The 126,630-nt window shown below is 39.2% G+C and overlaps 1 protein-coding gene across 1 annotated transcript; it reads right to left on the minus strand.

Moving 5' to 3' along the window:
- Positions 1–608: 608 nt before the first annotated feature.
- On the minus strand, positions 609–98,719 carry LOC136883062 (persulfide dioxygenase ETHE1, mitochondrial). The gene is made up of 6 exons (XM_067155210.2): positions 98,208–98,719; positions 74,091–74,235; positions 58,171–58,356; positions 35,142–35,324; positions 18,037–18,153; positions 609–866 (listed from the first exon to the last, which is right to left on the minus strand). The coding sequence occupies exons 1-6, from the start codon at positions 98,529–98,531 to the stop codon at positions 820–822; spliced, it is 1,002 nt and encodes a 333-aa protein (XP_067011311.2). The 5' UTR covers positions 98,532–98,719; the 3' UTR covers positions 609–819.
- Between the last annotated feature and the right edge of the window lie 27,911 nt (positions 98,720–126,630).

Raw genomic sequence — 126,630 nt, forward strand, 5'->3', positions numbered from 1 at the left:
CTGTTACTATACCTTATATTCTTTTAGTAAAACAAAGACATTGTTCTGCCAAGGCAATATTACTAACTCTTACCTCTACACAAGGAAGAGAATCATGAAAATGAATGACTGATGGAGTCAACAAGGAAACACTCAAATTCTAGAATATTTTTTGCTTTACGTTGCACCAACACAGATAGGTCTTATGGCGATGATGGGACAGGAAAGGGCTAGGACTGGGAAGGAAGAGACTCAGTCCCAGCATTTGCCTGGTGTGAAAATGGGAAACCACAAAAAACCATCTTCAGGGCTGCCGACATGGGGTTCGAACCCACTATAATACGCTCAGAATAGGTGAGAAGTGGTTAAGAAAATACATTTTTAAAAAAATATTAGACAGTAGACATACAAGACTACTTGCTCGTTAATAGTCTGTGTTGTCTTCAATCAGCAACAGCAGAAGAATGTTCCAGAAAGTAGTTTTTTTTAACAAACAGAAATTCAATCCCAACTCCAATCATTTTGCTTTTACTAACTAAAAATATATTAGATACACAGTTGGTACCTGAATAATCAATTTCACAAGACAAAACATTACTCAAAGCATGTCAATAGAAAAAATATCTTCATTTAAGTAAACTGACAATAAAATATATATTTTCACAAACAAAACTTTGTACAATAAAAACACTTTGTGATTTTAAGAAAGGTACATAGATTTCATCTTGACAAGGAACATACTTCAATAATACATACAAAAATACTTCACAATTTTCAAGTTTCACTAGGTACAGAGACATTTACTGCTCCGTCAAAGGTGGTAAAAAAATGCCCAGTCTTCTAAATGTCATACATGCCACAGCACTTATTGGCAGGAACTGCTTTATCTGAAATGTGATCAGCAAAACAAACCATTTCAAAACTATGACAAACCTTATAATAAAAAAATTAAATTAAAAACAACACACACACCAACATTTAACAGATATGCTACATGTTTAAAGTAAGCTAGTGTTCAAAAAGGGATGGTTAGACAACAATATGCCATGTTACACAAGACGGAATTTTAAACTGTTCGTTTACATAGTTTCCCAACACCTGGTGCTGAAACCTGGGAAGGAAAGACGTGATTGGAATACATTATGTTACAAATTTTCAACTTTTTTTAAAAAAAATTAGAAATACCACCTTCCGAGGAAGGTAGCCATATATGTTTGTTAAAGAATGGTGTACAATATATATATATATATATATATATATATATATATATATATATATATATTTCCATTTATTAAAGAACAACCTCCTGTATTTACAGGCTGCCATTAAAACAAGGCAAAACTTATAAAGGTTTATGTATGAACTACTACTACTACTACTTCTTCTTCTTCTTCTTCTTCTTCTTCTTCTTCTTCTTCTTCTTCTTCTTCTTCTTCAAGAACGGGTCACTTAGGACCACGGGGAATTAATATTTGTTGGTTTTTTCCTTTTAGCCCAGTATTCTTTCATACATAGTGCATGGGTGTGTTTTCATTGCAGAGACCATACATGTTGTTAGTCATTCTCTTGTCATCCTCAAAGCCCCATGCAAGTGCGATTTTTCTGATTTTATCTCGGTCCAGTAGATTTGGTGATCCTAATTCCTTCAGGCCTTTCTCTGTCTGTCTGTACCTATTTGATCTATTGGTTTAATTTTTTAAGAATGTGTAAAATTCTATGAGTCAGTCTGAGTCATTCTTTCTAAGTGCCCCACGCAACTGTATTCCCATGCGCATTGTGTCTAATTCTGGAGATTCTGTTATATAATTCGCAATTTGGTTTGGTAAAATGTACTCAATCTTTGATTCTCAGTCCTAGGATTTTTCGCATTATTTTACGTTCATTCACTTCTAATTGTCCTTTTAGTGTTTTGTGTTGGAGACATAGTTTCTGACGCATAGAGAGCTTCGGGTTTGGTTGCTGTAGTATAGTCACGGATTTTGCAGTTCCAGGAGAGACTTTTTTTGTTGTATTCTTTGTTAACAGAAATGCAGTCTCCATTTCCTGAAGTCACAATTCAATAGATTTCTTTTCATTTCAATTTTCAGTAATCCATTCACCTAAATATTTAAATTCTTTGACTCAAGAGATGTGGTTGGAGCCAATTTGGAGTTCAGATGGGGCAGTTTTGACGTCTGTCATAAATTTTGTTTCTTCAAAAGAAATTTGTAACCCAATTTTTTCTGCTTGTTCTTGTAGGCGTTTTAAGTTAGTTTCGTGCATTGGGGATGTCTTGGAATACAATTTATAGCTATGCTACAGTTAACGTACACTAAAAGGGTGGTCCAAAATTTGGCATGGCTTTTTCAATACAAATAGTACAATTTCATCTCTTACATTACTGGATAAGCCAAAATGCTTCCTAAATTCCTCACACAATTTTGGAATAGTTTCCCGCATCCCCAGTAAGATACCAACACTTCGATGTCAGCCAGATTTAACTTCTCATTGAAGTATGGAATGGTGGGACTATCTTCTTTCCATTGTCCACATCATGAGGCTTACCACAACCTTGTTCAAAGCAAATTGTAGGATCAATAATAAACCCCTGCCTAGTTTTGGTATTGTAGGCTAGAATGTCAACACATTGTGTTGATTCATTCTCAGCAACACAGGAGCATTTCTCAACAACTTCCCAACCATTAGAGCTGCAGCAATCTTACATTGTACAATATGATGGCGAGCATTTTGCAGCAGCATTTCATGACCACATCGTCCCAAGACATACCCAAGGGTTTCTCTCTTCGGGCATCCATGTCTGCATGGGGTACCATTTTGAGACCTTCCAGAAATAGCTTTAATTTCGACAACATTCGCATTCATGCGATCCGTCTTATTGGATATCCATTTGTTGCTTTCCGTGAACAATGCCACTCCCTTTCCTCTTCCAGATTTCAAACTCATGTCTCTGCAGTTCTTTTTGAAAGCAGATCACTGTAGATTTTGTTAAGGGGGGACATATGCAATATTACAGTATAACAGCATTTTTATTATAACTCAGGGCATTTTAGAGTTAGCTTTACCAAACTTTGTATACACATAAATAGGTGTCAGAGGAATGTTTTCCACCAATATGAAAAGATAATATTTAATATTTTTCAAATTCTGAAAATTCAAAATCTGAAAATTTTGTCATGATGTAAGGAACATTCACTCAAAAACTGTCTTTGCTATGAACTTGAACTTTTGTATATAGACTGTAAGAAAGCAGTTGAAAAATTCTCTCGAACAGAATTAGTCAGAATGTTTTTGTTTTTTATAAATTATATTTTCAATTCTAGAAAAAAATATTGACCTCTTTTATAGGTATATATAAATGCATAATTTCTTTCCAAATTTATTTAGGAAAAAACTGTCTGAGGGTATTGTAGACCTAGTTATTTGCAATAACTGTACCAAATTACAGTAGAATAGCCCTATTAGTTTAGGAGAAAATATTCTGTATATGTTGCAATATGTAATTTACAGGAAATGAAGAAAGAAAATTTGAAATGCTATTTACCAGAAACAAACAACTAATGCTCGCCATAACCATATTCCTCTTCTTCTTGTGACTCTTCTAAACCTCTCCTTTTCACCTGTTTCATTTGCCTGGACTCTTTGATGAGCATTTCCCCTGGTAGTTTTGAAGCAGCAATGCGTTGGTCGTCTATCTTTCCCAGAATTGTCCGCGTGTAAGCACCAGCATCAAGACCAAACCTTTCAAGGACCTTGATTCTTCCGTTATTTCCATCACTGAACACCAAACATGCATCATATGCAGCAATTTTAACATCAGAAGCAGCAAATGTTGTTTTTGGACACCTTTTCCATATTAACTGGTTGTAACTCTCATTTGCGTTTTGAGTTTTGCCATGGGTGCATTTTTTTAACAGATCTGGTTGTGCTAGAATCCGGAATGTGGGCTTGATGGCATTCATTACAGCTTCAGGAAGATTGTGTTTATGTTTATATGATCTTCCTTCTGCCTGTGCTTGTTTATATTTGCACCAGGTTATGCTGCAAAGAGTATGTATTGCATGTTCATCAGTAGAGAGCTTGTGAAAAAATATTGTCCACACTGCTTTTTGCATGGCTTTGACATCTCCAACACTGTCTCTTATGGCCTTTCCATAGTAAACCTGCAGACTGTGTATGTCTTTATCTGTGAGCCTGTGTAAGCCTCCAAGTGGTTTCCCGTCTTGAAGCATTTTGCCTTTCAGTTCATGCTTTAATTTCAGCAGTCTACCACCCATCCTTTTCTGAATGTGCCCTACACACTCAAGTTTTTTGATTGGAGCATCTGAACCATAAGGTTCACTTTCAAATACAGATTTGAAAGAAGAGGAATCTCCATCTCCTAAATACCTTGTGTATTTTACATTGTGAAGTGTCTGGTTCCGATGAAAAATTAGTTTCGTACCAGCAGGTTCCATTCCACCGCTCGTACCTGAATGGTTTCGGGCACAAAACATTTTTTATGTTTCTCCAACCACCTTTCTTCTTCCACCTTATCTTCAGATGGTTTCCTCAAGGCACATGCACTGCAGTATTTACTCATTACCTGAAGATCAAGAATTTTTCCAGTAACTATGCTTATTACAAAGGTGATACAGTGAAGGGAGGTGTGGCCACGCTTCATCCAAGTACCACCACAAGAAACAGCCAGATCAGTAGCAGGACAATCATTATTTACAAGTTCCCTGTTCAAGATAACTACTTCTCTAGCAGCATCAGCCATACTCTCTTTACTTTCTATTTCTAGGGCACCAAGAATGTGATTGTTGAGGGTAGTGAACCTGCTTGATGGTGGTGGCATGTTCATCAAACCACACAACAAATTTGTGCCTTCCTTCCCCACCCCAATGCATCTCATGGCATAGCATAACCTCAAATTTGCTTCAAAAACCTTATTGTGTGAGGTAGATGTAAAAAAAATGGTATATCAGTCTGACAGTTCTCACAAAATAGATGTAATTTGCATACTACACTGATATTGTCTTCACTGTCAAAGAGTTTCAGTGATGTTTTTCCACAAACAGCACTTGCACAAGAAGAAGATATGACACTGCTCAGAATTCCTAAATCTATAAATCTGTAACCACTAGTTGCTTTACGTCCCGTGCTGTCTTCTGAGGATATATGAGATCCAAGTTTCTTCTTTGATGCACTACCATTGTTCACAGGTGAATTTTCAGAGCCATGAGTTGGTGCCTGGCACACAACGTTTGTATTTTCCTTTCAAATTCATAAAATGCGGAACTTCTTCACTTTTCTAAAAACTCGCAGACTAAATCTAGGCATTATAAAAGGCAAAGAAACCCGCAAAAGTAATAAAACTCACTCACTTACTCCGCTCACTTCAGAAATTGGTTTATAATCTGGAAACAACAATAATTTGCAACTCTGTTTACAGCGGAAGTGGGCTATGCACATGCAGCAATACAGCGGAAGTTGTCGCAGCCTTCTTGATTGCGCAGTAAGAATTATCTCAACTTTTGCCCGTCCAAATGGACAAATTATTTCAGTTTATGTCATGATGACTATCACGAAAGGGGCGTGGCCTTATGCACGTTGAAACAAAATATTACTTTTGACACACTTGTAGGCTGAATATCATCACGAAACTTTGGGAATATATTGTCAACCTATCTAACTAAATAACAACACTGTTTTAAAAAAATCGCACTTTTGACCCAACATCGCATACGTCCCCGCTTAATTCAGTAGGAGATAACAGGTTAAGGTGGGTACATGAGGATTTAAATTCACAGTCTAGCGGTCTGATTGCACCAATGGCGTTGTCACATGCAGAGTTACTTGCAGGGAGTTGCAGTTCTGGGCAGTCTGGGGGAGAACGGAGAAAGATTTTGGAGAAATTTTAAAATTTCTGAAGTTAAAATGATGATTCAATAGAATTCTAGCAGATATTTTACCAGGTGGTGGGCGGTAATTATTGTTTTTAAGAGGAAGTATAACTAGGCAACCATCCTCTATATAACACTAATCAGAGAGGAAAAATGGAGGGGAAACGACACTTCAAAAAATGAAGGCATCGGCCAAAGAAAGACAAGGGCCATGAAGGGCATGAAAATGAAAGACTCCCTAGGCCTTGAGTGCCCCAATACCGTTGGGGTTGGAAAAGAACAAGCGTTGACCAAGTGCGGTCGGATAGGATATATGAAAGTGAGGAGCTTGGTACAAGTAATTGGAATCAATGCCAGGACTCAGCTAAGGCCCCCGTGGTTGCCAACCGACGCTCCCAAATTAAGAGCCTCTGGGACCCCATTTAGTTGCCTCTTACAACAGGCAGGGGATACTATGGGTATTGTTCTACCACCCCCACCCACAGGGGGGAAATATTTTACCAGGTATGAAGAGCAGGGATATGCTACAGTAATTACCACATATACTTTGATCGCCTTTTTTTTTTTTTTTTAAGATTGTGGCAATGGTGGAATTCTTCAAGAATTCCCATATTACAAGCATTACGGAGAAAAGCCTGATTTTCAGAGGTAAGCCTCAACTTTGGATGAGCTCAAGAGGAATGTTGTCAGGTCCAGGAGACTTTCTTGGTTTTAGATTATCAAGAGGCTCTCTAAATTCCTGAAAAGGTTGTGGAGGATGTTGTGGCACACATTGGAGGAAGTCTTCAGCAGCAGAAGAACTGTGGTTTAAGAGCAAGCTGAAGTGTTCCTTCTAGTGGTTCAAGACCTGTCAGTGAAAATGGTAGTATTGTCGGCAGCTATCAGGGTGCCCTATGAAGAAGTAACAAGTCCATGTATGTTGTATGTTGGGTATTCAGCCCGAAGGCTGGTTTGATCCTCTGCAGCTCCACCAACAGCTGTCATAAATAGCTTAGGCGTCACTGAAGAGGCGTACTAAGGAAATGAGGAGTGAGGTAGTTTCCCATTGCTTTCCTCACCGAACCAGCCGCTGCTATTTTATATCAGTCTGCCAAGCCCACTGAAATGCATGCACCAACCGACCCTATGAGCCATAACTTCACACCATTCATAACAGGGACTGGCTGCATAAGCAATGGTATTACTAGCATCACTCATACCTCAGTCACTCTCATATTGTCAAAGAGTCTGAGACAGGTCAATGAAAGTAACAAATTTGATATAGCCCATACCAGAAGACATAGTGCACTGTAATCACTACATCTCACCAACAAAGGCATACATATCTTTTATTCCAGCAAAAAGTTCTGTAGGTTTCTGGCATCAGATAGATTTTGGAGTTCTTTAAAACTTCTGTTGCCACCGGTTGTTTTTGATTATTCTTATTTCAGTCTGACATTTTTGCTTGAGCTCTTGATAATGTACTTTCTTCTCTATGGATGACAGATCCTGAGCAAGAGACAGTAGGCATCCCTTTTAGCAATGATGAGACTCAGAATCGTTATCATCATTGAACCAGTCTTTTCTCTTCCTTGCATCATAGCCAATACCCTTCTCTGAAGACACTCTGATGGCGTTTCTTAATCTGGTCCACTCTGATTCAACATCTTGGCGAGCATTTTGCAGCAGCATTCCAAGGCCACATTGTCCCAAGACGTATCTAAGGGTTTCTCTCTTCGGGCATCCATGTCCGAATGTTAATGGTTTGTTTTATTGATCACATTTCAGTTGGTTTAAAAGTGTGTCTTGGAAAGCAGTGCAGACTTCATTCTGACGTTTGATGATGTTGAATTTTCTCCTGGAAAGGTTCAAGCAGTAAGATCATGGGTTTTGATGTGCAAGAATCCTTAGGCAATTAACTAGAAGTAATCAATGTTTCAGCCTATAATATGGAAGAAATTAGATTTCTAATAGCACTTACTGAAATTGGTTTAGCAGTTGCAGAGATTACTCTCCACATACAAACTCACAAAATTTCTCTTTATAATATTAGTATAGATGACATCAAGAGCTGAGAAACAAGGTGCATCATAATGGATGCCATCACTGCCAACAGAAGAAAAGTGCCGCCAAACATCATTTTCCAAGTATCATTCAAGACTGATAAATAAGGTCTCAATAAGGTTGAGACTGGTTTACAAGTAACTTTGTTCTGCATAACTGTTTCGTACGGAAATTTCTGTAGGGCCCGGCAAAATGTAACTCAAATCATATTAATTAAACCACCTCTGTACGTCACCCATTTACAGGGTCTCTCTTATAAACCCAGACCGAATGCACGTGTTTGTACTCTGGGCTACGGCAGCTGCAGTATGGGAGGCGTGCGCATAGTTCTTGACCTTGCAAGCAGCCTGCATGTGTTCGACCTGCCAAGCATGAGTTGCCAGTCTGAATCCAAGCTGTTAACATGGTGAAACAGTTATCATTGCAACACCGTATTTTCATATGTAAAAGTTCTGGTTTCATCTTAGTGGTCGTGTGAACAGTCAGAACTCTCACTATTGGTGTGCAGAAAATCATAATGGTGTTTATGAAGTTCTTCATTATGATAGGAAGATTGGTGTTTGGTGTGCTGTTATTGCAAGACAAATAACTGGGCCTATTTTTCTTGCGAAGACAGTAAATGCAGAGAGGTAACAAGATGACATTTTGACGCCGTACCTCCATCGGTTAATGGAAGAAGAAAAATCACGTGGGTGGTGGTTTCAACAAGATTCAGCCCCTGCTCATACAGCAGAAGATTCCGTTCTTACAATCCCGGAAGTGTTTGCAGACAGAGTGATCAGTGCTGGTCTATTTCCCCCTCGTTCTCCAGATCTAACAGTGTGTGATTTCTACTTGTGGGCTAAACTGAAAGAAAAAGTGTATCAAACAAATCCTCACACATTGGAGGAAGTGAAAGAAAGAAAGAAAGAAAGAAAGAAAGAAAGAAAGAAAGAAGATATTACGAATGAAATCAGAAACATTACAGTGACAGAACTCACTTGCGTCAGCCAGAATGTGATTACCGGATACAATGCCTGTATAACCCAGGAAGGACGACACTTTCAGCATCTTTTATAATGTAAGATTTCATATAAGATTGTATACATCCGCATGATATAAGTTCGGCTGAGGAAGCTGCCATAGCGCAGAGTACAAACTCCATGCGTTTGGTCTGGGTTTATAAGAACGCCCCTGTATACCGTACGTAATTCGGTGTTATACACATTAATTTTCGTTAAATGCAGTTTATTCGTATGTAAAAAAAGTTAGAATACAGTAGTGTCACCAACATACGCATTTTCTCTGATCAAAACACAGGCGAGTGAGCACTATTGGTGGCAGAGCTTTAGCTGCTGATGTCGGAGGGGAGTGGTGGCATAGTGAAAGTCGTGGGAAGTGACAGCTTGGCATAAAGCTAAAGCAGAAAGATGACGAGACATGTGTTCGGGACATAGGACACGTTTCTCTTTTAGCTGTAAACAGGTTGTGCAAACGAGACACATTAAATAATGCCGAGAATAGACATTTACCATACTGAGTTATAAGTAGGGACCTAAAAAAATTGCATTTGCGATAAATGCGAATTTTTGAATCTTGTACTGAATCCAAGCCTATGGTAATTCTAATGTGGAATAAAATCATTTTTATGCATAAATAAAAGTGCGACAAAAATGTGAATTTTGACCCAAAATGCAAAATTAGTATGAATATGCGATTTTGGTGCAAATTCTGCGAAAATGTGCTATTTTACTGGCAAAAACAATATATTTCGGCAAAACCGTCAAAAATACTCAAAATATGATGCATAAATCTTTCGACCGTTCCGATAGATGAAGAAACGTAGCCGATCGATTGCTGCTTGCTACTTTAATCGATATTTACAATGGGAATAGCAAGGGGAATAAGATCTGTATCGATTATTATCGAAATGTAAATAGAGTGTCACGGAAATAATGAGATAGATGCAGCGTTGTTTTTCTGTTGTTCAAAACTGAAACTATTGAAGAGTAGAAAGTGGAGCGATCATTTAGGTTATGGGGCGCACGACAAAAACTGCACACGAATGGGCTCAGCAATATGCAAAGGATGGTTTATATGCCACAGATTCAGCGACATTGTTTTGCAAGTATTGTAACTGCCGAGTTGGATAGGAAAAAAAGATAGCATTGTGAAACATGTTAAATCTGATAAACAAGTGGGTAAGCGACGCGATAACAAAAGTTCAATCCCTGCTGCTAGTACGTCTCAAAGAAAGCTATCTTGTGTGCTTACACAGATAGTTGTAAACGACGAAAAATTTCCAGAGATTACTTCTCGAAACGCATGGTTGATTATTTGCCAAAGCAAATATACCTCTGGAAAAGCTGGAAATCAAAGAGCTAAGAGCCTGGATTACTGAGTTTTCAAATGAAGAGCTGCCATGTGTGAGAATTCTACGTGAAGTATATTTACCGGGTAAGTTTCTATTTCATTGATCGGGTACGGTTTAGGTAGGCTATTACGATCGAAACCACGCGCAAAATTGAAGGATACTGAATCTGAGTGCGATTTCCATATCGAACTATCTTACCTGTACCCAACTGATCCAGTAATTTTAAATTATTTTGTTATCATTTGTCTTTCTTCCTTTCTAGAAGTTGCATCTGACCACCAGAAAAGAACAGCAGAGGCTCTAGTGAGGAAGAACATCAACATACTCTGTGATGAAACTACAGATAGAATGGGCCGTTGCGTTTTTGTCATCATATTCCAACTCCCAGCTGGATCAAAAAGAAGAGCTGCACGTTGTTTCTGTGAACTATCTTGATGCAGGAAATGCTACAAACTGCTCTTATGCTGTTTTAGAAGCTCTGCGCAGTTATAGTGTACCAAATGATGCAGTTAAAGTGTTTGTTGATGATAGTGCCCCGTACATGACCCGGTGTTATGAAACATTAAGTGTGGTCATAAGGGGATCAATTAATGCATGTACAGTGCTGGGCACATAAGATCAGCTTGGTTGGCAATAGTTGGGTAGCAGTGATGACGGATTTAAATCATGTAGTTGCGATGGTAAAGTCCGCATTTTTTAACACAAGAAAGCGAAAATATAATTATTTACTACAATTCTTATCAAAGTAGGGTGCTTCAAAGGAAGCAAAGCTTTTTCCTACACCTGTCATAACCCGATGGAATAGCTGATTTCAGGCTGACTTTTATTTGAGTGTTTACTTTACTGATGTTGTTACATTTTTTCAAGATGTCTGACGTGAAAGACATCATACAAAGTAATAAACTTCATGGTTAGGTTCCGTATTGAGTTAAGACTATACTTAAAATAGATACAAATTTTTAATGTTCCACCTTATGTTTACAAAAACATTACATTGATATTAACAGGTACTAGTTTCGGTCCACTGTGGACCATCATCAGCCTAGCCGAAGTACAAAAGCAAATGACATAGTCATAAAATAGAATGAAGTAATGTGGAGAAATGAGAGAGGATCTAAAAGGATGGGATGGTGGTGGAATGGCATACAAAAGTGAAAAACCGTATACATGAATTATGATAAATGTAGCAAAGATGCGTTAACATTGACAAATAAAATCTTTGTGATGTCACATAAAATGTTCTGATGAGAAAGTCTTTGGTTGACGGTACTCCTGTGTTGCACAATTAAAGTTATATCTGGTATATACCAAGTCCTATGTTTCTGGAAAGTTCTGGATGTGAGTTCCACATTAGCGTAGAGGGGAAATTGTCCGATGAGACCAGTATAAAATTAAAAGTTGACAGAGTTGGGCATGTTCTATGGTGGAATGAAAACTTGCTGTGTTGCATTCAATACAGCAAGTTTGTTCCACATAGTGCAAGGTTCATTGGGTTCCGATTGAATTGAGACTACTTCTGTTTAACACAGCAAGTTTTCATTCCACCATAGAACATGCCCAACTCTGTCAACTTTTAATTTTATACTGATCTCATCGGACAATTTCCCCTCTACGCTAATGTGGAACTCACATCCAGAACTTTCCAGAAACATAAGACTTCATATATACCAGATATAACTTTAATTGTGCAATACAGGAGTACCGTCAACCAAAGACTTTCTCATCAGAAGATTTTATGTGACATCACAAAGATTTTATTTGTCAATGTTAACACATCTTTGCTACATTTATCATAATTCATGTATACGGTTTTTCACTTTTGTATGCCATACTACCACCATCCCATCCTTTTAGATCCTCTCTCATTTCTCCACATTACTTCATTCTATTTTATGACTATGTCTTTTGCTTTTGTACTTCGGCTAGGCTGATGATGGTCCACAGTGGACCGAAACTAGTACCTGTTAATATCATTGTAATGTTTTTGTAAACATCAAATGATTTTTAGTATTGAGAAGGTGGAACATTAAAAATCTGTACCTATTTTAAGTATGAAAGACATCAACAACTGTGGTATTAAGTACCTGACTGATCTGAGTGACTGAGAAGTGAATAGGCTTCACTCCCACATGGTTTTTGTCACAGATCATGCAGCTGGATTGGTCGACCTCCTTACTGAACTTGAAGGGTCTCTGTATCCTACCACTCATCTCCTTTACCCCAAACTGCATAACCTTGACGCCAGTTTTATCTTCATTTCTGAGGTGAATTTTTCTGCGGCAACTAATGATGCTTTGATTTAGCTCACTCCTCTAGAGCAGGCTGCATGTAGAGACACATTTGTCAAAGCTGCTCATTCTCCACAGTGCAAGCTAGCCACATTGAAAGCTAAAGACCCCAACCACACGCATTTTGTGTCAATTTCTCAAGCTTTGTATCCAAAAAATATAATTTTGAATAACACTGATAAATTAAATGAGCTTGAGAAATTGTTTGGAGTAACAGATCTCTCACGAAATGATATCTGGTCTGGTTACTGTTCTCTGAAACATCCAATTCAAACCCAGATGAAAGAAAGTGAAAAATGTGATGTCATGCTTGCATTAACTGCAGTTCAGTGTGAGTTCAGCATATTTGCTAAATACTGTCTTGAGTTGTTGTGAACCCCAACAAACAATGTAGATCGCGAGCGCGTGTTGTCCCATTACAACACAGTGGTTACAGACAGATGGTGGAGAGAAAAAAAAAAAAAAAAAAAAAAAAGCAATGCCGAAGTACTGACAATGCTTTTGTTTGAACAATGAATTTGTACTGTGTATGAACAAAGGACAATAATTGCACTTCATAAACTTGGAATCATTAAAATTAATAATACCATGCCATTATTTTAACTTTGTAAATAGATGCTAATTTTGGAAAAAAAAATAGATGCTAATTTTGAAACAAATATATGTAAATTTTTCAGGTCCCTAGTTATAAGAAATATAATCTATGTTAACATCGATGCTTTCATGGCCCACACTGTAGTCATGGGCTTATGATGCTGTGTCAAGAAAACAAGGTGAGAGAACTTTGCCCTGAATCTTCTACAATAATGAGGGTTTTAATTTAAGAATGTTTGCCGTTGGAGCTATAGTGGTATCCTCATTCGTCATGAGGTGGGTCACTGTATGCTGGCACAGTGCTCAAGCGGGAGCTGACGACAACATAAGCTCCAATTAAGATATTCTATCACATCGTCTGTGCGTGAGAAGTGTCAGAGAGGACATCAGACTGTTCTATTCTATCCTGGTGTCTTTCGTTGCATTTTATTTTATTAGTTTCTGTTTATTTCTTCTACCACATTCGCCTGATGTCCTCTCTGATACTTCTTACGTACAGACGGTGTGATAGAACATCTTAATTGGAGCTCAATGTTGTCATCAGCTCCCGCTTGGTGCGCTGTGCCAGCATACAGCGAGCCACCTGGTGACGAATGAGTGTATCACTACATCTCCAACACTAAGCATTCTTAAATTCAAACCCTCATTATTGTAGAAGACTTCCTCGTGAACAGTTGAGAGTTTCTTCTGAAGACACGGAGTATAGGTCCCTGTGAAACATAAAGAGTTTCACCTTGTTTTCTTGACACGGCAAAAGCCCATATCATGTCTATAATGTATGTTACTGTCAATCGGCCCTGGAGAACGGAAAGAGAAAATAAATACGCTGTGTGAGAAAGTAAAATTTATAGAAGTGGACAATAATCCACATTAAACTAAAACTGAAATAGCTGGAGACTTAGGAATTTCTTATACCTCCCTTTGCACAGTCATTAGTAAAAGAAAAACTATAATAGACAAATTTTAAAAAACTGGGTTCAAAATTAACAATGTTGATCAAAGATATCGCTGAAGGGATCGGGTATGCTGATAACAGAATCGCTAACAGCAACGAGAAAGGACATACTAAACGCCGCGCGTGACCACTTCGGTCAGAAATCTGTATGGACTAAGGATGGACGTATCATTATTCTAAGCTCTGACGGGAAGAAAATTCAAGTGACAACACGAGCTGACCTTAACAATGTTATTCAAGCAGCTAGGGGGTGAAACAGTGTGAAGTAACGACAATGTGGATTAGTTTAAGTTTGTATTATAGTGTTTTAATATTGAGTGTGAATGTGATTGAGTGCATGAAAAGCCGGCGCGATATCAGAGGAAATACGCAGGTAAGAAGCATGTATTCTTCTTGGTATTCTGCTTTGTGTGATGAGTACTGTTATAACCACTTCCAGCTATGGACTTGACTGTCTCTCTACCCCTAACCTCTCCTATCCGAGAACGGAGACACCCCGCTCCCAGAGTTCATTAGTGAAAGTATTTCAGGCCAACGCACGTTCATTGAATTGCATTCATTTAAATTCTCAATCCCTACCTGCTCACCATGATGAGCTAACAGCTCTCCTTGAAAACAGTAATGTACACGTAGCTTGTATCAGTGAGAGCTGGTTACGCGCAACTATCCCTAGTAGTACGGTACACATAACGGGCTATAATATTTACAGGCATGACCGAATAGATAAAAGAGGTGGAGGAGTAGCCTTGTACTGTAGAGATGATATTAAATGTAAAATCGTATGCACATCTGCCCACTGTGCCGACCCGAGACCCGAGTTCATTTTTGCCGAGATCACTGTGACAACAGTTAAAGCCCTAATAGGAGTTGTTTATCGGCCACCACGGGTAGGTCACCTCTCAGACATTGAAGACATCCTGCAGAGACTATCACCTGCTTATGAACATATTTTAATATTAGGAGACTTCAATACTAATTTACTGGAACAGGCTGGAGATACAAAGCAACTCTTAAGTATTTTCCAGACGTGTGACATGACAATACTTCCACTAAAACCGACAAATCATACGTCATCTTCACATACACTAATTGACTTAATGGTCACTAACAACCCACAGAAAATAGTGTCACATGGACAAATTCCTACCCCTAGCATATCGGCACATAACTTAATATACTTGTCTTACTCGCTCAAAGTACCGAAGTATAAGTCCAGATACATCACATTCAGGGACAATAAACATATAAACTTAGATCATCTGAGAGCTGACGCCTTGAATAATCCTTGGGAAGACGTAAAAAATATAAACAGTATCGATAAGAAAGTAGAAACTTTAAGTTCACTTATACTTGGTCTCCTTGATAAACATGCACTTAAGCGTACGGCCAAAGTCTCCCGACCTCCTTCTCCGTGGCTGACTGATGACATTAAACAAATGATGTCTCACCGTGACGCGTTACACCGGCTCTACAGACGCACACACTCTTCCAGTGCGCTTGAACAGTATCGGACACTTCGGAATAGAATTCGAAATAAGAAATTTTCTTTTTACAATCACCTGGCTGGAAATTTAAATGTGTCAAACACGTGGAAACAACTTTGTTCCATTGGAATTGAGAAAGCTTTGCCCCGGCCATGTAATCCAGACATCTCTCTGGAGAGATTGAATGCTCATTTTTCTGAAATAAAAATTAAACCAGAAATACACACAATATCACACACTACAAAATCTCTTCTGAACCAGCCACCACCAAATAGGCCATACTTTGAATTTCGCGAAGTCACAGAGACTGACGTGAAACGCGAGGCATTATCAATCACATCATCTGCTGTAGGACCTGATGAAATACCCATACTCATAATACAACACATCATTGACATTATTCTTCCCGCCATTACTCATATATACAACACGTGCCTCACAAGTGGCCTCTTTCCAAAAATGTGGAAAAATTCCATTATAAATCCTGTTCCCAAAACTTCCTCACCTGTACTTATAACAGATTATCGACCTGTTTGCATACTTTCATCTTTCTCCAAGCCTCTTGAACGCATAGTACACGTGCAATTAACTGACTATTTAAATAAATACAAACTACTTGACCCTTTACAATCGGGTTTCAAAAAGGGACACAGTACGGCCTCTGCCCTGCTGAAAGTTACAGACGACATGAGACGTGCTATGGACGAAAGGCAGGTGACGTTACTTGCACTTCTTGATTTTAGCAGCGCTTTTGACACAGTAAATATAGACGTACTGGTTGCTAAATTGAAATCGCTTCACCTTGGACAGACAGCTCTAGAATTCTTTCTCACATATCTTATGGAACGAAAACAACGCGTAATTCTTCAGAATAGGTCATCCGAATGGGTAATGAAATATTCAGGAGAACCACAAGGCTCTGTACTTGGACCACTTCTCTTTGTTATCTATATTAACGATATATCGACATGGCTAAGACACTGTAAATACCACTTGTATGCTGACGATCTACAGATCTATTATCATTCCAAAATTTCAGACATCAATCAAGCAATAGGTTATATGAACTCTGACTTAAATAATATCTGTGCATACGCTCATGAAAACTGTATTTTAATTAATCCATCAAAATCTAAAGCTATTATTGTTGGGCAGACGAAACAAATCAGTGCGGCAAAAAACAAAAACATTCCTCCACTAACTTTATCTGGTAAAATGATTCCGTACGAAAACTCCGTAAGAAAGCTTGGTGTAATTATAAACGAGAATCTTAACTGGGGAGAGCACATTACAAATATCTGTAGAAAAGTGTACGCGTCCCTTCACCCACTAAAATATCATCAAAATATGCTGCCACTACACATGAGAATTAGGCTTATAAATACTCTTATCCTCCCTATATTTTCCTACTTTGACGTAGTACTAATTGATGCCACGAGAGAACAGCTAAACCGATTACAACGTGCTATTAACTCATGTATTAGATTTATCTTTTCCTTACGGTATGATGTTCATGTTACCCCTTATTATCGACAAGTTTCCCTTCTAAAATTTGAACAATATAGAAACCTCCACGAGGCAGTATTAATCTTTCGGGTATTAAAAGAGAATATCCCATACTACTTATCTTCACAACTCAATTTCCTATCCTCTTTCCACCAGCATAACACACGCTCCGGCAGTACACTTGCTATCCCTCTCAGCAGGTCAGCAGCATTTAGCCGTTCCTTTGTTGCAAATGGAGCTAGAATATGGAATTCTTTCCCCCACAACATTCGAGCCATAAATTCCTTAAATTCCTTCAAGTTGTCTTGCTGTGAGCATCTCCTCGATGTGTGCCGCCAGGCTGAATGCATCTGGTAGAGTGAATGTGTGTATGAATGTACGTTTACTGTGCTTATGGTATTTTGTGTCATTCAACTTTTAATTTGTAACGATAGTTTTAAGACATGACTAAGAATATTTATAGAGTTTATGTTATTTTGTTTCATACTTTGTTTCTAGTTTGTAATGGTAGTTTTAAGATAAGATTATGAATATTGCTCTCAGATGTACATTGTTAATGAAGTGTGGTTAAGAGGACCATAAGTCCTAACTTCGCCACTACAAATAAAGGCAAATATAATACATAATATAATAATGTTGCAAACCTGATGTATCAAAAGAATCATAAGTACAAATTACACTTTTAATTTATATCTATGAAATAACCTGTCTTTAATCTTATCCCTCAAAATTGAGAAAATTATTTTAATAACATGACATAACCTCTAAACCTGATTTGTACGCGATTCTTAGTTGTATGTCAAATCTGCTCTACGTATAACTAGGGTTCCACTGAACATCAAATTCTGCCTTTTAGCGAGTGAATTTTACACCACCATACAATTAAGAGGAGATGCTCTTTCAAAGTAACATCAGATTAGATATTTAGTAAGATGTTTTTGTAACTTACCGATCATTTTGGGATAGGGTAAATTCAGGTTTTCCATAATCTTTACAAACTCATTCAGTTGTTTACACAAACGAGGGTTATATTTCTTCTCCTCTCCAACAGTAGATACCGTCTGACCTAGGAACAATAACAAGGAAAATTTAAACTTAGCAGACCAATGAAGTATAGACAGTCTATGACAAACACACACAAGATTTTTATCACCATCCTTCCAAAGGATTGTACTTATAAGATAATGAACAGCGAACAACCCAAGTTCTGAAGATGGTTTTTGTGGTTCCTCATTTTCACACCAGGCTGTACCTTAATTAAGGCCACAGTGACTTCCTACCCCCTCCTAGCCCTTTCCTATACCATCGTCTCCGTAAGACCTATCTGTGTCAGTGCGACGTAAAGCAATTTGTAAAATAATTAAAATTTAAAAAACCAGGGTATGATGAACAGTGACCAGCACACAGAAATCCTTTGAAGGAGGACAGTGCTGAGTTATAAAAACTCACTCCAGATGGAGAAAGTGTTTTTCAGTAAGATCTTGCACCATGCTACACATCCAAAAAGCTTGCACCATGCCACACATCCAAAAAGGCCAACAAATTCTCTGAAGGCAAGATCATTGAAGTGTTCCCTTGACCTGGCAACTCACCTGCTATCAAACGCATCAAAAATTTATAGGCTATTTGATAGAAGGCAATGGTGAAACGGGATAGCATTAGAATAAAAGTTTTTGAAAAGTCCACCTTTTCAATAAAATAATGTTTTGTTGTGAGTCAATCACATGTCATGAGGGTACTAGTTTCAGCACCTGTAATGTGCCATCATCAGCCCCAGATGCAAATTGAACAATTATATACACATACCTAAAAACAACCTAAAACACTGGCATCTATGATGATGCATGAAATGAGTTAAAATTATGGTCCAATTTGAAACGCTGCAATATAAAATTCTTATAGAGACACTGTCGAAAATTTTATTAGTGAAACTGGATAGTTCAATGAAAGCGAACATGATCTGATCGCTTATCAAGGTGTGGTTTCAAGATTAAGAGATTAAGAGTATTTGCGAAAAATTGGTGGAATCCATGCCATGTTGTTTTGATGAACAAAAGTAGTCACAAAGTATTACGGAATGATTTTGTAATTGAATGGTTACCCCGAATAATGATCTAACCCACAAAAAATCAAAGTTGAGCTTTCTGTGGAATCATGATCTATCTGAATGCACTCACGGTTTCATGAACGTAAAACAACTTTAATGTCTTTGAAAGCAGAGTTATTTAATTTTCAATGTTGGCATCCCAGCGAATAGTGATGGGTCGAACTAGCTCTTTTGAGGGAGCTAGCTCATTCGCTCCCGCTCCTAACTGAGAGTCGTTCAAAAGAGTCGACTCTTGGGAGCGGGAAGGTAGGAGCGAGCCAGGAAGTCAGAGGCCGCTCTCCGCTCCAGGTTCTTTCGTTCATTCGTTCATCCGGTTTAGGGCAGACGGCTCTTTATGACTTCCGGTCGCTCTTCATGACTTCCGGTCGCTCTGTATGACTTCCGGGAACGAACGATATAGCGCAAATAGTTTATCTTTTCCACAACGGATGGCAGCACAATGACCAGTTTAGAAAGCTACTCTTGAAATAAAACAAATGAACCAGTAATATATGCACTCCTGGCAACATTGGCAAATAATCTAACGATAAAGCTTTATATACAGTAACGAAGAAATGTTTAACAAATATACAGTATTAATGGATAACATCTAATATTACTTTGTCTATGTTCCTTTCTTCTTAAAATGATGCTTTTCAAGACTGAATGCACCGTCACGAGACATATGTTCATGATATTGGCAATACTTACACGTTAATAAATAATTGTTTAAAAATGTAATGGGATGCAAGTTACTATAGTATATACTAAGCCATGAGTTACTTATTCATACAAGCCCAAAATAGTGTGATTTTACATTTTCTAGATTAATCATGACTCCCGTTTTTATTTGAAGGAGCGACATAGCGCGAGATAGTTCACCTTTTACACAACAGATGGCAGAACAATGTCGAGTCTGGCACGCTACTCTTGGAATAAAACGAACGTACACTGCTGGCAACATTCGCAATTAATCCAATGATAAAGTTTTATACACAGTAACGAAGAAATGTATAACAAATATAGTGTTGATTGATGACATCTAATATTACTTTGCCTAAGTTCCATTCTCCTTAAAGTGATGTCTTTCAAGATTGAATGCACCGTATGGGACGTATGTTCGAGATATTGGCAATACTTCCGTTCGACCCCGGCAATCTAGAAAAGCATAAGAAGAACCTCTATTCCTGTTCACGTAGTTTACATTTCACTCAAAAGATGTCATCAGAATATCCTCTTTCGACTGGAGCTACAGAAAGTTTCTCACTTGACTCTCCGCGTTGGAACAACAGATTTTTTCATTCATTAATGCAGCGTAAGAAATATAACTGATTAAACGCGATCTTTAACGAAAATAATGGAAACTGCTATCAGCACAAATGTACATACAACCAAGTATACTACAGTATGCATAGCATTTTGCCTTTTTTTTTTTTCGTGTACAGTACGGTCACACTCTCTTCTATTTCTTTTTTTTTTTAAGAACGATTAAACCGCATGAGACGTATATGTTCGATATATTGGCATTCCTTACACTACCTACTTCTTCTTCGACCACTTTTCCCCCCACACGTGGGGTTTCGCGGGTGCGAACTGTTCAGCAAATGTGGATTTGTCCCTGTTTTATAATAAATAATAATGTTATTGGCTTTACGTCCCACCAACTACATTTACGGTTTTCGGAGACGCCGAGGTGCCGGAATTTAGCCCCGCAGGGGTTCTTTTACGTGACAGTAAATTTACCGACACGAGGCTGATGTATTTGCGCACCTTCAAATACCACCGGACTGAGCCAGGATCGAACATGCCAAGTTGGTGTCAGTAGGCCAGCGCCTCAACCGTTTGAGTCACTCAGCCCGGCTGGCCCTGTTTTATGGCCGGATGTCCTTCCTGACGCTAACCTTATGCGGAGGGATGTAATCAATATTGCGTGTTTCTATGGTGGTTGGTATTGTGGTGTGTTGTGTTGTCTGAATATGAAGAGGAAAGTGTTGGGACAAACACAAACACCCAGTTTCCGAGCCAGAAGAATTAAATTCCCGACTTGGCCGAGAATCGAATCCGGGACCCTCTGCAGCGAAGGCCTCATTGCTGAACATCCAGCTAAGGAATCGGACTCCTTATACATTAATAAATAATTATTTGAAAATGTACTGCGGTGTACGCTTTGGTATGAGTTATTTAGCCTATATTTTAAATACAAAACTAGTGTTATTTTCTATTTGCCTTAATTCGATTTAAAACTACGATATATTATTTTATCCACTGTACCGTAAAACTGAAAGATTTTGGCAGTATGTTAATTCATAACTACGACCGCATTTAAGAAACAGGTGCGGATTTGTCAGAGTACCGGTATTTCTTAATTATTTCAGACAGAATAAAACTACGCCGTTTCTATTTGCCGAGTGGTATATTCAGTATTCTGGATAGTGACTGTTTGTTCATGCTTAGTTGCAGTTAGTTAACCCGAACTTCGTGTCTTTTATTTGCTCCTAACCTACTTGGATCTATACTAGGCCCTACATCCTTCATAGATTATGAGTGCATACAGGAAGTGAACAGGTAAGTATTGCTCAATAACATGTTGTTTATTTCATTTCATTGTTTCGTTAGGTTGCAAGTTGCCAGAACTATGGCACAAAAACGTACCTAGCAGACAGATCACAACCACTGCACGCAGGGCACTGACTGAATGCGGGAAGAGGCTAGACTGGGCAGCCTATAAAAAAGAAAGCGGCTTCTGTATGTCACGTGATTATCTGAGGCATGGTATTGGCTAGAAATGAACGAGAGTCGATGTGACGAGCTAGCTCTTTCTTGGAGTCGCAGTTGATAAAAGAGTCGGCTCGTGCTAGCTCTCAGGGAGCAAGGAGGGAGCTAGCTCATACAAGAGTCGACTCGTACTTGAACGACTAGCTCTCAAGGAGCAAGGAGGGAGCTAGCTCTTACAAGAGTCGACTCGTACTTGAACGACTAGCTCTCAAGGAGCAAGGAGGGAGCTAGCTCTTACAAGAGCAGACTCTCATTCAGAGAGCTAGCTCTGAGCTAGCTCTCTCCAATGAGTCGTTCAAAAGAGTCAGTTCGTTCATGAACGACCCATCACTAATAGTGATCTTCTTCTTCTTATTTTTCTACCGCTTATCCCACACCTGTGGGGTCGCGGGTGCGAACTGTGTCGCACATGTGGATTTGGCCCTGTTTTACGGCCGGATGCCCTTCCTGACGCCAACCCTGTATGAAGGGATGTAATCACTATTGCGTGTTTCTGTGGTGGTTGGTAGTGTAGTGTGTTGTGTGAATATGAAGAGGAAAGTGTTGGGACAAACACAAACACCCAGTCCCCGGGCTAGAAGAATTAATCAGAGACGATTAAAATCCCCGACCCGGCCGGGAATCGAACCCAGGACCCTCTGAACCGAAGGCCAGTACGCTAACCATTCAGCCAACGAGTCGGACATCACTAATAGCGATCTATCTGTAAGAAAATGGCAGATCAACACAAGCAAGTTCTTAGCAGCAGTGCTGAAAAACAATTAAACAAAGGTCGGAAACGTAGAATTAACATATCTGAATGGAAGGATAATAGAAATAAATCATTGAGGAATGCTGGGGGCAAGAACAGGAAAGGACGTTTCGTTCCAGGAAAATGTTCATCACAACTGGTGAGTGGAACAGTGATCTAACCTTAAAGTGTACTGAAAGTGGTTTACAAAGTTGTATCTATGTTCATAACCATAAGCAATGTAAAGTGATGTATTTCAGTAAACCGTATTTAATTCAAGTTGTATTCAGTGCACAGGAATAATGATTTGAGACATCAAAGTAATTTAAAAATATTATTTTTAGGTTAATGTATGCCACTGCCAATATCAATGTGGAGAGGTTTTGCCAGATATGAAGAAGCTGTTGTTTCAAAACTTCTACCAACTAACATATGATGAACAGTCCAGGTTTTTAGTAGGGTGTATAACCTTCAGAGGGTGTAAAATGCAGAGAAGTTGAGAAAGACGTATCAAGAAGACAAGCAACGTTTAAGTACAAACGTTGTGTGGATGGCAAAACATACAACGTATGTAGGAAAATGCTACTTGATGCATTCCAAATTTCTTCTTGTGGAGTGTAAACACTTCAGATGAAAATTTAAAAAAACCTTGATATTTCTGATAAGAGGGGGAAGCATTTTAATTGTCCCCATGCGGTGGCCTATAATGTTAAGCAACTTGAAAGAGATCATATTAATTCTATACCTGCTCAAGAGAGTCATTACTCTAGGCCTGTCTCACAGGGGCTTTATTTACGTTCAGAACTTTGTGTAGAAAAGCTGTATGATCTTTTTAAAGAAATCAATCCTGATGTCAATTGTTCACGTAGCACATACAGAGATATAATCTATTAGTTTCATATCCGTATTGATGTTTAATATACACAATTACAAAGATGGGAGCTTTCCTCCTAATCAATATTTTATTTTTATTTTATTAATATACAGCACCGGTTTCGACCTCCTTTGAGGTCATCTGCAGCTGGTCATAGAATATAATGTTAACGTAACATATAATTATAAAACAACACTAAATCTAATAAAGAATGTCATATGATATTAATATTGGCATTGTAGTATCAGAGATGCCAACCTTTGAAGTGGGTTATCAACCCTCAGAAAATTTTCGAGTCAAATCCAAAGTATCCTCCTACCTTCTCGATAATGACCCAACCTTTGCCCTTTCCGAGAGCTATCTATTCTAAAGTATTTCATATTACACCATAAAATTTACACATTAACAGTTCTGTCACAAAACATTCTTTGTAGCTTATTTTGCACCCAACAGCTGCTTTTCAGAGTGGATTTTCTTGAATCATCCATCTCTCTCTGATGGCTTTTTTGACTTCTGAACCATAAGCGATTCCAGTGCAATGTGCTTAATGTAGGCTTGAATTCCCTCTGATTTTTCCTAGCAACAGTGAAAACTCTTTCTGTGGTTCTGTAAAGTACACTTAATAATGCAAATACAACATTACTTAAGATTTTATAAGTAGAGAAGAGCAGAGTGAAGCTCCTTCAATGACAGTGAATTTCACAACGCTCACAGGTAACAAAGGGCAGTGGCGATCGAAGTATCGTTGCCAACTTACAAGCACTGAAACGAAGTTTGAGCAGTAATGCTCGAAAGGATTCATTTTTCCTCCCGTAGAAAATTATTTGTTTGTGATACTGTCGCTTTTTAGTAATATTTTTAATATTTTGTTTAATATTTTTAACTTTGACCGTAATGCTGTAATGGTGAGGTGAAATCTGTAATAATTACAGATAATCCGTAATAGTTGGCACCACTGTAGTATTAATGTAGTGTTTTTCTCATGGTTTTGAAACAATAACCAACTAGCACACCCGCAGGTCTTATGTTCGCCAACAGGAAGAGGTTTTATTTTGGCCAATGAGGGCCCAGAGAATTTGATGAGAAAATACCTTTCATAGCTTCCAGAAAACCCCATCGATGGTATCTTTACCTTGTCGTGGTGGTGGGGCTTGTGTGGTCAAAAGATCCTGAGAGCTATGCCGGCGGTAGCTTAGCTACTGGTAGGGCCTCCCTTGCCGGACAGGTCGAAGGTGATGATCCAGGCTAAAAGGGATACCCTGGTCCTCCAGGTTAGGGGTTGGGCATAGGGTTGACAATTCTACCCCGTTAAAAAGAAAAACTGTTGAGAAGCTGCAAAGAGTAAGAACAAACCGGACGGATAAAATTGAAAAATGACTTAGGCGAGGAAATGGTTATGGATTGGTATTAGCGACTTGGAATGTGAGAAGCCTACTCCAGCCAGGGAAAAGCAGAAAACTAGAAGAGGAACTAAGAAAGTATAATGTTGAAATCGCTGCTTTACAAGAAATTAGATGGCAGGAAATCGAGATGTTCGATTTACAGGATTATACTTTAATCAATAGTGGGAATAGCGAGAACATCTGTGGAACAGGCTTTATGATATCTAAACAACTGAAGCATACCTTAATGTCTTACAAGGCAGTAAATGAAAGAATCTGTATCATGAGAATCAGGGGCTGTTTCTTCAATTACATGCACCTACGGAAGAAAGAGGATGAACTACAGGATAAGTTTTATGAAGAACTAGATAAACAGTACAATGAGACACCTAGACATGACATTAAAATAGTAACTGGGGACTTCAACGCAAAAGTTGGACAAGAGGAAGAATTTAGACCCACAATAGGAGCATAGAGTTTACATCTGGAAAGTAACAACTATGGGTTACGGCTTATTGACTTCGCTACAGCAAAGGATATGGTAATCAGTAGCACTACATTTGAGCACAAGAGAATTTATAAAGAAACTTGGGAGGCACCAGATGGGAACACCAAGAATCAAATCGACCACATACCGATTGATAAAAGACATGCGTCAGATGTACAGGATGTGCGTACTTATAGAGGTGCGGATATAGATTCAGACCACTATTTGGTGAAAGATAAAATGAAACAAAAGCTTGCGGTAAGAGTCAGAGGTAAGGCAGAAAGGAGGAAAGGATTTAACAAAGAACAACTTAATGATGCAAGGAGGAAGGAGTATGAAAGACAGGTTGAAGAAGGTTTGAAAAACCACAAAAATGCAGTAACAGTGGATGAATCATGGTGGATGATTAAAGAAGCCATCACAAATGCAGACCAGGAGGTACTAGGAGAAAGAAAGAAACAGCCAAAGAAAGATTGGTATGATGAGGAAGTAAAGCTAGCCTTGGAGAAAAGAAATAAAGCAAGGATGATATATATGCAACGGGCAACAAGAGCTACTCACCAAACATATGTGGAATGCAGATGGGAAGCCAAGAATCTTTGTAGAAAAAAGAAATGGAAAAAGATCTGATAAAAGAGATGCAACAAGATTGTGAGCATAAGAGAAGCAGAAAGTTTTATAGAAACGTAAAGCAGAGAAAAAGTGGATTTCAACCAAGAGTAAGCTGCATACAAAATAAGGACGGGCAACTACTTGGAAATACCCAGGAAATATTAGATAGATGGGCAGAATATTCTGAGGAGGTTTTGAATCCAGCTAAAACACAAAATGAAGAATATGAATTAGAATTGCCAAATAGTGAATCTAATGAGGATGAATCTGAAGAAGGCAATAGTGAACCACCCACTTTGGAAGAAGTAAAAGGTGTCCTCTTATCGATGAAGAATAATAAGTCACCAGGAGAAGATGGAATAACAGCTGAGTTGCTAAAATATGGTGGAACGGTACTGATACAAACATTGTATAAAAATCTGGCAAACAGAGAAATTACCAGAAGAATGGGAAACAGCTTTGGTGTTCCCAATTCTTAAGAAGGGAAATAAACTGAAATGTGAAAATTACAGAGGGATATCACTGCTTTGCATAGGGTACAAGATCTTTACCATAATAATAGCTAAGCATCTAACACACAAAGCAGAGCAGGATCTTGGAGAATATCAGTGTGGATTTCTTGCAAACCGTTCAACAATAGATCATATCTTTACAATGAGGATCATCCTGGAGAGGTGCAATGAATATAACGTACCACTGTATCAACTGTACGTTGATTTTAAACAAGCGTACGATTCAGTGCAAAGAAGAAAACTACTCATCGAAATGAAAGCCCTTGGTTATCCTGGGAAGCTGATTAGGTTGGTAAAAACAGCTTTGAGTGGAAGTAAATCTAAGGCATGCGTACAAGGGAAAGTATCACGAACCTTTGATGTAAAAGTGGGTTTGAGGCAAGGAGATCCAATGTCTGCTGACCTCTTCAATATTGCTTTAGAAACAGCTGTGCGTACCATCACTGCAAATCGTGAAAGGAACATATATCATAGACTAATTCAAATATTGGCATATGCAGATGATATGGCCATAATTTCTCGTACAAAGAATGCACACCTTGAAACCTATAAGAATTGGAGAGGGGAACACAGCAAATTGGACTGGTAGTGAATAACAACAAAACTAAGTTCCTAGTGAGTTCCAGATCTAGTCAACCTCCAAATGCACTTAGGTGTGGAGAAAAGTGTTTTGAAGGGGTACAGGAATTTAGATATCTAGGCTCTCTGATTACTTCACAAAATGAAACAAAAAAGGAAATAAGCTCTAGACTGGCTGCAGGAAATCGATGCTATGCCGCCTTAATTCCAACATTAAGAAACAAACAAATATCCAGGAAAGCTAAGTTGACCATTTATAAGACTGTCATTAGACCAGTGGTTACATATGGAGCTGAGACCTGGGTATTAAATAAAACAGAAGAATATAGGTTAATGACATGGGAAAGAAGGGTATTGAGGAAGATTTTTGGGCCAGTTAAACTGAACTGGGATGGTGTATTAGATCTAATCAGGAGCTTAGAGACCTGTACCAAGAGCAGGATATAGTATCTTTGATGAAGACTGCTAGGGTGCGTTGGCTAGGACATGTCCATCGAATGGAGACTACAGGAGAACCTAAGAAAGTGCTGGAGGGGCATCCAGGTGGAAGACAATGTAGAGGTAGAGCAAGAAAGCGATGGATAGAAGAGGTGGAGGCTAATCTACGTACCATGGGAGTCCGGAGATGGAGGACCAAGTCAATTGACAGAGAGCTTTGGAACAAGATTGTTGCACAGACCAAGGTTCTACAAGGACCGTAGCGTCAAGGAGTAAGTAAGTAAGCTTCCAGAAATTTCCTTTCTGATGCAACTGGAAACTTACCAAAACCGGCACGTGCGACTACACCATGCCCCGAAAGTAATAAAGAAAATACCTCTACAGAATAAATGATCTACACATAATGAAGTTGTCGAAAACAAACAACCTTAAAATCATCAACACCTTCCACTTAAAACACACATACAGAAAAAAAAAATTTTTTACCATACAAAATAATCTTCTAAAAGTTCTTCTTAGTTTTCGTTCATTACTATTACACACAGTCAATTTTGAGGGCAAAACTAATTTACACATTTCACAACTATTACATATATGACTAGCTGAAGATGACCTCAAAGGAGGTCGAAACCAGTCCTGTATATTAATAAGACAAAAAGAAAGTATTACCGGGCGAGTTGGCTGTGCAGTTAGTGGCGCTCAGCTGTGAGCTTGCATCCGGGAGATAGTGGGTTCAAGCCCCACTGTCGACAGCCCTGAAGATGGTTTTCCGTGGTTTCCCATTTTCACACCAGGCAAATGCTGGGGCTGTACCTTAATTAAGGCCACAGCCAATTACTTCTCACTCCTAGGCCTTTTCTATCCCATCGTCGCCATAAGACCCATCTGTGTCGGTGTGACATAAAGCAAGTTGTAAAAAAAAAAATCATTGATTAGGTGGAAAGCTCCCAGCAGCTTACACTGAAGAACAGCAGAAAAAGATAAGTGCACAGAGTAAGCTTCATCATATGAAAGCAGACCGTGCATACAGTGCTCATCATGAGGATACTGAAATTGCAAAGAACAACTCTGAGTATGTGGTACTATGTACAGATATGCAGCAGGTACTGTTTTGCCCTATGCTTCACCATTCATTGGTGTTCTATCAAAGACAGTTATCTACCTTCAATCAGGGCATTCACGACATGGGAGCAGATAGAGCTGTTTATTTTTTTTTTTTTTTTTTTTTTTTTTTCATATGAAATGAGTCAGTGGAAAAAAGAGGGTCTTTAGAAGTTACATCATGCATTCTCAAGTACATACAACTGCATTTTGAACCACTAAAACAGGGTGAAAAGAAGAGATTGGTAGTTTGGTCTGACCGTTGCATTGCTCAGAACAATAACTGCCAAAGCATAGCTCTTTATCATTACCTAATTAGGAAGAAATATTTTACAACCATTGACCAAATGTTCTTGGTCACTGGAAACAGCTTTCTTCCCTGTGATAGAGATTTTTCAGTACTAGAGAGAAGGAAGAAGGCAACGGTTTATCACCCTAAACAGTTGGTGGAAGTCATCGTTAATGCGAGTCCTGGATTTTCTGCATACTACATGGAAGCAGAAGAGTTTGTTGATTTATCAGTCATAGAAGACATGCTCAAAAGAGACCCTAAATTTAAGATCACCTCATACCAATGGTTACAGTTTTCAGACGAGGAACCCAATAGACTTTGAGCTCGAGTCAGTCACAATATTCTTCAACCTTGGTTCACTTACGAGATACTTCGAGCCTACAAAAGAAGTTGCCAACTACAACTACTTCCCACAGGTCTATGTCAACTGTATAATAAAGGTATTGCTATAAAGAAAGCAAAGAAGAGGGATTTATTGGATATGTGCAAGTTCACCCACTCCAATACCGTAAGTTCTATCAGAATCTGAAAGAAACAGAGTGAGAGTGACATAACTTGTTTATAATCTAGAGCAATGCTCAATATGTATTTTTCACTTCATTGTTGCATTTATATCGTAGTTTCCACTTCACTGTAGTATTTATATTGTGATTATACCTCAGAGCAGTTTTCCACTGTTTGAAGGTAGATCTTTTTTCTACCAAATTTTGCATTCTTATGTTTCCATCTATGAAACATGTATTATTTTCCCAAATGTGACATACATATGTTTTTATATTGCACAGAAGTTTGAAAAACAAATAATTTACTGATAAGATTGAACTCAAAATCAAAATAAACGTTTTTTTCTTTTTTTGTTTCCCAATAATGTTCTATTCGTGGGTTAGATCTTTATTCGGGGTAACCATTCAATTGTAGAATTGATTTTCAGTAGTTTTTATGACTTTTGTTATGAGAATACTTTTCTGTATCTTGTTTGGCTTAATTTGCATGCCACTGTAGCTTGTGTTTTTTTCCTAAGAGTAAGCTGAACACTGAAGTAGATCCAGGAACGTCTCATCTTAAGGACCACATGAGCATATGAACACACTGTAATCCTAAACGACTGAAATTTACACAATATTCTATGATGAGAACAAGATTTTAGTACGTTGACAATCTATTTACAAAGTTATAAGTGCCAATTTACTTTCTGTTTGCACTTGAATCATGCAACACGTCAGCTAATCACAATCCCATTGGGAACTACAAAGTTGGGAGTATTGGATAGCTAGAGCCTGAAGGGGCAGTGGTGTGGGTATGGCAAATATGAGCACAATTCTTGGTGATCGTGGTCTGCAGACCCACTTCAAATGCCTTCTCCCAAAATTCTTCTCAAATTCCAAGGATGGCAGCAAGTACCGTGTGGTCCGTAGCAGTGGGAGTGGTTAACTGACCAGCCGCATGGCGCTGTTCTTGTCAATCACAGGTGTACCATTATAATGCTTAATGAACCAAAGAGGCTTTTAGCCAACTACTTGCTTACAAATTAGATTTGTACCTTCAGCTTGTGTAGTTGAAAATATTAATTACAATTCCTACAACTGTGTTGGCAGCCCTATTGAAGGATGGGAGTACAATTATATTCCTTGAAGTGGAGGGAAGGGTTTGTTTTACAGCAATATTACCGGTATGAAAATTATTTTTACATTTTGGGTGTCAACTTCATGTCGGTTTATTCCACAACATTGATTAACAACACAATATAGGGTAAGTGGGCTCCCGATTAACGTATCAACCGAGTAAGGAGCAACTAATACATGAACACACGATGCCACTGACAGAACCCAAAAAAAAACAACAAAAAAAAACAAAAAAACGTGCTACTCATATGACGAATCTTCAACTTCATGTTACGTGCTAATGCTTTTTATGAACAATCCAGAGAGAGAAGATAGGCTGATATTCTGCAACCCTTCCCCACACGCCCATCCAAGATGCTACTTGAAGCAAGTAGGCTATTACGGTCTTTATTATGCTGTGAAATGATCACTTAGCTTGGCATTCTTTTCGACTTATTCCGCTCAGGAATGGACCTTCCGACTTGAAATATCATATAGAAATCCTTGCCTAAATGTGACTCATTGCCTTGTTTATGTTTTTATACTCAGCCTTGTACTATGTAACATTTGCAATGCTACTACCGGCAAGTTACCTTCCCAGCTATCTTCTTGTCTTGCCTGTCAGTGAACTCGCCTCATGATACTGACGTCGTACACATCTTCAGAACTAGTGTCACTCTGGAACTATACATGCTACGTGATTGGGTAAGACGTATTGTGCCATGCGCTTGTCTTTCCCCCACATGTAATGGGAGTAGTTCGCGTGCTGAATTGTACTCTGCCCTGCATCCACCATAGGAAGAAAGAGACACTACCATCAACCCTCAAACAAGCAAGGTAAGCCAACATTATGCTGGATAGGACTTTAAAAAATGTTTCATCCTCTTTCGCTTACATGGATGTGAAAGCAGCAGAACGTTATCATGCAAAGTTCTCTGTTTGTGCTTGAAGCAATGAGGAAACTTTGAAAGTAATTCTCTCTTTTATACTGATATGACTGGTCTTTTCTAAATTGTGTAAAATTAATCTCTATTAGTCAAGCAAAACTGATGGGTGTACTTTACACTGTAAAGTTCAGGAATACAAGGCCTTTCGCCGTTTTTGTGCAACAGGAATACAATGCCTTTCGCCGTTTTTGTGCAACTTTACCCTACTAGCTTCCTGTGGTGAGGGCTTTTGTCTGTGTTTGAAATCACGTTCCTTTCACAAGGGATAACAATAAGCAGCAATACCAAAAATCTAGACGCAATAAGCAAGGGATTTTTATATACAGTGGAAAATAGATTTTTCATTTTTGGAGGGACCACGGAAAAAAAAGGTACAACACGGGAAAACGGAAAATCCGGGAACGAATGAACCATCAACAATTTGGCTAAACATCACAAAAATTAAATATGTATCCTTATAATCTTACAAGCACTCTAAACCAAACCAAACCAAACTACTGCCCCAATGGGCCTTCCGCCTACCAAGCGACCGCTGCTCCGTCCAAAGGCCTGCAGATTATGAGGTGACGCATGGTCAGTGTGACGAATCCTCTCGGCAGTTATTCCTGGCTCTCTAAACCGGGGTCGCCATCTCACCATTAAATAGTTCCTCAATTAAAGGTAATTGTAGAATTAGTGAACATGGAATCAGCCCTCATATCCTGGTAAAAATGCCTGACCTGGCTGGGAATTAATCTGGGCCCTCCGGGTGAGAGGCAGGCAAGTTAGACCACAGGGCCGTCTTCAAACATTAATTACCAGTACGCGACTTAAAAATCTCGAAACTTTACATTCAGTTTTACCAGGAAAACTTTGTCAATTTCCTCTGAAAACTTCTTTCAGTTCAGCAACTTTGATCAGCCAAACTCTTCGAGAAATGTAATACCCGTAACGCCAAGCCAAACAACAATCTACCACAAGTAGTTTTTAATTCTCTAATCTAATAAACAAAAGCGCCCAACATGATGGCAAAATCCCTTTTTTTTTTTTTTAAACTTTCATTTTAATTTGGTCACTGGTATACTGTTCGTATGCCTTTGCTGACAGGATGTAGTGTTCACAGTGAACTATGTCTTCTGGCATGGGCTAGAATAAATTTGTTACTTTCACTGATCTGTCTCGGTCTCATCCTTGGCTTTGACAATATGAAAGTGACCGAGGTATGAGCGATGCCAGTAATGCCATTCCTTATGCAGCCAGTCCCTGTTATGAATGATGTGAAAATAGTGCTCATAGGGTCAGTTGGTGCATGCATTTCAGTGGGCTTGGCAGACTGATATGCAATAGCAACTTCTGGCTCAGTGAGGAAAGCAACGGGAAACTACCTCACTCCTCACTTCCCTGGTATGCCTCTTCAGTGACACCTAGGCTATCTATGACAGCTGTTGGTGGAGCTGTAGAGGATCAAACCAGCCTTCAGGCTGAATACCCAACAACATACTGTTCATAGTCAGTTTATGGAAATCTTGTAACACGTAAATTAGGCCAAGACCGACTACAATATTTTTGTAGTCAGTGTTGATTAGGCCTACATCGACTTTTAAAGGTTATGCTGAACTCGAGAATATGGTTTCAAATGTAAGTATCGATCCTTAAGTTCTCGAATGCATTATATTCGATTCTGCCCGTCACTAATCACAATCAAATTGGAAAGAGAAAAAATATCATTAACACTTCCAAAATTACGGTTATTTGCGACCTTGAGCTCAGATGGAAAGCGTGCTCACTGTACAGAGTTTCTATATGTAACGTGCGCAAATAAAACGACTGCAGTTTTTATAACATTTTTACACAAAAACGTGAAATTCCCAGTCTTAGGACCAAAACCTCCCACGGCTTTCTGTATGTAAGGTGCAACATCCGTTCTGGTCTCGATAACATAATCGTATACGATAATATTAAAATACTAATTGGTGTTACTTAAGAAGGAGCAGTTTTGATTCCTGCCTGAATGCCCAGTGACTATAAAGTGCCCCGAGGAAAGTACCACAAATCTGTTTGGCAATACACTCGAAAAAAGTTTAAAATAAAAAGTAAACATAGCCTGGACATAATGTAGACGTTTTGAAAGAAAGAATATTTGACAAAACTCGTTCCGTCTTCAAGTAGAGCTGTCGAAATGCGGTCTGTCTCCTTCCAATTGTTGTGGACACTCTGATTTATGATTTCCGAGGATTCTCTAAACAATACCACCCGAATGCGATGCTGAGATGATCCATTTGGTAAGTTCACCGCGAACACTTTTCCAGTATGATACAGTACTTCCTCAAATTACGGTACCGCAATGATGGGACGTTAACACCAAGATCCGTAAGTATACCGTAGCCGTCCTTTTGTGAGATACAGTTTCTTGAAAAACGCGCGATCGAGGATTTAGCGTTGATGGGACTGAAATTTCTGGACGGTTGATACAGGAAATTGATTCTTCGAGGAACGGATAATACGGGATTTTTACAACATGATTTAATTAGGATGCTCGCGAGACCACATAATTTGAAAGAATAATATGGGAAAATGTAGTTTCTGGGAACGTATAATCAAGGTTCTACTGTACATTTAATAGAATGTGAATCGAGACTTCAAATTTACGATGTGCTAAGTGAGAAAACATTTTAAAGGAATGCACTAACGAGGCTTCACTGTTGATACAATTTGATATGTATTACCAGAAGGTTGGTTCTTTCATAAACGGATATACATAAGTAGTTGTGCTAATGATTCCGATAGTGCAGAAAGTGATGCAGATTATATCCAGATTATTTTTGCCTCTTGAAGACATGGAACATGTGAATGCTTACAGTGACATTCATTCATTGGGCTTGACGTAAGTTGCAAATTGTGGATGGTGGGAGGGCAGAAAATTTTTACTGGACAATCGGGACCACGAAAGGATTTTGCTGGTGTTTTAGATGCATTTTTTTTTTTTTTTGATGAGGGGGTTTTAAATATCATAGAAGAGGAGACAAAGTAATTTGTTGAGTAAAGCTTATAATCAAAGGTCTGAAACCTGAAGTCATGTGTTAGGACCTGGGAACACATGGTAAGTGACAAAGTGTAGGTGATTCTTGGTTTCAATATATTGATGAGTACAGTGCAGAAGCCCACTATGAAAAGTTATTTTGGAAGGGATGCATTTCTGGAGCAACCAATATTTCTACAAACTATGAAACAGGGCCAGTCTCAACTCAATGCAATTCCTGCATTTCACTGATAATAGAACAGTTGACGATTATACAGAGTTATTCAAAATTCGAAACATTCTCCAAATGTCTGCCCACCGTTCATCAGAAAATATCACAATTGTTGAATCTCTGAACTTGTGGGAAGGGCAGTTATGTCAAAAATAGTATATCCCTCTGAAAGCCACAAAGCTTGAAATAAAAACATACAAACTTCCAAATTATCTTCAGGTATCTACTAATCACACCCAGGGACATCCAAGACACAATTGCTAACGCACCCTGAAAATTTTATTTACTCTTATAGGCAGCTTCTGAAATATCCAATATTTCATTAAGTGCTACAAAATCTCAGTCTGATATCCCATTTAAATACTGCCTAGAGTGCAGAAGCTAGGCCTGCCTGAGATGTTAACTCACCTTTGTAATCATGAGCAGGGTACACTTGAAATGCGTCAGGAAGTGTGAAGATCTGACTGTGAACTGAATCATAAAGCGTTTCAGAATTCCCTTCCTGGAAGTCTGTGCGACCACAACCTCTTATGAGTAGAGCATCTCCTGTGAAGACGAGCCCTTGCTCATGACATACGTACGTAACACAACCTGTAAGAAACATTGTAAGTAAAGAAGAGGAAGAACTCACTTACTTAGCATAACATTTTCAATTATTTTCAATTTAAAAATTCCCCACTAGGGGACAAACAAATCTCCAAGTCATTCCTAATATTCTTAAGAATATACAGTAGAATGGGTTCTAACCTAGTGATATGGTACACAATTAGAATTAAGGAAGGTTCAACCTTTTCAATACAAAATGTGTTGTACAGGGTGTTCACAACATATTATTTATTATATTAGTACCGATTTCGATGCTTATTGCGTCATCATCAGCTAAAAAATCACAAGTGGGCAAAGTACATATCACAAAAGTTATATAAATAATTCTTGCATGGCACACTACAAATGATAGACTGCTTTTCTCCTTAAAGGATAAAAGAAAAATGAGTAAAATATGATGATATAATGTGACACATAAAAGCATTATAGTCTAATGAAATAGGTGAGTATTGTGCAATAAAATTGGTCTGATGATTTTATGTACATTATTCTGTAAATTGTATAAAGCTGTTGTATAATATGGTTTGGCATAATAGCAGGCTTCATAGCCTGAGCCCCGCCATAAAAGAAAGGCAATAAACTAAACTAAACTAAATTCGGGATGACCAGGTTGGATTCACGACCTTGAAACTATGACTTACAGCAACCATCACGTAGTGGGTAGGAGAACCTGTCTATATTTCCTTGTGTGTTCTAATGTCAACAACACACACTGCCACACTTGTATCATGGTATAGTCAAGCTCTGCCACTGTCATTTCATAGTAAAATATGGAGGGGATCAGGGTAATATTTAATGAAGTGTGTTGTTGACATAAGAACACACAATAAGATACAGGTATGCACTCGGCGCACTTTAAGATGGTCGCTTCCTGTCATATTTTGAAGGTCATGAATCCAACCTAGTCATCCCCGCTGTAAACCTCTCATGCACTGACTGTTGTCAAATTGTTGAGAAACTGGGAGTATTTGGGTTTAGGACCCGAAGCATTTGAAATTTTCATCTCTTCTTTTGGAGAAAACTTAATACTAACTTTCTGTAATATATCTTGTCAGGATCTATGGAAACGAGCAACGCACTAGCATAAGCAAGCAAATTACAAGGCTGAACCCTATTTACCTAAATGAGTAAGATTTCTTTTTCAGAACGATTACCAGGCAAAAATCTCAATAGTATTGCCAGACAGAAATGAGGTCATAGATGTCAGCAACAATGAAAATGTTGAACTTTACATTTGAAATAGTGATAATGACAGAGCCAGCCCTATGATGTACAGGTACTGTGCTTGTCTCCTACTCAGAAGCCCAGGTTCGATTCCTAGATAGTCCAAGGATGTTTAATCCTATACTGAACATAAGTATGGGGTCAATCACAATCAATCACCATTGATTTGCATTTAGGACAGTTGCCAAGATGGTTGTCTATTGAGTTGTTTATCTAGTCTTTACTTAAATGTCAAAGAAATTGGAAATTTATGGAACACCTCCCTACATAAATTATTAAAATCTCTAACTCCTCTTTTTATAAACGAATATTCAACCAATTTGTCCTCTCGAATTCAGATTTTATCTTCATATTGTGATCTTTCCTACTTTTAAAAACACCACACAAACTTATTCGTCTAGTAATGTCAATCCACACCGTCTCTCCATTGGTATCTCAAAACATACCACTTATCATAATTTATGAGCTTTGTGATCTGTATTGATGATGTAATTTCTTAACGAATATAGCATTAGTGGTTGTTCCTCCTGATCAATACAATCAACTGAACTGTTGAATTGTAATGATTAGGAGGAACAACCCCAGCCCCAACTTCGCAACACCGGGCGAGCTGGCCGTGCGGTTAGGGGCGCACAGCTGTGATTTTGCATCCAGGAGATAGTGGGCTCAAATCCCACTGTTGGCAGCCCTAAAGATGGTTTTCCGTGGTTTCCTATTTTCACACTAGGCAAATGCTGGGGCTGTACCTTAATTAAGGCTACGGCCGCTTCCTTCCCTCTAAAACGTATAGGAGCTACAATTATGTGAAATTTTAACCTCGTATGTCAAACTGTTTCAGAGAAATGAATATTTATGTCATCAGAACTCACTCAGATTTAAAACCCATTGAAAGTGTACTATTTCAAGACCACTTCTTAGTTAAAATGTAAGGCATACAGGAAGCAACCACAATGTGAAGTTTCAACCTCGTACATTTAACAGTTTCAGAGAAATAAATATGTTTGTCATCGGACATCCCCCTCGCCCCCCATCCCCCAGTCAAAACCCCTTAGGGGTGCATTGTTTGAAGATGGCTTTCATGTCTTATTTAAAATCTAAGACAGAGGAGTAACCACCATGTGATTCAAAATTCTATGTTTAGCGATTTCGGAGAAGTGAATATTTATTTTTTTCATCGGGCTTCACACCCACCCCGCAGTAAAAATCTGTTGGGGTAGTATTGTTTTAAAACCAGTTTTTATTTTAAATTTATTACACATAGGAGCAGCCATCTTGTGAAATATCAAACTAGTAAGTAAAACAGTTTCAGAGATATGAATAATTAGGTCTTCAGGCCTTACCCTCACAGTCAAAATACCTCAGTGGTGAATTATTTTAAGATCAACTGTTATTTAATATCTGAGAGATATAGGACAACCATCATGTGAAGTTTCAAGTTTGAGAGAAATTAATATTTATGTCGTCAGCTCCCCCCACCCTCCAGTCAAACCCCCTTAGAGTTGTAATTGTTTTAACACCACTTCTTATTTAAAATCTATTCCATTTAAGGGCAACCATAATGTGAAATTTCAATCTCATATGTCGTCAGTTTCTGAGATATGAATGTTTATGCTTTTAGGCCTCTCCCTCCCAGTCAAAACCCTTTAGGGGAGAATTATTTTAAGATCACTTTTTACTTAAAATCCAGAGAACCACCGTCATATGAAATTTCAAACTCGTATGCCAAACGGTTTGAGAACAATGAATATTTATAACACCAATCCATCCCCCCATTAGAAATCCGTTAGGGGTGTATTATTTTAAGACCATGTTTTATTCAAAATTTAAGACATTAGGAGCAAATGTCATGTGAAATTTCAACTTCGTACGTCAACAGTTTCAGAGAAATGAATAGGCTGTTTTCGTTTTTGGATATTAACCCCAATAAATTTTGTTTCTAAACTTGTGTTATTTACCATCTGGTTCATAAAGGAGCAATCACTGAGTGATATTTCAATTTTGTCAGAAAACTGTTTCAGAGTAATGAATATTTTGGTTTTCAGAGTTTTATCCCTATTTCACCCCCTTAGAGGTGGAAATTTTTGAAACCCTTCTTTAGTGGGTGCCTACATTGTAATAGCACTGTATCCCCAAAATTTCATTTATTTATATAGAATAGTTTTACCTGGGCATTGATACACAATCAGTCAGAACATTGCCTTGTAAATATACGGATAGTATCATAATTAAAATACTTCAACCCATATTTCACTTCTCCCCCCCCCCCCCCCCGCACCCCGCCTCCCAGCCCCCGTTTGCCGTTTTCAAAAACAAAAAAATAGGTGTTTGTTTATAAGAAGATTCCAAATACCAATTTTCATGTCTGTAACATTTATGTAGAGTAGTTTTACCTGGGCGTTGATATACAATCAGTCAGAACATTGCCTTTTAAATACATAGATAAGTATCATAATAAAAATATTTCAACCCCTATTTCACTTCTTTTCCACCCCCTTCCCCACCTTCTCTTTCCAAAAAAAAAAAAAAAAAAAAAAAGCATGTGTTTCTTTACTTTTAAAGGAGATTCCAAACACAAATTTTTATGTCTGTAAACTGTTAAATTTTCGAGATATAGATATACTCATTTAAACAATCCACCCCTCTATTCACACTCTGAGCGACAGAATTTCCAAAAATCCTCCCTTAGTGAGCCCTTACACTGTAATATAAACATATCCCCAAAATGTCAATTCTTTATGCCCAGAAGTTTTGCCTTGGTGACGATGAATCAGTCACTCCGTACATGTACGTACAATACAAAGCACCCGCGATGCCTCGCAGACACGTTAAGACAGCCTATCTGCCAACTGACAGCATTTGACAGAGGCCATATTGTGGGACTGCATGAGGCTGGTTGGTCGTATCGTGCAATTGCCAGACATGTGGGCCATTCAGATGTCACAGTGGCCCAATGTTGAACACAATGGGTACACGAGGGCACCCAATCACGTCGTGCAGGTTTGGGTGGACCAACGAACACCACCCCGAAGGAAGACCGCCCTATGGTGCGCCAAGAATTGCGGGATCCCATAACTTCGGCACCCACCATCCGTGAACATGTACAGGAGACTCCACAACATCCTGTGAGTTCCCGCAGAGTGTCTTGACGACTTGCACCCCCCGGATTAGGGCCCTACCACCTCATGTGTCGGTTGCCATTGACACCAGAGCACCGTGCGGGTTTGGCAGCGTCAGGGGCAGAGGGCATATCTTGCCCATATTGTGGAAAGACACACAGCCGTAATCTCTGGCATCATGGTGTGGAGAGCCATAAGATATGTGTTCAGGTCAGCTCTACTAATGCTTCGGCAGACTTTGACGGCACAATGATACGTCAGACATTCTGCGTCCGCACGTCCTACACCTTATGGCACAGCACCCTGTGTCAGTGTTCCAACAAGATAATGCACATCCACACACAGCAAGTGTGTCTATGGACTGCCTAGAGGATGTTGAGGACCTCCCATGGCCAGCAAGATCCCCGGACCTCTCCATCATTGAACATGTGTGGGATGACATTGGAAGGGGACTCCATCCCAGTACCAACCTGCAGGATCTGGAGGGATGGCTGCAACAACCGTGAACGAACTTGCCTCAGGCGAGGATCTAAAGGTTGTTTGACACCATTTCAAACCGCATAAGGACATGCATTGCGGCCAGAGAGGTGGTACGATGCCCTACTGACCAGGCGCCAACATTCCACCTGTAACTGCCTTGTCTCTTTCATCCCATATTGTAATCAGTTCAATAAAGGCACATGGACTTTCAGCATATGTAGTTTCATTCATTTTCAAGCAGTCCTGGGGGCTTAACATTTTTTTGTCAGGCAGTGTATTATCCCATTTAAAGATCAAACATGGCTGTGCGGTTTGGGTCACGTAGCTATCAGCTTGCATTTGGGAGATGGTGGGTTCAAACCTCACTGTTAGCAACCCTGAATATGATTTTCTAGTTTGAAGAGAAATTATGATTGCACCTTGTATAAATATGGAAGACAAAGGTACAAGAACTTTTAAGTCCCTTACACAAAGTCCATTTTGCTGGGGCTGTACCTTAACACGTTCCCTGCTTTGCGAGTCACATGTGACTCGTACAGCACAGAAATGTGGTGCTGGATGAAATACACATTTTATTCCTATGCTGCTATGGTGATAACTTTGCGTAACAGTATGACAGCGAATCACAGGTGGCATCTATGTTGTTCTATGGCATAGGTGTATGCTTAATAACTACCTTACACCACGAGGCACGGATGACTCGTGACGCATGGGTGTAATGCAGCTTTTACTATTTGCTATATGAGTCACCAGTGACTTGCATATTTACTAGAGGTCCCGCTTAACTGTGGTGGACAATTGGAGCTATACATTGTTGATCGAGTATCATTGTGCTGTAGCCATCATTCTAGGCTGGCGGAAATCTGTTGTGACAGCGTGTGAATACCCTTGTCAACGTGTGAAGTAACTACAGGATATACAGTTGGGCATCTTTTCTATGCAGTATCACGGTAAGAACGTTACTTATATACAGATTTCATTATCTTATTCTCAACTATAAGCATAGAAAGCTAAGGAATGTGTGTGAATTGTTTCAGATGGAACTTAGATTAGTAGACTTCTAGCTACCCAAAGAGTGTTCCAGTTCGGACTCTTCACAACGAGCCAGGAGATCTCGATTAGAGAAACCATTAGAGGAGTCACATATTGAGGATCTTTTAGGAGATGAAGATATCCAATGTAGTGATATTGAGGATCCCAATTTTTCATTGTCAAGTTCATAATCTTCACCAGTGTCCTCTGGAACCGACACAAAGGTACATGATAGCCACAGTGAAAGTGACAGTGAACAAGTTGAAACACAATCAGTTAAATCAGACTGCAGTTAGGGTGATATAAACCAGGAATGATTTAGGCTTCACTGTTTTTCCTGGGCAAGTAAAGGTTCAGTTGCAGTTAGAACAGGGACAGCCCATTGATATATACTCTCAGTTCGTGGATGACAGCCTATTAGAAACGATGGTTCAGGAAACCAACAGGTATGCCAAACAATTTAAACAAAGTCATAATGAGAACAGCAAGTCCAGAAGTTTGAAATGGAAGGAAACTAATGTTGATGAAATGAAGCAGTTTCTAGGAATTATCGTATGTATGGGCCTCATACTGGTCTAAGAATGACATATATTATATGCGACTTATTAGACGGGTAATGCCACGGGATCGTTTCCTTCTTCTCTTGAGATTCTGGCACTTTGCAGACAATGAAGCTAACCAACAACCAGGTAATCATCTTTAACAAATCCAACCCTCCTTGAAAAATTAAACCAAAATTTTGAGAATGCCTTGACAATGGGCAAAGAAATGGTTATAGATGAAACTGTGGTTCCTTGGAGAGGCCGTTTAGTTTTCAGAATATACATTCCTAACCAAACTGTGTACGAAAGAAGGCTACACTGTTAGAACGAAGATCTATGCAGAAAAAATCCAGTGAGAGTGAAAGCAGAGTAGGCCATGCTCATTCTGTTGTAATGGAGCTTCTACATGAATTCCTAAATGAACTACGCATCCTCTATGCCGATAATTTCAACACCAGTGTACCGTCACCTCTGGCAGAGGAACTTCTGAGGAACGAAATATTTGAGTGTGGGACCCTTCGTAGCATTAGACATGGACATTATACATGGATGATAATGAAACAGAAAACGAAGAAGGGACAGGTGGTGGATAACATGTCAGCATGATACTTGAGTTACCAAGTGGGTTGATAAGCGACCTGTTCTCGGAAAAACAGAGACAGCGAACCTGTCAGGAAGGCTCCCTCTGTTCTTGGTTACAATGGAGCTAAGAAGGGGGTCGATTTCAGCGATCAGATGTCTTCCTATTATTCATGTCTACGGAAAGGTTTAAAATGGTACTGGAAAGTAGTCGTAGAAGTTATCATTGGAGCGGCCTTGGTTAATGCTAGAATACTTCACACCATGATGTCTGCGGGGAAAAAAAAAAAGGCCACTACTGCAATTTCAAGAGAAGGTCGCAAAAAGGCTGGTTGGACGACGGACAGAACCTGTCATCGGTCCTGGGAGGAGACGTGCGCACACTCTTTCATAGATGGAAGGGCCAGCCAGAAAAGTTCGAAGACGATGCGTGGTTTGCTACAAAAGTCAGCGAGAATGTGGCACATCGAAAGATGCAGACACGAAAACAAAGCAGATGACAACATACTGTAAGGAATGCCCAAACAAACCATTCATGTACACTGGACGTTTTAATAAGGTTCCTAATAGCTGAAATTTAACTTACTGTGTTCAAAATAAAAATTGCTGTTGTATAATAACAAAATTAGTGAGAACATGAGCGTAAATAGTTTAGGGAATTTTGAGATCAGTGAAAAGAAATAGACAATTGGGTTTAGATAGAGAACATCGAGATCAGTGAAAAAAAATAGGCAATTGTGTTAAAATAGAGAACATCGAGATCAGTGAAAAGAAACAGAAAATTGGGTTCAAATAAAGAACAGTATTTTAAAAAAAAAATATTATTTCTAATTTTATATGCAGTGCCTTTATTATAAAGCAAATAAATATGTCCATTTATTGTTTATCTAAAAATGCATTTGTACTCGTATAAATCAATAATGTTAATGTTATTTGCTTTACGTCCCACAAACTACTTTTACGGTCTTCGAAGACGCCAAGGTGCCGGAATTTAGTCCCGCAGGAGTTCTTTTACGTGCCAGTAAATCTACCGACAAGTGGCTGTCGTATTTGAGCACCTTCAAATACCACCGGACTGAGCCAGGATCGAACCTGCCAAGTTGAGGTCAGAAGGCCAGCGCCTCAACCGTCTGAGCCACGCAGCCCAGCCTCATAAAAATCAACCTTTACCAACATGCAGAGAGGGATGTTAACGCTCTGTTCTGTGCTACGCGAGGTACGGGTAACTCGTGGACTCTAATAATTATTGCCACTAAACCAAGTGCTGGTGGACAGTCCTGCTGAGGAATGTGAGAACTTGGCATGAATTGCATCTGTCAATTTAATTATTTCGAAGTAATATATATTTTCGCCATCCACCGGCAGTCCGCAGAACTTCTTCCGTAGGATGAGTCACACGTGCCTCGTGATGCACACCAGCGAAGTATGGTACGAGACATTGGTAACTTCTGACGCACTCACGTTTGATGTCAACAGTGTAACAATAGCAGCGAACAAGGCCAAGGCCACTTCTTTCCCACTCCTAGCACTTCCCTCTCCCATCATCACATAAGATCTATCTTTGTCGGTGCAACGTAAAGCAGATTCTAAAAAAAAAAAAAAAAAAAAAAAAAAAAAAAATGTAAATGTTCAAATCAAAATCAAATAAGCTACTCTTGCTTGACATCCTGTGCCATGGGATAATTATATCCACTTCACATTCATATACAGTATATATCATCTTTCATGGTATTTTTTGAATACTGACCTGATGTGGTGGTGGTGATTGTTTTATGAGGAAGTACAACTATGCAACCATCCACTATATAACACTAATCAGAGAGAAAAAATGGAAGGGATCCGACACTTCGAAAAATGAAGGTATCGGCCAAAGAAAGACAAGTGCCACGAAGGACGTGAAAATGAAAGACTCCCTAGACCTCAAATGATCTAATACCGTCAGGGTTGGAAAAGAACAAGAGTTCCCAAGGGAGGTCAGATAGGATAGGTGAAAGTGAGGAGCCTGGCACAAGTTAAGTGGAAGTAATGCCAGGACTCAGCTGAGGGCACCGTGGCTGGCAATCCACGCACCCAAGTTAAGAGCCCCTGGGGCCCCTTTTAATCACCTCATTACGACAGGCAGGGGATACCGTGGGTGTTATTTTACCGTCCCCAACCACAGGGGCTGATACTTAGTTTTTACACCAGGCAGGACTAGAGTTCAATTCACTGAGCTTGATAGCTGCATTCGCTTAAGTGCGGCCAGTATCCAGTATTAGCCCTTTCCTGTCCCATAGTCGCCATAAGACCTATCTGTGTCGGTGCGACGTAAAGCAACTTGCAACAAAAAACAAAACAAGAGTTCAATTCAATTTTTGTCTGTCTGTCTGTCATAGCACCACAGGAGAATGAAGTGGTGGATTTTCGTAAATCTTGGTATTTAAGTTTATGATAAGGGCAAGTAGGGACTCGGCTATAATTTGTTCAAAAAAAGTTCAGCCAGAGGGAGGATTCAGATGAGACCTTAAACATAAAACTTGGTGTATCTGTTATATGATTGGTTTTACAGGAAAATTTATTTAGAATATTATTTACAAACTTTTTTGTTTTATATCTTCTAATTACACAGTGAAAAATAAGGGAAATATTAGTGCTAGCCGTGTGAAAGTAAAAGCCCAAGAGCCGATAACTAACACTACGGTAATGTAGATTAATTAAGATGGGTCATCCTTAAACCTTATGATGGTTGTTTATGGCTCAAAGAGGTGAGAATTGGAGAATGCCATGTTTTATCTATTGTACATCTGTTGTAGTATACTTAAATATAAACTTGATACTAAGTTTTTAGACCAGAAGAAAGAGATCAGACGAAGAGCAGCAATAATGGAATAAAAAAGATAAACTGTGAAGGGCTAAAGAAAGCCAGGAAGCGAGTAGCCTATGTACATCACAACAGTCGCTGACAGCCACATGTCCACCGATGTGCCTCAGAATCTGGGAAACAACTGGACGACTCACAAATACAAGGATGGGATGTTTGCAACCTAATCAATACTATATACTGCACACACAAAAAATATGCATTTATATTTGAAGTCACATTACAGTACTAGTTTCGGCCTTTATAGGCCATTGCAGCATAAAACTTGATGTATCTCTTACACAGTTATAATCCTAAGTTCTAAAATAGCACAGTTCACTGTTGTCTAATATCACTACTACTGTCTTAAAAAATATTTTACGTATTAGGTCGTTGAAAGTCTGTTTCGATTACAATGTGGTCGTGAAAATTCAATATTCAATATTTTACGTACTTTAATATCACCGTTATTGTTTTAAAATACTTTTTCGTAGAAAAATAGGGTTGTTTAAATTACTTGCTGTGCATCAGTTATTTACACATAAAATATAGGTATGTTATCTTGAATGAATATGTAGGATTATATTGTATTTCATAAATCAGAACCCACTTGCGGAGCGGAGTGTTATTGCAGTACTGTGTAGTTAGATTAAGATGGGTCATCCTTAGACCTTATAATGGTTGTTCATGGCTCAAAGAAGTGAGAGTTGGAGAATGCCACGCTGTATCTACTGTGATTACAGTTGCAGTTGAAAGAGTGGATGATCCCTTGAGTCCTTGTGGGCTTGCTTCCAGCGGGCTTGCTCATATTGTATGAGAGCAACTTGACGGCCACCAAAAATGTGAATCCTACACACGCTAAATTATTGTCCCTTCAATGACAGGAACTGCAACTAGTCTTCTATATAATCATTTCATTTGTCACCTGTTCATCCCTTTCAATTACTCTCATAAACCTAAAACTTAACCCTCAAGAAGCTAATGTAATTTAATACTTCAATCTTATATTCCTGCCAATGAGAAAGTGGTCCCTACATTTGAGTTATAAGGAGAATTTGCTAAGCCTTTCAGAATATTATGAGGCAACATTTAGTGTATCTCAGAATTTTTCACTCCGAGAGCTTATTTTTGCAAGACTTTCAACTGAAGTTACAATCTGTAGGTAAAATGGACTCTGTAGAAGGGACTTTAAGTTCTTATGCCTTTTCTTCCATATTTATACAAAGTGCAAACACAATTTCTCTCCAAATCAGGTTAATGACAAATATAGTAGGCCTTTTAGAACAGCAATTATCTGGGTAATTTCTAACTAATGAGCAGTGTTACAAAAGTGTTGCAAACTTTGGGCCAATAAAACCTTGTAGTAAGGGGATGAACAGCCCACTAAGTGAAATGTTTCAAACTGTCACTGGAGAGTGGAATGACAGTAGTAGTAGTGTTGGCTACTGAATGCATGATTCGAAGCAGTGTATTGATTCATTCAAGTGTCCGAGTGAATCGATTCACAGGAACGGCGAGCTCACGGCACAAGATTCAGCTTACTCCCAGCGGACAGTGCTGAGTGGCGCACTCACTGGACGTTGATGCGGAGCCGAACTTCCGCTGCAGCGAGTCATACAGTGAGCCATGGTACACCTGAAGAATCGTGAACGAGCACGGCTCAGTGAGACACAAGATACACACGGCTCCTTATCGGCACACTGGACAGTGGACACTGGCGAAGAGCCGGGCTTCCTCTGAAGCAATACATACAGAGTCGTGGAACACTGAAAGAATCGTACGCTAAATGGACTTCCGAGCTCAGCTCATTTGAAAATAATACCCACTTGCATTCACTGTCCTCTTCTTACAGGGAGGTTTAAATAATAGATGACAGAGCTCGATAGCTGCAGTCGCTTAAGTGCGGCCAGTATCCAGTATTCGAGAGATCATGGGTTCGAGCCCCACTGTCGGCAGCCCTGAAGGTGGTTTTCCGTGGTTTCCCATTTTCACACCAGGAAAATGCTGGGGCTGTACCTTAATTAAGGCCACGGCCGCTTCCTTCCCGGTCCTAGCCGATTCCTGTCCCATCGTCGCCATAAGACCCATCTGTGTCGGTGCGACGTAAAGCCAATAGAAAAAAATAATAGATGGATTTATTTTCAGTGTTAAAAAGGTAGTCAAATCATAATTCTAAAGTAGCTAGTAAGTAGATAGGCTATTAGGTTATACTATTTATTAGTTTAATGAATCTTAGTACAGTATTATAACTTAGTTGACATTTGACAATTAATTAAACTCGACTCTAGCCTGCCCTATGACCTATGACTATGAATCATGCTCATGACCACTCAAAAGTACAGTACCTGTTTTATATTGGGAAGAACGGCTCAGTATTGTCTCAGTTCGTATGTTACATCGTTGCACAAGACTTCAATAATATGTGGACAGTAAGTGAGCCGACTGACGCAGTAACTTAACCAACAGTATGTTGAATCAGAAAACCAGTGGGCTACTGTACATCTCGGGTAGCCTATACAAAATATGACGATTTAAAAAAATCCTCTGCTGATAGAAAAATTCAGTACATATTTTCAAAAATGACTTAGCGAGTTGGACGTGCGGTTAGTATCATGTAGCTATGCGCTTGCATTCGGGGGATGATGGGTTCGAATCCCACCGTCGGCAGCCGTAAAGACGGTTTTCCGTAGTGTCCCCATTTTCACACAAGGAAATCCTGGGACTGTACCTTAATTAAGGCCATGGCTGCTACCTTCCTAATCCAGGACCTTTCCCATCCTGCGTCGCCGGAAACCTTCGATGTATTAGAGTGACTAGCATTTTTTTTCTAAGAAAGGAGTTCATAGTATGAAGACCAGATGGCAGCAGCGAACAATGAATGCTGTTGCTGCTGTCTTACCATTACATACTGCACAGATGCAGTAGGAGCGGTGACTCTAATGTGCCGTGAATCGGATCACTGTATCGATTCAGTAACGTGAACGGAATCTAATGAATCGATATCTTTACTGTCTTTTTTGTTTTTGTTTGTCTGTATTATTTAACAATGTTCTAAAAATTCCCTAAGCACTAAATATTCAGTGACCATTGGCATAGGCATGTCTACAAGATCTTCGGAGTTAAACAACGCTGAGCATGGTAACCATTCAGTAAAATGAATCGAATGTCCCATCACTAATTAGTAGACAAATAAACTTAAGCGCACTTTTTAAAAGTAGGAAGGATTTAAAAAAATTAAGGTAACATTGGAACTGAAGAAGACAAATTGGGGCAAAAACTAAATTTTAGGAACAGAAATAATTTATCATGGGAGATGTTTAATAAATTTCCAAGTACTTTGAAATCATTTAAGAAAAGACTAGGTAAACAACTGATAGGGAATCTGCTACCTGGGTGACAGCCCTAAATGCAGATCAATGGTGACTGATGGCAATTGATTTACTGAACTGACATTTCTTTACTGTATTTTTTTGTTTTTGTTTGTTTGTATTATTTAACAATGTTCTAAAAATTCCCTAAGCACTAAATATTCAGTGACCATTGGCATAGGCATATCTACAAGATCTTCGGAGTTAAACAACGCTGAGCATGGTAACCATTTGGCTGCAGGCTACAGAAGGAGCTGAAAGGAACTAGTCACCCTACCAGGAGCAAACTCCAGTTGAGGGTGCATGATCAGTGCCCCATCACTGATTAGACTCTCATGTCTATATTGGGACATGACGGGCATGAGGCATGCTAAATACTTCGTATGTTTCTTTTTTTTTTTTTTACGTCGCACCGACACAGGCAGGTCTTATGGCGACGATGGGATAGGAAAGGCCCGGGAATTGGAAGGAAGCGGCCGTGGCCTTAATTAAGGTACAGCCCGAGCATTTGCCTGGTGTGAAAATGGGAAACCACGGAAAACCATCTTCAGGGCTGCCAACAGTGGGACTTAGTATGTTTGACTGGTACCAAAGAATTCTAAATTCTAAAGAGTTATAAATGAACTGGGTTAAGACAGGGAAATATGTTAACAGCATTGTTGTTTACAATAGTAATAAATAAAATTATCAAGGAGTCAAAGGAAAAATACAGAGACAGGGAACTGAGGGCAGTGTTTGTTGTGGGGGAGAAAATAGAAAGGAAGTTGAAGGCCAAATGAACATGCTGAGTGTGTATAGTAGTCCACTAAAGTGAGCATTCATAACGGTGAAAAATTGTTGCTATAACGGATTGTTGTTATATCCCATTTTTTTATAAAAGTCAGAAAAGATACAAAGAAAATCACATTAAAATCTGTACAAAATGGCAATCAGTTTATTCAAAATTTACCTTTTTGAGGATGATTTCCATACAACAGCTTACTTTTTTAATTTTTTCCTACGTGAATGTCCATGTCTACTTTCTTAAAAATTATAACAGTATTACTCAAAAAGCTTCTTCTTAATTACTTCTAATGTCATCCGAGCCACATCACATTTGGCTCTCATCATTAAAATCATACACACATTTACTGGGTGGTTCATCAGCCCCTTACGTTTTGGAGATAGGCAACCCAAATAACATGTATAACCCAAAGATCCTTATGCTGTAATTTAGTTTTATGAACACCAAATAACTTGAAATTTCTCCTCATGGTCGATAAGGCTCTCCACTACCTGTGTGTCATCACTGTAAAATCATCATCCATGGACCTAGCAAAGGAAAAACTACTATGCACAATTCCGTGCCAAATACCAAAGACCATTCTGCAAATATGTGATTTATTGCGCTTTGAAATAAAACAGGTACTGTAATACAATCAAATTAATAGGTTATGCCACATGTTCTGTAATGTAAAGAAGTTAAATGAACACTGTAAAACATCATTGAAGAGTTTGACATGGATATTAACTTCCAAGGTGGAACAGCTATACATAAGTACTAAACCTCTAGCACCTATGACGTATGTTGTCTGCATGGCCGAATCGGTTAAGGGCTGGAACACAAGGTGTGAATTGGCAGCGTAGTGGTTCGAACCCAGTAAAACGCAAATTTTTTGAACGAGAGAAGTGCCCCAATTTAGCGGGAATACAATAATAATCAATACATTTTTCCTATTGGTTTTAAGAAATGGGCTCTGATTTGGAGTCTTTCCCTTAAGGATGGGTGGGGGAAGGACTGGGAAGGAAATCAGCCTTGCTTTGTCTTTTAGTAAAATACCGTCCTGGCATTTGCCTGGTGGTGAAAATGGAAAACCGAGCAAAACCATTTTCAGGACGGCCAGCATGGGATTCGAATCCACAACCTCCCGAGTTCAACGCACACAAATAATAATCCACACCTACGAAGTCACATCACAGCACTTCTTCATTTCCTCATGATGTATTTCTATGAAGAGCACGTTGAGTTGTTGCTAATTTATGGAGAAAGTACGGTCAAATTAATATGTATGCCAAGTGCTCCATAATGGTAAAAAGTTAAATGAACACTGTAAAGCGTTATTGAAGATTTTGACACGGATATTAGCCTTTGATGTCGAACGGCCATACTCGAGTAATAATCCTTTGGCGAGCGTCTTATATGTTGTATTCGTGGCTGAGCCGCTTAAGGACTGGTGACACAAGGTGTCTGAATACAGGCAATGCAGTGGTTTGATTCCTGCCTTATGCACATTAAAAAAAATAAATAAATAAATATGACTCCATTTTGATGATGATGCCTGTTGTCTAAAGGGGCCTAACATCTAGTTCATCACCCCGACTCCATTTTAACAGACATACAATGTTTATGCACACTTGTCACGTCACATCACAACACGTATTCATCCAATCGCGATGTATTCCAGTGACGAGCACTTTGATTTTTTTTTTTACAAGTTGCTTACGTCGCACCAACACAGATAGGTCTTATGGCGACGATGGGACAGGAAAGGGCTAGGAGTTCGAAGGAAGCGTCCATGGCCTTAATTAAGGTACAGCTCCAGCATTTGCCTGGTGTGAAAATGGGAAACCATGGAAAACAATCTTCAGGGCTGCCGACAGTGGGGTTCGAACCCACTATCTCCCGAATACTGGATACTAGCAACACTTAAGCAACTGCAGATTTCGAGCACAGTCCAGTACGTTGATATGTTGCTCATGTATGGGGAAACAAGGCAGAACACAGTCCAGTCGCAACGACTCTATCATGAGCGTTTTTCTGAGAGAAGACTACTGACTACCAATACGTTCTGAAAAATTGAACAAAAATTGTGGTCAAATGGGATGCTTGAAAAGTAACTTCCGTTAGAAATTCTCCTAGACCTATATCGTCTGGTCCAAATGAAGAGGCTGTTTTGGATGCTGTCCATAATGACCCTCATATTAGTACTCTGACACTTGCACAACAGACAAACATCAGCCGTTCATCAGTCATGTGTACAATGCATAAAAATAAATTTCACCTGTACCATCTGCAGTTACACCAGCAGCTCCATGGACGTGATTTCGATGCTAGAGTAACATTTTGTCAATGGGATTACGCAGGGTGACCAATAATGCAGCCTTTTTGTCAAGAGTACTGTTTTCAGATGAAACACGATTTCACAACAATGGCATCGTGAATAGCCACAATTTGCACTATTGGAGCGTGGAGAATCCCCATTGGGTAAGACAGGGCCCATTGCAAGTGCAGTGGGGAGTAAATGTCTGATGTGGGATCTTGGGGGACTATCTCATCAGACCATACTTCTTACATGTAAATACTCTCACATTTAGACCCGTAATGAAATTTGTTAAAAAATAATACAAATATTTATTTGTTTTCCATCTATTCAATACATAAAATGTTTTTATTGTCAGGATTTTATGCTTGACACAATACAATAGTTGGGACATGTTTCACTCGTCTACCAAGCATCCTCAGCCATTCCAATGTCTCAAGGTTAAGTTGTAATTTTGATGTACTTATAATTAACCGTACTTAATTATAGTCTTAACACTAATTAGATAAAAATATTTTGCTAAAATGCAGTTATGATATACAATGTATAAATTGACAGTTTAGTATTGATTAAAATAACAGTGCCAAAGTTAGGGTAAAAGACTTGATTCATTAACAATGATGTCTAAAACTCAATGGTAACACGACACAATGAGATTCTAGGCTAAAAAGATTCATGCATTTCATCTTTCATTCTAATGGTAAGTGAAACTGTGTGTACTGTAACATATTAGTCTATAGTCTTGATTAAAATTACAATATCGTCTCAAACTTAAAACTTCTGAAATTTTTGTTTTCATAAACGTGTTAATTTAATTGGCATTGTACGTTAATCCTTATGTGGCTTTAAAACGTTAGTCATTAATTAATACTGACGGTCGAATACGTCTTGTTGGTTGCTTTCCCAAGAATAAACTTTGTCACAAGTGAACTATGTAGTGCAAGTGGAAAGTGGTTTTTTTTAAGACTTGATTCGTGAAGTACAATATGAGGTTTTATTTATTATGACCTAACCCGTACTGTTATTTGTAAAGCATAATATAACGTAATGACCTAACCTGTACTGTGTAAGTTTGGTGACATGTGCATTTGTAAATAGTAGAATTCTGTTCTATATTTCCTGGAAGGATCCAGAAAGTTACATGAATTATGGAACAGGGTGTGTTGTTTTGTGGGTAATGTATTCTAGAAAATATTTCTGACTGTTCTGGAAATACGACATTCGTGATAAGGCGTATTCTAGAATGTTAGTCAAAGTTCGCGATCGAAAGTAAGGTTGTGATTGGTGAGTCTAGGTGGCGATAGGGAACTCGTGTACGCTGATTGGCTGCTCCAAGGCCGGAAATTCCTGTATATAGTGAGCGAGGCAGTGTTCGAATCAATTTGGTATCCTGAATTCTGTCGGTCTTGGTCTATCTGTCTGCGAGCAGCCTATCTGGTTGACGTCCCCCAGTTTCCGGGATGGCACTCTCCTCGGGTAAGCACTCGAGAATTCCGTTCCTGCTAAAATTTCCGTAATGTTCCGATTTGCTTTTCATAGAGGAGTCTGCCCTAACCTCGCCTAGATTCACCAAATTAGTTACTTATGACGCCTTAGTTTTTCAGCTGGGCTTACCTGTTCGTTTCCGAGGCATTCCATTTCTTGTTTCACTAAAATATGTAAATTGTAGTTTAATATTATTTCCCTTGGGGTTTGCCTCCGGTAGTTCTGTATCACCTTATGTACGCTAGACTTTGGATAACCCTTTCCACATCACTGTCAATTGCATTGTACAACTGCATTGGTAACTAAATGTATAGTTGATTTGAAACTTGAATTTACACTGCTACGTAATAAGCTATGTATATCACTGAACTTATAGCTCGTAACTTGGAATTGTATTTGGAATGTATTTGTAAAATTATTTTGTAAATAATATTTTCAAATCCAAGGATCACGGCGATTTATTTTCGAAATCCGCTATCTAAGCCATGTCCATGCCTTTGGTAGGTTCCCAGCCCTTTTCATCTTCCCGGTTTGTTGTTCACTAGTTGGCCCTACTGATATTTACGTACATGTTTTCGTTGGAGATCCGTGTAATGCCAGCTAATGTTTTTCCGAGTGTGTGGTGATTTCTGATATTGTGCTCTTACCTTCCCCTTTTTAACTGTGTTTGTGCCTTGTTTGGTGTTACCACTGTAGTAGAGGTAACAAACTTAAATTGACTAGATGACATTGTAGAATTAGAAGCTGTTAGGGGCTACAGTCGAAAGGGACATTCTGCTACATAAATCATAAGCGCTGGTAGGATTGCTTCTACTATGTCCATGTGCATTAGTATATCTGTAACAAGAGAAAGTTACGTGAAAATGTTATGTGTTCATTTGTTTTTAAATAATCATGTTAAAACGGTAATCACTTGCCCCTTCAACTATTGCCGAGATGCTTAGCGGTGTTTACCGCAGCACGGTGACCGTTTGCTGCCGCGTCTCTACTCCTTGTGTTGAAAGTGTGGGGAAGCTGTGATGGAGGACGAGTAGGGAAAGGGAAAGTAGGCGAGGCGCTGGTAGCTGATGTAGCGCATAGAGGGGAGTCTATAGGTGTTGTTGAGGTGGGGGATGTATCTAATTTTGTAACGGGAGTAATAATAATTTTCGGGTTAAATATTTTGAAGAAATAACTTTTTCCTGATTAGAACGTTTGTATGTAGTAAGTTCAGTAATTGTTCAAGTAAAGGACTCTTTGTTTCAATCGCATCATTTAAATTTTTGTCCTTATTAAAATGTTAATCGAGATGGATATATATATTTTTCAAACTCTGTCATTAGTTTACCCTTTTCAAACCTTTTGAGGATTTTTAAGTCTCTCTCTATTGACGTAAACTGATGGCCAGTTGCTCTCATGTGAGAGCTCATTGCAGAGTATTTGGTATGTTTTAAGGCATTAAAGCGTTCTAGGTATCTAGTGAGGAAACTGCAGCCAGTTTGGCCAACATACAAATAATTACACTGTGTACATGAAAGTCTAGAGATCCTGGATCCCAGATAGCGGTTATTGTTTGAATTTACAATGTTTTGTTTAAAAAATATGTTGTGGTTAGTGTTATGATTCTTGAAAGCTATACTGACATGTTTTTCAGGGGATCTGCGATTTGGTAGATGGCAGGATTAGTATAAGTGAAAGTTGCGTATATAGGTTTTTTGTTTTTTTCCGGGGTGAGATTTGTTGCCAATTTGAGCTTTACTTTATGTATGATTCGGTTTAACATCTCTATTTTACACCCATTAACTAAGGTTAGTTCTTTTATGAAATTGAGTTCCTTCGTTAGATTACTGGGTGAAGGGGGGATTTTCAAGGCCCTATAAACTAGGCTAAAAAGAAAGGCTGCCTGTTTATGTGATATTTGGGTGAAGCGATTAATTTTTTACTGTTAGGGAATGTGATGGTTTTCTATATATTTGAAAGCTGAATTTAGTGTCTGTACATGTTACATTGATATCTAGGAAATTTAATGAACTGTTTTCATCCTCCTTTGTAAACCTTATACTACGGTCAAGATTGTTTAAAAAATTCTAGAATTTTCTCGCTATTGTTTTTCTGATTATCTATTATCAGAAATGTATGATCCACATATCTAAGCCAAAGGCATAGTCCTTCTATATTCGTTTTTATTTTATTATATTCCAAGTTATCCTTCTATATTTGTTTTTATTTTATTATATTCCAAGTTATTCACGTAAATATCACCTGAGATGGGGTCACCCATACCTAAACTCATTTGATGATAAATTTTGTTCTTGAAGGTAAAATAATTATTATTTAAAATGGATTTTAATAAGTTAATAAATTCATCTATCTCGAACTTCTTAAGTTACTGTGTTTGGAAAGGTTTAGTTTAATAATGTCGACAGTTTCATTGATAGGGATGTTCGAATACATGTTTGTAATACTGAATGAGCACATTTTTCATTGAATATTCATTATTAAACTTAAGAGTGTCTTTTGAGAAAGTTATGTATACATTTTGACGTTTTATACGTAGGACTGTTCATTCATGCTGGTTATAATTGGCTGATTGGGTATGTTGTTTGTATGTATCTCGAGTTGGCCTTGCGGTTAGGAGCGTGCAGCTGTGAGCTCACATACGGGAGATAGTGGGTTCGAATCCCACAGTCGGCAGCCCAGAAGATGGTTTTCCGTGGTTTCCCATTTTCACACCAGACAAATGCTGGGGCTGTACCTTAATTTAATTAAGGCCACAGCTGCTTCCTTCCCATTCCTGGGCCTTTCCTGTCCTATCGTCGCCATAAGACCTATCTGTATCTGTGCGACGTAAAGCAACTAGCAAACACTTATGTATCTTGGGCAATGCCTTTGCTGTAGGAAGTTTTGGGTTCATATTAATTATTGTTTGTTGTTCTAGTTCTTTGAGTAAAAAAGTTGAATTTTTTAGGATAGTTTTTAAGCTCTACTGAATTCTGGGTACAGGGTCTTGGCCTTCATCATAAGTTACTGGAGTGTACATATACATTTTGATTAGCATTTTTAGGCGCCTTTTGAGCGATGATTTGTGTTTTCAGCATCAGAAAGTACACTAGAATGACCCAAATTTTGATCAACATTAGACTGTTCTTTTAATTCCCCATTCGCTGCTGTACTCCTGTCTTCAATATCTTCTTTCTTCTTTTCCTGATAGTGTCTAGGTTTTTCTTCCTCTTGGGAGTTTCAAGGGACTTAATCTCAGTTGAAAGGTACTTGGGCAAGTTAGGGAAAATGTGAGGCACTGCTCCTGAACGTAACTTCCATCTGACATGAGAGATATCCACTTTTTCACTATTCACTATAAAATTATCTGATTTTACTAACAAATCATCAGAGAAATGATCATGACAAATTCTGCTATTATGCGTAAACTCTGTATCCTTCCATGGAATAGCTCTGGCCCATTTTTCAAACTGATTTCTATCCTTCGGTGGTGAAAAAATCGCATATCATCAAATACTGATGATGATGATTGTTGTTTAAAGGGGCCTAATATCTAGGTCATCGGCCCCTAATGGTACGAAATGATATTAAATGGAACGACAAATTAAAAGTCCAGAATCCTCCAGTGATCAGAATTCAAAACGTGAAGATGAAAAATGAATGGATGGATGTGAATTTAAAACAATCCGTGGATCCGACCCGCAATGTCTCGCATTCACAGAAACTGATGTGAAACAACATTATTACTAACCAAGGGATTGCATCTATAGCATAATACTGAATCTATGATGCTTTTAGTCCAAAGGGGTCCAAAATCCAAGTCATCGGCCACTCATAATGGTACTTATCGCTAGGAAAGTAGAACCATGGTATTTGTCATGTTGCGGTACTAACCAAAAGTAGCGCAGACTTGCGGCATTCTACACAGTATGGTACCACCCACAGGTAATGAAATTCGCATATGGAATACACACCTATGGTGTTTTGCACATTGCGGCGCCATTTACAGGCAACGCAAACCTATGGCGTTCATCACATACATGTACTAACCACAGGGACCTGCACTATCCCCTGGTGTTCCTCATACAGTGGGTACTAATCACAGGCGAGCCAGAACCATGGTGTCGCTCCTAAAGTGGTACTAATCACAGGAACTGTAGATGCCAGCAATGCACTTTGTTGCTATTAATCACAAACCTATTTGGTACCTAACATAGTGGTACTACGCGCAAGTAAAAGCGACCCATGGTGTTCCCCGCATGGTGGTACTAATCACAAGTAGTTTCAAGGTTCTAATACAATCATCCCTTGGTCGCCCCTTTTAGTCGTCTCTTACGACAGGTAGAGGATACCGTGGGTGTATTCTTCGTCTGAGTCTCCCACCTACAGGTGATTGTGTGTGTGATCACCGAGAGGTATTTTATTTCCCACAAGTCCGCTGGCAAGCCGGTTAGGACCCCCCTATCCGCCATCTGGGACACGCCCCGTGGGAGTATCACCTCTCCCCCCTGCTACGCCAGCGTAGTAGGTTCGTGGTCATCAAATACTCTACCATAGCCTGACTTACAGCCAGACAAAAAACAGTATGGCATGCTGAACTTAATCAAGCCTCATAAGATACATGCTTGAAGTACACAACACAGATTCAACTGAGTTTAGGAACTGAAAGCAAAGAAAATTCAACGTATTCACCTAAATATCTCACAGAGTAATGTCTCCCGCACTTTTCTATACCCAGCTTGCCAGAACTAAAGGAGTACATGTTGAATATAATAGCTCGCAGTGTTTGCAGTGGCAGGACCACAAACTACCATGCTATAATGGTTGAGTCCTCGCACTTGGTCTTATATTCGTCATGCTCAGACTAAGGTGGTCCACTCTATCAAGAGCAGCATAATAAGAAGAAACCAGGATTGAAACACACTAGAGAGCAACTATGGTGGATGGATAGAGGAAGATTGCAAGGCGCTATCTTTAACATCTCGACGACTACTAAAGAATACAACACTGGTACTTCTATGCCTGAAAAGAGTCTTCCATTTCAACAATAACATGATAAATTTAAGACAATTTTCTTCATCATGTCATGACAAAAATAGCAGCTTACCATTGGTATGTCCTGGGGTGGCCCGAACCTCCAAGCGGTGGCGACCAAACAGTACCTCGTCCCCGGCTTCGACGTACTTGTCAGCCTGTGCTCCACTTGCCTTGGAGATGAGGCTCTGACAGCCTGGTATTAACTTCTTGAGCAATCCAGTGCCTGTTATATGATCTGCATGCATGTGGGTGTTCACTAGAAACAAAAATCAACGAACTTAATGAAATAATATGTTTAGTCTTAAGATTAACATTGTCACAAGGTTTTCAGTGAACAAAGTCTGCTTCTATGACAGATTAGCAGTCAGCCTGGGTATGATTCCTAGCTCTTGTCAAGAATTTAAGAGGTGGTGGTGGTGGTGATTTAAGAGGAAGTACAACTGTGCTGCCATCCTCTATTAACACTAATCAGAGGGAAAAGGAAGAGATCCGACACTTTGAAGATTGAAGGTATCAGTAAAAGAAAGACAAAGGCCACAAAGGGTGTGAAAATGATAGAATCCCTAGGCCTAGAAGCGTAATACCGACAGGGTCAGAAATGAACAAGAGCTGAGCCAGGAAGTTTGGATAGGATAGATAAAAGTGAGGAGCCTGACACAAGGAACAGAAAGCAATGCAAGCAGTCGGCTAAGGGTCCTGTGGTCTTTTAATACTCCCCAGGTAAGAGCCGCTGGAGTCCTCCTTTTAGCTGCCTATTATGACAGGAAGGGGATACCATGGATGTTATTATATGGCTCTCACCCACAGGAAAATGCAATAGAAGAAGTTAAATTATTATCACTGGCTTTTCTAAATGTGTGGTGGTGGTTAATGCTGCAACATGGAGTACAATTAAGCAACCAACTCCTCTTAACACCAATCAGAGGAGAAACAGGAAAGTTCCAATCCTTTGAAGAATCAAAAGTATTGGCAAAAGAAAAGGAAGTCATGGAGGACATGAAAATGAATGACTCCCTAGATGATGCAAATTTCATACCACTGGAAGAGAACACAGACTGGTATCAGAAAGCATAAAGCTGGGCACAAATAAGCGAGCAAGCAGAGACCAACCATACCTTCCTGCACTAGTTATTCAGAGTTCAAGTGTCAATGGATTGCTGCACAGTGTAAGATATAAGCCTCATGGAGCTATTAACCCTTTTAGTGCCAGGCGAAAATGTAAAGGTGCAGTCTAAAAGTGCCAGGCTGTTTTAATGGAAAATGTAGGCTTTAGGAAAAAAAGAATGAAACTCCTCTGTTTTCAAAGATATAAAAGCAAAACTTAACCAGGGAGTGCAAAAGATAGTCATCTAAATTCAGGATAACTTCCAGATCACTAAGAAATTTATTTATCACGTTATTAATTATTAAAATAATTTATTCAGAAAAATAAAAGTTGGAAAATTTTATAATTCCTATTACCTCATGCTTATAAATGGAGTAAAAACAAAGAAACACATTTTTTTTTGGTTCTAAAATTATCTGCAGGGGTGTCAAAAATTTAAAATTCTAAAATCTAGCATACTGAAAAAATACACCAACAATGGCAATCACCTGAGTAAACACAATTAAATGATGAAAATAAACAGCCTTATAGCTAATGACTGGTGAGTCAAGTGGTGACTTCTCGGACTTCATAGACAGTCGCCTCAGACAATGAATTACCTGCATGGAATGTGACCGTATATAACCATGCAAATGATAGTGATGATGATAGTATGAGTGACTGAGAAGAAAGGAATGCTGACCAGGATAATCCTGCATAGGCTCCACAATAGTTCCTGGACTCATTAGTTCTTTAATTTCCTCCTCTCTTACACTTCTATGCCAAGTTTTTACAAGTCGTTCGTAAACAAGGCAAGGAACTTTAAATATCGCTCGAGATTATCAATAAACAGAAAACAAATGAATGTTGTCAGAACATGGTAGCTTGAACTCTCTTTAATGGTCGTGTCAATATTAGGTGCAATTTTTGGTCTACAAGCCTTTCATCAAGGAATAAAGAAACAAAGCATCTCTCAGAGCGATGCTGGCAAATTTTGTTCGTTTGGTGAGGATTGCTCACAGTGACTGTGGCACCAAGCGGGTTAAACATTAGACGCAAACACCATTCAAAGAGTGTCACATTTCAAGAATCTACGATGCACTCACACAAGAATGGGATTCAGATGTAGAAATCTGATATTTAAAACATCTTGTGTACAATCGTGACCACTGAATCAAAAGGGTTGGGTGTTGCCAGTGATGTTTTACAGTGTCAAAAAATGGACATTAAAGGCTTCATCAATGAACTAACTGCAGGCCTTTGCAACATGGATGTATCGCGTTAAGTCTTAACCCTCGCAAAATGAAGGAAAGTAGACTATTTCAGTCACATGTTCATAAATGACATACATAACCCAATAAAATAGGTAACATGCATAATTTGCAAATAGTTTCAAAATGACTGAAAAAGAGTTCAAAAAAAGCTCAGTCAGACAATCTACCATGTGTGGATGCCCAATGGTGGCATCATTCTAGAAAAATAGCGACTATTTTGTTGTATGTCCGGCGCTCCCTTCTCGCTCCGCCAGCCAGCTACACGCGCGCCAAGTGTCATTCTTCTAGTCTCGACGCGCAGCCCTCAGTGCGCGTGCCTGAACCATCGTGTGTGTACTATAAAGAGGAACTCCCAGCCTGTCCAGATGCCCACTTGCCCCGGTGTCCAGCTCCAAAATACACCCTACGTCGAGCACGGAGGCTACTCCTCTTGAAAATGTGCTTCAGCCAGGTGGACTGAATTTCTGGCAGTACGAGGTCTCACCTCTGGTCACCGCTCCTCTTATTCCGCTGCCCATATCCAGTCATACTATTACATACCGTCATATTTCCTTAATTAATGCAAGCTCCCTTAGTTTCGCTAAGTAAGAATTCTTCCTACATTGAACTTGCTTTTATGAACTCAGCAAGGAAGGACTTTCCAAAACATTTATGTCAGTACTTCTGATAGTTTTCGACTATCGACTTTTCATATATCAAGGACTATCTTTTCAAGATAGAAGTGGATGTAAATACTGCAAACTTGTATATAGTGTACAAAAGATAGACTCTTTCTCAAGATTCCTAATTCATTTTGCTTCAAGTTAAATTTCAGTTTTATTTGTGTAAATAGTGTATTTTGCATTTGAAGCGAATAATAAAGTTGTGTTTTGTAAATCTCAACCTTGGTTACAACACAACGCTATGGCGACGAGGTAAAAAAAAAACCAAAACGCAACAAACACTCCAATTCATCGGCCCCAGTCACCAACTCTGTGACGACAGGATAATAACTTGCAATTCATCCACTCCTTCACAACGAGGTCCAGCAAACTCAGTGCCCTCATACACTTCGACATTGGCGACGAAGTCAATCAGTGCTCAGTGTGTCGCCCACTCAACAGACATTCCACAGCTCTCCTTGCTCTTTATTGCACGCATCTCGCCATGGCTACAGCTGAGCAACTCGCTACGGTATTCCAAGCCTTACAGCAGCAACAACAACAGTTTATGCAACAACAACAGGCAGCATTAATTCAGGCTATTCAAGCTATTTCTGTCTCTACACAGCCATCAGCTATTCCTCCGTTCTCTGCTTTTGATCCAGCTAAGGAAGAATGGTCAGTTTATTTAGCACGCTTACAACAGCATTTCATCTGCCATTCTGTCACAGATGATCAACGCTGCCGAGCACTATTTCTTAGTTCAGTTGGCAATGCTACGTGTGAATTACTACGTAAACTAGGTCCAGAAGAAAACCTTTCTGAGGTACCATTCGCACAGCTCCTGGCCCGTCTCACTGAACATTATGCCAAAGCTCCTCACATAGTGGCTGCTCGCTATAAATTTTTTCAGAGCAGAAAGCAACCCCATCAGACACATACTGAATGGATAACTGAATTGCGTGGTCTCGCTAAACCCTGCCAGTTCATATGCTCCAAGGACGGTTGTGGTTCACCCTACACTGATTCTCTCATTCGGGACATGGTAATTTTACATACTCCTGAGGACAAGATACGTTTTGACGCTGTCAAGCAGAGTAACCCTTCTTTAGAAGACGTCCAGCGTATTGCTACGGTTTATGAGCTTACTACCAAGACTGCCGCAGCCATAGCTTCTCCACGCGAAGTTGCTCAAGTCTCGACTCAGGCCCGCAAGTCCTCTGCTACAGTGAACCGTCCAGATAAGGCGCTCTCTACCAAGCATTCTCGCCAGGTTCCCTCTCGTAATGCTACAAGGAAGCCCAATTCTAAAAGCACCTCGAAACTTCTGCCTTCCTGCCGATGCTGTTTCAAGCATCATGAACGTCGTGACTGTCGTTTTTTCAAAGCCACTTGTGAACGATGTAATAAACTTGGACACATTAAGACTGTATGTCGGAGTTCGCTCCGCCCTGCTAAGACTCCTGCAGCACGCCCGAAGCATATACAGCCCCGCCAAGACATGGAAGTTGATCAGATCAATCTTATTCTTCCCACAAGGAATTCTCACAAGATCATCGTTCCTCTCTCATTCTCTACTCGATCTGTCGATTTTCAATTAGACACTGGATCACCTGTCTCTATTATTAATCTGGCTACCTACCATGACTTAGGTTCCCCTTCATGCTCGCCAGCTGACATCCAGCTTGTGACGTTTAACAAAAGGAAAATTGACATTAAAGGTCAAATCCAGCTTCAGGCTAGTTATAAAGGAATTCAGAAGGCCATTCCTCTTCTCGTAGTTAACAACTACACTGCATCCAACATTATGGGCATGGATCTATTTAACTTATTTGGTTTCCAGATACATGACAACATTAACGTTGTATCTACATTGCATCCTACTTCTGACGTTACCGATCTCCTAAAGCAGTTTCCTGAAGTCTTCGACTCTCAGCTCGGAACAGCAAAAGACTATACAGCTCACATACAGCTGAAATCCGGAGCTAAGCCTCGCTTCCTCAAAGCACGTCCAGTACCCCTAGCACTTCAAGACCCGGTCACGAAAGAATTAGAAAGATGGATACAAACTGGAATTGTGGTACCAGTTACTTCTAGTCAATGGGCTACTCCACTAGTGGTAATCAAGAAACCTGATGGTAATGTTCGACTTTGTGGCGATTTTCGATCTACAGTCAACGCACAACTCGACACAGATATCTTTCCTATTCCACGTCCAGAAGACTTATTCCATCGTCTCGCTGGTGGACAATTCTTCTCTCGAGTTGATCTTAAAGAAGCATATCTCCAGCTACTTTTAGACGAAGACTCTAAGAAATTTCTAACACTCAACACTCCTCTCGGACTGCTCCAGCTCCAGCGGCTCCCATTCGGTGTTTCATCCTCAGCGGCTATTTTTCAGCGCTATTTAGCTCAACTCACTGCCTCCATTCCCGGTTGTGCTAACTACCTGGATGATATTATTGTTACGGGAAAAGATCATCAGGAACATCTACACAATCTACGCCTCCTTCTCCAGAAATTGAAAGACAATGGCCTACGAGCGAATCTCGCTAAATTACATTCTTTCAGCCTCAAGTTCACTACCTAGGACATATCCTTGATAAGACTGGAATTCGCCCTAGTGCACAGAATGTCTCAGCTATCGTCAACATGCCAGCACCTCAGAACCTCAAGCAGCTCCAGTCCTTCATAGGCAAAGCGAACTACTATAATAAGTTCATTCCCCGCTTCGCTACAGTGGCAGCTCCATTAAACGCTCTACGTAAAAAAGGTGTTAAATTTCAATGGACTCCGCACTGCCAACAGGCATGGAAAACCATCAACAACGCCTTAATTCACTCATTTTCAGCCCGACAAGCTCATCACGCTAGCTACTGACGCTTCAGACTACGGTGTCGGTGCCGTTCTCTCCCAGAAGGATCGTCATGGACGGGAACGCCCCATCGCTTTCGCTTCGAAAACACTTAATGACCATCAACGTCGATACTCACAGATAGAGAAAGAAGCTTTAGCCATCATCTTTGGTATTCGCCGTTTCAATGAATATCTCTATGGCAACCATTTCCTGATCATTACTGATCATAAGCCTCTCGTACACTTATTCCATCCTGGTAATAAGATCCCTGAGAATTCCCTCAGAAAGCTTCAAAGATGGTCCATGTTCCTTTCTGATTATTCCTATCAGATTGTCTATCGAGCCACATCCCAGCATTGTAATGCTGATGCCCTCTCACGCTTACCAGTTGGTCCTGATACTGCCTTCGATTCTCAAGAATCTGAATGTCTTCAGTTGGACATAGAACTTGAAGATACTGTCTCCGGTTTTCCTATTGATGCTACCTGCATAGCTAAAGCTACGGATAAGGACAGTACACTTGCTACTGTGCTTACTTACATCCGCAACGGTTGGCCTCTTCAGAGCAATCTTCCTGCCCACCTTGCACCTTATCATCGTATGCAGCATCGTCTCACGACTCGTGCTGGAGTCGTACTCCTAGAAGCAGGCACCATCTTCCGAGTGGTTATCCCACTTAGCCTACAGAAACAAGTTCTCGAATTATTACACCAAAGCCATTGGGGTATATCCCGAACGAAGCAACTAGCACGTCAACACTGCTACTGGCCCGGTATTGACGCCGCCATCGAAAAGCTCATCCGTCATTGTGAACAATGTCAACTGAATCAGAACGCCCCGTCTTCTGATCTCGCTTCATGGCCTCCTGCTACTACTCCATGGGAACGAGTTCACATCGATTTTGCAGGTTCTTTCCTCAATTCCATGTGGTTAATAGTCATCGACTCACTATCGCACTTTCCATATGTAGTGGATATGCATTCGACTACTACGACCGAAGCTACCATTCGTGCTCTACAGAAAATATTTACTACAGAAGGCTTACCTCAAGTACTCATTTCGGACAACGGACCTCAATTTACAGCTACTGCTTTTAAGAAATTTTGTACATATAATGGCATTCGTCATATACTAGCACCGCCTTTTCACCCTCAATCTAATGGTGAAGCTGAACGCTTTGTCCAAACATTTAAGAGAAGTATGAAAAAAGCTGTCTCTTCAGGCTTAACTAAAGACCAAGCATTGCTCCAACTCTTAAGCAACTACAGAACTCTGCCCGGCGCTGATAATGTCACTCCTGCACAGAAGCTCCATGGACGACCTCACAGAACTTTACTTTCTCTGTTGCAGCCTCTTCCGGCCCAGTCTCAGACCTCACCAACGAAGTTCTCAGTCAACGACAAGGTCTACACCCGGACATTCAGGTCAAACCCACTCTGGATACCTGGAGACATCTGCAGATCTTTGGGTCATCGTCTCTACGAAATACAGACTACGGAGAAACGTATCTGCCGCCATCAAGACCAGATACGTCTGCGCTACCGCCCATGTCCAGTTATTGATTCTATTGCTCAGCCAGATAAATCTATTGCTGAACGAGCTTTAGACCATTTAATAACAATGGGTTCCTTTCAGGACGAGACAGCGCCACTCCGCCCGGTCCCAGCTCCGGACAATCCAACAGAGACATCAGCAGCTCCGGCCCAGCATCGCAGCCGCCGCCAGCGCCGCCGCCATTTCACGCCGTATTTAGGAGGGGAGGGTGTTGTATGTCCGGCGCTCCCTTCTCGCTCCGCCAGCCAGCTACACGCGCGCCAAGTGTCATTCTTCTAGCCTCGACGCGCAGCCCTCAGTGCGCGTGCCTGAACCATCGTGTGTGTACTATAAAGAGGAACTCCCAGCCTGTCCAGATGCCCACTTGCCCCGGTGTCCAGCTCCAGAATACACCCTACGTCGAGCACGGAGGCTACTCCTCTTGAAAATGTGCTTCGGCCAGGTGGACTGAATTTCTGGCAGTACGAGGTCTCACCTCTGGTCACCGCTCCTCTTATTCCGCTGCCCATATCCAGTCATACTATTACATACCGTCATATTTCCTTAATTAATGCAAGCTCCCTTAGTTTCGCTAAGTAAGAATTCTTCCTACATTGAACTTGCTTTTATGAACTCAGCAAGGAAGGACTTTCCAAAACATTTATGTCAGTACTTCTGATAGTTTTCGACTATCGACTTTTCATATATCAAGGACTATCTTTTCAAGATAGAAGTGGATGTAAATACTGCAAACTTGTATATAGTGTACAAAAGATAGACTCTTTCTCAAGATTCCTAATTCATTTTGCTTCAAGTTAAATTTCAGTTTTATTTGTGTAAATAGTGTATTTTGCATTTGAAGCAAATAATAAAGTTGTGTTTTGTAAATCTCAACCTTGGTTACAACATATTTTATGGCTGCAGAAATTTGCGGATCAAAAGTTACTTGGTAAGTGGCATCTTTTATATACGTACAGTGTCCTGTAACTCATACTAATAGAATAACAAGGAACATCAATAGAAATCACTCAAATCAACTTAATAATATATTTCTAGATTGTTTCCCACATTAGAAAATACACTAAATTTTCAGGCTTTCACCATTACTAAAGTAACAAGTCAGGCTTCAGCACTAACATAAACATATGGCTAGCATTAAGCCCCATTCACAATGCAAACATAACGTAACCTTAAAATTACTGTTAACTTAGAAGTTTGCAGCCATATTATCTGATGGAACCGTTCACAATGGACCAACGTAAACTTAACTGAGAGTCCATAAAATTAACGGACTGCAAACTCCAAGCTCTTGTGGTTAATTTTTGTTAAGTTAAAAAAACCAGCCAATCAGAGCAGAGGTAAACATTGTATTTTGTGCGCGATATAACGACTTCTTTCAATGAAACACTTGTAATTATCTTTCAAAATAATCTTTGTGCGTATGATAAAACGATAAAAGGATAAAGAATTATAAAGACGCTGTGCCGAAAGAGAATACGTGGAAATAAATAAATCTGATGGTAAATGGCGGGAGACAAGCTCGCAGCGCTGGCGACCAGGCGAGTCACAATCCCCGACATAGATAAAACAGTGCTCCTGTATATTTCTTAACATTATGACAGACTACTAGTTTACGAAAACGATATCATCCAAACATCTCACTGGAGTGTGATAGCTAGGCGCATAGATATTGGTAGAGGAGACCTTACACTTCTTTTTATTAGAAAAAGGGAATCAAATCGTAAGATAGTGTCAAACAGTTCAGGTTTCATCCGCATGTACAAAACAAACTGATGCGGGTCATTTCTTACAGTAGATTACCAAAATCGCCCTGAGATAACCTTCTTTGATTCAAGGGATGAACCCATTTTCTTCACCGTTGTTTAGTTCGCCTTTTCAGGTACACAGTTCCCAGGAGCAAAGCAAGAGATGTTTGAAGTAATATGAATTCTGCTACCACGTTGTTTGATTCCATCGAGGTATTAAAATATAAAACTGTAAGACAGTCTAAAACCCGACTTCCGTCCTAAATAACATGGCAGTGTTTTGACTGGCTGCTGTGTACTCTTTGCATTCATGTTACATTCTTCCATTGTGAATAACACAAATTTTACGTTAATTTTACCGTTACGTTTGCATTGTGAATGGGGCCTTACAGTACATGTTACAAGGAGATTCCCACCTTCCAATACTTGTCAGTTTCTTATAGCTAGTTTATTATTTACATAACATAATCCAGCTTACTCTCTGAGTATAATACTAAATAGAACATGTTTTGTTCCAATTATATATATAGAACATCTTCAGCTAAAAGATTTAACAAAAACTGACAAGACAAATGAAACACTTGTGATGATTATGATAAGATAAAATGTTCGTTCATGTTGGGATAAAAATTTCCAACAAGTCAATGTCCAAGTTAACGAATAAAATCGACGTAAGGGGTCTTCTTTTAAGGCTGGAGAAGTATATGCTTGTTGAATCTTGAAGGTAAAATTCAGAATATAAAAGATTTTCTTAAAATATGATTTTTGGGGGAACTCTTGAAAACAACCATAGTTGAAGTTGAATTTAAAGTTTGACTGTTGGAATAAGTCTGAAATGAGAAAGAAATTTAAATAAGAAGGGTGGTATTTTAAAGGAGAAAACCTTGTGAGCATATATATTGGTGAGGTGTGTAAGGATACGTGAAATGATTTACCTCAGTCGGTTGTGTTATGTTTTGCATCCTTCCTTATGCTCCTTTACGCCGTGTCGTCAGCTGAGTGAGTTTGTGTGTGTATGAGGAGCCTAGAAGAATCAGTATCATCTACACATTTGTTACTCAAACATTGTACATACTTTTATACATTATTATGTGTGTCAGGTTTTATTGTGTTCATTCTTAGTACCATAGCACTCAGTCCACAACCATTATGTATTTCTAGGACCTACTGAACTCCATCTGATACACTGTGTGTCTAAAATCATACTGAAATTGACCTACAACACAGAGCATCTCATTTGTACTTTTATACCCAGACTTTTTAGCATGTTGAGTGTACTTTTATTATATATTGCTCACCTATGTCACTCGTAATATTTCACTTTCATTTGCAACATTTTGAGTGCCATAGCACCTTGCCTAGTTCAACCACACATCATATTGTAAATGATGTATTCATAAGGTTCTTACTGCTTGGCAACATGTTTTAGGATTTTGTCAAATATTGTGTATGTTTAAATATGGCTGATGATGAACCAGAGTAGGGTTGAAACTAGTCCCATGTACTGTAAATAACGTTGTAAATACAACTATGTATTGAATAGGTGGAAAACTATCCTGTTTATAATTTATATTATGTTATCTCAGTTCAATATGGACCAACAACATGAAGTTCATAACCCTTGATTGGAAATTCTTGGCTTAAGTGAAGTGATTTTGGAGAGATCATGACGCATAATGAGAATACAATTATTTATTCTGGACAGTCTGGGGAGGATGCTGAATGGAGAAACGGAGTGGGTATATTGCTAAGTAGAACATCCAAGAACAGTTTAATTGGATGGAGTCCCATCTCAGACAGAATGATGACAGGTAGATTTCAAGGTAAAATTCGAAATGTAAAAAAACAGAAGTATCTGATGCCGACATGAAGGATCAACTTTATCAGTTGAATGAAACTATGAATAATATACAGTAAATAAAAAGAGATATTGCTATTATTATGGGTGATATAAATGTGAAGATTGGATGAAATAATGAGGGACTAGAACACGTGACAGGGAAACATGGATTAGATTAAATGAATGATAATGGAGAGAGATTTGTAAATTTGTGTGCCAGCCAGGAAATAGTGATTGGAGGGACAATCTTTCCTCACAAAAGGTGTCATAAGGTTACATGGGTATTGCCAGATCACAAAATAGAAAATCAGATCGACTATGTAGCTATTAGTAAGAAATTTAGATCATTGACAGATGTGAGAAATAGACGAGGAGCTTATGTTGGTAGTGATCATCATCTAGTAGTAGATGAGTTGAAATTGAAAATAAAGGCTGCATCGAAGAAGTCTGCAACTGGAAAAAAAAAGTTCAACATACAAAGGTTAAACAGTGAAAAGAGGAAAGAATTTAGTATGAAGTTGAAAAAAAGAAGTCCTTTCAAATCTCAAAAAAGAGGAAGAGTTGAGTGTGGAAAGAACTTGGAAAAATGTTAAGAACACTTACAGTATATACAAACATGTGAAAAAGTAATTGGTTATAGGAGCTATCAATAGAAAGACTGGATGTCTGAGGAAACATGGTACTTAGTTGAAAAACAAAAAGAGGCAAAAGCTATAGTAAACCAAAGCAGAACAAGACAGCAGAAGCCCAAAGGAAATATTCGGAAATTGACAAAATGGTTAAAAGGAGTGTGAGAAGCGATAAAAGAAGATGGGTTGACCAGCAGGCACAAACTGCAGAGGAAGCTGAGAAGAAGAGTGATATGAAACAACTCTACAATATTACAAGGAAGTTGTCAAGAGGAGGTTATAGGAAGAGTAAACCAGTGAGGGACAAGCAAGAAAATATGTTATCACAAGAAGAACAACTAAGAAGATGGCAAGAGTATTTTTGAGAAATAAAACAAAGATGATGGAATGAGCAGGAAATGCAAGAAGAAGTAAATGAAGGCTTAGATAGTGAAGACTCAAGAATAAAGCTAGATCCCCCAACAAGGCATGAAGTTAGGTCAGCACTGAAACAATTAAAGAATGGTAAAGCAGCAGGTATAGATAATATAGATCCAGAAATACTAAAAGTGGATGAAGAGGCCACCATTAATTTGCTGCCATCATTACTGGGTAAAGTATGGAAAGAAGAGAAAATTCCAGCTGATTGGAAAGAGGGCTTGATTGTGAAACTTCGCAAAAAAGGTGACACCATAGTGCATAAGAATTGGAGAGGAATAATAACACTACTGAGCATACCAAGTAAAATTCTCTCTAGAATAATTCCAAACAGAGTAAAGGACAATTGAACAGCGTCTTCGAAAAGAACAAGCTGGTTTCCATAGATAACGCAGCTGTGTTGATCTAATAAATATGCCAGGAATAATTCTAGAGCACAGTAATGAATGGCAGGCCACATTGTACTTGACATTCATAGATTCGAAAGAGCATCTGATTCAGTAAATAGGACCATAACGTGGAAGACCTTTGTGAAATATGGAGTACCGCATAAGATCTTGAATCTCATGAAGGCTATGTATGAAAGGTACCGATGCAAAGTAGTACACAAGGGAAAGCTCACAGATTATGTGAATGTCACAAGTGGAGTTCGCAAGGGATGCATTCTTTCACCAACAATCTCTTTAGTGGTCTCGATAATGTCATGAAAAAAATGTTTGGTGGAAGGAAAAGAGGAATACAATGGGGAATGGGGGAAAGACTGGAAGATTTAGAATTTGCAGATGATATTTGTCTTTTGTCTTCAAGAATTAGTGATATGAAACGTAAGTTAAGGATTACAGAAGGAAGCAGAGGCTGCAGGGGTCAATAAAAATGTTGGTAAGACCCAGGAAATGAGAGTAAATGCTAAAATTGATGAAAGACTGATTGTGGCTGGAGAAGAGATTGAAGAGGTTAAAACATTTACCTACTTGGGAAGTGTAGTGACAAGAGAAGGAGGGGCAGAAGAGGATGTAAGAGCCAGAATAAGGAAAGCAAATGGAGCCTTCATGGAGCTGTATACAGTGTGGAAGAATAATATTTCAATGAAAACAAAAATAAACATTTTCAATACAAATGTTAAATCAGTCCTCCTATATGCTTGTGAAACTAGGGGAAGGTTATATGAACTATCACTAATCTCTTACAGACATTTATAAACCGTTGCTTACGACGCATCATAAACATCAGATGGCGAGAAATTGTATCTAATGATGAGCTATAGAAAACAACAAACCAAGTTCCAGTCGCAGTGGAAATCAAGAAGAGGAAATGGATAGGTCATACTTTGAGAAAGCCAGCGGGATTTATAGAACACAAAGCATTGGAATGGAATCCGCAAGGGGCATGGAAGAGAGGTCGTCCTAGAAAGACCTGGAGGAGGACTATAGAGGAGGAGGCTCTTGAAGCAGGGAACACTTGGAAGGAAATTAAAGCATTGGCAAGTCGACGACCACAATGGAGACGTTTCATGGATGCCGTATGTACCAGTGGGAACGAGAGGAATTAAGTACCAGCTTTTGCCTGGTGTGAAAATGGGAAACCAGAGAAAACCATCTTCATGGCTTTTAAAGATAAAAATTTCATGATGTTCCATATTGAACTGTATCACAATTAAATTGAAAGAAGAAATATTGTAGTTCAACCTATTCAATACAAATAGGTATCTGGCCAACTATTTCCAGAATCTTCTGAACTGTGAACCTCCTGAAGTTGGATTACTGTTTGGAAAGCCTCAATTCAAGTTGAAGGATTCATTACCACCAAATAAGAAAGAAATTAGGGACATCATTAAGCAACTAAAAAACAACAAAGCTCCTGGGAAATATTCAATTGCTGCACAGTTATTCAAATTTGCAGGTGAAAATATAGTGGAAAAACTAGAGGAATTATTCGCTTTTATTTGGGAAAAAGAAGTAATACCAAGTAATTGGAAGAATGCACTCATCTGGATAAACAAATTGGTGAATACCAGGCCGGGTTCAGGAAAGGGTGTTCATGAGCTGAGCAGATTTCTTTTCTAAAATCACTTATAAAAATAAGATCAATGAGAAATCAGAAGAGGACAATCATAACTTTCGTTGATTTCAAAAAGGCATATTATTCCACAGATCGTGGAGTGCTCATGAATGTTCTGCAGGAATTTGGAGTGGATGAGAAATCTCTGGCCATAATTCGACGATCTCTTACAAACACCTTTTCTCAAGTCAAATTTATGGGCGAACTCTCAAATCCGTTTGAGATAAAAACGGGTTAGAGGCAAGGAGATGGCCTTTCTCCACTGCTCATTAATTGCATTTTAGAAAAAGTTATTAGGGAACGGAGGTTGAGAATGAATGAAAATGGAATGAAGAATGGGGTAAAGATAGGTTGTGAAAAAAATGAGATGATGTTGGACAGCCTTGCCTTCGCAGACGACGTTCTATTACAGACAACCGTCAAACAGCCAAGAAACAAGTTGAAGAACTATAAAATGTTGCAGTCATAACAGGGTTAAGAATCTCCTTAAAAAAAAAAAAAAAAAAAGAGCATTCATAGATTCTATTTTTAAAAAGGCGACACGGACAAACTTGTTACACTGTGTGGGAATATTTAGCATGTGAAAAAATGTAAATATCTGGGAGAAATAAATACTCACCCCCAATGGAGATGAAAAGGAGGAATTAAAGGAGAGGGTGGAGTTGGCATTCAGACTATGTCATGACACCTGTAAGTCCAAGTCCCTCTCAATCAGGCCAAGTTAAAACATTACTGCACAGTGGTTAGAACTGAGTGCCTTTATGGAGCAGAAACCTTGACAAGGGTGGCTGACCCAGTCCTTGTAAAAAAAAAAAAAAGAGAAGATTCTTACGAAAAATCTTAGGCCCAAGAAAGTTGACGAGTGACCCAAACACATTCTCTGGTTAAGATCGAATATGGAGCTCTACAAGACAGTATAAAGAATCACGACTGTGGTGAGGAAAAGGAGACTGAAGTTTTATGGGCATATCTTAAGAATGAACCCTAAGAGATTGGCCAACAGGATACTTCTTCTGCAGGAAAAGTGGAAGAAAAAAACAACTGGGATGGCTTACACAGGTGCACAATGACTTGGAAGAAATAGGTATCAAGGAGGAGAATATAAAAGATAGGACATCATTTAGGAAGAAGAATGAGGGATGCGTCTGAAGAGCAACATGTGAAGCCACGGAACATCTCGGTGGAAGAGCAAGCAAGAAGAAGTCAAAGACTCAAGAATCTTTGGTGAGAGTGTAAAGAGAAGGGTATCAGTCAGTGTGACAGAAGGAAGATTGTGTAAATGTGGCCCACAGGTGGCCGTATCGATGAATAAATAAATAAATAAATAAATAAATAAATAAATAAATAAATAAATAAATAAATAAATAAATAAATAAATAAATAAATAAATAAATAAATAAATAAATAAATAAACAAACAAACAAACAAACACTGAACTTGACCTATGGTATCAAAACATGCACACTCGCAAAAAGAGACTTGTCAAAACTGCAGGCATCAGAAGTGAAGTTCCTGAGGTCCACTAAATAGGAGACCAGGATGGACAAGTTAAGAAATGAGGAAGTGAGTCAGGAAGCTGGGATTAAGAATCCTCATTAAACAGTCGGCACTTCCAGTCTATGGTGAACAAGAACAGCTCAAGTGCATTTGGAAAGAAAGGTAGAAGGAAGATAAATGATTAGGAGACCAAGAACCCACCGAATGGATATGGTTAAGTTCAGCTAGGTGAAGGTCACTGAATTATGTCATGAAATAAAAGACATTCTTACATAGAGAAGTGTGGAAGAGATTAACTGAACTTGGAAAAAAGGAATATTCTATCTGGATAATTGAAACTGTACACACTGGTAGACTCAAATGACAAATACTGAATTAAAATATGGCCACTCACTTGCATACTTCAGTCTAAGCCCCAACTCCTCGATTAGCTTGGCATCTCTCTCAGCCATCTCCAAGACAGGGTCGATTATAACAGCCTCTCCATCCACAGTATCTGCCAGGAGGTAGGTATACGTGCAGCTCTCTCTGTCAAACAACTAACAAGACAATACGATGAGCACTGCTGCATTCATATGAAAATATACAATTTTTAAAAAAAAGTCAGAATCCATCAATATATTATAATACCTCAGTGAAGAGAGAGAACACAGAAATCTGTAATAAAAAGAAAACCATAGAATCCAGATTCCAGGAAATGGAAACAGCTTTTCTATAAACAAAAAATTAATTTATATAATATGTCTCCTGGAACTGCAAAATCCAACAATATACAAAAATAAACACACTGGAAACACTCTTCACATCAGACACATTCAATCTCCTACACATAAAGAAGCAATTAGAAGTTGAACAGAAAATCGTGAGAAAGGATCTAGGATCAAGAACCGAAGGGTGTATGTTATCCAAAACCCAACACAGAAATCTACAAACAAATCATCAATATCACTAATACAATGTGTGTGTGAAGAATCCAATTTTTGGAACACCTAGAAAGAATGGACCCATACAGACTATCAAATCAAATTCACACATTCCTGAAAAAACAAGGCTACTAGACCAAACAGAAAAAGACATTCAAGAATTAGGATTGCCAAATCTACACGACCCAGGTGTAATCACAAAAATCACACAAATATGGGATTTTGAGGAAGAAGAGGGAAAGACCACACAACATACATGGTAGGAGCAATAGAAACACACCGTTTCGTGTATAAAAGATTACTGGGCTGAAAGAAAAGCCAACAAATGTTGATTCCAAATGGTCCTAAGCAACCCTATCACATAGAAGAATATTACAAGCAATTGCATCTGTTAAAAAATATGACCATAATAAGAGCTATTTACTCCTCTATTGACTTGTATAATCTCATAAAAAACTATTTAAAACAAGATGATGAAAAGATCCGCCTTGCCAATACTCAACCTTATTTACTAAAAACATCATACAATTTTCTTCCTCAGCGACAATATAAATCAGGGCACAACAGATCCCAGGCACTAAATCTGTCTTTGGTGCCCTTTTGTTTGACCTGAGTATAATGTCCCCCTTTATATATTTAATTCCCAGTCTGGTATCGCTGAACTATTGCAAAGCAATGTAATAATACATAACCCCTTGACACTCCATACTTTTTTTTTTTTTTTTTGCTTTACGTTGCACCGACACAGATAGGTCTTATGGCGAAAACTCCATATCATTTACCAAACTCGGCCGAATAAGAGAATGAGGCTAGGTAATGGCGGGAATCTAGGTAAGTATGGGCGATTTCTGCTTTGATATTAATGTTATTAGCATTTTAAATCATAATCAAGGCTGCATTATATAACAATAGAGAAAATTATGTACGGTCATTCTGGTGTTGAAAAACCTCTCATAAAGAAAGCATTACCGACATAGAAATAACTCAATATTATACTTCTCATGTAAATGATGCTAATAATGTCCTATGTTTACATCTGGACTGGCGTCCTGCAAACGCAAATTGTGGATGTTTAACTTCAGTGTCCATGACTGTGCTAACGAGGAGGGGTACATGTTCCTGTGGAATGAGACAGTGGCAAAGAGACGTAGTGACGAAATTGTTAGATGTATTATGAAGTACTTACAAATCAGCAATGCTATCAATGCAATGAATGTTGTTGTGCTCTCAGACAACTGTGTGAGGCAGAACAAGAATTGGAACATTATCGCTTTCTGGCACCATCTAGTAACCAGTGGTCAATTTGATTCTGTGGAGCACTGCTTTCATATCCCAGGCCACACTTTGCCGCCTTCAGACAAGGATTTCTCTAGAATCGAGAAGTTCAAGAGAGCTCACTATGGAAATGCTCCTTTACCATCAAAATAGAATCTCTTTTGCTGTTAAATTATTTTAACAGAGCTGTTATTGTAAAGTGAAACAGAACGTACTCTTGTAGAATTTATTTGCATATGTTGACAGCATAAGCTCCTAGACATGTGCATGGACACAAATGGCACAATAAAAATGTCTGGTAAAGTATGGATTCTTCTTCTTCTTTCATGACCCCATAGGATCACTTTAGTCAGTTCATCATTCAGGTCTCTTTGAAGGGATTGTTCGGGCTTTGCGGTCCTTCCAGTACTTCTTCAGATGCTCTGATCTTCATGCCCTTTCCTCGGTTGAAAATATGCGCGTTGTTGGTTTCTTTCATGTAAGGGTAAAGCGGAGGTTTGTATTCTTGAGTTTTGTATTCAATTTTATCTTATTTGTGGTGTCTTCTGTTGTAAGGCCTATTTCCTTCAGATCCTCTCTTACTTCTCTGATCCATACATCCTGTTGTGGTTTTTTTGAGACGAGACTGTGTTGTACTAGTTGTTTCAGAAGTCTCGAATCCTACATCCTCATGATATGCCCAAAGAATCCCAGTCCCCTCTTATGCATAGTATCTGTAATGGGTTCTAGCTCTTTGTACACGACTTTGTTAGGTATTATTTGCCACCGTCCATCTTTCTGATATTTTTTGTTGATGCAGGTTCTTCCAATCCTCCTTTCAATTTTCTGAAGTCTGTCACTCTGTCAGTTGCTTTTTGGTCATTTTCATTGTTGATTAGCTGGGTAGGATCTATTTTTCTTTTAGTTTTAAGGGCTTGATTTAATTTTTATTTTAACTACATAGTGATCTGTCTATTCCTTGGAGGACTTTGATGTTATAGATCTCTTTGTGGTGGTATTTGTCCATGCAGATGTGATCCAGTTACCATTCTCCTTTAGTGTAGTCAGGGTGTTTCCACGTTTTGAGTTTTTGAGGTTTTCTCTTAAAACATATAGATTTTGAGATTAAGTTATGGTTTCTACACAGGTCAACTAGTCTCTCTCCATTTTTAATTGTTTTCTTGTGTGCTGGCCATTTTCTGATGATGTCGCGGTATTTTCTTTCTCTGCCTAGTTGAGCACTGAAGTTGCCTATTAATAATTTGACATAGTGTTTGGGGATGTTATCTAGGGTCAGGTCCAATAGGTCCCAAAATTCTTCTGTTTCCTCATGGTCTTTTGAGGAGTTGTTTTTATCATTAGTGGGAGCATGGGCATTTATTATAGTATAGATTTTATTAGATGCCTTTAAAGTGAGCACTGAGAGTCGTAGACACTGTGATTTGAATTCTTGACCTGAGTTTATTATTTTACGGCTGTCAAAAACATATCAGATGTAAGGCTTTTCAGGCGTTTGCTCTATTAACCAGCGTTTTCGTCTTAGGTTTGACACTAGACTCATCAGGGTGGGATGTGTCAGACCCTACCGACTGACACTGGGGTGTATGCAGGTGAACTTAGCAGAAGCCCTTATAAGAGGCACAGTCTGATAACTGCATACGGGAGATAAATCTCCACAATGGAATTATTGCCCGCCTAGCAATTCCGAATGGAAAATTCTAAATTCCCATGGAGGGAATTAGATATTTTTCACCAATAGAGCATGTCAAAAAAGTGTCAGACCTAAGATGAAACGCTGGTTAATAGAGCAAACACCTGAAAAGCCTTACATCTGATATGTTTTTGACATTTTTGACATGCTCTATTGGTGAAAATATCTAATTCCCTCCATGGGAATTTAGAATTTTCTATTTGAAGGCTGACCAAAAATCCTGCTCCAAATTGTGGGACATTCTTCATCACTCTCTTCCTGGGTATACCTTTATAAAGTCTGTACCCTTGAGCCCTCGAGATTCCAAGGCATCCTGGTCAGTGTTTCTCATTTCCTGTAATCCCATGATAAGAATTTCATATTGGTCCATTATCACATTCAATTTTACAAAGTATACATTTATTATTCACCTATTCAATACCTACAATACCACGTTTTGTGGTTACATAATCATAAAAGATTAAAAAGTTGTGGACATGTTTCGCCCTTCTTATTGGGCATCATCAGTACTTTAGTTAATCTTAAAACAAACAATTTTTTTAAGAATGATTACATTATTGAGTAGATAAGAAATTTGACATGGGAAGTACGAGCACATGATAAAATTATTGTAGTATATTTTACAATATTGTCTAAAAAATTATTTGTAATAAGAAGTTTTTAAAATTGGCATGTGTTTGGAACTGAAATGGATCCTTTTCTTAGTAAAAGTCAGTAATTAATGACTTGTAATTGGTCCATTATGTCGGTGATCACTTTTAGTTTACCGGTTTGCATGAGTAAGTTTATATTGTGTGTAGAGAAGTAGGTTATCTGCTTTAGTTTGATTCTTGACTGTCTCGTTCGTGTATGTGGTACTGGGGTATTTCCGTGGCTCTGACTTCACGGTATCTTTTAAGTGGCAGCCTACCGTGTCCGAATGCTGCCTTCACCGAACTCTTGGTTCAGCCAGTGGAATATTTCTTAAAAGACCTTCCATGGTTGACTGTCAAGATGTCACCTGGGTGGGACTAGGTCCCGAATTACAACTCTGGATGTAATCCAGTGAGGTGATAATGAGGCCGCTCCTCTGGAGTACAGGTGCCTTCTGCAGCCATCCCTAACCTGGAGAACAGACGCTGCATAATGGATTCCGGTGGGATTTTCTCAGTCGCCCAAAGCCGCCAACCCCCTTAGGGAGTCAGGTTATTTCCCGCTGCCTAACACTCGGCGTTGGCAGTTTTACAGCTGGGTGCCAGACCAGCAAACCCTCCTCCTTTCTCATTCCGGACTTGGGATTGTTCTTTGTATCATTTTTTTTAGATCGGTAGATAGATAATGTTCAAGCTTTAAAGTTATTAATCCTTTAACATGTCAGACTAATACATACAAAGGAATTTTACAATTCAGTGTTGTTGACAACAATATTCACTTTGCTATTTACATTTTACAATTTACAAGTTTCTTAGAACAGTATCAAAATATAAATATGCAACAACTGACTAGTTTGATAAATTTGTATACATAGTGGCATGTCTTATTTAGGTCAGTGTGCTGCTGTCTTTACATTTTGTGAAAATCTGTTTTGTATAAAACTATAAAACCACAATACCTATTGCTATTACTGCCATGGTTTTTTTTTTTTTTTTTCAGAAGGCAAGATGTTAACAATGCCAGAACTAGAAAAATTGCCGGGGCTCCTAGGTTTAGTACTAGCTCCTAGAATTAAAAACATTTGTCAAGGCCTGATATAAACTATTACCGATATAGACTGAGTATTGGCAAGGCAAATCTTTCCAGCATCCAATTTTAAATAGTTTTTTTATGAGATCAACTGCATCCTCACAATCTAAAGACTTAACACAACATGTTGAGGAATTGTGATGTCATTAGATCTGACTGTGTGAACACAGACAGTTGTTACACAATGCTAGTGGCTTTTCATCACACTGACACAGATAGGTCTTATGGCAACGATGGGATAGGAAAGGGCTAGTATTCGGAAGGAAGCGGCCGTGGCCTTAAGGTAGAGCCCCAGCATTTGCCTGGTGTGAAAATGAGGAAAGCACAGAAAACCATCTTCAGGGCTGCCGACAGTAAGACTCGAACCCACTATCTCCCGGATGCAAGCTCACAGCTGTGTGCTCCTAACCACACAGCCAACTCGCCCGGTAGTTACACAATGGCAGAAAGTGATGTTTGGTTAGGCAAGGTACTGTAATTGCATTCCTTGTTCAAGAGGAATTTCCTGCAGCTGAAATTAATCAGACTTCAATGTGCATTTGGAGACGAATGCATGGTACTAGCAGTGTAAGAAGATGGGTGAAACCTTTCGATAGACTGAAACACAAGCATCAAAAATCAGCCTCATAGCGGTCACCAATAGTCTGTACAAGGCAGCATCTTGGAGAGTTGTAGCATTTCAACTGATGAGATGGCTGCGAAACTGGGGCAAAAAAGCTGGTTATTTTGCAACTGAAAAAGCCTTAATAATTCCCATTTTTGTTAATGTAAATGATGGCATTTGGCTAGTCAGTCCACAGATTGGCTTGATGTAGTTCCCTTTGCCAAGTAATGCATAACAATCTACATTTATCATATCATCTTTATCACATTCATCCCTTGGCTTCCTGCTAATGGTCTTACCTCCCACACCTCCCTCCAAAATTAACTGAACAAGTTCTCCATGTCTAACTGATCTAGTGTTTTTTCCTGGTCTAATTTTGTTAAATTGTTCTCCTGTCACCAAATTGCTCCCAAATTTATTCATTATCCTGATACTGTTTTTAAACAAATTTGTCCGGCTCCATGGCTAAATGGTTAGCGTGCTGGCCTTTGGTCAGAGGGGTCCCGGGTTTGATTCCCGGCAGGGTCGGGAATTTTAACCATCATTGGTTAATTTTGCTGGCACGGGGGCTGGGTGTATGTGTCGTCTTCATCATTTCATCCTCATCACGATGCACAGGTCGCCTACGGGCGTCAAATCAAAAGACCTGCACCTGGCGAGCCGAACTTGTCCTCGGACACTCCCGGCACAAAAAGCCATACGCCATTTCAACATAAATTTCACTTTAAAATTAAGAATGAAATTTGTTTTTACTTTTTTCTGTGCAACTCTTTTCTAGCATTGGTTAATATATTCCTCGTTGCTTCATTCATCTAAGCTATTTTGCTTCCAGCTAATAGAATTCTTTCACTCTCATTAAAATTTAATCTGACACTTTAATTCAATTATCTTATCTCATTCCTCAACTTGCATATCATTATATCTTTTTTACTTAGGCTAATCCTGTACTCATTCTTCAAGTCACTGCAACTTCCAACAGACCTCTTCAAACAATCAGTTGACTCAGCTAAAGTGACATCATCAGCTACACTGAAGAGTGTCATTCAGAAACTCAATTCAATAGCTGACTCAGCTAAAATGACAATACTAGCAAACATAACTCTTATCTAGAGTCTACTTCTGCTTCCAATTTCTCTCTACATTACTAATCTCTGCTTATTTTCAGAAAGGAATTTGAAACAATTGTGATTACTACCATCATATCTTTCACCTTCCTCCGTTATCATTACTAAGCAAGTCACTGTGTGGTTTGGGTCATGTAGCTATGAGCTTGCATTTGGGAGATAATGGGTTTGAACCCCACCATTGGCAGCCCTGAAGATGGTTTTCCGTGGTTTTCCATTTTCACACCAGGAAAATGCAGGGGTTGTACCTTAATCAAGGCCATGGCCATTTCCTTCCCGCTCCTTGTCCTTTCCTATTCCATCATCGCTATACGACCTATCAGTGTCAGTGCAACATAAAGCAAATTGTAAATTTTAAAAAAATCTACCATTCACATCTCTAAATAAAAATGTCTGCAGTTTTAATTCTCTAAAGATTGTTTGTTATTCTCTGAGTAATGAAAATGAACAAACAATACTGAATGAAGACATATTGAGCAACAATTCCCAGCCAGTGGTCCATGACAGTGACAAAAAGGGGCCCGCAAAAATTTTTAATTTAATGTGTTCGTTCCTCAGAAATGTTTATAAATTTTACCTCAAACTGTACCAGGGATGTGCAAGTACCATTAGTTTGCCACAGCCACAGAGCAGTGACATTCTGAATCTCTTTCCAAAGACTAACATACATTAATTTCAAGGCCCGCCTAACCCCCAGTTTCTCTTTCAGCAACATAAGAAAATAATTTGGGATGTCAGATTTCATGTTTCTTGTGTTGTGGTAAGTTGTACTGCCAAGTACTGTGATTAAATTCTTGTGTCTTTCAGCTCTGTGACTTTTCCAAATTAGTGTAAATATGGACTGATGGTTAAAATTAGGTCCACTAATGAGACCAAATAGTGAAGAGCTTACTACTTCAATGTGGAGTGGAGAAAAACATACAGAAGTTTGAAAATACCATGAATGTTATTTAAACTTGGGATTCATGGTGTTTGAGGTAAACAACAACCCCAGTGTGTTGTTATTTGCTATGAGGTGTTATCAAATGATGCCATGAAACCTCAAAATTATAAAACAGTAACATACCAGACCTAAGAGGACGTATGGAAGGAAGCAGGCACACAGCCAGAAAATGAAAGTATACTAGGCCCAGAAAAACCAGAAGACCATAGCTAAGACGAGTCCCGTGGTCCATAGTAAGCCAAAATGAACAATAAAAAACAGTACTGTAATATTGCAATATATGTTAAGAAAAATCTAATAGCCGAAATGATGCAAAATACAAGAAGTATTTCAAGGGGGCCATGACAGTTAACACACTCACCAACAAGCCCATGTTATGTACGTGTCTCCAGAAACTGGGCAATTTTAGACATTTTCAAAACCTCCTCCCTAGTCTCTGGAAACCGTAAAAGTAGTTAGTGGGCTGTAAAACCATCAATATTATCATCATTGGAAAGGGCATCTGGCCATAAAAACTGGGGAAAAGGAAAGAAAAAGAAAGAGGAGGAAGATGATGTTAAATTAATTTGAATTTTCAGGAAACTTTTTTAAGTCCACAAAAACTACAGCCTACATTATTGTTTTGGAAAGAAAGTTTCCAACTGGGAGAAAAAATGCTTATACTTGCACTAGCTGATGTACCCGTCCTTTGCTACGGAATTATACACTGTATACAGAATTCTAGGTGAAGTATGTGGTGTAGATGTTGTGAGTAAGATTTTATTAAATTGCATAGCTCTTAGCGTTACGGTGAAGTCGTCATGCGTCGTTTCTCATGTGAAGACCGGGTTAGCGAATCTTCATTGTAATGGCAGGTCCTCTTGCCTACTATCAGTCACAATCAAGCTGGACAGTTTTCATTATAATGGCAGACATTCACTCTTCCACCTGCCTTTTTACATCCTCAGAAAGACCGTCTGTGTGGTTTTCTCCTGAGTGACTTGGACGGTTGAGGCGCTGGCCTTCTGACCCCAACATGGCAGGTTCGATCCCGGCTCAGTCCGGTGGTATTTGAAGTGCTGAAATACGTCAGCTTCGTGTCAGTAGATTTACTGGCACGTAAAAGAAATCCTGTGGGACTAAACTCTGGCACCTCGGTGTCTCCGAAAACCATAAAGTAGTTAGTGGAATGTAAAGCCAATAACATTATAATTATTATTGTGGTTTTCCCAACTGAACTTGACATAGATAATTACAATGAAGTCAGTATTCTTGTGAGAATACAATATTAACAGACTGGAATGTTGCAATCAAAAGCAATGCTACCATATGAAATACTCGATCAAATGAAAAACTGCACATTTTCTCAATTTTAACAAACAGTACTATGCTGCCATTCTACCAGTGCCAAGTTCCAGAGCTGGAATGACCAGGCCACAGACAGCCATGAACACTACCCTGTCATATTCCATAAAGTGTGCACACTGCTCATTCCAACCAGTGCCTCAGAGTAGGGATCGAACAGCTGGAATACTATGATGAACCAGTGAGTTACATATCAGTAATATCAGAAAAATTATGAAACAGACGAATGAAAAAAAAAAAGAAGAAAGAAAGAAAGAAAAAAAAGAAAGTTTATCTAACTCCCCAGCTACTTTCCACCATTATTCAGGCAGGTTGTTTTACATTTATTTTTAGGATTTTCTTTACGTCGCACAGACACAGATAGGTCTTATGGCGACGATGGGACAGGTAAGGGCTAGGAGTGGGAAGGAATCGGCTGTGGCCTTAATTAAGGTACAGCCCCAGCATTTGCCTGATGTGAAAATGGGAAACCATGGAAAGCCATTTTCAGGGCTGCCGACAGTGGGGTTCGAACCCACTATCTCCCGAATACTGGATACTGGCCACACTTAAGCGACTGCAGCTATCGAGCTCAGTGGGCTGTTGTACTTTGGATGCACTAGTAATCCATTCACCAGAGCTGAGTGGCAGCAGAAGTACAAAGCACATCTCAACAAACAATGGTCAATGTAATGTTAAGTGTCGATAGTTTTATGGGTTTTTTTATTTTAGGTCTTCACATTTACTTTTCTTCCGAGTCTGTGATATGAGGCCACCTCTTTACAACTCCCTCTTGTCTTATTCTTCAAGCAATCGCTCCTTTGCAATTTTTTCTCATTTTTATTATCATCTTCACAATTTTCCTTGTCGATATGGATCAATGACTATGCGGCTTTAAACCTTAACAATCATGACAAAAACCTTTGCCAGTTAAAACTATTGGACAATATTTCCATGTCAGCAATGCTCTGTGTTGATATGGACTAAGCAACAAAATTCTAATTCATGAATTCTCCTACCATAGTCGGTACGGTAAACCTGAATAAGACATACATAATCGGAAATTGTATTCTCTATAACTTTTGTTATATAATACATTTCTATAGGACCAATAAAATGGGTATTTAAAAATTAAATTTTAGGCACCTTCCCCTAAACTACCATTTCATCCAGGTTTAATAAAATTATTTATAGCCTAGGCTCTAGTTCTTTATTCACTGACTTTACATACCAATTTTCATTAATTCTGTTTTTCCCATTTTCTCGTGGCTCGGCATTGATATGGACTTAGCAGCAAAATATAAATTTATGAATATCTCTGTTTTCATAGCTGGAACGGTAAAAATGTGCAAGACATAAATGAAATTAAATTCTGTATAACTTTAGTTATGTAGTATTTATTGATAGGACCACTAATAACATAAGATATTTGAGAATTACATTTTAGGCCTTCCCCTAAACTCGGCATGAATAAAATTATTTACAGCCTAGATTGTAGTGCCTTACTCCCCAATGTTACCTACCGATTCTCATTAAATTCTCTTGAGCCATTTTCTCGTGATGCCCGTACATACATACAGAGATGACTGAAAATTAAAAATGCATTTCCTTGTTATTGTGGACACAACCGATACAGAAATAAAATTATTTTTTAAAAAATTTTGAGCAATGTACAGACAAAACTTTTATTTTATATACAGATACTTGGTAATGCAGTTTTGCTTCTGTGTCCCCATTTTAAAGCCTCTCAGCTTGATCCCCTGGAGAGTTTTGAGATCTTGGGAGTAACAGGTTATATGGTACCAAATTTTAAGTTTCTATGGTGCCTCGAAGTACCTTGTTAATTCATGTATATTTTCAAGTTTATACATACTTTTGTAGATTGCTATAATTCCATTTATTAGTTCAGAAGGGCAAAAAAAAACACACACACACAGAAGAGAAAAATTTAGAAATACTGATGCTATAAACTGTTAATAAACTGTACTTTAAAGTTAATATCTCCAGTGTCCAAGCCAGGTTTGATTTCAGGTCGCTGACCTTGATTATCGCTTGCTAACACAAACCTGTCTGTATGGGAGATAGGGGAATATACAGTACTTTTATATGCGTATTTAACAGTGATTTGATAGAATCTAAGGATGTTCTTGTAGAACGAAACATGTCATTCTATTAATTTATGTGTTCTTTTACACGTATGTTACAGTAGGGCCCAGATACTTACGAAATTACAAATTCCATTCCTTTACTATTATACAGCTGAATTGTGGTTCTGATATGGTTCATATGGTGTATTTCATTTTAAATTTTCTTAGTATTATTACATATTATGTGAAGAATGTTACCACTTTTGAACATATCTAGGTTTTTTTTTTTTTTTTTTGTTTGCTAGTTTAATTTCCAGACTAGGCCTATAGTAAAATAATTGGCAAATTTCATCTCATACAGAATATGAATGCTAAAGTTGGCTTTAAAATTCCTTTAAAATTGGGATTTATAATCTTTTTACTGTGAAATACAGTAGGTCCAAGTACCTTAACTGCATACAACAGTGCTAATCCTTTCTTAGATTCTGGGATGGCTAGATGTCTTTAATTGGTCAGAGCTCCATGCAGTCTAGAAACAAAATCTAGGTTATTCAAGCGCTCTGTCTGTTTGCAAGATCATTAGTGGTGAACAAGAAGAGTCCTTGAAAATATTTCATCCAGCTAGTTTTATTTCTTGAAATATACACCGGTGACTACCTACAATGTTGAATGGTCCTTCTCAGAATACAGCCTCAGATCAGCACCAAAACACCATAATGGAAAACATGAAGAAATACTTTGCGACATACTGCACATCACGATTTAAAACATTACTGTACTATTTGTGTTGCCTAATAAAGGTTCAAAACCATATTCTATATTACCTTCATTTAGTAACATTTCTTAGTTTCAATTTACGGGCAAGAGGGCAACAGGAAATTAGCTACAACAATAATATCTGCGTCTCATGAGAAGTCGCAGCAGCTTTTAGGTACGGCATAAGTAACAGATATTACACTAAGCTACAAACATTAGTCAAGGTCAAGGACACATACAACACATCAAAACCAGTCCTAATAAAATTGAGCAAGTGAAACAGTTTTGCTACTTAGGAACCCTAATCACAAGTGATAATCAGAACACATCAGAAGTCACAAAAAGGATAGCAATGGCAAAGAGAGCCTTCCCAGATAAAAAGCATTTTCTGCCCAACTTATATAGACATTCAAACTCTGAAGGCCATTGAAAAAACTTTTGCACGGAGCGTGCCTCTGTACGGAAAAGGATAATTTAAAACACACTGAAGTAAACTACTTGTAAACAGAGAACATTGGATAAATTCATCTTACATGCAAAATAATTTGCTTAAACAGGCAGGCTAATTTAACGAATAGTTTTTTGAATAAAGAAATATCTTATAGTCTAACTTACATATTACGGTACATTAAAGTATATATTAAATTCAAGTAAACATAATTATGCTTATTCAATTGCACAACGCAGACACTTCATTCCTGAGAACATGGCAACAGCGTAGAAAGTAGCAAATATGCGCTCGCTTTCTCTCTCTCATACTAGTAGGGTCAAAAAAGAACAAGAGTAAGTTTGGCACAAGTAATGATGGTAGTGATTGATTGTCCAGCCCTTGTCCCGTTTCTCTACGGGGTCAAGTATGAGGTGAGATGAATCTGTCGTTGCGAGTTTTTTTATGGCCGGATGCCCTTACTGGCATCAACCTCTTCACAGGAGTTGAGACGCTATGAATGACATGATCTATGATAGTAGGAAGGGAGAGGGTGAAACCCGGTGCTGGCACATAGCCTACTCCTGTCGAATAGCACCAAGGGGTCTGCTCAAGGCTTAACGTCCCCATCCGACTGACAAATCCCATGAACATCATATGCCCTCACTCCATATGAGCACTGTGAAGAGGTTTGGAATTTAATCCAGACTTTTGGCACACAAGTAAGTGATTAGAAATTGTACATCACCACCTCCCCTACCTTGCCGGCCAACATTCGGTGACTTTTTTTCGACCAACGAGACTCGCACCGGCTAAACACTGTGTCAGGCCGTTTAGACTTCAATGCCTTATCAATCATGGCCACCAGGTGGGCTGGGGTAGTGATTATTGCCTTTATAAAGAAGTACAACTGGGCAACCATCCTCTTAACACTAATCAGAGGGAAAAAAGGAAGAGGTCCAATCCTTTGAAAAATGAAGGTTTCTGAAAAAGAAAGGCAAGGGACACAATGGAGAGAATGAAAATTAAAGACTTCCTAGGGCTCGCAAACTTAATACCGTCATGGTCGGAAAAGAACAAGAGTTAATCAAAGGAGGTCAGATAGGAAAGATCGAAGAGAGGAAGCTGGCACAAGCTGAAATAATGCTGGGCACCAACTAGAGGACCCGTGATCATCAACCCATGCTCCCACGTTGACAGCCCGTGTTTCTCCTTTCAGTTGCCTTCTACGACAGGCATGGGATACCGTAGATGCACTGTACCGCAACTACCAAATGGGGTGGACACAAGTAGAGGCAATGCCAAACTAAATTCTGGCCTCATCATCACCCACTCAATGCTCAAAATGTGGGGGAGCTTCATAAAGATACAGGCAACTTTAGTATCATTCCAGGAAGTATTAATTACTAGCTGATGTACCCATGCTTCGCTATGGGATTGGATTCTCAGAGAGACTGACCTTGTGGTTTTCCTAACTGAAGTCAACATAGGTCATTAAAAACACATTGGTAGGAAAGTAGCGATTAAAAGCAATATCATATAAAATACTCAATCAAATGAAAAACTGCACATTTTCTCATGTTTAACGAACAGGACTACGCTGGCGATCTAATAGTCCAAAGTTCCAGAGCTGGAATGATCAAAGCCGCAGATAGCCGTGATCCGTGAACACCCTACGTCTTTTTTCGGCAGAGAGGGGGTCGAATAGTGGAGACTCCCATGGCATAAACTATGCCCTTCTACTAATCTCTTTCCTAGGAGTACCCAATGAGTCGGAAAATCTTAATTCACTGCACTGGTGGCGGAAAAATCTACCTGACTTGGAGGCAAATTTTTCCTCCAAGCCAGAGCAGAAACCCACTCTTCACTGTTAATTTGGAATAAAATGAATGTAGAATTTAATAAAAGTAAAGAGGAAGAAGCTATAATTAAGAAACGGATCTTTTCAAGGTCGAATTTTGAGGTACTTAGTGAATTGTGGTGCTATAATTTGGAATAGGTCTAAATGGTTATTCTATACCAGGCCATACTACTACTACTACTACTAAGTGAGACTCTGCCTTAAGTATGCACACTGCTCATTCAAAACAGCTCGTCAAATTAGGGATCGCATAGCTGGAATACTATAATGAACCTGTGTGTTACGTACCAGCTGTATCAGAAAATGTATGAACCAGAGAATGGCATGTTAAGAAGAAAGTTTTCTAACTCCCCAGCTATTTCCCGCTAATATTCCAGTCAGGCTGTTATACTCGGTACGCGGCACTAATCCCATCTATTGGAGTTGAGAGGCAGCATAAGAGACAAAGAACATCACATCAAACAATGGTCAATGTAATGTTATTGTTGATCAATGCTTTTGATATTGTAGGTCTTCACATTTAGTTTTCTTCCGACTCTGAAATACCACTCTTACCATAGTCGGTACGGTAAAACTGATTAAAACATAAATGATCGGAAATTTATTCCCTATAACTTTTGTTATGCAATATTTTTCGATAGCACCAATAACATAGGCATTTAAAAATTACATTTTAGGCGCCTTCCCCTAAACTACAATTTCACCCAGGATGAATAAATTTGTTTATAGCTTAGACTGTTGTTTCTCATTCCCCAACTCTATATGCAGCTTTTCACTACATTCTGTTAACCAATTTTCTCATGGCTCGGCGTTGATATGGACTTAACAACAAAATTACAATTACATGAATATCTGTGTTATCACAGTCGGTACGGTAAAAATGTATAAGACATAAATTGTCAGAAATTTAATTCTATATAACTTTGGTTATGTAGTATTTATCGATACGACCAATAATAATTTAAATATTTGAGAATTAAATTTTATGCCTTCCCCTAAACTACCATTTCACTCAGTGTGAATAGAATGATTCATAGCCTAGATTATAATGGCTCATTCTCCAACTATGCATGCCAATTTTCATTGAGATAGAACCACACATAACGTAAATATTTATGAATTACATTTTTGGCCTTCCCTTAAACTACTATTTCACTCCGTGTGAATAAAATTATTTATAGCCTAGTTTGTAGCGACTAATTCCCCGACTTTGCATACCGATTTTCATTAAATTATCTTTAGCCATTTTCTAGTGATGCGTGTACATACATACAGACAGAAATTACAGAAAAGTGAACAGTGCATTTCCTTGTTACTGTGGACATGGCCGATACAGAAATACCATTCTTTTCAAATTCTGAGCAATGTACAGACAAAACTCTTATTTTATATATATAGATTGTTTAGCTGTATAACTTACTATCAGGTATGTAGTTTTGTCTCCATAAATTCTTGGTACCTATGGGTAAAAGAACTAGATTGTTAATAATTTATCTGTAAGTATTCTTAAAGCCAGCCCCGCAGTGTAGGTGTAGGGTGCCTGCCTCTTACCCGGAGACCCCGGGTTCAATTCCCGGCCAGGTCAGGGATTTTTACCTGGATCTGAGGGCAGGTTCAAGGTTCACTAAGCCTACATGATTACAATTGAGGAGCCATCTGACAGTGAGATGGCAGCCACGGTCTAGATAGCCAAGAATAATGACCGAGAGGATTCATCGTGCCAAACACACGACACTTCGTAATCTGCAGGCCTTCGGGCTGAGCAGCTGTTGCATGGTACTCCATGGCCCTTTGCGGCTGTTGTGTCATGGGGTTTGCTGTAATATGAATAAATTAGTTTACGGGGAATAACTTGAGGTTCCAAAATAATGAAGAACTATGAGGAGACTGGAGATCAGGGGTAGAGCTAACAAATAGGATAAGACACTCAAGTAGACTCCCTGGTGCTATTCAACAGGAGTAGGCTATGTGCCAGCAGGCTATGTGCCTTCCTACTATATCACATCATTAATTACATCTCATTACCTCCTGGGAGGAGGTTGACGTCAGGAAGGGCATCTGTCATAAAACTTACTATGAAGATTCATCTCACTTCAATCCCAACACCATAGAGAAGAAGTACAAGGGTTGGGGTTGGACACACATGCACTATATTTCAACATATTAAAAATGACAATGTCCAAGTATTTTCACAATTCAACACACATACAAACATGGACAGTAAGTATTCATACAGTAAAACATGTTACAGTAAGCAGCTTATAACTCTTAATATTTTGTGTGCATTCTCTATTCCCCTTGGTAACATGCACAAGATTTCCCATAATACCACAGATCAGACACAAATGCAAGACCATATTTGTGTATGAAAACGAGAAATATTTACATAGTAATGCCTAGTTCTTCCTGAACAAAAGTATTCGTGCACTTGGCTGTGTACAAGGAAACAATGAACAAACTAGTTGCCTACCACACTCAATTGCAGACAGCATCTTAAACGAGTGTACTGAGTGACTGGTGGGATACAAATAGTTCAAATGGGTTGCAAGGAAAGGAAACTGCAGTGGAAATGAGACAGCTGATTGTATCATTAACTTGTGAAACCGAATTCTGAAATTGCAAATAAAATTAAGCAATAAGAGTATAATTAAGTGATTCAAAGAAATGAATTTGCTAATAAACAAAGAAAGAGTTGGTCCTTCACTGAAATTGACCACCAGGCAAACGAGGCATGATGCAAATGATCAAGAAGGACTAAAAATCTACATCTAGTACGGCATCTACTTATGCTGGAAAAGAGCTCGGAAATCAAGTGACATCCTGAGGAATAAGGCGTCTCATCAATATTGTGCTTGATACACAGCTATACCCCTAATATTGAAAGAAGCATTCTGACAGATTGGGCTGGAAGAAGGAGCATTGCACAGTGTTGCCACATTCCTGCATTTGTTTCTCCTTCCCCTCACTTGCTCGTTCTTTCAAACCGTTCAGAAGTGAGAGGTTTGGCAACTACAAGCACACAAGCTAGCCAGCATGCCAGACAACTAGCGTATGGTTCCAGTGTATGGAACCCTCACCAGGATTTCTTGATTCAAGAACTGGAAAAAAATCCAAAGGAAAGCAGCTTGATTTACTCTGGGAGATTTCCGACAAAAGAGTAGCATTACGAAAATGTTGCAAAGTTTGGGCTGGGAAGACTTGGGAGAAAGAGGGCAAGCTGCTTGACTAAGTGGTATGTTCTGAGCTGTCAGTGAAGAGATGGCGTGGAATGACATTAGTAGACGAATAAGTTTGAGTGGTGTCTTTAAAAGTAGGAAAGATTACAATATGAAGAGGACAAATTGGGGAAAATATTGTTTATAGGAAGGGGAGTTAGGGACTGGAATAACTTACCAAAGGAGATGCTCAATAAATTTCCAATTTCTTTGAAATCATTTAAGAAAAGACTAGGAAAACAACAATAACAATAATAATGTTATTTGTTTAACTGTTCTGCTATGCCGGTTGCAAGCCCGGAGCCTCATCTCGCAAGTGATGAGGAAGGAGGAACAGGAGGAGTATAAACTTCATTAAAAAACCAGGGTCCATCTGGTCCTGGATGGTAGCACCCTGTTATAGGGCCCCTACCTAGGGTTACAGGTGAAGAGGACAAACGGCTTGAACGGTGGATGAAGATATGTCCCAACAGCTGGAAAGGTGGAGTCGTCTCTCTTCCTGGGAGTGGAAGCAGTGCTATCAGTATCAGCACATTGCAGGACTAAAAGGTGTCTGAATGGCAGTGAAACTGCAATGTGGAAGGCAACAGGAAACAAACAGCAACCATGGGTAGTATGAATTGTAACTTAGATACTACTGATCATGGTACTTGGACACTAAGATCTGGCAGAGGAGTAACTGAGATATCCCAGGTGGTCAGCAAGCGAAAACCTCAGAAGTTTGGAGAAGGGATTGAAATAGGGACATGTAATGCAAGAACAATGCTAAGAACAGGAAGACCAGAAGAACTCTAATTATGGATGAAACAAAATAGACATCCTGGGATTATATGAAACTAGATGGCCTAGCAAAGGTGATTTCCCCAGTGACCCATTCAGAATTGTGTACAGCGGAAATGAAAATGGTGGACAATATGGAGTTAACTATAATATTAGGAAAGAAGTGGGCAAACAACGTGCTAAACACATATCATGTCGATGATAGAATAATGATGGTGAAAATAGCTGCCAAACCAACAGATATAGTAATAATACAGGTATACATCCCTACTACTGGACATGACGAAGTTGAGGAAATGTATAATAAAATAGAAGATATAATTAAACTAAACAATGAAAAAGATAACAGTCATAATGGGAGACTTCAATGCTCTGGTTGGCAGCAATATTAGTAGAAAAGTTACTGGCAGATTCCGTCTAGGACGAACAAATGATAGAGAACGTATGATGGACTTCTGTGAAGAACAGGACATGACCATAATGAACACTGTATTTGACATGCCTAATAGAAGACGTTACACATGGAAGGTTTTCGGAGATAATAACCGATTGCAAGTGACTAATCTCATGTTTTAATCCGTATTGATTATCAAAATGTCAATTACCGAGCTCGATAGCTGCAGTTGCTTAAGTGCGGCCAGTATCCAGCAATCGGGAGATAGTGGGTTCGAGTCCCACTGTCGACAGCCTTGAAGATGGTTTTCTGTGGTTTCCAATTTTCACACCAGGCAAATGCTGGGGCTGTACCATAATTAAGGCCACGGCCGCTTCCTTCCAACTCCTAGGCCTTTCCTATCCCATCATCGCCATAAGACCTATCTGTGTCAGTGCGACGTAAAGCAAATAGGAAAAAAAAATGTCAATTAGGCTGAAGAAGTTAAGGAAACCAAGAAGCAAGAAATGGAATCTAGAGAAGTTAAATGATCCATTAACACAAGTAGCATTTGAAGAAAAGACAGACACAATCATGTTCAACAACAACGACAACAACAACGAAACAGATTGGGACGCTGCTTCACCTACGACGGCAGCAGATGAACTGCTTGGAAAAAATGATGCTTGAACCCAGGAAGAACTGAATGACTGAAGAAATACAAAATCTCATCCAGGAAAGAAATAAAGAACACCAGAAAAATACTTCAGAAGGTATAATAAACTATAAGAAACTAAAAAACCTGGTTACACAGAAAAGAGGCAAAAGAAAGATGGATAACATTTGTAGGCGAAGCTTTATCTGTCCCTGTAATAATTACGAGCCGGTGCGACGTAAAGCCCCTAGCAAAAAAAAAAAGTAATAATAATAATAATAATAATAATAATAATAATAATAATAATAATAATTACGAGGGGAATTCCTCAAGGCAGTATTATTGGACATTGTTTTCTTATATATATCAATGATATGTCTAAAGAAGTGGAATCAGAGATAAGGCTTTTTGCAGATGATGTTATTCTGTACAGAGTAATAAATTACAAGATTGTGAGCAACTGCAAAATGACCTTGATAATGTTGTGAGATGGACAATAGGCAATGGTATGATGATAAACGGGGTTAAAATTCAGGTTATGAGTTTCACAAATAGGAAAAGTCCTCTGTTTTAATTACTGTGTTGATGGGGGTGAAAGTTCCTTTTGGGGATCATTGTAAGAACCTAGGTTTTAATATAAGAAAAGATCTTCAATGGGGTAATCACATAAATATGTTTATAAATAAAGGGTACAAATCTCTGTGAATGGTTATGAGAGTATTTACGGGTTGTAAGGATGTAAAGGAGAGAGCATATAAGTCTCTGGTAAGACCCCAACTAGAGAATGGTTCCAGTGTATGGGACCCTCACCAGGATTACTTGATTCAAGAACTGGATAAAATCCAAAGAAAAGCAGCTTGATTTGTTCTGGGTGATTTCCAACAAAAGAGTAGTGTTACAAAAATGTTGCAAAGTTTGGGCTGGGAAGACTTGAGAGAAAGGAGACGAGCTGTTCGACTAAGTGGTGTGTTGCTTATGGTTCTGTATTGAAGATACTATAGGCCTACTTGTAGGGTGCTAATTAATTTTCTTATTTAACCACCTATTCAATACATTAAATACATTTTAATACATTCAATACATTTTAATGTATTGAATAGGTGGTTAAATAATAAATTAATTAGCATCCTACAAGTAAGTGGTATGTTCCGAGTTGTCAGTGGAGAAACAGGGTGGAATGACATCAGTAGACGAATAAGTTTGAGTAGTGTCTTTAAAAGTACGAAAGATCACAATATGAAAATAAAGTTGAAATTCAAGAGGACAAAGTAGGGCAAATATTCGTTTATAGGAAGGGAAGTTAGGGATTGGAATAACTTACCAAGGGATATATTCAATAAATTTCCAATTTCTTTGCAAAAATTTAAGAAAAGGCTAGGAAAACAACAGATAGGGAATCTGACACCTGGACGACTGCCCTAAATGCACATCAGTAGTGACTGACTGATTGATTGATTGATTGATTGATTGATTGATTGATTGATTGATTGACTGACTGACTGACTGACTGAAAAGCATAAAACATTATATGAAAATCGGAAATGCTGACAGAGCATACAATCAAATAAAAAGATTGCAATTCAAGACTAAAATGAAATCCAGTGTAATCAAAGATAAGGAATGAAATATGTTAATAGAAGATAAGTAGGTAATGAAGAGATGGAAAGAGTATTTGGAGGATCTATATAATGGAGAAGAAATTGACAATGTAGATGAGTACATCATAAAACAAAAGCAGGTTTCACAAGATAAAGTAGGTCCTCCCATAGTGAGAAGTGAATTTGAAACAGCACTGCAACAGCTGAAAAAGAAAAAGGCTCCTGGATCAGACAAACTGCCTGCTGTACTGTGGATAAACTCTGGAAAAAAGCTGAAGGATGAACTCACCAAGTACTGCTATGAAAATTGAGATAGGCCATGTCAGAGAAAGCACAGCAGTATTTCTGCACAAAAAAAGGAGATTCAACAGAATGTTCCAACTACAGAATACAAAGCCTTGTTTCACATGCAGCAAAAATATTCACATGCATATTAAGAAAAAAAAAAAAAAAAAAAAAAATCAAAATTAAAACTGAGCAGAATCTAGATGATCAGTTTGGGTTCAGGAAAGGAGAAGGAACAAGAGAAGCTATTACAGCACTTAAAAAAAATCTTGGAGAGGAGACTAGCGCTTAACAGAAATACATTTGTACCTTCAGTAGACATGGAAAAAGCTTTTGATAATGTACAATGGAAAAGACTGTACAGAGTTATGAAGGATATTCATTTGGACTGGAAAGACAGAAAAGCAATACTAAACCTCTTTTGAAAGTAATGAAACAGTATGCAAGGTGAGGATCAGGAAAGGAGTACGACAGGGGTGTTCCTTATCACCATCTGTACATTGAAGAGGCCATGAAAATTTTTAGATCAAAAACACTTGGCATTAAAATAAATGGAACAACTGTAAACTGTATTAGATCTGCCAACGACATTGCACTTCTGGCTGACAATGAGAAGAACATGCAGATCATGCCCAACAAATTAACATCCATCTTAAAATATTTACAACTTAACATTAATGTAAATAAAACTAATGTTACAGTTGTAAGCAAATCTAAAACAAAGCTGGCAACACATCTCAGAATTGGAAATATTTTAATTAAACAGGTGCACAAGTTCTGCTACTTAGGATCAGTTATTACCGATGACAACAGATGTACTGTGGAAATGAAAAGAAGAATTTCCCTGTGTAAGAAAACCTTTGAGGAGAAGCATCACCTCTTAATTAACAAATCCCTAAATACCGAACAAAAGAAATTGTTTATCAAAACATTAATTTGGAGTGTGCTGCTATATGGCTGTGAAGGATGGACTCTCTTGAAGGAAGACGTGAAACAACTAGAGGCAGTGGAAATGTGGCTATAGAGGAAGATGACAAGAACTAGCTGGATTGAGAAGAAAACTACTGAAGGAGTGCTTAGAGAAATAAACACCCAGAGACATTTAATAACAACGATAAAAAGGAGAAAAGGATAAAAAGGAAAAAGATTTTGGTCACATTCTCCGGCATAATGACTTCAAAAAGAACTTGTTCGAAGGCAAGGTGATGGGAAAGAAAGGCGCAGGGAAACCAAGGAAGAAGATCGTTGAATAGGTAGTTGAGATGATGGGATGCCAAGGTTATAGAGAGATGAAAAGGATCGCAGAGAGATCAATGGTTACAGCGACAAGGCAAAGCCTTTAGATAATGATGATGATAACTACTTTTACGATTTTCGGAGATGCCGAGGTGCCAGAATTTAGTCCTGCAGGAGTTCTTTTACGTGCCAATAAATCTATCGACACAAGGCTAAAGTATTCAAGCACCTTCATATAACACCGGAAAGAGCAAGGGTCGAACCTGCCAAGTTGGGGTCAGAAGGCCAGCGCCTCAACCGTCTGAGCTACTCAGCCCAGCAGGAAAACAACAGATAGGGAATCTGCCACCCAGGCAACTATGCAGATCAGTAGTAATTGATTGAGGCTTATCTCCACGGCAACCACAATGGGTCAATAATGTTACAAGCGTTTATTATTGTCCACCTATTCAATATAAATTAGTTCTTAAAAATTAAGATTATTGAAAATTATTGAACAGGTGGACAATAATAAACGCTTGTAACATTATTGACTTAATGTACATTTCAATACGGACTAACCATGAAATTTGTAACGTGTAAAACCACAATTGGTCTGCCCACATTTGTATGGCAACTATACCCCCTACTCCCTTCTTCCCAACCAGGCAGGCAGTAAACGGACCTCCATCTAAGAAATGTCAGAACGCTTCTTTCAGTATTATGACCGTAGGGTACCCAGAAAATGTCCCTACATAAGCAAAAAGATTCAGAAGGGCAGATTAGAGTTCGTAAAAGCTTATGTAAGTAAGGGCCTCGCTTTCTGAAACAGCATAGTTTTCTCGGATGAAAGTAAATTCAACCTGTTTCATAACGATGACCCTGTTTTGATTTCGAGGAGGCCCAATACTGCTCTTGACATCCAGAATCTCCATGCTACTGTTAAGCATGGTAGAGGTGGTGTTATGGTCTGGCGGTGTATGTCTGCATCTGTTGTTGTGGAGCAAGTTTTACTGACAGAACTATGGACAGATTTGCTTATTTACATATTCTGAAAAAAAATTAAAAATAAGTGTAGAGAAACTGGGTTTGTGAAACAAATACTACTTCCAGCATGACAATGATCCCAAGCATAGGGCCTATAGCCAAGATTGTCTGACTATGCATCCTTAATAATGTGCCCCACAATGTCCTGATCTCAATCTTATTGAGCACCTGTGGAGTGAACTGAAAATGTACAAAAACATCACACTTCCAGTATATCTCAGCTAAAAGAATTGAATCTGCAGAGACAAGAAATCTGGTGCATAATATGAGCAAGAGACTGATGAATGTGATTCATAGATGACGCAGGCACACCAAGTACTGAGAGGCAACATTAACAATGGTTCGAGAAGATTAACGTCAGATGAGTGCACAAAAACTTTTGTTTGGCTTAAAACTTGTATGAAGAGATGATTAGCCTAATTTTTCTTTTGTATGAAGAATGTTAAAATAGTAAAATTGCTGTGTCCATATGTTGAAGTTATGTACATCAGAAGTACTTAGCTTGTTTTTGTACTGAGAGTTCCACAAATACTCTGGTCGATTCCTAATGATTGTACGAATACTTCTGTCCATGTATGTCTGCATATAAAATCTAAACGTATACATACCTGCCTAAAGAAGAAATCACATGACAACGGGACTCGCACGGACATTTTCGGGAAAGCTTTATTCGAATAAAGACGTGTTAAATGGTAACGAGAGTAACGACTTACAGGGTAAGAAGGGGAATGAACACCTAAATGGTAACGAGAGTGACCAGCTAAACAGTAAGGAAAATAATCACCTAACTGATAACGAGAGAGACCACCTTTAGGGCAAGGTGAGTGATCGCCTAATTGGTAACGAGAGTGACCAAGTTTTTTTGAATGCCTTTTTGTCCCGACAGTTCTAGTCCCCTTGTTAAACACATCTGTCAGAATGTACCTGTACATAACACTTCACTTTGTTATAAACCTAAGTAATGCAACTCCACTCTCCAAATAATACAAGAGTTTTCTGCCGATTAAATCACCGTTCAATCCGAATATTGCCTCACAGTGATAATGAGACAAACATTAACTTGCAAATTTTGTTGTTTACATTAGTGATGTCACAACTTCCCCATAATTTTAACCGTAGAAACCACGCCTCATATTTCGTAACTCAGGAAGGCCAACATTCGAGAAACGGAAGGTAATAGTCAAAGAGTCTTGTCTTGTCTTGCGGATATTTATTTGGGATTCAAAGATTTCTTTCCCAGTCACAAGATCATTAATATATTACACTTATATCACCAAAAGCACACGATTACATCACTAATGCCCAATTTTAGCATGATCACACGTAGATAGATGCACTTAAAGAAGAAAAATTATATCGGGTATGAGGAGGTTCATGGAGGTATTACATTCGGTACTGAGCAGGGACACAAAGAACGTAATAAGCTGGAATAGGAGTAACGTGTTACACTGTACAAGATCGGAAAGTAATAAAAACCTTGAGACAGTATCTACTCACCATGGACATTTAGAAATGCCACCTCACAAACATGTCGGAACAAAACAACTGAAAAACTAAATCATAATTACAATTTGATGTGAGTGTTATCAAGGTACTCGTTTAAAATAGTAATGATCGTAGGCGAAGGTTGGTGCAACAACACTGAAAGTCGTGTAGGGAAAGATACTTGAACTTTGAGTAATTTCTGCATTAAAATGGTCTGGTGATGTGCATATTGGGGGCAATGAAAAAACAGGTGGTCACTATCGCCCTCAGATTCTCCACAGGAACAAGTTGGGTCGTTCGTAATGTGAAATCGAGTTAAATATACTGGGGTTAAGGCATGATTAAAACGTAGTCGGATAATATTGGTAATGTGACGTCGTGTATACGTACCATTTGCAAACCACGGCAGAGTGGGAATACTCGGTTGAATGTGATAGTAATGTTGGCCTTTCGTACGAGCAGATAATCGCCATTGTGTGCACCATGTGTGTTGAGCTGCAGTTTTGATATGTGGAAAGAAGTCGGGAATCGGAATTTTGATTTGTAATATATTCGCGGTATCTACACTGGCGTCTTTCGCTGCTATATCGGCCATATCGTTGCCTACGTGCCGATTATGCCCTTTAATCCATATTAGCGTTATAACAAAACCGGATGTTTCAAGTCGAAATAGAAGAGACTTGACTTCGTAGACATATGTATTTGTATGAGGGGCGAGTGAATGAAGAGCTTATAAAACACTTTGAGAATCGCTGAATATATTTATTTTTTTGGATTGCAACTGTTGAACATATACGAGGGCTTGGTATATGGCATATAATTCTGCTGTAAAAAATAGTTAAATTATTAGTTAACGGATATGTAAAGCTAATGAGTAGTTGTGGATCGTAAAATGCTGCTCCGACTCCAGTATTTGATTTTGACCCATCGGTAAATAGGTGGTCATCTGGTGTAGTTATGGGACTTTTAAATTTCTTATGAGCATATAATGTGGGATAAGGTGCAGACATTGATTGGTTTGATGCATCAGAAGGGGCAATGATAATAGAAGGACGGAATGTTTGAATATCATAGTGGTATGAATACGTATTAACACGAGGTGTACGAAATATAGTCTCAGTAAGATGGTGGATTTCAGCATAAGCCATATATATGGCGGGATACCGATGATTGGGAGGAGGACGCTGTTGATAATATTCATATAATAATTGTAATTTAGGGACAATAAGGGAGTTCGTACTACTAATATGTTTAAGTAGAATTTTTTGGGAAGTTTTATCCTGCGAATGTACAGTGGTTCTTCCGTAGTTTCTACTAATAAAGCATTAGTTGGTGTTGTGCGGAGGGCACCCACACTGATACGTAGTGCTGAAAATTGGAGACGATCCAACGCTAATAAACTATGTTTAGAGGTTAAATCAGTCAAAGAGAATGATGGCGTGATGGAGCTCGTTGGAGCTGAATGATTAGATTATTCAAGACAAACTACAATATTATCAGACCTCAGTGCGTATATCGATACAGGACAAAATGGCTGTCATATAGGGCTACGTGTTAGCCAGCGTGTGAGGCCATGTTTACACACAATTTGGTTTAAATCACGGACTGTCTGCTTGGTTGGGGCATATAGAGCAGAGACAATACGCGACACTTACGGATTTAGCCTTGATAAAATGGGAGACAATTTGACGGTGGCGCCCCTACTGACTTGACCTGAAAAGTCGCGCTAAATTCAACTATCAATGGAAATGCATATACGAAAATGGATAAATAAATTACGTCTGGAAATAAAGTATTATTGAGATATTAACTTCGAAGTTGCTAAAGCAATTCTGGATAAACGAATGAAGAATTATTAAAAAGCTTATTCTTTAAAGACTGAAATTAGACATATAAACAAGATGTGAAAAGGACTGCTGTGACATGGGTTGATCATTCATTTATGCATTACTTTTTTTGCTTTAGCATTCCTGCCTGAACTTTTACGGTTAGATTTGTCTTTTTTCTCATTTGAGAAACACTGTATCAACACATTAAGACACTTGTCAATAAAAATATCGGCACATTCCTTACACACGGTATTGAAGGTTAACTGCTGCACTATACAATAAAATATGCGTATTAAATTTTAAGCCAGTTAAAATATGGGTCGAGCACGTCAGAAAATTATGAAGTACTATAAAAATATCTTTGTCACTGGAGGAATATATATGCAAACACAATATTACTTACATTTTCTTGTCACGAGGGTGGCGAAAGAAATACAGCGCATTCTTCTCTACTTCATAGTTACTGCAGCCAAACACAGCACATACCATTCCCCTCATGTTGAGAGGAGATATCAAGGAATGACACACCCTTATACTGAAAACGTATAAATAACACCAAAAACTTCACACACAAATACACGTGCTCTTATGACAGATTTATTATTATTTTTTTGCTATTTGCTTTACGTCGCACCGACACAAATAAGTCTTATGGCGACGATGGGATAGGAAAGGTCTAGGAAATGGAAGGAAGGGCCGTGGCCTAAATTAAGGTACAGCCCCGGCATTTGCCTGGCGTGAAAATGGGAAACCACGGAAAACCATCTTCAGGGCTGCCGACAGTGGGGCTCGAACCCACTACCTCCCTATTACTGGATACTGGCCGCACTTAAGCGACTGCAGCTATCAAGCTCGGTAATGACAGAATCAGTAGTTCTCAGATCTACTCGCTAGAGAGAGCTTTAGTAGCTGTCCCTCGATATCTCGCACAGTGTCGCGTATTGTCTCTACTGCATTTGGTTGAGGTTGCCTTGATACTGGAATTCGTAATTTAATAATCTACCGAATATTTGTGTGAGTTAAATAGTGTATCCAGTATTGATTAATGAACAAAACAGGCTACCAGCCCATATATATGTTCAGAAAGCAATATTCCTATTAAATATAATAATAATAATAATAATAATAATAATAATAATAATAATAATAATAATAATAATAATAATAATAATAATAATAATAATAATTGTTGCCGTGTTTTTGTGGTAGTTAGAGGTGAAAGAAGGTGCGGGGTGGTGAACAGGTCTCAAGCTACGAAAGTAAAATTAATTTAAAATTTAACAAGGTTATATTTTCTTTTCAAACTCAGAAATAACAAGAATGGCAGGTACAGAGTAGCAAGGCAACAAAGAGCAACAATAGTATTTACAGGTTTTGGGCTTTGGGCCCCGAACTTCCAATTCTCGAGCAGTTAGCCCGAATTTACATGTACATGTACATAAGGTTTAGCAATCATGCCCAGGAGCACTTGCTCCGAATTACACAGTAATACCTCCTAGAGGCACGCAGAAACAAATTGCAAAAGAGCGATCCGCTCTCAAAGTTTTAAGCCTATCACAAGGCCACACCTAACTCTACTTTCAAGCTGCCCTCTAAGGACGTAAGCACAGGGGTAAAATACCCAACCTACTGAGGTCTATTAAGCGATAAAAGGATAATTACATGACCTCTAAAATAACAATTTGAGGGAGGCGATCTGCACTCCTAATGTATTTGTTTCAAAACCTAATTTGGCTCTAGGCCACTGATGCAAGGGCTAATCCCATACTAAAGAGGTGACTTTAGAAAGAAACAAATTTACATAATGTTAAGGAAGAATAGGTTGAGAAAATAAGTTCACCTCAAAACAATATGAGTGGGAGCTCGAGAGGGTTAAGCACTCTCTATCCCAATATGTAGTTTAAAAGATAGAATAGATACAAGTTTCTTTACATTTTAAGGAAGGTTACATAATGGAAAACTTCGGACCCGCCCCGAGAGTTAAACTGCTGAGCAAGCAAGAAAAGAAGTAATTAATCGGCCATTACCTTGTTGTTGACTGCCGCCGAAGAAAGAGGCGCTTCCCGCCCCCTGCTATGTACTTTACACACCAAAAGATGGAACAGAAGTGGCGCAGAGACCCTAAAATCAGCAGTTTATATACTCTCGCGGAAAGTTCGAGGCGTTTTAGGAAGGAAAACACCCGCCCACAATCTTTTGTTGGTGGTTAAAGAAAACCCCTACACAAGATGAAGAAGAAACACATCATTGGTGGAAAATTAATTTAAGAAATTCGGGATTGGCTAAATTCAAAACAAGGGGAAGAAAGGGTTAATATTGCCAACTTAAACAATGACTGAAAGAAATTTAGCAAAGAACAAACTGTTGAAATTAAATTTTCTCCAAAAAAAACAGTTCTTTCACTCCGCACTAGGGTGCACTATTGTTGATCTTCAGTAGTGTCCTCTAGAAGAGAAAGTTCACACTTCCTACTACAAGCAAAACAAAAATACGTCGAAAATGACACAGTTCAAAAACTCCAAAATTTCCAGGTAGTGACATCTTCTGAGAAAGTAGAAAATTAATACCGTAGATAAAGTTCAGACTTCCTCCAGCAGAGGAGTTTCAACTGGCGCAAATTTTAAATAAGCGGCATGGAGGTGTACCGCCCGGTACAATAATAATAATAAACTAAAATAAACCTAGAAAACAACTAATCTAGCCCTACCCTGACCTTCCATTCACCATATGACCGTCACAACAGATAGTTCAACAAAAAACCGCTGACAATACGTTACAACAGATTCCGCTCCAGTCCTTGTATGTACAGTTGCTTACTTTGCAATCCTTGTTCCTTAACCTACTTATCCTGGATTTAAAGTACACCAAATGGGCTCGGAGTTAGAAATGACAGAGGCCAGATGTTAGTTGACTTCTGTAAAAGAAACAACATTGTTATTGGCAATACATTGTTTGAAAAAGTAAAAGGCGAAGGTATACTTGGACATGTAGTATTAATAATGATAGGTACCAAATAGACTATATTATGATACAGCAAAGATATAGGAATGGCTTAAAAAATGCAAAATGTTATCCAGGAGCAGACATAGGTTCTGATTACAACCTAGTTGTTGCAGAACTGTGCATTAAATTAAAAAGAGTTGGGATAAGTACGAGCAATGAAGTGATATGCCTGGAAAATTTGAAAGAAAACAAAACTGTAGTAGAGTTGGAAGAGAGACTTGCTGAAAGATTACAAACAGAGAACGAGGCTAACTGTGTTAAAGAAAAATGGGAGAGATTTAGAAACAATCTTAAAGAGACAGCAAAAGAAGTTCTGGGAACAAAACGGAGGAGAAAAATAAGAAAGGAATGGGTAACTGAAGAAATGTTGGACAAAATGGAAGAAAAGAGAAAATGCAAAAACGTAAACACTCAGGAAGGAAGAAATAAGTATAGGAAATTAAATAATGAATTAAGAAGGGAGACTAAACATGCTAAAGAAACGTGGATCAGAGAAACATGATGCAAAATAGAACGGTTGGAAAGTGAAGGCAAATATGACATGATGTAAAAACAAGCTATGGAATTAACATTCAAGTATAAAAGGAATGGAAGGCGAATGACTGAGATTAAAACATTGGATGGACAGTTAGTAAGTGAGCCTGAAAGAGTTAAGGAACGATGGAAAGAGTGCATAGAATGGTTATATAATTGGAACAGCAGACGAGACGGGAGTAGTATAAATTTGGAGAAAGAAAATGAAATAAATGAGGATCAGATTGGCTTCAGTATATTAGAAGAGGAAATAGAGGCAACTATTAGGGAAATGAAGAATGCCAAGGCAGTTGGTGTAGATGAAATACCAGTTGAACTACTCAGAGTACTGCAGGGGAAATGAAAGGATATATTTGTAAAACTTTGTCAAGAAATATACCTAAAACGGAAATGGCCAAAAGATTTTCTGGAAAATATAATAATACCAATAGAAAAAAGGAAAAATAGCAAGAAATGTGAAGGACACAGGACACTAAGTTTAATTTCTCATGCAGCTAAAATAATATTAAGAGCAATAAACAGAAGGCTTTACAGACGAATGGAGAATTATATTGTTGAAGAACAATATGAATTTAGGCATGGTGTAGGCACAAGGGATGCCATTGGTTTACCGAAAGTCATAGGAGAAAGGTACATAGAGAAGAATAGAAACGTATACACGGTCTTTGCAGACTTTGAGAAGGCATTTAACAAAGTGAGGTGGGATAAGCTCTTGGAGATACTTAAAAAACATGGAGTGGAATGGAGAGAGAGAAGCCTGATCAAGGAATTATATTACAACCAAACAGCAAGAGTGAGAATAAGAGGAGAATTAACAGAAGAAATCAGACTGGGGAGAGGTATTAGTCAGGGTTGCTGCTTATCACCAACTTTGTTTAATATTTACTTGGAGGAAATTATTTGTGAATGCTTGGATGGTAAAAGAAGTGTGAATGTTGGGGGTAAGAGAATTGAATGTATAAGATTTGGTGATGATATGGCAGTGATAGCTGAAAATGTTAAGGACCTCTGCAAAATGCTGAGAGAATTAAACAAAAAGTGTGAAGAGTATGGAATGCGCATAAACAAAAAGAAAACCATTCCAGTGTATGGGACCCTCACCAGGATTACCTGATTCAAGAACTGGAAAAAATCCAAAGAAAAGCAGCTCGATTTGTTCTGGGTGATTTCCGACAAAAGAGTAGCGTTACAAAAATGTTGCAATGTTTGGGTTGGGAAGAATTGAGAGAAAGAAGAAGAGCTGCTAGACTAAGTGGTATGTTCCGAGCTGTCAGCGGAGAGATGGCGTGGAATGACATTAGTAGACGAATAGGTTTGAATGGCGTCTATAAAAGTAGGAAAGATCACAATATGAAGATAAAGTTGGAATTCAAGAGGACAAACTGGGGTAAATATTCATTTATAGGAAGGGGAGTTAGGGATTGGAATAACTTACCAAGGGAGATGTTCAATAAATTACCAATTTCTTTGAAATCATTTCGGATAAGGCTAGGAAAGCAACAGATAGGGAATCTGCCACCTGGGCGACTGCCCTAAATGCAGATCAGTATTGATTGATTGATTGATTGATTGATTGATTGATTGATTGATTGATTGATTGATTGATTGATTGATTGATTGATTGATTGATTGATTGATTGATTGATTGATTGATTGATTGATTGATTGATTGATTGATTGATTGATTGATTGCAGGTAAAGGTGAAAAAGCGACAACCAAGATAGGGGGAGAAATTATTGAACAGGTGAATAAGTTTAAGTATCTTGGAAGTATTATGACTGAAGACCTTCACTCTATAACAGACATAAAAGCTCGAATTGCCTTAGCCAAGGAAAGCTTCAACAAAGAAGAAAAACTGTTTTGTGGCCCGCTAGAGAAAGATCTGAGGAAGCGGCTTGCAAGGTGTTACATATGGAGTATAGTTCTATATGGCGCTGAAACATGGACATTAAGGAAGGAAGAACAGAGAAGAATAGAGGCATTTGAGATGTGGATTTGGAGAAGAATTGTAGGTGTAAAGTGGGAAGATAAAATATCAAATAAGGAAGTTCTGAAGAGCGTGGGAGAAGTGAGGAGCATGCTGACCGTAATCCAAAATAGGAAGAAAAACTGGATAGGGCATAATATAAGACACAACACGTTACTACGAGTAGCAATTGACGGGATGATGAAAGGAAAACGAGGAAGAGGAAGGAGACGATATCAGTTATTAGACAGCATTAGAAAAAGAAAGGAAGATTATGCAGAAGTGAAGAAAAGGGCACAAGGTCAGAGATATGGAGGTCACAGCCATGATTGGATCTGCCGAATGGCAGTACAACCTATGATGATGAAATGACAACAATTGCATACTGACTTGCAATCTCGCAATCGGTAAGGCCTGTACATTTCGGGCAGACCATATTATTTACTTACTCAATTACTTCGCAATCTGAATGCGCATCGCTGTCACTCGGTCCCACTTCACCTCCAGGCTCGAATTCTACATCCTTCACTATGTACACAACGCCAGCATTTCACTTACTGCTGAAATTACCTAACAAACTCAAACCACTGGATACTGTTATACAAGACCCCCATAGACATAAACACCCATCCCCATTCCAAACACATGCCCTCTTATCCCTCCAAGCTATACTCACCACCATCTCCTTATGAACCTCCTTCTTACATTTTTCTCACACATGCATTTTTAACCGAACATAAGTACCTGTTCAATTCTCCTCCGTCTTTCCATTCTTTAATAATCCACCTTATAATAATCCGCTCGACCCCTATTCCTAACATTTTCCGATGTTTGACACCCAATAGACTATTTCTGATATTACTTTTTTCTTCACAATTACTTAATAAGTGAAAATCGTTGTTCCCTGCCCCACAAAGTATACATACCGACTTATCTCTGCCTTTCAACCATCCCTTAATCTTATGAAATGCCATTATCCACCATATTAACCCTCACCTGTTTAACCTCTCAACGTATATAATACTTATTCCCGTTACTTCTTCTACATTATTAAAAACACTCTAGCTTCTGTCTTCGTCCACACCTCTTCGCACATGTATCCCAAACCTATCATCTCTATATATCCCTTATTTTTTTCTAACCAGCCTCCCTTATACATACTCTTCCGTTGTTGTTCATACGCGACAAGTAATACCCTCCCCCATCCTGTCTTTTTTAATTCATCCAATATCCAACTATTCTTTTCACACACTCAGATTTCAAATCCTCCCCACACATTAATTCCGCCCCTGCATTAGCTGTGCACAGCGGCAGCCCCATCGCTATCTTATCAAAATTACTAATAATTCGTCTTAATTCATCTCTTTTCTCATCCAACCCCCATAATTCCGCGCCATACAATACCCTACCGAAAATCACCGATCTTAACACTAACCTCAAGGTTTTATAACTGATACCCGGATATTTAGCTAGCAAGTTTTTAACTGATGCTAGGGCTGCCAAACCTCTGCTTTTCGCCCTGCTAATCTGATCGTTCCAAGTTCCTTTACTGTTAATAATGACTCCTAAATATTCCAACTTCCTTACTTGTTCCAACCTTTCTCCCTGCAGGACCCATTCCCCGTCCTTCCCTCTTCCTTTGTTTATCTGGGCTACTTCCATTTTAGATTTATTCCCATTAATTCTCAAGTCCCACTTCTTCGCGAAAAGCGACACTGCATTTAAAGCTCTCTGCATCTCCCTGAAGTTAGAGTCATCAATATCACATCATCAGCAAAAATCAATCCTGGTACCACCAATCCATTAATTACCGGCACAGCCCAACTGCTATCCCCATACCCATCCAAGATATCGTTAATAAATAAAATAAACAATATTGGCGATAATTTGCACCCTTGTTTTAAGCCCACCGTAGACTCTAAAGGTCTGCTCAATCTATCGCCTCCCAATTTTACAAAAAACCTGACCACACTATATATTCCCCCCACTGCCCTCATCATCTTTTTCGAAACCCCCAACCTACACAATTTATTCAATAGAGCCTCTCTATTCACCCTATCAAAAGCTTTTTCAAAATCTATTGCTGCCACATACACCTTACTATCTAGACAGGCTCCTATACTTCTCTAAAACTGTCTTTACTATCATTATAATATCCAGTGTTCTTTTCTTTTTTCTAAATCCCCCTTGGTAACTGTCCATATTTCATTTCTTTCGGCCCATTCACTTAACCTGTTCGCCAACAACCCCGTGTAAATTTTACTTAAGGAGTCTAACAGAGATATAAATCTATAATTGTTCAAACTGTTCTTACTACCCTTTCCTTTATATATATTGACATACAATTCCTATTTCCCATTCCTTCGGGTACTTCCCACCCCCTCATAGATCTTATTTAACACTTTAACTATGCCCTCTATCATTATCATATTTTTGCTAATTTCTTTCCAAAACTTGTTATTTATCCCATTACATCCCCCCGCCGACGTGCACCAGATTTTTCTTATCACTCTCAAGGTTTCTTCCCTTGTAATTTCCTTGTCCAGTACATAATTTACCACTCTCCTATTACTCCAAATTAATTCTTCCACCATCCCTCCCCCTCCACCGTTCTTCCCCATTACCATCAAGTAATTCGCCAAAATACCTCACCCACTGAACTTCCTCAATGTCCATTCCCTCTATACTCCTTCCCCCCTTAATTATTCTATTCATCCTTCCCCATACTTTTTCAATACTGTTAGTCTTACAATCTTTATTTATGGCTTCAGTTTGTTCCTCTAACCACGCCTTTTTTTACCTCACAAATTTCATTTTATACTCCTTCCTCAACTTACAGAAAACCTCCCTTTCTGCACTCCCACCTTTCTTTCTATACTCTCCTACCGCACCCAGCACCCTCCTCCGCATTCCTTCACACTCTCTATTAAAACATTCTTCACCCTCTTTCTTTTTCCTCCTTCTACATTCTACCTTCTGTGTTATCATCTTTATTGGATGTAGCAGCAATTCAAAGGCGTTGTCAGTATTATTCTCCTCTAACGCACCTTCCCAACGATATTTCAGAAATTGCAATTACACTTTTGCTACCCTATCCCAATCCCGTCCCACTATCTCTGACGATTTATACTTGTATTATCCACTCCCTTTTTTATCCTTCGTCTCAGCTTCCTTCATTTTATGCTTCTCTCCCCCCCCCCTTTCAACATAACCCACACTGGGAAATGGTGTGATTCAATACAGTCTCCTACTTCCATCCTTACAATATCCTCCAAAATTCGTTCCGAGCTTGAAATCGTGTCTATCACACTACCTCCCTTCTCGGTAACATAGGTCAATTTCCCCGTACTGTCACCCTCCATCCATCCATCCATTCAGAATATACATATTTCCCGCAGCGCAAATCTCTAGGAGCTTCTCCCCATAAATGTTCATAATTTTTATCCTCACTAGTTCTAATCTTCAACATACACCTCCCATCCTCCCTACTATATACTGGGCTCTGTTACCCTATTCTCGCGTTCCAAACTCCGAATAACAACATATCCTCTTCTCCTGCAAACTTCTCTCTTACCATACTAATATCCACCAATAGCTCTTCAAAAAGATACTTATTTGCATATCCTGAACTACTAGGATGACAATATATGAACGCTAGATTTATTTCCTTTACCCTTCCCTCTACCCTCTCATATTCAATCTCAACCATATGTTTTCTTTCATATCTGTCTCTATACCATCCACCAGTTCACTAATTTCTTCCCTAATTAGTACTATCATCCCTCCTGGTGCGCGTTCCTTAGTCTTCTACTTTCTTCTACATTTATATTTAATCAAAAAACCCTTCCATGAGATCTTCCCCCCCCCACTGTTTCCAGCCACGTCTCCAAGAGTGCCACAACATCGAAACTTTCTATTACTTCCCGAACTTTCTTATTACCTAATTTGCTTAATAGTCCCTCAATATTCACACATCATATTTTCCAATATAATTATAACTTCCCTCCCTCCATTCTAAGTTTCCTCCTTTATTCTTACTCCTTGTAGTTCTCACATCATATTTTCCAATATAATTATAACTTCCCTCCCTCCATTCTAAGTTTCCCCCTTTATTCTTACTCCTTGTAGTTCTCGCCCCCTCATCCCCTATCTCCATTCCTCCTTTTTACCAACCTATTCCGTTCCATGCCATCCGTAGCCTCCATCTCTTTACATACATTTCCACAAAGGTCCTTTAAACTCCTACTTTTTCCTTTGCTCATAACTGCTTTACCTTCCTGTCAATCAGTCTTCTCATGTCCTTTCTTGCTCACTAAACCACTGCATTTTGCTCTCGCCATCTCTTGCTGCTAACCCTCACTCACCCCTTCACTGTTCTGATCTTCTGTATCCACACTGCACTGTCCATCCTCACTTGAGATGATCTCCTCACCTTTCTCAGCTCCACTCCTCGTTGTTACTTCTTTCTTCCTTCCATCTTGCCTTGTCATCTCTCCTCCTTCGAACTAACGCGTTCGTCCATCTCCTAGAGCTTCGCCACTGAGTGCTCCCTAACCCATCTTCCGTATGTCACCACCAATCCCTGACCTCTTATTCGGACCTTATGTCCCTGATGTCTCGCTTTCCACAAGTGTCTGTTCAGAATCTTCATATTTTCACTTTCTTCCTTTCCCATGTCCCTTTACACCCCTACTTTCTGGCCCTGTAAATTGTTACTGTTTCTTATCACAATTTCTGCCATTAGGGTTGAGAAAATTTTTACCCTAATTGGCCTCCGTCTTTTAGTGTCTCCCACTCTCTCCACATCGTCTATGTCCACTTCACTGAAGTTAATCTTCATCCTATCCCATATAACTTCGACCACCTTTGATATCAGATTAATCTTGCCTTCCCTCTCACCTTCTTCCACACCATATATAAATATGGCTTTCTTCATTCTCTCCTGCCTGTCCCCCCCTCCCCGCATCTCGATTCATCATCATCACCTCCTCTTCCAGATGTTTCACTTTCCCTCTTAATAACTCTATTTCCTTCTCATTGTCGCCCACTCTCCTGTTCGATTTCTCAGTCTTCGTTTCTAGCCATTTCTTCATGTTCTCTATCTCCTTTATCTGCTCTTCCATCATGTCTTTTAGTTCCTGTACCTTATCCCATTGACTGTTTTCCTGTATTACTTCACTCACTACCACCTTCAGTGCTGCCAAGTCCTCCATGCTGAATTTTCCGCTGGTATTTGGGCCTGGGTTTAATTCCACAACCCCCCCCCCCCCCACTCCAATAAACAGCAGAATCGCTATCACTGTAACTACCAGTACGGCTTCACCCATTTTTATTCCTTCTTCTCTTAACACCCGTCCTTCCACTGCTTCACCTGCCATTTCCCAATCGCGGCCCGGTACTGCTCAATACAGTCCATGTTGACGGCACGCACTGCACCATGCGACTTCACTCCTCGGTTGCTCAAGCTAGACTGGTGATAAATAGTGTTGCAGTGTCCTTTTATCGGTTCTTCTATTGGTTGGCTAGATATTTTTAATGTGTTAGTGATGTATTTAGTATTTATAAGGAATTCAGTAAGTGGTGTGAAAGTGACAAAATTACAGATTACTCATTCATCTGTGAAGTTCGGAAGAAATTCGTTTAAACATTCACTGTAATAGCGAAGGAAGATTGTGTTTTTGTGAACATGGATGATGAGTCATTTATTAACGTTCTATCAGTGAGAATTAAAGTTTCCAGTTCATTTGCAGTTCAAGTGTTTCACAAAAATGTGTGTTCGCCTACAGAGCATTTTAGGCTTATATTGGAATGTGATGATTGTGAAGACCTGAAATGTGACAGATAGACGAAGTTTGATAATTTAGTAAGTCATCTCACAAGTTATTCTGATAATAATATTGGTCTCACCGATAAAATTTCCCTTTTGACGAAACGTCTGAAAAAATGCACTTTCAAATATCTTGGGTTGGTAATTGATAGGAACTTGAAATGGACAGACTATGTTGAATACATTACTAAAAATACCACACATGTTGCAGGAATTTTAAAGAAACTTAGTTATATTATCCCACAACATCATCCAAAACAGATCTACTACTCTTTAGTTCATAGTCACCTACAATATTTGAATGTAATCTGGATGCGCTGTAAGAAGACTGACTTGAATGAGCTAATGGTAGTAAAAATAGAGCTGTTAGAAATATACTTAATCTTCCCTACTTAAAGCCAATAAAATATCTATACCTAAGTGCTAAAATACCACCCCTAAGCATGAGTACAGAATTCAATACAGCTGTACTCATGTATAAAATAAAACATAAATTTATACACCACAACACTACATATACCTCTGACAACAATCCATATAGTACTAGGCACGCAAATGACTTTGCCTTATACTATGTTCGTTCTTATAAATATGGTATAAACAGCTTGAAGTTATCTGCGATCCAATTATTTAATTTTACTGGTACAGATAGGAGGGTAATATACGTGGCACCCTACACGTTGGAGATCGGTAGCTAGGTTAACAGTGCTATCAAATTAACAGACAATTACAACACCCCAGCATTTGCATGGTGCGAAAATGGGAAACCACGAAAATCATCTTCAGGGCTGCCGACAGTGGGGTTCGAACCCACTATCTCCCGAATACTGGATACTGGCCGCACTTAAGCGACTGCAGCTATCGAGCTCGGTCATCGTACTTTTTGTTACGCTCTTTCCGATCCTTTTCCTCTATACCTTTGTTTCTCTTACACAACAGGCCCTTGAGACTCCTGCTTCTCCCATTCATCATAGTGTTTCTTCCTTTCTCTTCCTTCCTCAAACCATCACACACTATATCTGATTTTTCTTGAGGAACACTATCCAACTTTACTTGCTTTTCCTGAGTTCTCGTATTTGAACCCTCACTGCAGTCCACTGTACTGGCCACTTGAATTGACTCTTCATTAGTTCTTACCACGTTACCTCGCTCGCCTTGCACAGCATCCTGCCCAACACCTTGTGTGATGTTAGGAACTCTTCCTGTTTGATCTCCTTTTCCATAACTTTCAATTTTGCCACTGACAAGGCATGTTACCATTTACCGTTAAATACCACCAACTTTTGACCATTTATATACGCCCTAAGACCCTGATATCTGGATCTACCTAGACGTTTCTTAAGAATTCTCAAGCTCTCACTCCCATCTCGTCCCATTTCTCTCCTGACCCAAATTGTTTCTCCTTGCAAGTTACTCGCATTTCTTAGCACGATATCCGCCATTAGGGTAGATAATAACTTCACTTTGGTTGGTCTACGCCCTTTCACTTTTACTACCCTCTCAGCATAGTCAATGTCCACTTCCCTAAAATTATTTCTCATTTTATTTTGTTGTTTTGTAATGATACTGGTTTGTGGGTTGCTGTAGTCACGTCCTAGTTCGTGCACCATGGGCAACGGCTGAGTGGCCTAGTAAGTGGTCCTGAGAGTCGGGATTCCAGTTGCTATGGAATGGGCATCTCGGACATATTCTGAGTCATGGCCCTCCTTGTGCTCAGGCGGCTAGGACTATACAATTCACCGGTGGGCCATAACGCGTTAGAGGAGAGATCCTCACTTGGAATAGGTGCAAGTAGTGTAACATCCTGCTTCATGAATTTACCAAGCTGAGAACATTTTAAGCAAGACTCGGACCTATGGGAGTAAGGGAGTCCCACTCCTATTTGACTTGGCGAACGAAATGGAATTCGATGGGGAGCTATCAATATTAATGAGGCTTATGGAAGAAAGAAAGTAGAACTGGCTGAGTCAGCAAAGAGGATGCATCTGGATGTGCTACGAGTAAGTGATATATTGAGGTAAGGGAGATAACGAGGAAGAGATAGGAGATTATAAAGTTACTTGAAGGGTGTTAGAAAGGGAAGGGCAGAGTCTGGGGTAGGGCTCTTTATCAGGAATACCATTGCACGCAACATAGTTTCTGTTAGGCACGTAAATGAGCGAATGATGTGGGTAGATATGTCAGTTGGAGGAATTAGGACAAGAATTGTGTCCGTATATTCACCATGTGAGGGTGCAGATGAGGATGAAGTTGAAAAGTTTTATGAAGTATTGAGTGACATCGTGGTCAGGTTCAACAGCAAGGATAGAATAGTGTTAATGGGCGATTTCAATGCGAGAATTGGGAATAGAACTGAAGGATACGAAAGGGTGATTGGTAAATGTGGGGAAGATATGGAAGCTAATGGGAATGGGAAGCGTTTGTTGGACTTCTGTGCTAGTATGTGTTTAGCTGTTACAAATACATTCTTCAAGCATAAGGCTATTCACCGCTACACATGGGAGGCTACGAGTACCAGATCCATAATAGACTATATCTTAACAGACTTTGAATTCAAGAAATTTGTTAGGAATGTACGAGTTTTTCGCGGATTTTTCGATGATACAGACCACTATCTGATCTGTAGTGAACTAAGTATCTCTAGGCCTACGGTGGAGAAAGTGAAATCTGTCTGCAAACGAATAAGGGTAGAAAATCTCCAGGACGAGGAAATTAGACAGAAGTACATGGATATGATTAGTGAGAAGTTTCGAACAGTAGACAGTAATCAGGTTCAGGATATAGAAAGTGAATGAGTGGCATACAGGGATGCTGTAGTAGAAACAGCAAGGGAACTAGGAACAACTGTGTGTAAAGATGGGAAAAGGCGAACATCTTGGTGGAATGATGAAGGGAGAGCAGCCTGTAAACCACTGGCGTAGCCATGGGGTGGGGGGGTGGGGGGGACGGGCAGTGGGGCCGGGCCCCACTAGAGCGAGGATCAGCCGTTGTTTTACGTACGGTACGAGTAACTTAAAAACTTACGCCGAAATGTTAAACGTAGCGACAAAAAATGTACTAGCAAGGCTCAATAGGGCTAATCATAATTCTCCATATGTGTACTGCTTGAATGAAAGGGAAACACTTAGGATTGTGATGCGCTGGGATATTTCCATGTAGAGGCCTCAGTATTGGTAATGCAACAGTGTGTTGACAAATGTCCAGACATGAGGAAAAGGGCAAAAAAATCAAATGGCGTATGGCTTTTAGTGCCGGAGGGTCCGAGGACAAGTTCGGCTCGCCAGATGCAGGTCTTTTGATTTGACACACGTAGGCAACCTGCGCGTCGTAATGAGGACGAAATGATGCTGAAGACGACACATATACCCAGCCGCCGTGCCATCGAAATTAACCAAGGATTATTAAAATACCCGACTTTGGCGGGAATCGAATCCGGGACGCCCGTGGCCAAAGGCCAGCACGCTAACCATTTAGCCATGGAGCCGGACAGGAAAAGGGCAATTGCCAAGGGATTACTCAGTTGGGGGGTGGAACGTGATCACCGAGATAACTGGGCACTCGGCCAGAAACAGTTGCAAGCTTACAACATAAGTATTAGCTTTTGCACATCGGTTCTCGGAAACAACAACGTCCTACGGATCCTCGGTTTGTACCGTGGTTGAGAGATGTGCTGTGTTTAAGCTGCAGCGTTGGGAAGGCTGTGAGAGGATTTTGTGCTGCACGTTAGTTCCGCATTTTGTGCCATATACGTAACTTTTTTGAAGAGGGCCATTTCGTCACTGAGAAGCCAAAACTATGTACATCCTCGGGAAGTTATGAAAACGTTTTTTTTTAAATTCTAACAGTAGCAAGACAATCGCGATTGCGTGCCTAAGTTCGATAGGTAGGCCTAAATGCCCGGCGACTGATTGGAACCTCAAATTGCACCATCAAAAGTGTGGGTTAATATTTTGTAATTGGCGGGCGTGATAACTCAGTTCCAATGGTGCTACATTCTCACCAGGACGGCCCAGGCTTGAATCGCAGTCGATGCATGAAACATTTTTAAAATGGGAAGTCACGTTCTATTGATAAGGCTTCTACTTAAAACACAAGATCCCGTCCCTCACCTTTCTTTATACTTTCGAGCCATAACCGCGTCATTTATGGTGGTGTATTTTGAATATCCAACCATTCTTCGGGATTACCTTGTACCGTAAATGGTGAGTGGATGCAGTGGCGCACCCACAAAATAATTTCAGAGGCCGTTGCCCTAATTAAGGTACAGCCCCAACATTTGCCTGGTGTGAAAATGTTAAAATACGGAAAACCATTTTTAGGGCTTCCGACAGTGGGATTCAAACCCACTATCTCCGGGATGCAAGCACACATCTGTGCGCCCCTAACCGCACAGCCAACTCGCCCGGTGGATATGAAAAAAGCCGGTCCTACCGAGTGCGGTGACGGATCTTCAGTAGATATTGATGGTTTTGATTGTTACCATGTACAATCATAGCTTCTATACTCTTAACACAAACCGACTGCATTAATGAAACTGTTCGTAAAATTGATAATATCGTTCTTCTTCGTTTGTGAGGAAGTACAATTTTCATTTAATGTGTCTTCTTCAAAAAAAGGAACCACTTTGGTACTACACCCCATGAAGATGACTAACTTCCAGGTCGTAGATATTTCGATTACGGGACACTCAAGGCCAACTCTACTGCACCCACAAACAAGGCTGTATCTTCCCCATTCCATACCTTTCTTAACTCTGTCAGTGCCGGGAATCGAATGCAGGATGCCTTAAGACAAATTCTAAAATAAGGAGACCTATAAGTATCCATTAACTGGGCGAATTGGCCGTGCGTGTAGAGGCGCGCGGCTTTGAGCTTGCATCCGGGAGATAGTAGGTTCGAACCCCACTATCGGCAGCCCTGAAGATGGTTTTCCGTGGTTTCCCATTTTTACACCAGGCAAATGCTGGGGCTGTACCTTAATTAAGGCCACGGCCGCTTCCTTCCAACTCCTAGGCCTTTCCTATCCCATCGTCGCCATAAGACCTATCTGTGTCGGTGCGACGTAAAGCCCCTACCAAAAAAAGTATCCATCTGGCCCCGCGGTGTAGGGGTAGCGTGCCAGGCCATGGATTTTTACCTGGATCTGAGGGCTGGTTCGAGGTACTCTCAGCCCACGTGTTTATAATTGAGGAGCTATCTGACGGTGAGAGAGCGGCCCCGGTCTAGAAAGCCAAGAATAACGCAGGAGAGGATTCGTCGTGCTGACCACATGACAACTCGTAATCTGCAGGCCTCCGGGCTGAACAGCGGTCGCTTGGTAGGCGATGGCACTTCGGGGCTGTTACGCCATGGAGTTCGGTTTGGAAAAGTGAACAGAGAAGGAAGCGACACCCCTGCAAGGCTCTTTAGCTTCCAGTTAGTTCATCTGTCCGGCCTCGTGCATTTAGGACAGTTGGAAAACGTACGCCGTAATAAATGCTACTCACAAAGCCTTTGTAAAAATACTAACTGCATCTATTTATAACAATAATCAAAAACGCCTCCTTTTCATGTGGCTTAGTTGGTTGAGTCGCTGTCCTTCTGAGTCCGAGTTCGCAGGTTCAAATCCCGGTTTGGGTCGGTGGCCCTTAAAACGGTGTTGAAATGGCAACAGCTCCGTGTCGTTGGTTTCTGGCGCGTTGATAAAAATTATGTTGTTTGAGTCATCAGTCCATAGACTGGTTTGATGCAGCTCTCCATGCCACCCTATCCTGTGCTAACCTTTTCATTTCTACGTAACTATTGCATCCTACATCTGCTCTAATCGGTTTGTCATATTCATACCTTTGTCTACCCCCATCGTTCTTGCCACCTACACTTCCTTCAAAAACCAACTGAACAAGTCCGGGGTGTCTTAAGATGTGTCCTATTATTCTATCTTTTCTTCTCGTCAAATTTAGCCAAATCGATCTCCTCTCACCAATTCGATTCAGTATCTCTTCATTCGTGATTCGATCTATCCATCTCAGCTTCAGCATTCTTCTGTAACACCACATTTCAAAAGCTTCTATTCTCTTTCTTTCTGAGCTAGTTATCGTCCATGTTTCACTTCCATACAATGCCACGCTCCACACAAAAGTCTTCAAAAACATCTTTCTAATTCCGATATCAATGTTTGAAGTGAGCAAATTTATTTTCTTAAGAAAGCTTTTCCTTGCTTGTGCTAGTCTGCATTTTATGTCCTCCTTACTTCTGCCATCGTTGGTTATTTTACTACCCAAGTAACAATATTCATCTACTTCCTTTAAGACTTCGTTTCCTAATCTAATATTTCCTACATCACCTGCCTTCGTTCGACTGCACTCCATTACTTTTGTTTTGGACTTATTTATTTTCATCTTGTACTCCTTACCTAAGACTTCATCCATACCATTCAGCAACTTCTCGAGATCTTCTGCAGTCTCAGATAAAATAACAATATCATCGGCAAATCTCAAGGTTTTGATTTCCTCTCCTTGGACTGTGATTCCCTTTCCAAATTTCTCTTTGATTTCCTTTACTGCCTGCTCTATGTAAACACTGAAGAGGAGAGGGGACAAACTGCAGCCTTGCCTCACTCCTTTCTGGATTGCTGCTTCTTTTTCAAAGCCCTCGATTCTTATCACTGCAGACTGATTTTTATACAGGTTATAGATAATTCTTCGTTCTCGGTATCTGATCCCTATCATCTTCAGAATCATAAATAGCCTGGTCCAATCAACATTATCGAATGCCTTTTCTAGATCTACGAATGCCATGTACGTGGGCTTGTCCTTCTTGATTCAATCCTCTAAGATCAGACGTAAAGTCAGGATTGCTTCACGTGTTCCTACATTTCTTCTGAAGCCAAATTGATCTTCCCCCAACTCAGCTTCAACTTGTTTTTCCATTCTTCTGTAAATAATACGTGTTAAAATTTTGCAGGCATGACATACTAAACTAATAGTGCGGTAGTTTTCACACCTGTCAGCACCGGCTTTCTTGGGAATAGGTATAACAACATTCTGCCGAAAATCGGATGGGACTTCTCCTGTCTTATACATCTTGCACACTAAATGAAATAACCTTACCATGCTGGTTTCTCCTAAGGCAGTCAGTAATTCAGAGCGAATATCATCAATTCCAGGTGCCTTGTTCCTATTTAGGTCACTCACAGCTCTGTCAAACTCTGACCTCAAAATTGGGTCTCCCATTTCATCAGCATCAACAGCCTCTTCATTTTCCAGAACGAAATTATCTACATCGTTACCTTGATACAACTGTTGGATATGCTCCTGCCATCTTTCTGCTTTGTCTTCTTTCCCTAGAAGTGGCTTTCCATCTGAGCTCTTAATATTCATGCACCTAGATTTCCTTTCTTCAAAGGTTTCCTTGATTTTCCTGTATGCAGCATCTACCTTTCCCAGGACCATACACGAATATTAGCGTCACAAAACTGTAACTTTATACTACTATATTCTGTATCCCAGGCTTCTGAGGGAAACTAATTAACAATTTGCTTTACGTCGCAGCGACACAGATAGGTCTTATGGCGACGGTGGGATAGGAAAGGCCTAGGAGTGGGAAGGAAGCAGCCGTGGCCTTAATGAACGTACAGCCCCAGCATTTGCTTGGTGTGAAAATGGGAAACCACGGAGAGCCATTTTCAGGGTTGCCGACAGTGGGATTAGAATCCACTATCTCCCGTATATAATTTCACAGCTGAGCGGCCCTAACTGCAAGGGAAACTTATAGGACAAGTTAAACCCTACCTAGCATATGTTGTGACGTGTATTTTTCTTTACCAACTAAGAAAATATCTATACCCATACGCTTTACATTCTATATTTATTTATTTATTTATTTATTTATTTATTTATTTATTTATTTATTTATTTATTTATTATTGCCTCCTGTACAGTGGCGAAGTTAGGGCTCCAGGCCCTCTCGTATACTTAACCACATACTAATCAGAATATTAAATAAAGTACTGAGATACTTAAAATAATTAAAACTGCATAAATTAATAGAATTGAAAATAAATAGAATTGAAAATAAATTTAAATATATTACTAACTAAATTAATACTAAAACTAATTAATATTAAAAACTCTTAAAATGACTAATGCTCAGGCACGCACACGTTCATACTTCAACCATTAAGTCAGCTGTCCTCAGCAGGTAGTCCCGGCAGGTGACCTTAAATCGTGATTTAAAGAAAGCTAGTTTCTCTGACCTGAGCTGGCAGGGAATTCCATAATCTGGCGACAGTCGCCACAAATGATCTATTGATTTTATTTGTGGGGTGCAGTGGAATAGAAAGAATGAATCTAGAACGTGTATTTGAGTTGTGAAATTATAAAATGATTAATTTAGAAGAAATGTACAGTGGCTTACTTTCATCTACCATTCTAAACACCGCCGTTAAAGTGAATAGCTGCCGACGTTTATCAGACATCAGCCATAAGACAGCCGGATAGCATGGGATGTTATGAACATCGTACCCGATATTGTAAATAAATCGGAGACAGGAATTCAGTGCTCGTTGAAGTTTATGATCTATTGATTTTGGTTGTGGGGTGCAGTGGAATAGAAAGAATGTGTAGGTATTGATGATGGTTATGTACTTGAATAATAGAACAGGGATGGTGTATTAATGTGTTTAATTAACACTCCAACTATAGTGGGGACGAAGGTAAAAAAATGAATAATAATCAGAGAGAATAAAGGTAATATTAGAAGCACAGAACATCAATATATAAAAGTCTTCGAAACATAAACAAAGTTGAAGGAGTTTATACACATATATTGATACTAGAGGCCGCCACACACTCCCTCCGCAGTGATAGCGTCCATGTATTTTCGAGGGAAGGTGACCCTTCGACCTGATCTGGTGATCCGTGGTACGGGTGTATTGGATTGAGTGCTGCCTGTCTTCATCTGAAGGTTGACAGTCTTGGGAATGGAACTCGACGGAATGTCCAGAGTAGTTTCTCCAGATGTGTCTTCCTTGTTTTCCGATGATTGGTCTGCCAGAAGGAAGGCAGGTTTCAATCTGTCAATGCTAATAGTTTGTTTCCCTGTTGGCATCTCCACCTCGAAGTGTTTGTCACTGCGAGACAGGACTGGATATGGCCCGTCATATGGTGATTGAAGAGGTGTTCTGACCGCATCGTGTCGAACGAAAACGAACTTGCTCGTCATCAGCCGTGGGTGAATGAAGATCTTTTTGCGGTCGTGATGTTCTGTTGGGACTGGTCTTAGGTTCCTCAACTGTTCCTTCAATTTGAAAACGAAGGTTGGGATGTCAGTTACTAGTTTCTGTTCGTTGAGAAATACTCCTGGTAGCCTAATTGTTGAGCCGTTAGTCATTTCCACTGGCGAGGTGTTGACTTGCGGAGTTATGTAGGAACGAAGTCCTAACAAGACCAAGGGAAGCTTCGAAACCCAATCATCAGACATCTGTGCCTTCAAAGCAGATTTTAATTGACGGTGCCATCGTTCAATTTTTCCATTTGCTGCCGGATGATATGCTGTCGTTTTAATGTGGACGATGCCCAGTGTGCTTGTAAGGCATTTGAAAAGTTGACAATCAAACTGCCTTCCGCGGTCAGTAGTTATGATATGAGGCACGCCAAAACGAGATATCCATGTTGAGACTATGGCGAATGAAACTGCTTCTGCTGTGATGTCAGCTAATGGAACTGCTTCTGGCCATCGGGAGAAACGATCAATAATTGTTAGTAAATAGCGGTATCCTTGTGAAGGAGGTAGTGGTCCAACTATGTCCACGTTAATGTGACTGAATCTTGCTGCCGTTGGAGGATACTGTCCCACTGCACTGTTGGTGTGTCTCCAGACTTTACTTCGTTGGCAAGGAATACATGCTGATGTCCAGGTCTTTACGTCCTTTTTTAGTGATGGTCAAATGAAGTGCTTTTTTACTAAATTAATGGTTGCTTGAACACCAGGGTGAGCTAGATTGTGTAGCGAGTTGAAAATTGCCTGTCGTAGTTGTTGAGGTACATATGGGCGAATCATATATTCAGTCATGTCGCAAACGAGTTCTTTACCATTGGGCAACATTATTGTTCGAAGTGCAAGTGACGTATTCTTAAAGTGTGGAAGTTCTTCGTCACATTGTTGGCTTTCTGCTATTTCTTCCATGGTAACAGTTGGAGGTATAGTGATTGAAGCAATTCGTGAACAAGCATCAGCTGCGATGTTCTCCTTTCCAGTAGTGTAACGTATGTCTGTGGTGAACTGTCCGATGAAACTAATATGTCGGATCTGACGTGGAGAAGCTTTGTCTGAACGTTGCTTGAACATGAAAGTGAGTGGCTTGTGGTCGGTGTAAATCGGAAAATCACGTCCTTCAAGCATGTACTGAAAGTGCTTCACAGCTGAGTAGGCAACGAGGAGTTCTCTGTCGTAGGTTGAGTAATTCCTCTCTGCATTTGTCAGTTTCTTGGAGAAGAATGCTAATGGTTGCAGATTATTGTCCTTGATTTGTTGCAAGGATGCACCAATAGCGTAATCTGAGGCATCTACCATTAAAATTAGCGGTAAATTTGAAGATGGATGAGCTAGAAGTGCTGAATCGGCCAAGCTACTTTTTAGGTCATTAAAGGCTTGTCGAAGGTTTTCTGTCCAATTAATTTTTCTGTTGTCATTTTTCTTAGTCCCGTGGAGAAGGTTCAAAAGCTCTGCTTGTTTACTGGCTGAATTTGGCAGTGCTCTTCGATAAAAGTTAATGAGGCCAAGAAACCGGCGCAGTTCTTTTACTGTTGTGGGTAGCGGATAGTCAACAATGGTTTGCACTCGCTCTGGTAGTGGTCTGATTCCTTCTGCAGATATCACATATCCCAGGAAAGGTACTTCTGTTGAACTGAAAATGCACTTGTTCAGATTGATTCTGATGTTGAACGTACTGAGTCGTTCGAAAAGCATTTGAAGATGCTTCTTGTGCTCTTCTTCATCTTGTGATGCCACTAGGATGTCATCTATATAACAGTACACGAAATCGAGGTCTCTGAGTATACTGTCGATATATCCTTGAAAAGTTTGAGCCGCATTACGGAGTCCAAACGGGGTGCGCAAAATTCGAACAAACCAAATGGAGTTATCACTGCTGTCTTAGGTACATCGTCCGGATGTACAGGGATGTGATGATAATCTCTGATCAGATCTATTTTTGAAAATATTCGTTTTCCATGTAGTTGGCTGTTAAAATCTTGAAGGTTAGGAATAGGATACCTGTCAGGCTTGGTGATGTTGTTGAGAGCACGGTAGTCTCCGCAAGGTCTCCAGCATCCGTCTTTCTTGGGAACTAAGTGTAGGGGACTTGCCCAGGCGCTCTTTGATGGCTGGCAGATTTTCATGTCGATCATTTGTTGGAACTCAGCTTTAGCTGCTTTGAGTTTATCTGGTGGTAGTCGTCGTGCCTTTGCTGCTACAGGATGTCCTTCTGTGACAATGGTATGATAAACAGAGGTATCTGGGATGTCGAAATGGACGTTTTCATGGAGCAAGTTGGGAAATTTCTTTAGAATGTCAGCATGTTTTTGATCTGGTGGCATTAGATAAACTGTTTCTATGCCCGAGACTTTAATCAATGTGCCAGGTGTCTCTGCTGATGTTAATGGGTCAATGAGTCGCCTGTTCTTTAGATCTACGATAAGGTTGTAATGGTGAATGAAGTCGGCTCCAATAATCGGTGATTGCACATCTGCAATTACGAATTTCCATGTGAAATTGCGCCGTAAACCCAAACTGAGTACTAGTAGACGCTCTCCGTAAATGTTAATACCAGTGCCGTTTGCTGCATAAAGTTTACGATCTGTCTTTTTTGGGCGATCACTATCCGAAGGCAGAATCACAGAAATATCAGCTCCGGTATCGACCAGGAAACGACTTCCGCTACTTCTGTCTGTGAGAAATAGGCGGCGTGAAATATGACTCCGATCACCTGCCGCCGCTAGTGTGGAGCGTTTTAGTTTGACTGCATGTTAGAATTCTGAGCGGAAGGTGGTTGATATGAGCATGGGCTTTGACAATTCTTTGCCCTTCTGCGATATTTAAAGTGATACCAACATAGTGCTCCATTAGGATTAAAAGAGTGGGCTGATCGGGACCTGTCTCGTGACCTTCTTGGTGAGGAACGAGATGATCGTGAGCTACTTCTTGAAGAACGTGACAACGTTTTTAATTCATTGATTTTCAGTGTTAATTCAGCGATCTGCATTTCTAGTCTTGAGATACGATCGTTACTGACATCATTTATTTTATCGACTGTAATGGTGGATGGTGCCTGCGCGGTTTGAGCACAAACATTTAATCCCGGTTGTGAAATTTCAACAATTTTGTCAGCCATAGTGGCTATGGTGTCCAGATTATCTGTACTCGTAGCTAATATAGAACGAGCGGTAACAGGAAGCCGCTGCATAAATAAGGTTTTCAAGAAATCGTCCTTGACTTGCGTACCGGTTAAAGTTCGCATCTCACGCAAGAGTTGAGTTGGCTTCTTATCACCTAATTCTAATTCTGTTAATAATTTCGTCACTTTCCTATTCTCTGACTCTTCAAATTCCTGAATTAGTCTTGCTTTAAGCTCTGTGAACGGAGTGGCAGACAATGGTCAAGATAAAAAGTCGGAAATTATTTCCAAAATATCTGCTTCTAATGACGCAATAACATGATTAAATTTCGTGGTTTCGTTAGTGATACCCAACAAAGTAAACTGTGTTTCAACTTGAAGAAACCATATCTTTACGTTTTTCTTCCAGATGGGTGGAATCTTCACTGAAATGCGAGCAATACCCGCTTCGTTCCATACTGTTGTTGGCGGTGGATTTGTTTCGTTGCTGGCATCGGTCATTTTCACACTTGACTAACCACAAAATGTGTTCCGCGCCGTATTTTATTATCACGTCGGGGTCACCAATGTAGGTATTGATGATGGTTATGTACTTGAATAATAGAACAGGGATGGTGTATTAATGTGTTTAATTAACACTCCAACTATAGTGGGGACGAAGGTAAAAAAATGAATACTAATCAGAGAGAATAAAGGTAATATTAGAAGCACAGAACATCAATATATAAAAGTCTTCGAAACATAAACAAAGTTCAAGGATTTTATACACATATATTGATACTAGAGGCCGCCACAAATGAATCTAGTTCGTGTATTTGAGTTGTGAAATTATAAAATGATTAATTTAGAAGAAATGTACACTTCAACGTACAAAATGTCAATTTTCAATTTATCTTTTATTTAATAGTAGAACTCATTGAAAATATGTTCCCAAAGTTTCAAGGAGGAAATTTCATCCGAAGAGCCTGAAAGATAATAATTAAATGTGTGACGCGACCTTATTGCCACGCCCACTTTTGAAGCATTACTTCAATACTAGCTCGGTGAAGAACGATTCCGTGGATTTCTTTCAAGCAAACTTGCACGGGATACATCTAGAAGGCTGTGATACATACTCTTTGGTTTGATATATCATCTATGACTGTGTTCCGCATCTTAGAAACAATACCAAACCAGCTGTTTGTTTGTGAAGAAGCAATAATTTCTTGTTTTGCATTCTGCTACTGACGGAGATTTACGCAAGTGTTCGATGCTTTCATCATTCAATAATGCTATGGTCACAAGGAGTTTATACAAGACTGGATAAACTGAGTTTGCAGAAGTTGGTGAACGCAAGACATGAGAAACAAACCAGGAATGAGGTTAGGTCCGAAGTAAGAACTGTATCGGATACATATTTTCACATGGTGTAAACAGATGAACCACCAATTCGTAATCTGTGCCACATCAGCTGCTGTAAATATCTACAGGCTCAGAGGGATAATAACTCCAACACCCACAAGCAGCAGCTTCCAAAATGTATCCTAGATATTGTCAAGCCCACTTACAGGTTTCTGGCCGATCCTGAACTTCTCAAAAAGTGTGTTCTTGGCAAAACCCAAATCCAAATGAAACTCTAAATTGACTCGTAAGGAAACGATGCGCTAAAACCAAACTTCACCTGCTACAGTTGTCAGATTTGCAATGTATGATTGTATTTAATGGCGGAAACTTAGTGTGTATGAAGGTATTAGGCTGTAAGGTAGGAATTTTCACTCAAGACATCTTGAGAAAATAGATTTCTGCGGCTGAAAAGTCAGTTTAAGACATGGTAAAGCAAAGAAGGCAGAAAACAAGAAACCAAAAGATAAATCTTGAAGGAAAGGAGGACACTCAGTACAGTTCTGGGGCCTTTTAATAAACAGAATTGCAAGGAGAAAGTGAGATAAACTTTAAAGTCCATTTTCTCAGAATCACCATTTCCGTTATTAAAGTACACCTTTCTCAGAAACTGGGAAAGATAGAGCCATTATTT

The sequence above is a fragment of the Anabrus simplex genome, chromosome 11 (assembly GCF_040414725.1).
Source record: "Anabrus simplex isolate iqAnaSimp1 chromosome 11, ASM4041472v1, whole genome shotgun sequence".
NCBI classification, from domain to species: domain Eukaryota; kingdom Metazoa; phylum Arthropoda; class Insecta; order Orthoptera; family Tettigoniidae; genus Anabrus; species Anabrus simplex.

Coding starts and splice junctions, on each gene's coding strand:
- LOC136883062 (XM_067155210.2), bottom strand. CDS start 98,531: ATGTACAGGTACATTCTGACAGATGTGTTTAACAAGGGGACTAGAACT. Junction 35,325..58,170: donor CACCCCAGGACATACCAATG/GTAAGCTGCTAT, acceptor TGTTTCTTACAG/GTTGTGTTACGTACGTATGT. Junction 18,154..35,141: donor CCCTGCTCATGATTACAAAG/GTGAGTTAACAT, acceptor TATTGTTCCTAG/GTCAGACGGTATCTACTGTT.